The following is a 119,927-nucleotide window of genomic DNA, read 5'->3' as shown; positions in this document are numbered from 1 at the left end:
TCGGCACTGCCCGCACTGCCAGCACCCCTGAACTCCTGCAAGAAGGACACCTCCTGCACTGCCGACACTGCCGGCACCCCTGCACTAGGGATACTGCCAGCACTACTGCACTGAGGACACCTCAGCAGGAGGCATCCTGCTATGGAAAACCATTCACTCCCACTGACATCGCTGGGCAGGGGGGAAATCTCTCAGTGTGTATGCGCTGAGTAATTTTCTGCCCAGCGATATCGGTGATCATACGGGCTCAGCAAGATCACTCAGCACACAGAGCTGCACCAGCGATGTGTGCTGATCGATCTGTCACTGCCCATGTTCGCAATAGAGAAAACATGGGTGATGACTAGATCTTTCAAGCAAGCGGGGACGCGCATCACTATCGCTATAATCCATGCACACATAGCGATTTGTGCTGAATTTCTAAGTGACTCAGTCAAATCACTTAGAAAAGCAGCCTGAATCGCTATGTGTGTGTGATCGTATGCAGGTCGTTCTGATGTACAGTATGGCCAGCTTTAGAGTCCAATTCCTAATTGTGTAAGTGTGAAAATCTCAGTGTGAGAGGCCTTTGAAGTAGATTTTAGGGGGATAGAGATACAGCACAGTAACATGTATTCTGGGTGGGGGAAGGGCTGCTGTCCTGGAATTTGAAATGAACAGTGAACTTTTAGCAATTCAGAGCCTCAGTTTATTAATGCAAAATTGGAGTTATTTGTTACTCAGAACACAGAGGTGAATGAAGTCTAAAGTGACATTAAAGAATAAGTTAATTAAAATCTAATAGTGCTACAAAGTAACGGAACATATTATAAGACTTTGCAATGATAAAATAATTCCAAATAAAGAGTATAAATATACTGTAATGATGAAAATTTATGAAATCACTTGTATGCTTTGTACAATCCATACACAATTACAGTATACAGTGTTGCAGAGGTGACTACTTTTTTAAAAACAATTTTCAAGATTGCATAACAAATGTAATACTAGGGTGATGTACATGTTACAGATAAAATATAACAAATTAATTTAAGCAGGTAGTCCAATTTTGATATTTCAAGCATTTGCAGAAAGGATAAGTACGATAGGTAAAGGGCCCTTTATGCAATTTCTATGCATTATTTGTTTACGTACTGTCTTTTTTGATGTGTCGACATATGGCCTGTCGACCAATATTGGTCAACCTAATGACTGCTGACCTTCTTATTGTCGACAATATGACCCATTCCAATTACATGCAGCTGGCTTGTCCATTTCTTTCTATAATCACTGGCAGCACAGAAAATAAATGGTCTACATAATTATTAGAGGTCATGGGGTCAGCAGTGTGGGAGTGCCAGAAGTGTCCTTGGTGCAAGGGTGCCAGCAGTATTGACAGTGTGGGAGGTGTCTTCAGTGCAGGAGTGCTAGCAATAGGTGTGCCGGCAGGGCGGGGGTGTCAGCAGTGCGAAAGGTGTCCTCATTGCAGGAGTGCCGGCAGTGCAGGCGGTGTCCTCATTGCAGTAGTTCAGGGGTGCTGGCAGTGAGGTAGTGCCGGAAGTGTTCTCTGTGCAGGTGTGCTGGCAGTGTCGGCAGTGCGGGAGGTGTCCTCATTGCAGGAGTTCAGAGGTGCCGGCAGTGTGGGAGTGTTGAAAGTGTCCTCGGTGCAGAAGTGCCAGCAGTGCGGGAGGTGTCCTCAGTCCATGAGTGCTAGCAATAGGTGTGCCGTCAGGCCGGGGGTGTTGGCAGTGCGGGAGTTGTCCTCATTGCAGGAGTGCCGGCAGTGCAGGCGGTGTCCTCATTGCAGGAGTTCAGGGGTGCCGGCAGTGTGGGAGTGCCAGTAGTGTCCTCGGTGCAGGAGTGCCGGCAGTGTCGGCAGTGCCGGAGGTGTCCTTAGTGCAGGAATTCTGGCAGTATCCCCAGTACAGGAGTGTCAGCAGTGCAGGCAGTGCCGGTATTGTCCTCAGTGCAGTGGTGCCGGCAGTGTCGGCAGTGCGGGAGTACTGGAGGTGTCCTTAGTGCAGGAGTTCAGGGGTGTCGGCAGTTTGGGAGTGCCAGAAGTGTCCTCGATGCATGGGTTCCAGCAGTGTTGGCAGTGTGGGAGGTGTCCTCAGTGCATGAGTTCAGGGGTGCTGGCAGTGTCGGCAGTGTGGGAGTGCCGGAAGTGTCCTCGGTGCAGGGGTGCAAACAGTGCGGGAGGTGTCCTCAGTCTAGGAGTGCTGGCAGTATCCCCAGTGCAGGTGTGCCGGCAGTGTCGGCAGTGTTCTCATTGCAGGAGTTCAGGGGTGCCAGCAGTGTGGGGGTGCCAGAAGTGTCCTCAGTGCAGAAGTGCTGGCAGTGCGAGAGGTGTCCTCAGTCCATGAGTGCTAGCAATAGGTTAGCCGGCAGGGCAGGGGTGTAGGCAGTGCAAAAGGTGTCCTCATTGCAGGAGTGCCGGCAGTGCGGTCGGTGTCCTCATTGCAGGAGTTCAGGGGTCCGGCAGTGTGGGAGTGCTGGAAGTGTCCTCTGTGCATGGGTGCCGGCAGTGTCGGCAGTGCAGGAGGTGTCCTCAGTGCTGGAATGATGGCAGTATACCCCGTGCAGGAGTGTCGGCAGTGCGGGAAATGCCGGCGGTGTCCTCAGTGCAGGGGTGACGGCAGTGTTGGCAGTGCGGGAGTACTGGAGGTGTCCTTAGTGCAGGAGTTCAGGGGTGACGGCAGTGTGGAAGTGCCAGAAGTGTCCTCGGTGCAAGAGGTGTCTTCAGTGCAGGAGTGCTGGCAGTATCCCCAGCGCAGGGGTGCCAGCAGTGTCAGCAGTCAGGGGTGCCGGCAGTGTGGGAGTGTCGGAAGTGTCCTTGGTGCAAAAGTGCCGGCAGTGTCGGCAGTGCAGGAGGTGTCCTCAGTGCAGGAGTGCTGGCTGCATCCCCAGTGCAGGGGTGCCGGCAGTGTCGGCAGTGTGGGCAGTGCCGGCAGTGTCCTCAGCGCAGGGGTGCCAGTGACTTACTTACCTGCTGCAACGTTTTCAGCCTGTTCGGTCCTGGCTCTGACGTCAAACACCCGTCCTGGACACGCCTGCGTTTCTCTCACCACGTCTGCGTTTTTCTTTCCACTCCCCGAAAACGGCTGCAAATGGTGAGTTGATGCCCAGGTACCCCCTCCTCCTGTCAATCTTCGTTCTATCGTTGCAGCGATCGCTTTTTTCGGTTCCAGCGTCGTTTCCTGGTGACGGCCGTGCGTGCGCATAGCGGCCGTCGCGCATGTACAGTAGGGACCCGATTGCAGCTGTGCAAACGACGACACGCTGCGGTTGGGTCGTAATGACCCCCTAAGTCCAGAACTACTTAGAAACTGCACAACATTTTTTACCATAACAGGCCTGCACAAGTGATCAAAGCCTTGCTATCGGAAAAAAAACAACCCCATAGGCGGATGTTAGTTGGTCGCACGGGCTGCAAAAAGCAGCTTCGTCTGATCAACTCGTAATGAGGCCCTTTATTTGGAAATATTTTATCATTGCAAAATCTTATAATATGTTCTTTTACTCTATAGCACTAAGGTTTTTATTAACTTATTATTTAATTTCACTTTAGACTTCATTCACCTCTGTGCTTTCAGCAACATACTGTATAGTAAGCAGGGATGTGCCCACCGCACTTCACTGATAATAACATCCCCCAGCCAGGATAAAATCTGTACCCCCCAAGGAGTCTACTTCAAAGGCCTCTCACACTGAGATTTTCACACCTACACAATTAGCAATTAGACTTTAAAGCTGGCCATACTGATTACAGTGTCTATTTAACAGCAATGTTAGTGCAAAGCTATGTTACGTAATGCACTGGCCACCGAGTGGTGAAACTATGAATTGTCACGGCACAATATGATGGCACAAACACACAAGGAATATATGTCATGTCAAATTTACTACCATGGCACTGTTTTCAGAAAGGTAATAGTGGACACATCTGTAGTTAAAGCAAAACATTACTATTAGAGCCAGTGCTCTATTATTGATCATGATCTTTGCTTAACTTAGATTTCTCACTCATATGCATGGGACCTTTGCAATTAGGCCAAATTGGCTTAATGATTGCTATGTACGAAAATGTTTAAAGAGTAAATGTCATCCTGACTTCCAAAGAAATAGATAAGAATTAAGGAGAAGTGGCCCAGGTGGGACTTGAGCCCACAATCCCCAGCTTTGGAGGTTGATGCCTTATCCATTAGGCCACTAGGCCTTAGCTGCAAACAGCTACAATGTGAATCCTTTTTGTGAGTACATTTTTTTTAAAGCTTAATGTTGTCTTTCATATATTTGTAACCTGAAGATGGAAATTGTAATATATCTGACCTAGCATGTTTCATGTTGTCAAATCAATAAGATTCTCTATCCATTGTGAACGGTTTATCTTTTATGGACATTTTACATTTTTGGTCAGAAGCATAAGATCATTGCCTTCATGCTAAATAGGCTGAAAGTTCCAATGGGATTTCCAAAGGTGTAGATGAGACTTAAAGAGAAGCAACCCAGGTGGGACTTGAACCCACAGACCGCAGTTAGAGCTAATATGTAATTTTTTTGAAGAGCTGAATATCATTTAAAATGAGGTATGTTAGTAAACTTTCTATCTAAGTAAGGCACTGATCTTTTTGGTCTGAAGCAATTGGGAACGGTTTATCTTTTATGGAAATTTTACGTTTTTGGTCAGAAGCATAAGATCATTGCCTTCATGCCAAATAGGCTGAAAATTCCAAAGGGATTTCCAAAGGTGTAGATGAGACTTAAAGAGAAGCAACCTAGGTCGGACTTGAACCCACAAACCCCAGTTAGAACTAATATTTAATTTTTTTGAAGAGCTGAATATCATTTAAAATGAGGCATATTAATAAACTTTCTCTCTAAATAAGCACTAATCTTTCCAGTCTTTGCTTAAAAAAGCTTTCAGTGTTGTGACATAGTGAAAGCACAACATTACTATTGGAGCCAGTGCTCTATTATTGATCACAATCTTTGCTTATCATGGATTCCTCACTCATATGCATAGGTCCTTTAAAATCAGGCCAAATTCGCTTAATGATTGCTATGTACGAAAATGCTCGAAGAGTAAATGTCATCCTGACTTCAAAAGAAATTAATGAGAATTAAAGAGAACCGACCCAGGTGGGACTTGAACCCACAATCCCCAGCTCCGGAGGCTGATGCCTTATCCATTAGGCCACTGGGCCTTAGCTGCAAATAGCTGTAATGTGAATCGTTTTTGTGAGTACATTTTTTTAAAGCTTATTGTTGTCTTTCATATATTTGTAACCTAAAGATCGAAATTGTAATATATCTGACCTAGCATGTTTCATGTTGTCAAATCAATAAGATTCTCTATCCATTGTGAACGGTTTATCTTTTATGGACATTTTACATTTTTGGTCAAAAGCATAAGATCATTGCCTTCATGCTAAATAGGCTGAAAGTTCCAATGGGATTTCCAAAGGTGTAGATGAGACTTAAAGAGAAGCAACCCAGGTGGGACTTGAACCCACAAACCGCAGTTAGAGCTAATATGTAATTTTTTTGAAAAGCTGAATATCATTTAAAATGAGGTATGTTAGTAAACTTTCTATCTAAGTAAGGCACTGATCTTTTTGGTCTGAAGCAATTGGGAACGGTTTATCTTTTATGGAAATTTTACATTTTTGGTCAGAAGCATAAGATCATTGCCTTCATGCCAAATTGGTTGAAAGTTCCAATGGGATTTCCAAAGGTGTAGATGAGACTTAAAGAGAAGCAACCTAGGTCGGACTTGAACCCACAAACCCCAGTTAGAACTAATATGTAATTTTTTTGAAGAGCTGAATATCATTTAAAATGAGGCATGTTAATAAACTTTCTCTCTAAGTAAGGCACTGATCTTTCCAGTCTTTGCTTAAAAAAGCTTTCAGTGTTGTGAAATAGTTAAAGCAAAACATTACTATTTGAGCCAGTGCTCTATTATTGATCACGATCTTTGCTTAACTTAGATTCCTCACTCATATGCATGGGACCTTTGCAATTAGGCCAAATTGGCTTAATGATTGCTATGTACGAAAATGATCAAAGAGTAAATGTCATCCTGACTTCCAAAGAAATAGATGAGAATTAAGGAGAAGTGACCCAGGTGGGACTTGAGCCCATAATCCCCAGCTTTGGAGGTTGATGCCTTATCCATTAGGCCACTAGGCCTTAGCTGCAAACAGCTACAATGTGAATCCTTTTTGTGAGTACATTTTTTTAAAGCTTAATGTTGTCTTTCATATATTTGTAACCTGAAGATGGAAATTGTAATATATCTGACCTAGCATGTTTCATGTTGTCAAATCAATAAGATTCTCTATCCATTGTGAACGGTTTATCTTTTATGGACATTTTACATTTTTGGTCAGAAGCATAAGATCATTGCCTTCATGCCAAATAGGCTGAAAGTTCTAATGTGATTTCCAAAGGTGTAGATGAGACTTAAAAAGAAGCAACCCAGGTGGGACTAAAACTCACAAACCGCAGTTAGAGCTAATATGTTATTTTTTTGTAGAGCTGAATATCATTTAAAATGAGGTATGTTAGTAAACTTTCTATCTAAGTAAGGCACTGATCTTTTTGGTCTGAAGCAATTGGGAACGGTTTATCTTTTATGGAAATTTTAAATTTTTGGTCAGAAGCATAAGATCATTGCCTTCATGCCAAATAGGCTGAAAGTTCCAATGGGATTTCCAAAGGAGTAGATGAGACTTAAAGAGAAGCAACCTAGGTCGGACTTGAACCCACAAACCCCAGTTAGAACTAATATTTAATTTTTTTGAAGAGCTGAATATCATTTAAAATGAGGCATATTAATAAACTTTCTCTCTAAATAAGCACTAATCTTTCCAGTCTTTGCTTAAAAAAGCTTTCAGTGTTGTGACATAGTGAAAGCACAACATTACTATTGGAGCCAGTGCTCTATTATTGATCACGATCTTTGCTTATCATGGATTCCTCACTCATATGCATAGGTCCTTTAAAATCAGGCCAAATTGGCTTAATGATTGCTATGTACGAAAATGTTCGAAGAGTAAATGTCATCCTGACTTCAAAAGAAATTAATGAGAATTAAAGAGAAGCGACCCAGGTGGGACTTGAACCCACAATCCCCAGCTCCGGAGGTTGATGCCTTATTTATTAGGCCACTGGTCCTTAGCTGCAAATAGCTGTAATCTGAATCGTTTTTGTGAGTACATTTTTTTAAAGATTATTGTTGTCTTTCATATATTTGTAACCTGAAGATGGAAATTGTAATATATCTGACCTAGCATGTTTCATGTTGTCAAATCAATAAGATTCTCTATCCATTGTGAACGGTTTATCTTTTATGGACATTTTACATTTTTGGTCAGAAGCATAAGATCATTGCCTTCATGCTAAATAGGCTGAAAGTTCCAATGGGATTTCCAAAGGTGTAGATGAGACTTAAAGAGAAGCAACCCAGGTGGGACTTGAACCCACAAACCGCAGTTAGAGCTAATATGTAATTTTTTTGAAAAGCTGAATATCATTTAAAATGAGGTATGTTAGTAAACTTTCTATCTAAGTAAGGCACTGATCTTTTTGGTCTGAAGCAATTGGGAACGGTTTATCTTTTATGGAAATTTTACATTTTTGGTCAGAAGCATAAGATCATTGCCTTCATGCCAAATAGGCTGAAAGTTCCAATGGGATTTCCAAAGGAGTAGATAAGACTTAAAGAGAAGCAACCTAGGTCGGACTTGAACCCACAAACCCCAGTTAGAACTAATATGTAATTTTTTTGAAGAGCTGAATATCATTTAAAATGAGGCATGTTAATAAACTTTCTCTCTAAGTAAGGCACTGATCTTTCCAGTCTTTGCTTCAAAAAGCTTTCAGTGTTGTGACATAGTTAAAGCAAAACATTACTGTTAGAGCCAGTGCTCTATTATTGATCATGATCTTTGCTTAACTTAGATTTCTCACTCATATGCATGGGACCTTTGCAATTAGGCCAAATTGGCTTAATGATTGCTATGTACGAAAATGTTTAAAGAGTAAATGTCATCCTGACTTCCAAAGAAATAGATAAGAATTAAGGAGAAGTGGCCCAGGTGGGACTTGAGCCCACAATCCCCAGCTTTGGAGGTTGATGCCTTATCCATTAGGCCACTAGGCCTTAGCTGCAAACAGCTACAATGTGAATCCTTTTTGTGAGTACATTTTTTTAAAGCTTAATGTTGTCTTTCATATATTTGTAACCTGAAGATGGAAATTGTAATATATCTGACCTAGCATGTTTCATGTTGTCAAATCAATAAGATTCTCTATCCATTGTGAACGGTTTATCTTTTATGGACATTTTACATTTTTGGTCAGAAGCATAAGATCATTGCCTTCATGCTAAATAGGCTGAAAGTTCCAATGGGATTTCCAAAGGTGTAGATGAGACTTAAAGAGAAGCAACCCAGGTGGGACTTGAACCCACAAACCGCAGTTAGAGCTAATATGTAATTTTTTTGAAGAGCTGAATATCATTTAAAATGAGGTATGTTAGTAAACTTTCTATCTAAGTAAGGCACTGATCTTTTTGGTCTGAAGCAATTGGGAACGGTTTATCTTTTATGGAAATTTTACGTTTTTGGTCAGAAGCATAAGATCATTGCCTTCATGCCAAATAGGCTGAAAATTCCAATGGGATTTCCAAAGGTGTAGATGAGACTTAAAGAGAAGCAACCTAGGTCGGACTTGAACCCACAAACCCCAGTTAGAACTAATATTTAATTTTTTTGAAGAGCTGAATATCATTTAAAATGAGGCATATTAATAAACTTTCTCTCTAAATAAGCACTAATCTTTCCAGTCTTTGCTTAAAAAAGCTTTCAGTGTTGTGACATAGTGAAAGCACAACATTACTATTGGAGCCAGTGCTCTATTATTGATCACGATCTTTGCTTATCATGGATTCCTCACTCATATGCATAGGTCCTTTAAAATCAGGCCAAATTGGCTTAATGATTGCTATGTACGAAAATGCTCGAAGAGTAAATGTCATTCTGACTTCAAAAGAAATTAATGAGAATTAAAGAGAAGCGACCCAGGTGGGACTTGAACCCACAATCCCCAGCTCCGGAGGCTGATGCCTTATCCATTAGGCCACTGGGCCTTAGCTGCAAATAGCTGTAATGTGAATCGTTTTTGTGAGTACATTTTTTTAAAGCTTATTGTTGTCTTTCATATATTTGTAACCTAAAGATGGAAATTGTAATATATCTGACCTAGAATGTTTCATGTTGTCAAATCAATAAGATTCTCTATCCATTGTGAACGGTTTATCTTTTATGGACATTTTACATTTTTGGTCAGAAGCATAAGATCATTGCCTTCATGCTAAATAGGCTGAAAGTTCCAATGGGATTTCCAAAGGTGTAGATGAGACTTAAAGAGAAGCAACCCAGGTGGGACTTGAACCCACAAACCGCAGTTAGAGCTAATATGTAATTTTTTTGAAAAGCTGAATATCATTTAAAATGAGGTATGTTAGTAAACTTTCTATCTAAGTAAGGCACTGATCTTTTTGGTCTGAAGCAATTGGGAACGGTTTATCTTTTATGGAAATTTTACATTTTTGGTCAGAAGCATAAGATCATTGCCTTCATGCCAAATAGGCTGAAAGTTCCAATGGGATTTCCAAAGGAGTAGATAAGACTTAAAGAGAAGCAACCTAGGTCGGACTTGAACCCACAAACCCCAGTTAGAACTAATATGTAATTTTTTTGAAGAGCTGAATATCATTTAAAATGAGGCATGTTAATAAACTTTCTCTCTAAGTAAGGCACTGATCTTTCCAGTCTTTGCATAAAAAAGCTTTTAGTGTTGTAACATAGTTAAAGCAAAACATTACTATTGGAGCCAGTGCTCTATTATTGATCACAATCTTTGCTTAACTTAGATTCCTCACTCATATGCATGGGACCTTTGCAATTAGGCCAAATTGGCTTAATGATTGCTATGTACGAAAATGATCAAAGAGTAAACGTCATCCTGATTTTACAAAGAAATAGATGAGAATTAAGGAGAAGTGACCCAGGTGGGACTTGAGCCTACAATCCCCAGCTTTGGAGGTTGATGCCTTATCCATTAGGCCACTAAGCCTTAGCTGCAAACAGCTACAATGTGAATCCTTTTTGTGAGTACATTTTTTTAAAGCTTAATGTTGTCTTTCATATATTTGTAACCTAAAGATGGAAATTGTAATATATCTGACCTAGCATGTTTCATGTTGTCAAATCAATAAGATTCTCTATCCATTGTGAACGGTTTATCTTTTATGGACATTTTACATTTTTGGTCAGAAGCATAAGATCATTGCCTTCATGCCAAATAAGCTGAAAGTTCCAATGGGATTTCCAAAGGTGTAGATGAGACTTAAAGAGAAGCAACCTAGGTCGGACTTGAACCCACAAACCCCAGTTAGAAATAATATTTAATTTTTTTGAAGAGCTGAATATCATTTAAAATGAGGCATATTAATAAACTTTCTCTCTAAATAAGCACTAATCTTTCCAGTCTTTGCTTAAAAAAGCTTTCAGTGTTGTGACATAGTGAAAGCACAACATTACTATTGGAGCCAGTGCTCTATTATTGATCACGATCTTTGCTTATCATGGATTCCTCACTCATATGCATAGGTCCTTTAAAATCAGGCCAAATTGGCTTAATGATTGCTATGTACGAAAATGTTCAAAGAGTAAATGTCATCCTGACTTCAAAAGAAATTAATGAGAATTAAAGAGAAGCGACCCAGGTGGGACTTGAACCCACAATCCCCAGCTCCGGAGGCTGATGCCTTATTTATTAGGCCACTGGTCCTTAGCTGCAAATAGCTGTAATGTGAATCGTTTTTGTGAGTACATTTTTTTAAAGCTTATTGTTGTCTTTCATATATTTGTAACCTGAAGATGGAAATTGTAATATATCTGACCTAGCATGTTTCATGTTGTCAAATCAATAAGATTCTCTATCCATTGTGAACGGTTTATCTTTTATGGACATTTTACATTTTTGGTCAGAAGCATAAGATCATTGCCTTCATGCTAAATAGGCTGAAAGTTCCAATGGGATTTCCAAAGGTGTAGATGAGACTTAAAGAGAAGCAACCCAGGTGGGACTTGAACCCACAAACCGCAGTTAGAGCTAATATGTAATTTTTTTGAAGAGCTGAATATCATTTAAAATGAGGTATGTTAGTAAACTTTCTATCTAAGTAAGGCACTGATCTTTTTGGTCTGAAGCAATTGGGAACGGTTTATCTTTTATGGAAATTTTACGTTTTTGGTCAGAAGCATAAGATCATTGCCTTCATGCCAAATAGGCTGAAAATTCCAATGGGATTTCCAAAGGTGTAGATGAGACTTAAAGAGAAGCAACCTAGGTCGGACTTGAACCCACAAACCCCAGTTAGAACTAATATTTAATTTTTTTGAAGAGCTGAATATCATTTAAAATGAGGCATATTAATAAACTTTCTCTCTAAATAAGCACTAATCTTTCCAGTCTTTGCTTAAAAAAGCTTTCAGTGTTGTGACATAGTGAAAGCACAACATTACTATTGGAGCCAGTGCTCTATTATTGATCACGATCTTTGCTTATCATGGATTCCTCACTCATATGCATAGGTCCTTTAAAATCAGGCCAAATTGGCTTAATGATTGCTATGTACGAAAATGCTCGAAGAGTAAATGTCATTCTGACTTCAAAAGAAATTAATGAGAAATAAAGAGAAGCGACCCAGGTGGGACTTGAACCCACAATCCCCAGCTCCGGAGGCTGATGCCTTATCCATTAGGCCACTGGGCCTTAGCTGCAAATAGCTGTAATGTGAATCGTTTTTGTGAGTACATTTTTTTAAAGCTTATTGTTGTCTTTCATATATTTGTAACCTAAAGATGGAAATTGTAATATATCTGACCTAGAATGTTTCATGTTGTCAAATCAATAAGATTCTCTATCCATTGTGAACGGTTTATCTTTTATGGACATTTTACATTTTTGGTCAGAAGCATAAGATCATTGCCTTCATGCTAAATAGGCTGAAAGTTCCAATGGGATTTCCAAAGGTGTAGATGAGACTTAAAGAGAAGCAACCCAGGTGGGACTTGAACCCACAAACCGCAGTTAGAGCTAATATGTAATTTTTTTGAAAAGCTGAATATTATTTAAAATGAGGTATGTTAGTAAACTTTCTATCTAAGTAAGGCACTGATCTTTTTGGTCTGAAGCAATTGGGAACGGTTTATCTTTTATGGAAATTTTACATTTTTGGTCAGAAGCATAAGATCATTGCCTTCATGCCAAATAGGCTGAAAGTTCCAATGGGATTTCCAAAGGAGTAGATAAGACTTAAAGAGAAGCAACCTAGGTCGGACTTGAACCCACAAACCCCAGTTAGAACTAATATGTAATTTTTTTGAAGAGCTGAATATCATTTAAAATGAGGCATGTTAATAAACTTTCTCTCTAAGTAAGGCACTGATCTTTCCAGTCTTTGCATAAAAAAGCTTTTAGTGTTGTAACATAGTTAAAGCAAAACATTACTATTGGAGCCAGTGCTCTATTATTGATCACAATCTTTGCTTAACTTAGATTCCTCACTCATATGCATGGGACCTTTGCAATTAGGCCAAATTGGCTTAATGATTGCTATGTACGAAAATGATCAAAGAGTAAACGTCATCCTGATTTTACAAAGAAATAGATGAGAATTAAGGAGAAGTGACCCAGGTGGGACTTGAGCCTACAATCCCCAGCTTTGGAGGTTGATGCCTTATCCATTAGGCCACTAAGCCTTAGCTGCAAACAGCTACCATGTGAATCCTTTTTGTGAGTACATTTTTTTAAAGCTTAATGTTGTCTTTCATATATTTGTAACCTAAAGATGGAAATTGTAATATATCTGACCTAGCATGTTTCATGTTGTCAAATCAATAAGATTCTCTATCCATTGTGAACGGTTTATCTTTTATGGACATTTTACATTTTTGGTCAGAAGCATAAGATCATTGCCTTCATGCCAAATAAGCTGAAAGTTCCAATGGGATTTCCAAAGGTGTAGATGAGACTTAAAGAGAAGCAACCTAGGTCGGACTTGAACCCACAAACCCCAGTTAGAACTAATATTTAATTTTTTTGAAGAGCTGAATATCATTTAAAATGAGGCATATTAATAAACTTTCTCTCTAAATAAGCACTAATCTTTCCAGTCTTTGCTTAAAAAAGCTTTCAGTGTTGTGACATAGTGAAAGCACAACATTACTATTGGAGCCAGTGCTCTATTATTGATCACGATCTTTGCTTATCATGGATTCCTCACTCATATGCATAGGTCCTTTAAAATCAGGCCAAATTGGCTTAATGATTGCTATGTACGAAAATGTTCGAAGAGTAAATGTCATCCTGACTTCAAAAGAAATTAATGAGAATTAAAGAGAAGCGACCCAGGTGGGACTTGAACCCACAATCCCCAGCTCCGGAGGCTGATGCCTTATTTATTAGGCCACTGGTCCTTAGCTGCAAATAGCTGTAATGTGAATCGTTTTTGTGAGTACATTTTTTTAAAGCTTATTGTTGTCTTTCATATATTTGTAACCTGAAGATGGAAATTGTAATATATCTGACCTAGCATGTTTCATGTTGTCAAATCAATAAGATTCTCTATCCATTGTGAACGGTTTATCTTTTATGGACATTTTACATTTTTGGTCAGAAGCATAAGATCATTGCCTTCATGCTAAATAGGCTGAAAGTTCCAATGGGATTTCCAAAGGTGTAGATGAGACTTAAAGAGAAGCAACCCAGGTGGGACTTGAACCCACAAACCGCAGTTAGAGCTAATATGTAATTTTTTTGAAAAGCTGAATATCATTTAAAATGAGGTATGTTAGTAAACTTTCTATCTAAGTAAGGCACTGATCTTTTTGGTCTGAAGCAATTGGGAACGGTTTATCTTTTATGGAAATTTTAAATTTTTGGTCAGAAGCATAAGATCATTGCCTTCATGCCAAATAGGCTGAAAGTTCCAACGGGATTTCTAAAGGAGTAGATGAGACTTAAAGAGAAGCAACCTAGGTCGGACTTGAACCCACAAACCCCAGTTAGAACTAATATTTAATTTTTTTGAAGAGCTGAATATCATTTAAAATGAGGCATATTAATAAACTTTCTCTCTAAATAAGCACTAATCTTTCCAGTCTTTGCTTAAAAAAGCTTTCAGTGTTGTGACATAGTGAAAGCACAACATTACTATTGGAGCCAGTGCTCTATTATTGATCACGATCTTTGCTTATCATGGATTCCTCACTCATATGCATAGGTCCTTTAAAATCAGGCCAAATTGGCTTAATGATTGCTATGTACGAAAATGTTCGAAGAGTAAATGTCATCCTGACTTCAAAAGAAATTAATGAGAATTAAAGAGAAGCGACCCAGGTGGGACTTGAACCCACAATCCCCAGCTCCGGAGGCTGATGCCTTATTTATTAGGCCACTGGTCCTTAGCTGCAAATAGCTGTAATGTGAATCGTTTTTGTGAGTACATTTTTTTAAAGCTTATTGTTGTCTTTCATATATTTGTAACCTGAAGATGGAAATTGTAATATATCTGACCTAGCATGTTTCATGTTGTCAAATCAATAAGATTCTCTATCCATTGTGAACGGTTTATCTTTTATGGACATTTTACATTTTTGGTCAGAAGCATAAGATCATTGCCTTCATGCTAAATAGGCTGAAAGTTCCAATGGGATTTCCAAAGGTGTAGATGAGACTTAAAGAGAAGCAACCCAGGTGGGACTTGAACCCACAAACCGCAGTTAGAGCTAATATGTAATTTTTTTGAAAAGCTGAATATCATTTAAAATGAGGTATGTTAGTAAACTTTCTATCTAAGTAAGGCACTGATCTTTTTGGTCTGAAGCAATTGGGAACGGTTTATCTTTTATGGAAATTTTACATTTTTGGTCAGAAGCATAAGATCATTGCCTTCATGCCAAATTGGCTGAAAGTTCCAATGGGATTTCCAAAGGTGTAGATGAGACTTAAAGAGAAGCAACCTAGGTCGGACTTGAACCCACAAACCCCAGTTAGAACTAATATGTAATTTTTTTGAAGAGCTGAATATCATTTAAAATGAGGCATGTTAATAAACTTTCTCTCTAAGTAAGGCACTGATCTTTCCAGTCTTTGCTTCAAAAAGCTTTCAGTGTTGTGACATAGTTAAAGCAAAACATTACTATTAGAGCCAGTGCTCTATTATTGATCATGATCTTTGCTTAACTTAGATTTCTCATTCATATGCATGGGACCTTTGCAATTAGGCCAAATTGGCTTAATGATTGCTATGTACGAAAATGTTTAAAGAGTAAATGTCATCCTGACTTCCAAAGAAATAGATAAGAATTAAGGAGGTGGCCCAGGTGGGACTTGAGCCCACAATCCCCAGCTTTGGAGGTTGATGCCTTATCCATTAGGCCACTAGGCCTTAGCTGCAAACAGCTACAATGTGAATCCTTTTTGTGAGTACATTTTTTTAAAGCTTAATGTTGTCTTTCATATATTTGTAACCTGAAGATGGAAATTGTAATATATCTGACCTAGCATGTTTCATGTTGTCAAATCAATAAGATTCTCTATCCATTGTGAACGGTTTATCTTTTATGGACATTTTACATTTTTGGTCAGAAGCATAAGATCATTGCCTTCATGCTAAATAGGCTGAAAGTTCCAATGGGATTTCCAAAGGTGTAGATGAGACTTAAAGAGAAGCAACCCAGGTGGGACTTGAACCCACAAACCGCAGTTAGAGCTAATATGTAATTTTTTTGAAGAGCTGAATATCATTTAAAATGAGGTATGTTAGTAAACTTTCTATCTAAGTAAGGCACTGATCTTTTTGGTCTGAAGCAATTGGGAACGGTTTATCTTTTATGGAAATTTTACGTTTTTGGTCAGAAGCATAAGATCATTGCCTTCATGCCAAATAGGCTGAAAATTCCAATGGGATTTCCAAAGGTGTAGATGAGACTTAAAGAGAAGCAACCTAGGTCGGACTTGAACCCACAAACCCCAGTTAGAACTAATATTTAATTTTTTTGAAGAGCTGAATATCATTTAAAATGAGGCATATTAATAAACTTTCTCTCTAAATAAGCACTAATCTTTCCAGTCTTTGCTTAAAAAAGCTTTCAGTGTTGTGACATAGTGAAAGCACAACATTACTATTGGAGCCAGTGCTCTATTATTGATCACGATCTTTGCTTATCATGGATTCCTCACTCATATGCATAGGTCCTTTAAAATCAGGCCAAATTGGCTTAATGATTGCTATGTACGAAAATGCTCGAAGAGTAAATGTCATCCTGACTTCAAAAGAAATTAATGAGAATTAAAGAGAAGCGACCCAGGTGGGACTTGAACCCACAATCCCCAGCTCCGGAGGATGATGCCTTATCCATTAGGCCACTGGGCCTTAGCTGCAAATAGCTGTAATGTGAATCGTTTTTGTGAGTACATTTTTTTAAAGCTTATTGTTGTCTTTCATATATTTGTAACCTAAAGATGGAAATTGTAATATATCTGACCTAGAATGTTTCATGTTGTCAAATCAATAAGATTCTCTATCCATTGTGAACGGTTTATCTTTTATGGACATTTTACATTTTTGGTCAGAAGCATAAGATCATTGCCTTCATGCTAAATAGGCTGAAAGTTCCAATGGGATTTCCAAAGGTGTAGATGAGACTTAAAGAGAAGCAACCCAGGTGGGACTTGAACCCACAAACCGCAGTTAGAGCTAATATGTAATTTTTTTGAAAAGCTGAATATCATTTAAAATGAGGTATGTTAGTAAACTTTCTATCTAAGTAAGGCACTGATCTTTTTGGTCTGAAGCAATTGGGAACGGTTTATCTTTTATGGAAATTTTACATTTTTGGTCAGAAGCATAAGATCATTGCCTTCATGCCAAATAGGCTGAAAGTTCCAATGGGATTTCCAAAGGAGTAGATAAGACTTAAAGAGAAGCAACCTAGGTCGGACTTGAACCCACAAACCCCAGTTAGAACTAATATGTAATTTTTTTGAAGAGCTGAATATCATTTAAAATGAGGCATGTTAATAAACTTTCTCTCTAAGTAAGGCACTGATCTTTCCAGTCTTTGCATAAAAAAGCTTTTAGTGTTGTAACATAGTTAAAGCAAAACATTACTATTGGAGCCAGTGCTCTATTATTGATCACAATCTTTGCTTAACTTAGATTCCTCACTCATATGCATGGGACCTTTGCAATTAGGCCAAATTGGCTTAATGATTGCTATGTACGAAAATGATCAAAGAGTAAACGTCATCCTGATTTTACAAAGAAATAGATGAGAATTAAGGAGAAGTGACCCAGGTGGGACTTGAGCCCACAATCCCCAGCTTTGGAGGTTGATGCCTTATCCATTAGGCCACTAATCCTTAGCTGCAAACAGCTACAATGTGAATCCTTTTTGTGAGTACATTTTTTTAAAGCTTAATGTTGTCTTTCATATATTTGTAACCTAAAGATGGAAATTGTAATATATCTGACCTAGCATGTTTCATGTTGTCAAATCAATAAGATTCTCTATCCATTGTGAACGGTTTATCTTTTATGGACATTTTACATTTTTGGTCAGAAGCATAAGATCATTGCCTTCATGCCAAATAAGCTGAAAGTTCCAATGGGATTTCCAAAGGTGTAGATGAGACTTAAAGAGAAGCAACCTAGGTCGGACTTGAACCCACAAACCCCAGTTAGAACTAATATTTAATTTTTTTGAAGAGCTGAATATCATTTAAAATGAGGCATATTAATAAACTTTCTCTCTAAATAAGCACTAATCTTTCCAGTCTTTGCTTAAAAAAGCTTTCAGTGATGTGACATAGTGAAAGCACAACATTACTATTGGAGCCAGTGCTCTATTATTGATCACGATCTTTGCTTATCATGGATTCCTCACTCATATGCATAGGTCCTTTGAAATCAGGCCAAATTGGCTTAATGATTGCTATGTACGAAAATGTTTGAAGAGTAAATGTCATCCTGACTTCAAAACAAATTGATGAGAATTAAAGAGGAGTGACCCAGGTGGGACTTGAACCCACAATCCCCAGCTCCGGAGGCTGATGCCTTATCCGTTAGGCCACTGGGCCTTAGCTGCAAATAGCTGTAATGTGAATCGTTTTTGTGAGTACATTTTTTTAATGCTTATTGTTGTCTTTCATATATTTGTAACCTGAAGATGGAAATTGTAATATATCTGACCTAGCATGTTTCATGTTGTCAAATCAACAAGATTCTCTATCCATTGTGAACGGTTTATCTTTTATGGAAATTTTACATTTTTGGTCAGAAACATAAGATCATTGCTTTCATGCCAAATAGGCTGAAAGTTCCAATGGGATTTCCAAAGGTGTAGATTAGACTTAAAGAGAAGCAACCTAGGTCGGACTTGAACCCACAAACCCCAGTTAGAACTAATATGTAATTTTTTTGAAGAGCTGAATATCATTTAAAATGAGGCATGTTAATAAACTTTCTCTCTAAGTAAGGCACTGATCTTTCCAGTCTTTGCTTAAAAAAGCTTTCAGTGTTGTGACATAGTTAAAGCAAAACATTACTATTGGAGCCAGTGCTCTATTAATGATCACGATCTTTGCTTAACTTAGATTCCTCACTCATATGCATGGGACCTTTGCAATTAGGTCAAATTGGCTTAATGATTGCTATGTACGAAAATGATCAAAGAGTAAACGTCATCCTGACTTCCAAAGAAATAGATGAGAATTAAGGAGAAGTGACCCAGGTGGGACTTTAGCCCACAATCCCCAGCTTTGGAGGTTGATGCCTTATCCATTAGGCCACTAGGCCTTAGCTGCAAACAGCTACAATGTGAATCCTTTTTGTGAGTACATTTTTTTAAAGCTTAATGTTGTCTTTCATATATTTGTAACCTGAAGATGGAAATTGTAATATATCTGACCTAGCATGTTTCATGTTGTCAAACCAATAAGATTCTCTATCCATTGTGAACGGTTTATCTTTTATGGACATTTTACATTTTTGGTCAGAAGCATAAGATCATTGCCTTCATGCCAAATAGGCTGAAAGTTCCAATGGGATTTCCAAAGGTGTAGATGAGACTTAAAGAGAAGCAACCCAGGTGGGACTTGAATCCACAAACCGCAGTTAGAGCTAATATGTTATTTTTTTGTAGAGCTGAATATCATTTAAAATGAGGTATGTTAGTAAACTTTCTATCTAAGTAAGGCACTGATCTTTTTGGTCTGAAGCAATTGGGAACGGTTTATCTTTTATGGAAATTTTACATTTTTGGTCAGAAGCATAAGATCATTGCCTTCATGCCAAATAGGCTGAAAGTTCCAATGGGATTTCCAAAGGTGTAGATAAGACTTAAAGAGAAGCAACCTAGGTCGGACTTGAACCCACAAACCCCAGTTAGAACTAATATGTAATGTTTTTGAAGAGCTGAATATCATTTAAAATGAGGCATGTTAATAAACTTTCTCTCTAAGTAAGGCACTGATCTTTCCAGTCTTTGCATAAAAAAGCTTTTAGTGTTGTAACATAGTTAAAGCAAAACATTACTATTGGAGCCAGTGCTCTATTATTGATCACAATCTTTGCTTAACTTAGATTCCTCACTCATATGCATGGGACCTTTGCAATTAGGCCAAATTGGCTTAATGATTGCTATGTACGAAAATGATCAAAGAGTAAACGTCATCCTGACTTCCAAAGAAATAGATGAGAATTAAGGAGAAGTGACCCAGGTGGGACTTGAGCCCACAATCCCCAGCTTTGGAGGTTGATGCCTTATCCATTAGGCCACTAAGCCTTAGCTGCAAACAGCTACAATGTGAATCCTTTTTGTGAGTACATTTTTTTAAAGCTTAATGTTGTCTTTCATATATTTGTAACCTAAAGATGGAAATTGTAATATATCTGACCTAGCATGTTTCATGTTGTCAAATCAATAAGATTCTCTATCCATTGTGAACGGTTTATCTTTTATGGACATTTTACATTTTTGGTCAGAAGCATAAGATCATTGCCTTCATGCCAAATAAGCTGAAAGTTCCAATGGGATTTCCAAAGGTGTAGATGAGACTTAAAGAGAAGCAACCTAGGTCGGACTTGAACCCACAAACCCCAGTTAGAACTAATATTTAATTTTTTTGAAGAGCTGAATATCATTTAAAATGAGGCATATTAATAAACTTTCTCTCTAAATAAGCACTAATCTTTCCAGTCTTTGCTTAAAAAAGCTTTCAGTGATGTGACATAGTGAAAGCACAACATTACTATTGGAGCCAGTGCTCTATTATTGATCACGATCTTTGCTTATCATGGATTCCTCACTCATATGCATAAGTCCTTTGAAATCAGGCCAAATTGGCTTAATGATTGCTATGTACGAAAATGTTCGAAGAGTAAATGTCATCCTGACTTCAAAAGAAATTGATGAGAATTAAAGAGGAGTGACCCAGGTGGGACTTGAACCCACAATCCCCAGCTCCGGAGGCTGATGCCTTATCCATTAGGCCACTGGGCCTTAGCTGCAAATAGCTGTAATGTGAATCGTTTTTGTGAGTACATTTTTTTAATGCTTATTGTTGTCTTTCATATATTTGTAACCTGAAGATGGAAATTGTCATATATCTGACCTAGCATGTTTCATGTTGTCAAATCAACAAGATTCTCTATCCATTGTGAACGGTTTATCTTTTATGGAAATTTTACATTTTTGGTCAGAAACATAAGATCATTGCTTTCATGCCAAATAGGCTGAAAGTTCCAATGGGATTTCCAAAGGTGTAGATTAGACTTAAAGAGAAGCAACCTAGGTCGGACTTGAACCCACAAACCCCAGTTAGAACTAATATGTAATTTTTTTGAAGAGCTGAATATCATTTAAAATGAGGCATGTTAATAAACTTTCTCTCTAAGTAAGGCACTGATCTTTCCAGTCTTTGCTTAAAAAAGCTTTCAGTGTTGTGACATAGTTAAAGCAAAACATTACTATTGGAGCCAGTGCTCTATTAATGATCACGATCTTTGCTTAACTTAGATTCCTCACTCATATGCATGGGACCTTTGCAATTAGGTCAAATTGGCTTAATGATTGCTATGTACGAAAATGATCAAAGAGTAAACGTCATCCTGACTTCCAAAGAAATAGATGAGAATTAAGGAGAAGTGACCCAGGTGGGACTTTAGCCCACAATCCCCAGCTTTGGAGGTTGATGCCTTATCCATTAGGCCACTAGGCCTTAGCTGCAAACAGCTACAATGTGAATCCTTTTTGTGAGTACATTTTTTTAAAGCTTAATGTTGTCTTTCATATATTTGTAACCTGAAGATGGAAATTGTAATATATCTGACCTAGCATGTTTCATGTTGTCAAACCAATAAGATTCTCTATCCATTGTGAACGGTTTATCTTTTATGGACATTTTACATTTTTGGTCAGAAGCATAAGATCATTGCCTTCATGCCAAATAGGCTGAAAGTTCCAATGGGATTTCCAAAGGTGTAGATGAGACTTAAAGAGAAGCAACCCAGGTGGGACTTGAATCCACAAACCGCAGTTAGAGCTAATATGTTATTTTTTTGTAGAGCTGAATATCATTTAAAATGAGGTATGTTAGTAAACTTTCTATCTAAGTAAGGCACTGATCTTTTTGGTCTGAAGCAATTGGGAACGGTTTATCTTTTATGGAAATTTTACATTTTTGGTCAGAAGCATAAGATCATTGCCTTCATGCCAAATAGGCTGAAAGTTCCAATGGGATTTCCAAAGGTGTAGATAAGACTTAAAGAGAAGCAACCTAGGTCGGACTTGAACCCACAAACCCCAGTTAGAACTAATATGTAATGTTTTTGAAGAGCTGAATATCATTTAAAATGAGGCATGTTAATAAACTTTCTCTCTAAGTAAGGCACTGATCTTTCCAGTCTTTGCATAAAAAAGCTTTTAGTGTTGTAACATAGTTAAAGCAAAACATTACTATTGGAGCCAGTGATCTATTATTGATCACAATCTTTGCTTAACTTAGATTCCTCACTCATATGCATGGGACCTTTGCAATTAGGCCAAATTGGCTTAATGATTGCTATGTACGAAAATGATCAAAGAGTAAACGTCATCCTGACTTCCAAAGAAATAGATGAGAATTAAGGAGAAGTGACCCAGGTGGGACTTGAGCCCACAATCCCCAGCTTTGGAGGTTGATGCCTTATCCATTAGGCCACTAAGCCTTAGCTGCAAACAGCTACAATGTGAATCCTTTTTGTGAGTACATTTTTTTAAAGCTTAATGTTGTCTTTCATATATTTGTAACCTAAAGATGGAAATTGTAATATATCTGACCTAGCATGTTTCATGTTGTCAAATCAATAAGATTCTCTATCCATTGTGAACGGTTTATCTTTTATGGACATTTTACATTTTTGGTCAGAAGCATAAGATCATTGCCTTCATGCCAAATAAGCTGAAAGTTCCAATGGGATTTCCAAAGGTGTAGATGAGACTTAAAGAGAAGCAACCTAGGTCGGACTTGAACCCACAAACCCCAGTTAGAACTAATATTTAATTTTTTTGAAGAGCTGAATATCATTTAAAATGAGGCATATTAATAAACTTTCTCTCTAAATAAGCACTAATCTTTCCAGTCTTTGCTTAAAAAAGCTTTCAGTGATGTGACATAGTGAAAGCACAACATTACTATTGGAGCCAGTGCTCTATTATTGATCACGATCTTTGCTTATCATGGATTCCTCACTCATATGCATAAGTCCTTTGAAATCAGGCCAAATTGGCTTAATGATTGCTATGTACGAAAATGTTCGAAGAGTAAATGTCATCCTGACTTCAAAAGAAATTGATGAGAATTAAAGAGGAGTGACCCAGGTGGGACTTGAACCCACAATCCCCAGCTCCGGAGGCTGATGCCTTATCCATTAGGCCACTGGGCCTTAGCTGCAAATAGCTGTAATGTGAATCGTTTTTGTGAGTACATTTTTTTAATGCTTATTGTTGTCTTTCATATATTTGTAACCTGTAGATGGAAATTGTCATATATCTGACCTAGCATGTTTCATGTTGTCAAATCAACAAGATTCTCTATCCATTGTGAACGGTTTATCTTTTATGGAAATTTTACATTTTTGGTCAGAAACATAAGATCATTGCTTTCATGCCAAATAGGCTGAAAGTTCCAATGGGATTTCCAAAGGTGTAGATTAGACTTAAAGAGAAGCAACCTAGGTCGGACTTGAACCCACAAACCCCAGTTAGAACTAATATGTAATTTTTTTGAAGAGCTGAATATCATTTAAAATGAGGCATGTTAATAAACTTTCTCTCTAAGTAAGGCACTGATCTTTCCAGTCTTTGCTTAAAAAAGCTTTCAGTGTTGTGACATAGTTAAAGCAAAGCATTACTATTGGAGCCAGTGCTCTATTATTGATCACGATCTTTGCTTAACTTAGATTCCTCACTCATATGCATGGGACCTTTGCAATTAGGCCAAATTGGCTTAATGATTGCTATGTACGAAAATGATCAAAGAGTATACGTCATCCTGACTTCCAAAGAAATAGATGATAATTAAGGAGAAGTGACCCAGGTAGGACTTGAGCCCACAATCCCCAGCTTTGAAGGTTGATGCCTTATCCATTAGGCCACTAGGCCTTAGCTGCAAACAGCTACAATGTGAATCCTTTTTGTGAGTACATTTTTTTAAAGCTTAATGTTGTCTTTCATATATTTGTAACCTGAAGATGGAAATTGTAATATATCTGACCTAGCATGTTTCATGTTGTCAAATCAATAAGATTCTCTATCCATTGTGAACAGTTTATCTTTTACGGACATTTTACATTTTTGGTCAGAAGCATAAGATCATTGCCTTCATGCTAAATAGGCTGAAAGTTCCAATGGGATTTCCAAAGGTGTAGATGAGACTTAAAGAGAAGCAACCCAGGTGGGACTTGAACCCACAAACCACAGTTAGAGCTAATATGTAATTTTTTTGAAGAGCTGAATATCATTTAAAATGAGGTATGTTAGTAAACTTTCTATCTAAGTAAGGCACTGATCTTTTTGGTCTGAAGCAATTGGGAACGGTTTATCTTTTATGGAAATTTTACATTTTTGGTCAGAAGCATAAGATCATTGCCTTCATGCCAAATAGGCTGAAAGTTCCAATGGGATTTCCAAAGGTGTAGATGAGACTTAAAGAGAAGCAACCTAGGTCGGACTTGAACCCACAAACCCCAGTTAGAACTAATATTTAATTTTTTTGAAGAGCTGAATATCATTTAAAATGAGGCATATTAATAAACTTTCTCTCTAAATAAGCACTAATCTTTCCAGTCTTTGCTTAAAAAAGCTTTCAGTGATGTGACATAGTGAAAGCACAACATTACTATTGGAGCCAGTGCTCTATTATTGATCACGATCTTTGCTTATCATGGATTCCTCACTCATATGCATAGGTCCTTTGAAATCAGGCCAAATTGGCTTAATGATTGCTATGTACGAAAGTGTTCGAAGAGTAAATGTCATCCTGACTTCAAAACAAATTGATGAGAATTAAAGAGGAGTGACCCAGGTGGGACTTGAACCCACAATCCCCAGCTCCGGAGGCTGATGCCTTATCCATTAGGCCACTGGGCCTTAGCTGCAAATAGCTGTAATGTGAATCGTTTTTGTGAGTACATTTTTTTAATGCTTATTGTTGTCTTTCATATATTTGTAACCTGAAGATGGAAATTGTAATATATCTGACCTAGCATGTTTCATGTTGTCAAATCAACAAGATTCTCTATCCATTGTGAACGGTTTATCTTTTATGGAAATTTTACATTTTTGGTCAGAAACATAAGATCATTGCTTTCATGCCAAATAGGCTGAAAGTTCCAATGGGATTTCCAAAGGTGTAGATTAGACTTAAAGAGAAGCAACCTAGGTCGGACTTGAACCCACAAACCCCAGTTAGAACTAATATGTAATTTTTTTGAAGAGCTGAATATCATTTAAAATGAGGCATGTTAATAAACTTTCTCTCTAAGTAAGGCACTGATCTTTCCAGTCTTTGCTTAAAAAAGCTTTCAGTGTTGTGACATAGTTAAAGCAAAACATTACTATTGGAGCCAGTGCTCTATTAATGATCACGATCTTTGCTTAACTTAGATTCCTCACTCATATGCATGGGACCTTTGCAATTAGGTCAAATTGGCTTAATGATTGCTATGTACGAAAATGATCAAAGAGTAAACGTCATCCTGACTTCCAAAGAAATAGATGAGAATTAAGGAGAAGTGACCCAGGTGGGACTTTAGCCCACAATCCCCAGCTTTGGAGGTTGATGCCTTATCCATTAGGCCACTAGGCCTTAGCTGCAAACACCTACAATGTGAATCCTTTTTGTGAGTACATTTTTTTAAAGCTTAATGTTGTCTTTCATATATTTGTAATCTGAAGATGGAAATTGTAATATATCTGACCTAGCATGTTTCATGTTGTCAAACCAATAAGATTCTCTATCCATTGTGAACGGTTTATCTTTTATGGACATTTTACATTTTTGGTCAGAAGCATAAGATCATTGCCTTCATGCCAAATAGGCTGAAAGTTCCAATGGGATTTCCAAAGGTGTAGATGAGACTTAAAGAGAAGCAACCCAGGTGGGACTTGAATCCACAAACCGCAGTTAGAGCTAATATGTTATTTTTTTGTAGAGCTGAATATCATTTAAAATGAGGTATGTTAGTAAACTTTCTATCTAAGTAAGGCACTGATCTTTTTGGTCTGAAGCAATTGGGAACGGTTTATCTTTTATGGAAATTTTACATTTTTGGTCAGAAGCATAAGATCATTGCCTTCATGCCAAATAGGCTGAAAGTTCCAATGGGATTTCCAAAGGTGTAGATAAGACTTAAAGAGAAGCAACCTAGGTCGGACTTGAACCCACAAACCCCAGTTAGAACTAATATGTAATTTTTTTGAAGAGCTGAATATCATTTAAAATGAGGCATGTTAATAAACTTTCTCTCTAAGTAAGGCACTGATCTTTCCAGTCTTTGCATAAAAAAGCTTTTAGTGTTGTAACATAGTTAAAGCAAAACATTACTATTGGAGCCAGTGCTCTATTATTGATCACAATCTTTGCTTAACTTAGATTCCTCACTCATATGCATGGGACCTTTGCAATTAGGCCAAATTGGCTTAATGATTGCTATGTACGAAAATGATCAAAGAGTAAACGTCATCCTGACTTCCAAAGAAATAGATGAGATTTATGAAGAGGTGACCCAGGTGGGACTTGAGCCCACAATCCCCAGCTTTGGAGGATGATGCCTTATCCATTAAGCCACTGGGCCTTAGCTGCAAACAACTACAATGTGAATCCTTTTTGTGAGTACATTTTTTCAAAGCTTAATGTTGTCTTTCATATATTTGTAACCTGAAGATGGAAATTGTAATATATCTGACCAAGCATGTTTCATGTTGTCAAATCAATAAGATTCTCTATCCATTGTGAAAGGTTTATCTTTTATGGAAATTTTACATTTTTGGTCAGAAGCATAAGATCATTGCCTTCATGCCAAATAGGCTGAAAGTTCCAATGGGATTTCCAAAGGTGTAGATGAGACTTAAAGAGAAGCAACCTAGGTCGGACTTGAACCCACAAACCCCAGTGAGAACTAATATTTAATTTTTTTGAAGAGCTGAATATCATTTAAAATGAGGCATATTAATAAACTTTCTCTCTAAATAAGCACTAATCTTTCCAGTCTTTGCTTAAAAAAGCTTTCAGTGTTGTGACATAGTGAAAGCACAACATTACTATTGGAACCAGTGCTCTATTATTGATCACGATCTTTGCTTATCATGGATTCCTCACTCATATGCATAGGTCCTTTGAAATCAGGCCAAATTGGCTTAATGATTGCTATGTACGAAAATGTTCGAAGAGTAAATGTCATCCTGACTTCAAAAGAAATTGATGAGAATTAAAGAGAAGCGACCCAGGTGGGACTTGAACCAACAATCCCCAGCTCCGGAGGCTGATGCCTTATCCATTAGGCCACTGGGCCTTAGTTGCAAATAGCTGTAATGTGAATCCTTTTTGTGAGTACATTTTTTTAATGCTTATTGTTGTCTTTCATATATTTGTAACCTGAAGATGGAAATTGTAATATATCTGACCTAGCATGTTTCATGTTGTCAAATCAATAAGATTCTCTATCCATTGTGAACGGTTTATCTTTTATGGAAATTTTACATTTTTGGTCAGAAACATAAGATCATTGCTTTCATGCCAAATAGGCTGAAAGTTCCAATGGGATTTCCAAAGGTGTAGATTAGACTTAAAGAGAAGCAACCTAGGTCGGACTTGAACCCACAAACCCCAGTTAGAACTAATATGTAATTTTTTTGAAGAGCTGAATATCATTTAAAATGAGGCATGTTAATAAACTTTCTCTCTAAGTAAGGCACTGATCTTTACAGTCTTTGCTTAAAAAAGCTTTCAGTGTTGTAACATAGTTAAAGCAAAACATTACTATTAGAGCCAGTGCTCTATTATTGATCACGATCTTTGCTTAACTTAAATTCCTCACTCATATGCATGGGACCTTTGCAATTAGGCCAAATTGGCTTAATGAGTGCTATGTACGAAAATGATCAAAGAGTATACGTCATCCTGACTTCCAAAGAAATAGATGATAATTAAGGAGAAGTGACCCAGGTGGGACTTGAGCCCACAATCCCCAGCTTTGAAGGTTGATGCCTTATCCATTAGGCCACTAGGCCTTAGCTGCAAACAGCTACAATGTGAATCCTTTTTGTGAGTACATTTTTTTTAAAGCTTTATGTTGTCTTTCATATATTTGTAACCTGAAGATGGAAATTGTAATATATCTGACCTAGCATGTTTCATGTTGTCAAATCAATAAGATTCTCTATCCATTGTGAATGGTTTATCTTTTATGGACATTTTACATTTTTGGTCAGAAGCATAAGATCATTGCCTTCATGCTAAATAGGCTGAAAGTTCCAATGGGATTTCCAAAGGTGTATATGAGACTTAAAGAGAAGCAACCCAGGTGGGACTTGAACCCACAAACCGCAGTTAGAGCTAATATGTAATTTTTTTGAAGAGCTGAATATCATTTAAAATGAGGTATGTTTGTAAACTTTCTATCTAAGTAAGGCACTGATCTTTTTGGTCTGAAGCAATTGGGAACGGTTTATCTTTTATGGAAATTTTAAATTTTTGGTCAGAAGCATAAGATCATTGCCTACATGCCAAATAGGCTGAAAGTTCCAATGGGATTTCCAAAGGTGTAGATGAGACTTAAAGAGAAACAACCTAGGTCGGACTTGAACCCACAAACCCCAGTTAGTACTAATATTTAATTTTTTTGAAGAGCTGAATATCATTTAAAATGAGGCATGTTAATAAACTTTCTCTCTAAGTAAGCACTGATCTTTCCAGTCTTTGCTTAAAAAAGCTTTCAGTATTGTGACATAGTTAAAGCAAAACATTACTATTAGAGCCAGTTCTCTATTATTGATCACGATCTTTGCTTAACTTAGATTCCTCACTCATATGCATGGGACCTTTGCAATTAGGCCAAATTGGCTTAATGATTGCTATGTACGAAAATGATCAAAGAGTAAACGTCATCCTGACTTCCAAAGAAATAGATGAGATTTAAGGAGAGGTGACCCAGGTGGGACTTGAGCCCACAATCCCCAGCTTTGGAGGATGATGCCTTATCCATTAGGCCACTGGGCCTTAGATGCAAACAGCTACAATGTGAATCCTTTTTGTGAGTACATTTTTTCAAAGCTTAATGTTGTCTTTCATATATTTGTAACCTGAAGATGGAAATTGTAATATATCTGACCTAGCATGTTTCATGTTGTCAAATCAATAAGATTCTCTATCCATTGTGAACGGTTTATCTTTTATGGACATTTTACATTTTTGGTCAAAAGCATAAGATCATTGCCTTCATGCCAAATAGGCTGAAAGTTCCAATGGGATTTCCAAAGGTGTAGATGAGACTTAAAGAGAAGCAACCCAGGTGGGACTTGAACCCACAAACCGCAGTTAGAGCTAATATGTTATTTTTTTGTAGAGCTGAATATCATTTAAAATGAGGTATGTTAGTAAACTTTCTATCTAAGTAAGGCACTGATCTATTTGGTCTGAAGCAATTGGGAACGGTTTATCTTTTATGGAAATTTTACATTTTTCGTCAGAAGCATAAGATCATTGCTTTCATGCCAAATAGGCTGAAAGTTTCAATGGGATTTCCAAAGGTGTAGATTAGACTTAAAGAGAAGCAACCTAGGTCGGACTTGAACCCACAAACCCCAGTTAGAACTAATATGTAATTTTTTTGAAGAGCTAAATATCATTTAAAATGAGGCATGTTAATAAACTTTCTCTCTAAGTAAACACTGATCTTTCCAGTCTTTGCTTAAAAAAGCTTTCAGTGTTGTGACATAGTTAAAGCAAAACATTACTATTAGAGCCAGTTCTCTATTATTGATCACGATCTTTGCTTAACTTAGATTCCTCACTCATATGCATGGGACCTTTGCAATTAGGCCAAATTGGCTTAATGATTGCTATGTACGAAAATGATCAAAGAGTTAACATCATCCTGACTTCCAAAGAAATAGATGAGATTTAAGGAGAGGTGACCCAGGTGGGACTTGAGCCCACAATCCCCAGCTTTGGAGGATGATGCCTTATCCATTAGGCCACTGAGCCTTAGCTGCAAACAGCTACAATGTGAATCCTTTTTGTGAGTACATTTTTTCAAAGCTTAATGTTGTCTTTCATATATTTGTAACCTGAAGATGGAAATTGTAATATATCTGACCTAGCATGTTTCATGTTGTCATATCAATAAGATTCTCTATCCATTGTGAACGGTTTATCTTTTATGGAAATTTTACATTTTTGGTCAGAAGCATAAGATCATTGCCTTCATGCCAAATAGGCTGAAAGTTCCAATGGGATTTCCAAAGGTGTAGATGAGACTTAAAGAGAAGCAACCTAGGTCGGACTTGAACCCACAAACCCCAGTTAGAACTAATATTTAATTTTTTTGAAGAGCTGAATATCATTTAAAATGAGGCATATTAATAAACTTTCTCTCTAAATAAGCACTAATCTTTCCAGTCTTTGCTTAAAAAAGCTTTCAGTGTTGTGACATAGTGAAAGCACAACATTACTATTGGAGCCAGTGCTCTATTATTGATCACGATCTTTGCTTATCATGGATTCCTCACTCATATGCATAGGTCCTTTGAAATCAGGCCAAATTGGCTTAATGATTGCTATGTACGAAAATGTTCGAAGAGTAAATGTCATCCTGACTTCAAAAGAAATTGATGAGAATTAAAGAGAAGCGACCCAGGTGGGACTTGAACCCACAATCCCCAGCTCCGGAGGCTGATGCCTTATCCATTAGGCCACTGGGCCTTAGCTGCAAATAGCTGTAATGGGAATCGTTTTTGTGAGTACATTTTTTTAATGCTTATTGTTGTCTTTCATATATTTGTAACCTGAAGATGGAAATTGTAATATATCTGACCTAGCATGTTTCATGTTGTCAAATCAATAAGATTCTCTATCCATTGTGAACGGTTTATCTTTTATGGACATTTTACATTTTTGGTCAGAAGCATAAGATCATTGCCTTCATGCCAAATAGGCTGAAAGTTCCAATGGGATTTCCAAAGGTGTAGATGAGACTTAAAGAGAAGCAACCCAGGTGGGACTTGAACCCACAAACCGCAGTTCGAGCTAATATGTTATTTTTTTGTAGAGCTGAATATCATTTAAAATGAGGTATGTTAGTAAACTTTCTATCTAAGTAAGGCACTGATCTTTTTGGTCTGAAGCAATTGGGAACGGTTTATCTTTTATGGAAATTTTACATTTTTCGTCAGAAGCATAAGATCATTGCTTTCATGCCAAATAGGCTGAAAGTTTCAATGGGATTTCCAAAGGTGTAGATTAGACTTAAAGAGAAGCAACCTAGGTCGGACTTGAACCCACAAACCCCAGTTAGAACTAATATGTAATTTTTTTGAAGAGCTAAATATCATTTAAAATGAGGCATGTTAATAAACTTTCTCTCGAAGTAAGCACTGATCTATCCAGTCTTTGCTTAAAAAGCTTTCAGTGTTGTGACATAGTTAAAGCAAAACATTACTATTAGAGCCAGTTCTCTATTATTGATCACGATCTTTGCTTAACTTAGATTCCTCACTCATATGCATGGGACCTTTGCAATTAGGCCAAATTGGCTTAATGATTGCTATGTACGAAAATGATCAAAGAGTAAACGTCATCCTGACTTCCAAAGAAATAGATGAGATTTAAGAAGAGGTGACCCAGGTGGGACTTGAGCCCACAATCCCCAGCTTTGGAGGATGATGCCTTATCCATTAAGCCACTGGGCCTTAGCTGCAAACAACTACATTGTGAATCCTTTTTGTGAGTACATTTTTTCAAAGCTTAATGTTGTCTTTCATATATTTGTAACCTGAAGATGGAAATTGTAATATATCTGACCAAGCATGTTTCATGTTGTCAAATCAATAAGATTCTCTATCCATTGTGAAAGGTTTATCTTTTATGGAAATTTTACATTTTTGGTCAGAAGCATAAGATCATTGCCTTCATGCCAAATAGGCTGAAAGTTCCAATGGGATTTCCAAAGGTGTAGATGAGACTTAAAGAGAAGCAACCTAGGTCGGACTTGAACCCACAAACCCCAGTTAGAACTAATATTTAATTTTTTTGAAGAGCTGAATATCATTTAAAATGAGGCATATTAATAAACTTTCTCTCTAAATAAGCACTAATCTTTCCAGTCTTTGCTTAAAAAAGCTTTCAGTGTTGTGACATAGTGAAAGCACAACATTACTATTGGAACCAGTGCTCTATTATTGATCACGATCTTTGCTTATCATGGATTCCTCACTCATATGCATAGGTCCTTTGAAATCAGGCCAAATTGGCTTAATGATTGCTATGTACGAAAATGTTCGAAGAGTAAATGTCATCCTGACTTCAAAAGAAATTGATGAGAATTAAAGAGAAGCGACCCAGGTGGGACTTGAACCCACAATCCCCAGCTCCGGAGGCTGATGCCTTATCCATTAGGCCACTGGGCCTTAGTTGCAAATAGCTGTAATGTGAATCGTTTTTGTGAGTACATTTTTTTAATGCTTATTGTTGTCTTTCATATATTTGTAACCTGAAGATGGAAATTGTAATATATCTGACCTAGCATGTTTCATGTTGTCAAATCAATAAGATTCTCTATCCATTGTGAACGGTTTATCTTTTATGGAAATTTTACATTTTTGGTCAGAAACATAAGATCATTGCTTTCATGCCAAATAGGCTGAAAGTTCCAATGGGATTTCCAAAGGTGTAGATTAGACTTAAAGAGAAGCAACCTAGGTCGGACTTGAACCCACAAACCCCAGTTAGAACTAATATGTAATTTTTTTGAAGAGCTGAATATCATTTAAAATGAGGCATGTTAATAAACTTTCTCTCTAAGTAAGGCACTGATCTTTCCAGTCTTTGCTTAAAAAAGCTTTCAGTGTTGTAACATAGTTAAAGCAAAACATTACTATTAGAGCCAGTGCTCTATTATTGATCACGATCTTTGCTTAACTTAGATTCCTCACTCATATGCATGGGACCTTTGCAATTAGGCCAAATTGTCTTAATGAGTGCTATGTACGAAAATGATCAAAGAGTATACGTCATCCTGACTTCCAAAGAAATAGATGATAATTAAGGAGAAGTGACCCAGGTGGGACTTGAGCCCACAATCCCCAGCTTTGAAGGTTGATGCCTTATCCATTAGGCCACTAGGCCTTAGCTGCAAACAGCTACAATGTGAATCCTTTTTGTGAGTACATTTTTTTTAAAGCTTTATGTTGTCTTTCATATATTTGTAACCTGAAGATGGAAATTGTAATATATCTGACCTAGCATGTTTCATGTTGTCAAATCAATAAGATTCTCTATCCATTGTGAACGGTTTATCTTTTATGGACATTTTACATTTTTGGTCAGAAGCATAAGATCATTGCCTTCATGCTAAATAGGCTGAAAGTTCCAATGGGATTTCCAAAGGTGTATATGAGACTTAAAGAGAAGCAACCCAGGTGGGACTTGAACCCACAAACCGCAGTTAGAGCTAATATGTAATTTTTTTGAAGAGCTGAATATCATTTAAAATGAGGTATGTTTGTAAACTTTCTATCTAAGTAAGGCACTGATCTTTTTGGTCTGAAGCAATTGGGAACGGTTTATCTTTTATGGAAATTTTACATTTTTGGTCAGAAGCATAAGATCATTGCCTACATGCCAAATAGGCTGAAAGTTCCAATGGGATTTCCAAAGGTGTAGATGAGACTTAAAGAGAAACAACCTAGGTCGGACTTGAACCCACAAACCCCAGTTAGTACTAATATTTAATTTTTTTGAAGAGCTGAATATCATTTAAAATGAGGCATGTTAATAAACTTTCTCTCTAAGTAAGCACTGATCTTTCCAGACTTTGCTTAAAAAAGCTTTCAGTATTGTGACATAGTTAAAGCAAAACATTACTATTAGAGCCAGTTCTCTATTATTGATCACGATCTTTGCTTAACTTAGATTCCTCACTCATATGCATGGGACCTTTGCAATTAGGCCAAATTGGCTTAATGATTGCTATGTACGAAAATGATCAAAGAGTAAACGTCATCCTGACTTCCAAAGAAATAGATGAGATTTAAGGAGAGGTGACCCAGGTGGGACTTGAGCCCACAATCCCCAGCTTTGGAGGATGATGCCTTATCCATTAGGCCACTGGGCCTTAGATGCAAACAGCTACAATGTGAATCCTTTTTGTGAGTACATTTTTTCAAAGCTTAATGTTGTCTTTCATATATTTGTAACCTGAAGATGGAAATTGTAATATATCTGACCTAGCATGTTTCATGTTGTCATATCAATAAGATTCTCTATCCATTGTGAACGGTTTATCTTTTATGGAATTTTTACATTTTTGGTCAGAAGCATAAGATCATTGCCTTCATGCCAAATAGGCTGAAAGTTCCAATGGGATTTCCAAAGGTGTAGATGAGACTTAAAGAGAAGCAACCTAGGTCGGACTTGAACCCACAAACCCCAGTTAGAACTAATATTTAATTTTTTTGAAGAGCTGAATATCATTTAAAATGAGGCATATTAATAAACTTTCTCTCTAAATAAGCACTAATCTTTCCAGTCTTTGCTTAAAAAAGCTTTCAGTGTTGTGACATAGTGAAAGCACAACATTACTATTGGAGCCAGTGCTCTATTATTGATCACGATCTTTGCTTATCATGGATTCCTCACTCATATGCATAGGTCCTTTGAAATCAGGCCAAATTGGCTTAATGATTGCTATGTACGAAAATGTTTGAAGAGTAAATGTCATCCTGACTTCAAAAGTAATTGATGAGAATTAAAGAGAAGCGACCCAGGTGGGACTTGAACCCACAATCCCCAGCTCCGGAGGCTGATGCCTTATCCATTAGGCCACTGGGCCTTAACTGCAAATAGCTGTAATGTGAATCATTTTTGTGAGTACATTTTTTTAAAGCTTATTGTTGTCTTTGATATATTTGTAACCTGAAGATGGAAATTGTAATATATCTGACCTAGCATGTTTCATGTTGTCAAATCAATAAGATTCTCTATCCATTGTGAACGGTTTATCTTTTATGGACATTTTACATTTTTGGTCAAAAGCATAAGATCATTGCCTTCATGCCAAATAGGCTGAAAGTTCCAATGGGATTTCCAAAGGTGTAGATGAGACTTAAAGAGAAGCAACCCAGGTGGGACTTGAACCCACAAACCGCAGTTAGAGCTAATATGTTATTTTTTTGTAGAGCTGAATATCATTTAAAATGAGGTATGTTAGTAAACTTTCTATCTAAGTAAGGCACTGATCTTTTTGGTCTGAAGCAATTGGGAACGGTTTATCTTTTATGGAAATTTTACATTTTTCGTCAGAAGCATAAGATCATTGCTTTCATGCCAAATAGGCTGAAAGTTTCAATGGGATTTCCAAAGGTGTAGATTAGACTTAAAGAGAAGCAACCTAGGTCGGACTTGAACCCACAAACCCCAGTTAGAACTAATATGTAATTTTTTTGAAGAGCTAAATATCATTTAAAATGAGGCATGTTAATAAACTTTCTCTCTAAGTAAACACTGATCTTTCCTTAAAAAAGCTTTCAGTGTTGTGACATAGTTAAAGCAAAACATTACTATTAGAGCCAGTTCTCTATTATTGATCACGATCTTTGCTTAACTTAGATTCCTCACTCATATGCATGGGACCTTTGCAATTAGGCCAAATTGGCTTAATGATTGCTATGTACGAAAATGATCAAAGAGTTAACATCATCCTGACTTCCAAAGAAATAGATGAGATTTAAGGAGAGGTGACCCAGGTGGGACTTGAGCCCACAATCCCCAGCTTTGGAGAATGATGCCTTATCCATTAGGCCACTGAGCCTTAGCTGCAAACAGCTACAATGTGAATCCTTTTTGTGAGTACATTTTTTCAAAGCTTAATGTTGTCTTTCATATATTTGTAACCTGAAGATGGAAATTGTAATATATCTGACCTAGCATGTTTCATGTTGTCATATCAATAAGATTCTCTATCCATTGTGAACGGTTTATCTTTTATGGAAATTTTACATTTTTGGTCAGAAGCATAAGATCATTGCCTTCATGCCAAATAGGCTGAAAGTTCCTATGGGATTTCCAAAGGTGTAGATGAGACTTAAAGAGAAGCAACCTAGGTCGGACTTGAACCCACAAACCCCAGTTAGAACTAATATGTAATTTTTTTGAAGAGCTGAATATCATTTAAAATGAGGCATATTAATAAACTTTCTCTCTAAATAAGCACTAATCTTTCCAGTCTTTGCTTAAAAAAGCTTTCAGTGTTGTGACATAGTGAAAGCACAACATTACTATTGGAGACAGTGCTCTATTATTGATCACGATCTTTGCTTATCATGGATACCTCACTCATATGCATAGGTCCTTTGAAATCAGGCCAAATTGGCTTAATGATTGCTATGTATAAAAATGTTCGAAGAGTAAATGTCATCCTGACTTCAAAAGAAATTAATGAGAATTAAAGAGAAGCGACCCAGGTGGGACTTGAACCCACAATCCCCAGCTCCGGAGGCTGATGCCTTATCCATTAGGCCACTGGGCCTTAGCTGCAAATAGCTGTAATGTGAATCGTTTTTGTGAGTACATTTTTTTAAAGCTTATTGTTGTCTTTCATATATTTGTAACCTAAAGATGGAAATTGTAATATATCTGACCTAGAATGTTTCATGTTGTCAAATCAATAAGATTCTCTATCCATTGTGAACGGTTTATCTTTTATGGACATTTTACATTTTTGGTCAGAAGCATAAGATCATTGCCTTCATGCTAAATAGGCTGAAAGTTCCAATGGGATTTCCAAAGGTGTAGATGAGACTTAAAGAGAAGCAACCCAGGTGGGACTTGAACCCACAAACCGCAGTTAGAGCTAATATGTAATTTTTTTGAAAAGCTGAATATCATTTAAAATGAGGTATGTTAGTAAACTTTCTATCTAAGTAAGGCACTGATCTTTTTGGTCTGAAGCAATTGGGAACGGTTTATCTTTTATGGAAATTTTACATTTTTGGTCAGAAGCATAAGATCATTGCCTTCATGCCAAATAGGCTGAAAGTTCCAATGGGATTTCCAAAGGAGTAGATAAGACTTAAAGAGAAGCAACCTAGGTCGGACTTGAACCCACAAACCCCAGTTAGAACTAATATGTAATTTTTTTGAAGAGCTGAATATCATTTAAAATGAGGCATGTTAATAAACTTTCTCTCTAAGTAAGGCACTGATCTTTCCAGTCTTTGCATAAAAAAGCTTTTAGTGTTGTAACATAGTTAAAGCAAAACATTACTATTGGAGCCAGTGCTCTATTATTGATCACAATCTTTGCTTAACTTAGATTCCTCACTCATATGCATGGGACCTTTGCAATTAGGCCAAATTGGCTTAATGATTGCTATGTACGAAAATGATCAAAGAGTAAACGTCATCCTGATTTTACAAAGAAATAGATGAGAATTAAGGAGAAGTGACCCAGGTGGGACTTGAGCCTACAATCCCCAGCTTTGGAGGTTGATGCCTTATCCATTAGGCCACTAAGCCTTAGCTGCAAACAGCTACAATGTGAATCCTTTTTGTGAGTACATTTTTTTAAAGCTTAATGTTGTCTTTCATATATTTGTAACCTAAAGATGGAAATTGTAATATATCTGACCTAGCATGTTTCATGTTGTCAAATCAATAAGATTCTCTATCCATTGTGAACGGTTTATCTTTTATGGACATTTTACATTTTTGGTCAGAAGCATAAGATCATTGCCTTCATGCCAAATAAGCTGAAAGTTCCAATGGGATTTCCAAAGGTGTAGATGAGACTTAAAGAGAAGCAACCTAGGTCGGACTTGAACCCACAAACCCCAGTTAGAACTAATATTTAATTTTTTTGAAGAGCTGAATATCATTTAAAATGAGGCATATTAATAAACTTTCTCTCTAAATAAGCACTAATCTTTCCAGTCTTTGCTTAAAAAAGCTTTCAGTGTTGTGACATAGTGAAAGCACAACATTACTATTGGAGCCAGTGCTCTATTATTGATCACGATCTTTGCTTATCATGGATTCCTCACTCATATGCATAGGTCCTTTAAAATCAGGCCAAATTGGCTTAATGATTGCTATGTATGAAAATGTTCGAAGAGTAAATGTCATCCTGACTTCAAAAGAAATTAATGAGAATTAAAGAGAAGCGACCCAGGTGGGACTTGAACCCACAATCCCCAGCTCCGGAGGCTGATGCCTTATTTATTAGGCCACTGGTCCTTAGCTGCAAATAGCTGTAATGTGAATCGTTTTTGTGAGTACATTTTTTTAAAGCTTATTGTTGTCTTTCATATATTTGTAACCTGAAGATGGAAATTGTAATATATCTGACCTAGCATGTTTCATGTTGTCAAATCAATAAGATTCTCTATCCATTGTGAACGGTTTATCTTTTATGGACATTTTACATTTTTGGTCAGAAGCATAAGATCATTGCCTTCATGCTAAATAGGCTGAAAGTTCCAATGGGATTTCCAAAGGTGTAGATGAGACTTAAAGAGAAGCAACCCAGGTGGGACTTGAACCCACAAACCGCAGTTAGAGCTAATATGTAATTTTTTTGAAAAGCTGAATATCATTTAAAATGAGGTATGTTAGTAAACTTTCTATCTAAGTAAGGCACTGATCTTTTTGGTCTGAAGCAATTGGGAACGGTTTATCTTTTATGGAAATTTTACATTTTTGGTCAGAAGCATAAGATCATTGCCTTCATGCCAAATAGGCTGAAAGTTCCAATGGGATTTCCAAAGGAGTAGATGAGACTTAAAGAGAAGCAACCTAGGTCGGACTTGAACCCACAAACCCCAGTTAGAACTAATATTTAATTTTTTTGAAGAGCTGAATATCATTTAAAATGAGGCATATTAATAAACTTTCTCTCTAAATAAGCACTAATCTTTCCAGTCTTTGCTTAAAAAAGCTTTCAGTGTTGTGACATAGTGAAAGCACAACATTACTATTGGAGCCAGTGCTCTATTATTGATCACGATCTTTGCTTATCATGGATTCCTCACTCATATGCATAGGTCCTTTAAAATCAGGCCAAATTGGCTTAATGATTGCTATGTACGAAAATGTTCGAAGAGTAAATGTCATCCTGACTTCAAAAGAAATTAATGAGAATTAAAGAGAAGCGACCCAGGTGGGACTTGAACAATAAGCTTTAAAAAAATGTACTCACAAAAACGATTCACATTACAGCTATTTGCAGCTAAGGACCAGTGGCCTAATAAATAAGGCATCAGCCTCCGGAGCCTCCGGAGGCTGATGCCTTATTTATTAGGCCACTGGTCCTTATTAGGCCACTGGTCCTTAGCTGCAAATAGCTGTAATGTGAATCGTTTTTGTGAGTACATTTTTTTAAAGCTTATTGTTGTCTTTCATATATTTGTAACCTGAAGATGGAAATTGTAATATATCTGACCTAGCATGTTTCATGTTGTCAAATCAATAAGATTCTCTATCCATTGTGAACGGTTTATCTTTTATGGACATTTTACATTTTTGGTCAGAAGCATAAGATCATTGCCTTCATGCTAAATAGGCTGAAAGTTCCAATGGGATTTCCAAAGGTGTAGATGAGACTTAAAGAGAAGCAACCCAGGTGGGACTTGAACCCACAAACCGCAGTTAGAGCTAATATGTAATTTTTTTGAAAAGCTGAATATCATTTAAAATGAGGTATGTTAGTAAACTTTCTATCTAAGTAAGGCACTGATCTTTTTGGTCTGAAGCAATTGGGAACGGTTTATCTTTTATGGAAATTTTACATTTTTGGTCAGAAGCATAAGATCATTGCCTTCATGCCAAATTGGCTGAAAGTTCCAATGGGATTTCCAAAGGTGTAGATGAGACTTAAAGAGAAGCAACCTAGGTCGGACTTGAACCCACAAACCCCAGTTAGAACTAATATGTAATTTTTTTGAAGAGCTGAATATCATTTAAAATGAGGCATGTTAATAAACTTTCTCTCTAAGTAAGGCACTGATCTTTCCAGTCTTTGCTTCAAAAAGCTTTCAGTGTTGTGACATAGTTAAAGCAAAACATTACTATTAGAGCCAGTGCTCTATTATTGATCATGATCTTTGCTTAACTTAGATTCCTCACTCATATGCATGGGACCTTTGCAATTAGGCCAAATTGGCTTAATGATTGCTATGTACGAAAATGATCAAAGAGTAAACGTCATCCTGATTTTACAAAGAAATAGATGAGAATTAAGGAGAAGTGACCCAGGTGGGACTTGAGCCTACAATCCCCAGCTTTGGAGGTTGATGCCTTATCCATTAGGCCACTAAGCCTTAGCTGCAAACAGCTACAATGTGAATCCTTTTTGTGAGTACATTTTTTTAAAGCTTAATGTTGTCTTTCATATATTTGTAACCTAAAGATGGAAATTGTAATATATCTGACCTAGCATGTTTCATGTTGTCAAATCAATAAGATTCTCTATCCATTGTGAACGGTTTATCTTTTATGGACATTTTACATTTTTGGTCAGAAGCATAAGATCATTGCCTTCATGCCAAATAAGCTGAAAGTTCCAATGGGATTTCCAAAGGTGTAGATGAGACTTAAAGAGAAGCAACCTAGGTCGGACTTGAACCCACAAACCCCAGTTAGAACTAATATTTAATTTTTTTGAAGAGCTGAATATCATTTAAAATGAGGCATATTAATAAACTTTCTCTCTAAATAAGCACTAATCTTTCCAGTCTTTGCTTAAAAAAGCTTTCAGTGTTGTGACATAGTGAAAGCACAACATTACTATTGGAGCCAGTGCTCTATTATTGATCACGATCTTTGCTTATCATGGATTCCTCACTCATATGCATAGGTCCTTTAAAATCAGGCCAAATTGGCTTAATGATTGCTATGTATGAAAATGTTCGAAGAGTAAATGTCATCCTGACTTCAAAAGAAATTAATGAGAATTAAAGAGAAGCGACCCAGGTGGGACTTGAACCCACAATCCCCAGCTCCGGAGGCTGATGCCTTATTTATTAGGCCACTGGTCCTTAGCTGCAAATAGCTGTAATGTGAATCGTTTTTGTGAGTACATTTTTTTAAAGCTTATTGTTGTCTTTCATATATTTGTAACCTGAAGATGGAAATTGTAATATATCTGACCTAGCATGTTTCATGTTGTCAAATCAATAAGATTCTCTATCCATTGTGAACGGTTTATCTTTTATGGACATTTTACATTTTTGGTCAGAAGCATAAGATCATTGCCTTCATGCTAAATAGGCTGAAAGTTCCAATGGGATTTCCAAAGGTGTAGATGAGACTTAAAGAGAAGCAACCCAGGTGGGACTTGAACCCACAAACCGCAGTTAGAGCTAATATGTAATTTTTTTGAAAAGCTGAATATCATTTAAAATGAGGTATGTTAGTAAACTTTCTATCTAAGTAAGGCACTGATCTTTTTGGTCTGAAGCAATTGGGAACGGTTTATCTTTTATGGAAATTTTACATTTTTGGTCAGAAGCATAAGATCATTGCCTTCATGCCAAATAGGCTGAAAGTTCCAATGGGATTTCCAAAGGAGTAGATGAGACTTAAAGAGAAGCAACCTAGGTCGGACTTGAACCCACAAACCCCAGTTAGAACTAATATTTAATTTTTTTGAAGAGCTGAATATCATTTAAAATGAGGCATATTAATAAACTTTCTCTCTAAATAAGCACTAATCTTTCCAGTCTTTGCTTAAAAAAGCTTTCAGTGTTGTGACATAGTGAAAGCACAACATTACTATTGGAGCCAGTGCTCTATTATTGATCACGATCTTTGCTTATCATGGATTCCTCACTCATATGCATAGGTCCTTTAAAATCAGGCCAAATTGGCTTAATGATTGCTATGTACGAAAATGTTCGAAGAGTAAATGTCATCCTGACTTCAAAAGAAATTAATGAGAATTAAAGAGAAGCGACCCAGGTGGGACTTGAACCCACAAACCCCAGCTCCGGAGGCTGATGCCTTATTTATTAGGCCACTGGTCCTTAGCTGCAAATAGCTGTAATGTGAATCGTTTTTGTGAGTACATTTTTTTAAAGCTTATTGTTGTCTTTCATATATTTGTAACCTGAAGATGGAAATTGTAATATATCTGACCTAGCATGTTTCATGTTGTCAAATCAATAAGATTCTCTATCCATTGTGAACGGTTTATCTTTTATGGACATTTTACATTTTTGGTCAGAAGCATAAGATCATTGCCTTCATGCTAAATAGGCTGAAAGTTCCAATGGGATTTCCAAAGGTGTAGATGAGACTTAAAGAAAAGCAACCCAGGTGGGACTTGAACCCACAAACCGCAGTTAGAGCTAATATGTAATTTTTTTGAAAAGCTGAATATCATTTAAAATGAGGTATGTTAGTAAACTTTCTATCTAAGTAAGGCACTGATCTTTTTGGTCTGAAGCAATTGGGAACGGTTTATCTTTTATGGAAATTTTACATTTTTGGTCAGAAGCATAAGATCATTGCCTTCATGCCAAATTGGCTGAAAGTTCCAATGGGATTTCCAAAGGTGTAGATGAGACTTAAAGAGAAGCAACCTAGGTCGGACTTGAACCCACAAACCCCAGTTAGAACTAATATGTAATTTTTTTGAAGAGCTGAATATCATTTAAAATGAGGCATGTTAATAAACTTTCTCTCTAAGTAAGGCACTGATCTTTCCAGTCTTTGCTTCAAAAAGCTTTCAGTGTTGTGACATAGTTAAAGCAAAACATTACTATTAGAGCCAGTGCTCTATTATTGATCATGATCTTTGCTTAACTTAGATTTCTCACTCATATGCATGGGACCTTTGCAATTAGGCCAAATTGGCTTAATGATTGCTATGTACGAAAATGTTTAAAGAGTAAATGTCATCCTGACTTCCAAAGAAATAGATAAGAATTAAGGAGAAGTGGCCCAGGTGGGACTTGAGCCCACAATCCCCAGCTTTGGAGGTTGATGCCTTATCCATTAGGCCACTAGGCCTTAGCTGCAAACAGCTACAATGTGAATCCTTTTTGTGAGTACATTTTTTTAAAGCTTAATGTTGTCTTTCATATATTTGTAACCTGAAGATGGAAATTGTAATATATCTGACCTAGCATGTTTCATGTTGTCAAATCAATAAGATTCTCTATCCATTGTGAACGGTTTATCTTTTATGGACATTTTACATTTTTGGTCAGAAGCATAAGATCATTGCCTTCATGCTAAATAGGCTGAAAGTTCCAATGGGATTTCCAAAGGTGTAGATGAGACTTAAAGAGAAGTAACCCAGGTGGGACTTGAACCCACAAACCGCAGTTAGAGCTAATATGTAATTTTTTTGAAGAGCTGAATATCATTTAAAATGAGGTATGTTAGTAAACTTTCTATCTAAGTAAGGCACTGATCTTTTTGGTCTGAAGCAATTGGGAACGGTTTATCTTTTATGGAAATTTTACGTTTTTGGTCAGAAGCATAAGATCATTGCCTTCATGCCAAATAGGCTGAAAATTCCAATGGAATTTCCAAAGGTGTAGATGAGACTTAAAGAGAAGCAACCTAGGTCGGACTTGAACCCACAAACCCCAGTTAGAACTAATATTTAATTTTTTTGAAGAGCTGAATATCATTTAAAATGAGGCATATTAATAAACTTTCTCTCTAAATAAGCACTAATCTTTCCAGTCTTTGCTTAAAAAAGCTTTCAGTGTTGTGACATAGTGAAAGCACAACATTACTATTGGAGCCAGTGCTCTATTATTGATCACGATCTTTGCTTATCATGGATTCCTCACTCATATGCATAGGTCCTTTAAAATCAGGCCAAATTGGCTTAATGATTGCTATGTACGAAAATGCTCGAAGAGTAAATGTCATCCTGACTTCAAAAGAAATTAATGAGAATTAAAGAGAAGCGACCCAGGTGGGACTTGAACCCACAATCCCCAGCTCCGGAGGCTGATGCCTTATCCATTAGGCCACTGGGCCTTAGCTGCAAATAGCTGTAATGTGAATCGTTTTTGTGAGTACATTTTTTTAAAGCTTATTGTTGTCTTTCATATATTTGTAACCTAAAGATGGAAATTGTAATATATCTGACCTAGAATGTTTCATGTTGTCAAATCAATAAGATTCTCTATCCATTGTGAACGGTTTATCTTTTATGGACATTTTACATTTTTGGTCAGAAGCATAAGATCATTGCCTTCATGCTAAATAGGCTGAAAGTTCCAATGGGATTTCCAAAGGTGTAGATGAGACTTAAAGAGAAGCAACCCAGGTGGGACTTGAACCCACAAACCGCAGTTAGAGCTAATATGTAATTTTTTTGAAAAGCTGAATATCATTTAAAATGAGGTATGTTAGTAAACTTTCTATCTAAGTAAGGCACTGATCTTTTTGGTCTGAAGCAATTGGGAACGGTTTATCTTTTATGGAAATTTTACATTTTTGGTCAGAAGCATAAGATCATTGCCTTCATGCCAAATAGGCTGAAAGTTCCAATGGGATTTCCAAAGGAGTAGATAAGACTTAAAGAGAAGCAACCTAGGTCGGACTTGAACCCACAAACCCCAGTTAGAACTAATATGTAATTTTTTTGAAGAGCTGAATATCATTTAAAATGAGGCATGTTAATAAACTTTCTCTCTAAGTAAGGCACTGATCTTTCCAGTCTTTGCATAAAAAAGCTTTTAGTGTTGTAACATAGTTAAAGCAAAACATTACTATTGGAGCCAGTGCTCTATTATTGATCACAATCTTTGCTTAACTTAGATTCCTCACTCATATGCATGGGACCTTTGCAATTAGGCCAAATTGGCTTAATGATTGCTATGTACGAAAATGATCAAAGAGTAAACGTCATCCTGATTTTACAAAGAAATAGATGAGAATTAAGGAGAAGTGACCCAGGTGGGACTTGAGCCCACAATCCCCAGCTTTGGAGGTTGATGCCTTATCCATTAGGCCACTAATCCTTAGCTGCAAACAGCTACAATGTGAATCCTTTTTGTGAGTACATTTTTTAAAGCTTAATGTTGTCTTTCATATATTTGTAACCTAAAGATGGAAATTGTAATATATCTGACCTAGCATGTTTCATGTTGTCAAATCAATAAGATTCTCTATCCATTGTGAACGGTTTATCTTTTATGGACATTTTACATTTTTGGTCAGATGCATAAGATCATTGCCTTCATGCTAAATAGGCTGAAAGTTCCAATGGGATTTCCAAAGGTGTAGATGAGACTTAAAGAGAAGCAACCCAGGTGGGACTTGAACCCACAAACCGCAGTTAGAGCTAATATGTAATTTTTTTGAAAAGCTGAATATCATTTAAAATGAGGTATGTTAGTAAACTTTCTATCTAAGTAAGGCACTGATCTTTTTGGTCTGAAGCAATTGGGAACGGTTTATCTTTTATGGAAATTTTACATTTTTGGTCAGAAGCATAAGATCATTGCCTTCATGCCAAATAGGCTGAAAGTTCCAATGGGATTTCCAAAGGAGTAGATAAGACTTAAAGAGAAGCAACCTAGGTCGGACTTGAACCCACAAACCCCAGTTAGAACTAATATGTAATTTTTTTGAAGAGCTGAATATCATTTAAAATGAGGCATGTTAATAAACTTTCTCTCTAAGCAAGGCACTGATCTTTCCAGTCTTTGCATAAAAAAGCTTTTAGTGTTGTAACATAGTTAAAGCAAAACATTACTATTGGAGCCAGTGCTCTATTATTGATCACAATCTTTGCTTAACTTAGATTCCTCACTCATATGCATGGGACCTTTGCAATTAGGCCAAATTGGCTTAATGATTGCTATGTACGAAAATGATCAAAGAGTAAACGTCATCCTGATTTTACAAAGAAATAGATGAGAATTAAGGAGAAGTGACCCAGGTGGGACTTGAGCCCACAATCCCCAGCTTTGGAGGTTGATGCCTTATCCATTAGGCCACTAAGCCTTAGCTGCAAACAGCTACAATGTGAATCCTTTTTGTAAGTACATTTTTTTAAAGCTTAATGTTGTCTTTCATATATTTGTAACCTAAAGATGGAAATTGTAATATATCTGACCTAGCATGTTTCATGTTGTCAAATCAATAAGATTCTCTATCCATTGTGAACGGTTTATCTTTTATGGACATTTTACATTTTTGGTCTGAAGCATAAGATCATTGCCTTCATGCCAAATAAGCTGAAAGTTCCAATGGGATTTCCAAAGGTGTAGATGAGACTTAAAGAGAAGCAACCTAGGTCGGACTTGAACCCACAAACCCCAGTTAGAACTAATATTTAATTTTTTTGAAGAGCTGAATATCATTTAAAATGAGGCATATTAATAAACTTTCTCTCTAAATAAGCACTAATCTTTCCAGTCTTTGCTTAAAAAAGCTTTCAGTGATGTGACATAGTGAAAGCACAACATTACTATTGGAGCCAGTGCTCTATTATTGATCACGATCTTTGCTTATCATGGATTCCTCACTCATATGCATAGGTCCTTTGAAATCAGGCCAAATTGGCTTAATGATTGCTATGTACGAAAATGTTCGAAGAGTAAATGTCATCCTGACTTCAAAACAAATTGATGAGAATTAAAGAGGAGTGACCCAGGTGGGACTTGAACCCACAATCCCCAGCTCCGGAGGCTGATGCCTTATCCATTAGGCCACTGGGCCTTAGCTGCAAATAGCTGTAATGTGAATCGTTTTTGTGAGTACATTTTTTTAATGCTTATTGTTGTCTTTCATATATTTGTAACCTGAAGATGGAAATTGTAATATATCTGACCTAGCATGTTTCATGTTGTCAAATCAACAAGATTCTCTATCCATTGTGAACGGTTTATCTTTTATGGAAATTTTACATTTTTGGTCAGAAACATAAGATCATTGCTTTCATGCCAAATAGGCTGAAAGTTCCAATGGGATTTCCAAAGGTGTAGATTAGACTTAAAGAGAAGCAACCTAGGTCGGACTTGAACCCACAAACCCCAGTTAGAACTAATATGTAATTTTTTTGAAGAGCTGAATATCATTTAAAATGAGGCATGTTAATAAACTTTCTCTCTAAGTAAGGCACTGATCTTTCCAGTCTTTGCTTAAAAAAGCTTTCAGTGTTGTGACATAGTTAAAGCAAAACATTACTATTGGAGCCATTGCTCTATTAATGATCACGATCTTTGCTTAACTTAGATTCCTCACTCATATGCATGGGACCTTTGCAATTAGGTCAAATTGGCTTAATGATTGCTATGTACGAAAATGATCAAAGAGTAAACGTCATCCTGACTTCCAAAGAAATAGATGAGAATTAAGGAGAAGTGACCCAGGTGGGACTTTAGCCCACAATCCCCAGCTTTGGAGGTTGATGCCTTATCCATTAGGCCACTAGGCCTTAGCTGCAAACAGCTACAATGTGAATCCTTTTTGTGAGTACATTTTTTTAAAGCTTAATGTTGTCTTTCATATATTTGTAACCTGAAGATGGAAATTGTAATATATCTGACCTAGCATGTTTCATGTTGTCAAACCAATAAGATTCTCTATCCATTGTGAACGGTTTATCTTTTATGGACATTTTACATTTTTGGTCAGAAGCATAAGATCATTGCCTTCATGCCAAATAGGCTGAAAGTTCCAATGGGATTTCCAAAGGTGTAGATGAGACTTAAAGAGAAGCAACCCAGGTGGGACTTGAATCCACAAACCGCAGTTAGAGCTAATATGTTATTTTTTTGTAGAGCTGAATATCATTTAAAATGAGGTATGTTAGTAAACTTTCTATCTAAGTAAGGCACTGATCTTTTTGGTCTGAAGCAATTGGGAACGGTTTATCTTTTATGGAAATTTTACATTTTTGGTCAGAAGCATAAGATCATTGCCTTCATGCCAAATAGGCTGAAAGTTCCAATGGGATTTCCAAAGGTGTAGATAAGACTTAAAGAGAAGCAACCTAGGTCGGACTTGAACCCACAAACCCCAGTTAGAACTAATATGTAATTTTTTTGAAGAGCTGAATATCATTTAAAATGAGGCATGTTAATAAACTTTCTCTCTAAGTAAGGCACTGATCTTTCCAGTCTTTGCATAAAAAAGCTTTTAGTGTTGTAACATAGTTAAAGCAAAACATTACTATTGGAGCCAGTGCTCTATTATTGATCACAATCTTTGCTTAACTTAGATTCCTCACTCATATGCATGGGACCTTTGCAATTAGGCCAAATTGGCTTAATGATTGCTATGTACGAAAATGATCAAAGAGTAAACGTCATCCTGACTTCCAAAGAAATAGATGAGAATTAAGGAGAAGTGACCCAGGTGGGACTTGAGCCCACAATCCCCAGCTTTGGAGGTTGATGCCTTATCCATTAGGCCACTAAGCCTTAGCTGCAAACAGCTACAATGTGAATCCTTTTTGTGAGTACATTTTTTTAAAGCTTAATGTTGTCTTTCATATATTTGTAACCTAAAGATGGAAATTGTAATATATCTGACCTAGCATGTTTCATGTTGTCAAATCAATAAGATTCTCTATCCATTGTGAACGGTTTATCTTTTATGGACATTTTACATTTTTGGTCAGAAGCATAAGATCATTGCCTTCATGCCAAATAAGCTGAAAGTTCCAATGGGATTTCCAAAGGTGTAGATGAGACTTAAAGAGAAGCAACCTAGGTCGGACTTGAACCCACAAACCCCAGTTAGAACTAATATTTAATTTTTTTGAAGAGCTGAATATCATTTAAAATGAGGCATATTAATAAACTTTCTCTCTAAATAAGCACTAATCTTTCCAGTCTTTGCTTAAAAAAGCTTTCAGTGATGTGACATAGTGAAAGCACAACATTACTATTGGAGCCAGTGCTCTATTATTGATCACGATCTTTGCTTATCATGGATTCCTCACTCATATGCATAAGTCCTTTGAAATCAGGCCAAATTGGCTTAATGATTGCTATGTACGAAAATGTTCGAAGAGTAAATGTCATCCTGACTTCAAAAGAAATTGATGAGAATTAAAGAGGAGTGACCCAGGTGGGACTTGAACCCACAATCCCCAGCTCCGGAGGCTGATGCCTTATCCATTAGGCCACTGGGCCTTAGCTGCAAATAGCTGTAATGTGAATCGTTTTTGTGAGTACATTTTTTTAAAGCTTATTGTTGTCTTTCATATATTTGTAACCTAAAGATGGAAATTGTAATATATCTGACCTAGCATGTTTCATGTTGTCAAATCAATAAGATTCTCTATCCATTGTGAACGGTTTATCTTTTATGGACATTTTACATTTTTGGTCAGAAGCATAAGATCATTGCCTTCATGCTAAATAGGCTGAAAGTTCCAATGGGATTTCCAAAGGTGTAGATGAGACTTAAAGAGAAGCAACCCAGGTGGGACTTGAACCCACAAACCGCAGTTAGAGCTAATATGTAATTTTTTTGAAAAGCTGAATATCATTTAAAATGAGGTATGTTAGTAAACTTTCTATCTAAGTAAGGCACTGATCTTTTTGGTCTGAAGCAATTGGGAACGGTTTATCTTTTATGGAAATTTTACATTTTTGGTCAGAAGCATAAGATCATTGCCTTCATGCCAAATAGGCTGAAAGTTCCAATGGGATTTCCAAAGGAGTAGATAAGACTTAAAGAGAAGCAACCTAGGTCGGACTTGAACCCACAAACCCCAGTTAGAACTAATATGTAATTTTTTTGAAGAGCTGAATATCATTTAAAATGAGGCATGTTAATAAACTTTCTCTCTAAGTAAGGCACTGATCTTTCCAGTCTTTGCATAAAAAAGCTTTTAGTGTTGTAACATAGTTAAAGCAAAACATTACTATTGGAGCCAGTGCTCTATTATTGATCACAATCTTTGCTTAACTTAGATTCCTCACTCATATGCATGGGACCTTTGCAATTAGGCCAAATTGGCTTAATGATTGCTATGTACGAAAATGATCAAAGAGTAAACGTCATCCTGATTTTACAAAGAAATAGATGAGAATTAAGGAGAAGTGACCCAGGTGGGACTTGAGCCCACAATCCCCAGCTTTGGAGGTTGATGCCTTATCCATTAGGCCACTAAGCCTTAGCTGCAAACAGCTACAATGTGAATCCTTTTTGTGAGTACATTTTTTTAAAGCTTAATGTTGTCTTTCATATATTTGTAACCTAAAGATGGAAATTGTAATATATCTGACCTAGCATGTTTCATGTTGTCAAATCAATAAGATTCTCTATCCATTGTGAACGGTTTATCTTTTATGGACATTTTACATTTTTGGTCAGAAGCATAAGATCATTGCCTTCATGCCAAATAAGCTGAAAGTTCCAATGGGATTTCCAAAGGTGTAGATGAGACTTAAAGAGAAGCAACCTAGGTCGGACTTGAACCCACAAACCCCAGTTAGAACTAATATTTAATTTTTTTGAAGAGCTGAATATCATTTAAAATGAGGCATATTAATAAACTTTCTCTCTAAATAAGCACTAATCTTTCCAGTCTTTGCTTAAAAAAGCTTTCAGTGATGTGACATAGTGAAAGCACAACATTACTATTGGAGCCAGTGCTCTATTATTGATCACGATCTTTGCTTATCATGGATTCCTCACTCATATGCATAGGTCCTTTGAAATCAGGCCAAATTGGCTTAATGATTGCTATGTACGAAAATGTTCGAAGAGTAAATGTCATCCTGACTTCAAAACAAATTGATGAGAATTAAAGAGGAGTGACCCAGGTGGGACTTGAACCCACAATCCCCAGCTCCGGAGGCTGATGCCTTATCCATTAGGCCACTGGGCCTTAGCTGCAAATAGCTGTAATGTGAATCGTTTTTGTGAGTACATTTTTTTAATGCTTATTGTTGTCTTTCATATATTTGTAACCTGAAGATGGAAATTGTAATATATCTGACCTAGCATGTTTCATGTTGTCAAATCAACAAGATTCTCTATCCATTGTGAACGGTTTATCTTTTATGGAAATTTTACATTTTTGGTCAGAAACATAAGATCATTGCTTTCATGCCAAATAGGCTGAAAGTTCCAATGGGATTTCCAAAGGTGTAGATTAGACTTAAAGAGAAGCAACCTAGGTCGGACTTGAACCCACAAACCCCAGTTAGAACTAATATGTAATTTTTTTGAAGAGCTGAATATCATTTAAAATGAGGCATGTTAATAAACTTTCTCTCTAAGTAAGGCACTGATCTTTCCAGTCTTTGCTTAAAAAAGCTTTCAGTGTTGTGACATAGTTAAAGCAAAACATTACTATTGGAGCCAGTGCTCTATTAATGATCACGATCTTTGCTTAACTTAGATTCCTCACTCATATGCATGGGACCTTTGCAATTAGGTCAAATTGGCTTAATGATTGCTATGTACGAAAATGATCAAAGAGTAAACGTCATCCTGACTTCCAAAGAAATAGATGAGAATTAAGGAGAAGTGACCCAGGTGGGACTTTAGCCCACAATCCCCAGCTTTGGAGGTTGATGCCTTATCCATTAGGCCACTAGGCCTTAGCTGCAAACAGCTACAATGTGAATCCTTTTTGTGAGTACATTTTTTTAAAGCTTAATGTTGTCTTTCATATATTTGTAACCTGAAGATGGAAATTGTAATATATCTGACCTAGCATGTTTCATGTTGTCAAACCAATAAGATTATCTATCCATTGTGAACGGTTTATCTTTTATGGACATTTTACATTTTTGGTCAGAAGCATAAGATCATTGCCTTCATGCCAAATAGGCTGAAAGTTCCAATGGGATTTCCAAAGGTGTAGATGAGACTTAAAGAGAAGCAACCCAGGTGGGACTTGAATCCACAAACCGCAGTTAGAGCTAATATGTTATTTTTTTGTAGAGCTGAATATCATTTAAAATGAGGTATGTTAGTAAACTTTCTATCTAAGTAAGGCACTGATCTTTTTGGTCTGAAGCAATTGGGAACGGTTTATCTTTTATGGAAATTTTACATTTTTGGTCAGAAGCATAAGATCATTGCCTTCATGCCAAATAGGCTGAAAGTTCCAATGGGATTTCCAAAGGTGTAGATAAGACTTAAAGAGAAGCAACCTAGGTCGGACTTGAACCCACAAACCCCAGTTAGAACTAATATGTAATTTTTTTGAAGAGCTGAATATCATTTAAAATGAGGCATGTTAATAAACTTTCTCTCTAAGTAAGGCACTGATCTTTCCAGTCTTTGCATAAAAAAGCTTTTAGTGTTGTAACATAGTTAAAGCAAAACATTACTATTGGAGCCAGTGCTCTATTATTGATCACAATCTTTGCTTAACTTAGATTCCTCACTCATATGCATGGGACCTTTGCAATTAGGCCAAATTGGCTTAATGATTGCTATGTACGAAAATGATCAAAGAGTAAACGTCATCCTGACTTCCAAAGAAATAGATGAGAATTAAGGAGAAGTGACCCAGGTGGGACTTGAGCCCACAATCCCCAGCTTTGGAGGTTGATGCCTTATCCATTAGGCCACTAAGCCTTAGCTGCAAACAGCTACAATGTGAATCCTTTTTGTGAGTACATTTTTTTAAAGCTTAATGTTGTCTTTCATATATTTGTAACCTAAAGATGGAAATTGTAATATATCTGACCTAGCATGTTTCATGTTGTCAAATCAATAAGATTCTCTATCCATTGTGAACGGTTTATCTTTTATGGACATTTTACATTTTTGGTCAGAAGCATAAGATCATTGCCTTCATGCCAAATAAGCTGAAAGTTCCAATGGGATTTCCAAAGGTGTAGATGAGACTTAAAGAGAAGCAACCTAGGTCGGACTTGAACCCACAAACCCCAGTTAGAACTAATATTTAATTTTTTTGAAGAGCTGAATATCATTTAAAATGAGGCATATTAATAAACTTTCTCTCTAAATAAGCACTAATCTTTCCAGTCTTTGCTTAAAAAAGCTTTCAGTGATGTGACATAGTGAAAGCACAACATTACTATTGGAGCCAGTGCTCTATTATTGATCACGATCTTTGCTTATCATGGATTCCTCACTCATATGCATAAGTCCTTTGAAATCAGGCCAAATTGGCTTAATGATTGCTATGTACGAAAATGTTCGAAGAGTAAATGTCATCCTGACTTCAAAAGAAATTGATGAGAATTAAAGAGGAGTGACCCAGGTGGGACTTGAACCCACAATCCCCAGCTCCGGAGGCTGATGCCTTATCCATTAGGCCACTGGGCCTTAGCTGCAAATAGCTGTAATGTGAATCGTTTTTGTGAGTACATTTTTTTAATGCTTATTGTTGTCTTTCATATATTTGTAACCTGAAGATGGAAATTGTAATATATCTGACCTAGCATGTTTCATGTTGTCAAATCAACAAGATTCTCTATCCATTGTGAACGGTTTATCTTTTATGGAAATTTTACATTTTTGGTCAGAAACATAAGATCATTGCTTTCATGCCAAATAGGCTGAAAGTTCCAATGGGATTTCCAAAGGTGTAGATTAGACTTAAAGAGAAGCAACCTAGGTCGGACTTGAACCCACAAACCCCAGTTAGAACTAATATGTAATTTTTTTGAAGAGCTGAATATCATTTAAAATGAGGCATGTTAATAAACTTTCTCTCTAAGTAAGGCACTGATCTTTCCAGTCTTTGCTTAAAAAAGCTTTCAGTGTTGTGACATAGTTAAAGCAAAGCATTACTATTGGAGCCAGTGCTCTATTATTGATCACGATCTTTGCTTAACTTAGATTCCTCACTCATATGCATGGGACCTTTGCAATTAGGCCAAATTGGCTTAATGATTGCTATGTACGAAAATGATCAAAGAGTATACGTCATCCTGACTTCCAAAGAAATAGATGATAATTAAGGAGAAGTGACCCAGGTGGGACTTGAGCCCACAATCCCCAGCTTTGAAGGTTGATGCCTTATCCATTAGGCCACTAGGCCTTAGCTGCAAACAGCTACAATGTGAATCCTTTTTGTGAGTACATTTTTTTAAAGCTTAATGTTGTCTTTCATATATTTGTAACCTGAAGATGGAAATTGTAATATATCTGACCTAGCATGTTTCATGTTGTCAAATCAATAAGATTCTCTATCCATTGTGAACAGTTTATCTTTTATGGACATTTTACATTTTTGGTCAGAAGCATAAGATCATTGCCTTCATGCTAAATAGGCTGAAAGTTCCAATGGGATTTCCAAAGGTGTAGATGAGACCTAAAGAGAAGCAACCCAGGTGGGACTTGAACCCACAAACCACAGTTAGAGCTAATATGTAATTTTTTTGAAGAGCTGAATATCATTTAAAATGAGGTATGTTAGTAAACTTTCTATCTAAGTAAGGCACTGATCTTTTTGGTCTGAAGCAATTGGGAACGGTTTATCTTTTATGGAAATTTTACATTTTTGGTCAGAAGCATAAGATCATTGCCTTCATGCCAAATAGGCTGAAAGTTCCAATGGGATTTCCAAAGGTGTAGATGAGACTTAAAGAGAAGCAACCTAGGTCGGACTTGAACCCACAAACCCCAGTTAGAACTAATATTTAATTTTTTTGAAGAGCTGAATATCATTTAAAATGAGGCATATTAATAAACTTTCTCTCTAAATAAGCACTAATCTTTCCAGTCTTTGCTTAATAAAGCTTTCAGTGTTGTGACATAGTGAAAGCACAACATTACTATTGGAGCCAGTGCTCTATTATTGATCACGATCTTTGCTTATCATGGATTCCTCACTCATATGCATAGGTCCTTTGAAAACAGGCCAAATTGGCTTAATGATTGCTATGTACGAAAATGTTCGAAGAGTAAATGTCATCCTGACTTCCAAAGAAATAGATGAGAATTAAGGAGAAGTGACCCAGGTGGGACTTGAGCCCACAATCCCCAGCTTTGAAGGTTGATGCCTTATCCATTAGGCCACTAAGCCTTAGCTGCAAACAGCTACAATGTGAATCCTTTTTGTGAGTACATTTTTTGAAAGCTTAATGTTGTCTTTCATATATTTGTAACCTAAAGATGGAAATTGTAATATATCTGACCTAGCATGTTTCATGTTGTCAAATCAATAAGATTCTCTATCCATTGTAAACGGTTTATCTTTTATGGACATTTTACATTTTTGGTCAGAAGCATAAGATCATTGCCTTCATGCCAAATAAGCTGAAAGTTCCAATGGGATTTCCAAAGGTGTAGATGAGACTTAAAGAGAAGCAACCTAGGTCGGACTTGAACCCACAAACCCCAGTTAGAACTAATATTTAATTTTTTTGAAGAGCTGAATATCATTTAAAATGAGGCATATTAATAAATTTTCTCTCTAAATAAGCACTAATCTTTCCAGTCTTTGCTTAAAAAATCTTTCAGTGATGTGACATAGTGAAAGCACAACATTACTATTGGAGCCAGTGCTCTATTATTGATCACGATCTTTGCTTATCATGGATTCCTCACTCATATGCATAAGTCCTTTGAAATCAGGCCAAATTGGCTTAATGATTGCTATGTACGAAAATGTTCGAAGAGTAAATGTCATCCTGACTTCAAAAGAAATTGATGAGAATTAAAGAGGAGTGACCCAGGTGGGACTTGAACCCACAATCCCCAGCTCCGGAGGCTGATGCCTTATCCATTAGGCCACCGGGCCTTAGCTGCAAATAGCTGTAATGTGAATCGTTTTTGTGAGTACATTTTTTTAATGCTTATTGTTGTCTTTCATATATTTGTAACCTGAAGATGGAAATTGTAATATATCTGACCTAGCATGTTTCATGTTGTCAAATCAACAAGATTCTCTATCCATTGTGAACGGTTTATCTTTTATGGAAATTTTACATTTTTGGTCAGAAACATAAGATCATTGCTTTCATGCCAAATAGGCTGAAAGTTCCAATGGGATTTCCAAAGGTGTAGATGAGACTTAAAGAGAAGCAACCTAGGTCGGACTTGAACCCACAAACCCCAGTTAGAACTAATATTTAATTTTTTTGAAGAGCTGAATATCATTTAAAATGAGGCATATTAATAAACTTTCTCTCTAAATAAGCACTAATCTTTCCAGTCTTTGCTTAAAAAAGCTTTCAGTGATGTGACATAGTGAAAGCACAACATTACTATTGGAGCCAGTGCTCTATTATTGATCACGATCTTTGCTTATCATGGATTCCTCACTCATATGCATAAGTCCTTTGAAATCAGGCCAAATTGGCTTAATGATTGCTATGTACGAAAATGTTCGAAGAGTAAATGTCATCCTGACTTCAAAAGAAATTGATGAGAATTAAAGAGGAGTGACCCAGGTGGGACTTGAACCCACAATCCCCAGCTCCGGAGGCTGATGCCTTATCCATTAGGCCACTGGGCCTTAGCTGCAAATAGCTGTAATGTGAATCGTTTTTGTGAGTACATTTTTTTAATGCTTATTGTTGTCTTTCATATATTTGTAACCTGAAGATGGAAATTGTAATATATCTGACCTAGCATGTTTCATGTTGTCAAATCAACAAGATTCTCTATCCATTGTGAACGGTTTATCTTTTATGGAAATTTTACATTTTTGGTCAGAAACATAAGATCATTGCTTTCATGCCAAATAGGCTGAAAGTTCCAATGGGATTTCCAAAGGTGTAGATTAGACTTAAAGAGAAGCAACCTAGGTCGGACTTGAACCCACAAACCCCAGTTAGAACTAATATGTAATTTTTTTGAAGAGCTGAATATCATTTAAAATGAGGCATGTTAATAAACTTTCTCTCTAAGTAAGGCACTGATCTTTCCAGTCTTTGCTTAAAAAAGCTTTCAGTGTTGTGACATAGTTAAAGCAAAGCATTACTATTGGAGCCAGTGCTCTATTATTGATCACGATCTTTGCTTAACTTAGATTCCTCACTCATATGCATGGGACCTTTGCAATTAGGCCAAATTGGCTTAATGATTGCTATGTACGAAAATGATCAAAGAGTATACGTCATCCTGACTTCCAAAGAAATAGATGATAATTAAGGAGAAGTGACCCAGGTGGGACTTGAGCCCACAATCCCCAGCTTTGAAGGTTGATGCCTTATCCATTAGGCCACTAGGCCTTAGCTGCAAACAGCTACAATGTGAATCCTTTTTGTGAGTACATTTTTTTAAAGCTTAATGTTGTCTTTCATATATTTGTAACCTGAAGATGGAAATTGTAATATATCTGACCTAGCATGTTTCATGTTGTCAAATCAATAAGATTCTCTATCCATTGTGAACAGTTTATCTTTTATGGACATTTTACATTTTTGGTCAGAAGCATAAGATCATTGCCTTCATGCTAAATAGGCTGAAAGTTCCAATGGGATTTCCAAAGGTGTAGATGAGACCTAAAGAGAAGCAACCCAGGTGGGACTTGAACCCACAAACCACAGTTAGAGCTAATATGTAATTTTTTTGAAGAGCTGAATATCATTTAAAATGAGGTATGTTAGTAAACTTTCTATCTAAGTAAGGCACTGATCTTTTTGGTCTGAAGCAATTGGGAACGGTTTATCTTTTATGGAAATTTTACATTTTTGGTCAGAAGCATAAGATCATTGCCTTCATGCCAAATAGGCTGAAAGTTCCAATGGGATTTCCAAAGGTGTAGATGAGACTTAAAGAGAAGCAACCTAGGTCGGACTTGAACCCACAAACCCCAGTTAGAACTAATATTTAATTTTTTTGAAGAGCTGAATATCATTTAAAATGAGGCATATTAATAAACTTTCTCTCTAAATAAGCACTAATCTTTCCAGTCTTTGCTTAATAAAGCTTTCAGTGTTGTGACATAGTGAAAGCACAACATTACTATTGGAGCCAGTGCTCTATTATTGATCACGATCTTTGCTTATCATGGATTCCTCACTCATATGCATAGGTCCTTTGAAAACAGGCCAAATTGGCTTAATGATTGCTATGTACGAAAATGTTCGAAGAGTAAATGTCATCCTGACTTCCAAAGAAATAGATGAGAATTAAGGAGAAGTGACCCAGGTGGGACTTGAGCCCACAATCCCCAGCTTTGAAGGTTGATGCCTTATCCATTAGGCCACTAAGCCTTAGCTGCAAACAGCTACAATGTGAATCCTTTTTGTGAGTACATTTTTTGAAAGCTTAATGTTGTCTTTCATATATTTGTAACCTAAAGATGGAAATTGTAATATATCTGACCTAGCATGTTTCATGTTGTCAAATCAATAAGATTCTCTATCCATTGTAAACGGTTTATCTTTTATGGACATTTTACATTTTTGGTCAGAAGCATAAGATCATTGCCTTCATGCCAAATAAGCTGAAAGTTCCAATGGGATTTCCAAAGGTGTAGATGAGACTTAAAGAGAAGCAACCTAGGTCGGACTTGAACCCACAAACCCCAGTTAGAACTAATATTTAATTTTTTTGAAGAGCTGAATATCATTTAAAATGAGGCATATTAATAAATTTTCTCTCTAAATAAGCACTAATCTTTCCAGTCTTTGCTTAAAAAATCTTTCAGTGATGTGACATAGTGAAAGCACAACATTACTATTGGAGCCAGTGCTCTATTATTGATCACGATCTTTGCTTATCATGGATTCCTCACTCATATGCATAAGTCCTTTGAAATCAGGCCAAATTGGCTTAATGATTGCTATGTACGAAAATGTTCGAAGAGTAAATGTCATCCTGACTTCAAAAGAAATTGATGAGAATTAAAGAGGAGTGACCCAGGTGGGACTTGAACCCACAATCCCCAGCTCCGGAGGCTGATGCCTTATCCATTAGGCCACCGGGCCTTAGCTGCAAATAGCTGTAATGTGAATCGTTTTTGTGAGTACATTTTTTTAATGCTTATTGTTGTCTTTCATATATTTGTAACCTGAAGATGGAAATTGTAATATATCTGACCTAGCATGTTTCATGTTGTCAAATCAACAAGATTCTCTATCCATTGTGAACGGTTTATCTTTTATGGAAATTTTACATTTTTGGTCAGAAACATAAGATCATTGCTTTCATGCCAAATAGGCTGAAAGTTCCAATGGGATTTCCAAAGGTGTAGATGAGACTTAAAGAGAAGCAACCTAGGTCGGACTTGAACCCACAAACCCCAGTTAGAACTAATATTTAATTTTTTTGAAGAGCTAAATATCATTTAAAATGAGGCATATTAATAAACTTTCTCTCTAAATAAGCACTAATCTTTCCAGTCTTTGCTTAAAAAAGCTTTCAGTGTTGTGACATAGTGAAAGCACAACATTACTATTGGAGCCAGTGCTCTATTATTGATCACGATCTTTGCTTATCATGGATTCCTCACTCATATGCATAGGTCCTTTGAAAACAGGCCAAATTGGCTTAATGATTGCTATGTACGAAAATGTTCGAAGAGTAAATGTCATCCTGACTTCAAAAGAAATTGATGAGAATTAAAGAGAAGCAACCCAGGTGGGACTTGAACCCACAATCCCCAGCTCCGGAGGCTGATGCCTTATCCATTAGGCCACTAGGCCTTAGATGCAAATAGCTGTAATGTGAATCGTTTTTGTGAGTACATTTTTTTAAAGCTTATTGTTGTCTTTCATATATTTGTAACCTGAAGATGGAAATTGTAATATATCTGACCTAGCATGTTTCATGTTGTCAAATCAATAAGATTCTCTATCCATTGTGAACGGTTTATATTTTATGGACATTTTACATTTTTGGTCAGAAGCATAAGATCATTGCCTTCATGCCAAATAGGCTGAAAGTTCCAATGGGATTTCCAAAGGTGTAGATGAGACTTAAAGAGAAGCAACCCAGGTGGGACTTGAACCCACAAACCGCAGTTAGAGCTAATATGTTATTTTTTTGTAGAGCTGAATATCATTTAAAATGAGGTATTTTAGTAAACTTTCTATCTAAGTAAGGCACTGATCTTTTTGGTCTGAAGCAATTGGGAACGGTTTATCTTTTATGGAAATTTTACATTTTTGGTCAGAAGCATAAGATCATTGCCTTCATGCCAAATAGGCTGAAAGTTCCAATGGGATTTCCAAAGGTGTAGATAAGACTTAAAGAGAAGCAACCTAGGTCGGACTTGAACCCACAAACCCCAGTTAGAACTAATATGTAATTTTTTTGAAGAGCTGAATATCATTTAAAATGAGGCATGTTAATAAACTTTCTCTCTAAGTAAGGCACTGATCTTTCCAGTCTTTGCATAAAAAAGCTTTTAGTGTTGTAACATAGTTAAAGCAAAACATTACTATTGGAGCCAGTGCTCTATTATTGATCACAATCTTTGCTTAACTTAGATTCCTCACTCATATGCATGGGACCTTTGCAATTAGGCCAAATTGGCTTAATGATTGCTATGTACGAAAATGATCAAAGAGTAAACGTCATCCTGACTTCCAAAGAAATAGATGAGAATTAAGGAGAAGTGACCCAGGTGGGACTTGAGCCCAAAATCCCCAGCTTTGGAGGTTGATGCCTTATCCATTAGGCCACTAAGCCTTAGCTGCAAACAGTTACAATGTGAATCCTTTTTGTGAGTACATTTTTTTAAAGCTTAATGTTGTCTTTCATATATTTGTAACCTAAAGATGGAAATTGTAATATATCTGACCTAGCATGTTTCATGTTGTCAAATCAATAAGATTCTCTATCCATTGTGAACGGTTTATCTTTTATGGACATTTTACATTTTTGGTCAGAAGCATAAGATCATTGCCTTCATGCCAAATAAGCTGAAAGTTCCAATGGGATTTCCAAAGGTGTAGATGAGACTTAAAGAGAAGCAACCTAGGTCGGACTTGAACCCACAAACCCCAGTTAGAACTAATATTTAATTTTTTTGAAGAGCTGAATATCATTTAAAATGAGGCATATTAATAAACTTTCTCTCTAAATAAGCACTAATCTTTCCAGTCTTTGCTTAAAAAAGCTTTCAGTGTTGTGACATAGTGAAAGCACAACATTACTATTGGAGCCAGTGCTCTATTATTGATCACGATCTTTGCTTATCATGGATTCCTCACTCATATGCATAGGTCCTTTGAAATCAGGCCAAATTGGCTTAATGATTGCTATGTACGAAAATGTTCGAAGAGTAAATGTCATCCTGACTTCAAAAGAAATTGATGAGAATTAAAGAGAAGCGACCCAGGTGGGACTTGAACCCACAATCCCCAGCTCCGGAGGCTGATGCCTTATCCATTAGGCCACTGGGCCTTAGCTGCAAATAGCTGTAATGGGAATCGTTTTTGTGAGTACATTTTTTTAATGCTTATTGTTGTCTTTCATATATTTGTAACCTGAAGATGGAAATTGTAATATATCTGACCTAGCATGTTTCATGTTGTCAAATCAATAAGATTCTCTATCCATTGTGAACGGTTTATCTTTTATGGACATTTTACATTTTTGGTCAGAAGCATAAGATCATTGCCTTCATGCCAAATAGGCTGAAAGTTCCAATGGGATTTCCAAAGGTGTAGATGAGACTTAAAGAGAAGCAACCCAGGTGGGACTTGAACACAGAAACCGCAGTTCGAGCTAATATGTTATTTTATTGTAGAGCTGAATATCATTTAAAATGAGGTATGTTAGTAAACTTTCTATCTAAGTAAGGCACTGATCTTTTTGGTCTGAAGCAATTGGGAACGGTTTATCTTTTATGGAAATTTTACATTTTTCGTCAGAAGCATAAGATCATTGCTTTCATGCCAAATAGGCTGAAAGTTTCAATGGGATTTCCAAAGGTGTAGATTAGACTTAAAGAGAAGCAACCTAGGTCGGACTTGAACCCACAAACCCCAGTTAGAACTAATATGTAATTTTTTTGAAGAGCTAAATATCATTTAAAATGAGGCATGTTAATAAACTTTCTCTCGAAGTAAGCACTGATCTATCCAGTCTTTGCTTAAAAAAGCTTTCAGTGCTGTGACATAGTTAAAGCAAAACATTACTATTAGAGCCAGTTCTCTATTATTGATCACGATCTTTGCTTAACTTAGATTCCTCACTCATATGCATGGGACCTTTGCAATTAGGCCAAATTGGCTTAATGATTGCTATGTACGAAAATGATCAAAGAGTAAACGTCATCCTGACTTCCAAAGAAATAGATGAGATTTATGAAGAGGTGACCCAGGTGGGACTTGAGCCCACAATCCCCAGCTTTGGAGGATGATGCCTTATCCATTAAGCCACTGGGCCTTAGCTGCAAACAACTACAATGTGAATCCTTTTTGTGAGTACATTTTTTCAAAGCTTAATGTTGTCTTTCATATATTTGTAACCTGAAGATGGAAATTGTAATATATCTGACCAAGCATGTTTCATGTTGTCAAATCAATAAGATTCTCTATCCATTGTGAAAGGTTTATCTTTTATGGAAATTTTACATTTTTGGTCAGAAGCATAAGATCATTGCCTTCATGCCAAATAGGCTGAAAGTTCCAATGGGATTTCCAAAGGTGTAGATGAGACTTAAAGAGAAGCAACCTAGGTCGGACTTGAACCCACAAACCCCAGTGAGAACTAATATTTAATTTTTTTGAAGAGCTGAATATCATTTAAAATGAGGCATATTAATAAACTTTCTCTCTAAATAAGCACTAATCTTTCCAGTCTTTGCTTAAAAAAGCTTTCAGTGTTGTGACATAGTGAAAGCACAACATTACTATTGGAACCAGTGCTCTATTATTGATCACGATCTTTGCTTATCATGGATTCCTCACTCATATGCATAGGTCCTTTGAAATCAGGCCAAATTGGCTTAATGATTGCTATGTACGAAAATGTTCGAAGAGTAAATGTCATCCTGACTTCAAAAGAAATTGATGAGAATTAAAGAGAAGCAACCCAGGTGGGACTTGAACCCACAATCCCCAGCTCCTGAGGCTGATGCCTTATCCATTAGGCCACTGGGCCTTAGTTGCAAATAGCTGTAATGTGAATCGTTTTTGTGAGTACATTTTTTTAATGCTTATTGTTGTCTTTCATATATTTGTAACCTGAAGATGGAAATTGTAATATATCTGACCTAGCATGTTTCATGTTGTCAAATCAATAAGATTCTCTATCCATTGTGAACGGTTTATCTTTTATGGAAATTTTACATTTTTGGTCAGAAATATAAGATCATTGCTTTCATGCCAAATAGGCTGAAAGTTCCAATGGGATTTCCAAAGGTGTAGATTAGACTTAAAGAGAAGCAACCTAGGTCGGACTTGAACCCACAAACCCCAGTTAGAACTAATATGTAATTTTTTTGAAGAGCTGAATATCATTTAAAATGAGGCATGTTAATAAACTTTCTCTCTAAGTAAGGCACTGATCTTTACAGTCTTTGCTTAAAAAAGCTTTCAGTGTTGTAACATAGTTAAAGCAAAACATTACTATTAGAGCCAGTGCTCTATTATTGATCACGATCTTTGCTTAACTTAAATTCCTCACTCATATGCATGGGACCTTTGCAATTAGGCCAAATTGGCTTAATGAGTGCTATGTACGAAAATGATCAAAGAGTATACGTCATCCTGACTTCCAAAGAAATAGATGATAATTAAGGAGAAGTGACCCAGGTGGGACTTGAGCCCACAATCCCCAGCTTTGAAGGTTGATCCCTTATCCATTAGGCCACTAGGCCTTAGCTGCAAACAGCTACAATGTGAATCCTTTTTGTGAGTACATTTTTTTTAAAGCTTTATGTTGTCTTTCATATATTTGTAACCTGAAGATGGAAATTGTAATATATCTGACCTAGCATGTTTCATGTTGTCAAATCAATAAGATTCTCTATCCATTGTGAACGGTTTATCTTTTATGGACATTTTACATTTTTGGTCAGAAGCATAAGATCATTGCCTTCATGCTAAATAGGCTGAAAGTTCCAATGGGATTTCCAAAGGTGTATATGAGACTTAAAGAGAAGCAACCCAGGTGGGACTTGAACCCACAAACCGCAGTTAGAGCTAATATGTAATTTTTTTGAAGAGCTGAATATCATTTAAAATGAGGTATGTTTGTAAACTTTCTATCTAAGTAAGGCACTGATCTTTTTGGTCTGAAGCAATTGGGAACGGTTTATCTTTTATGGAAATTTTAAATTTTTGGTCAGAAGCATAAGATCATTGCCTACATGCCAAATAGGCTGAAAGTTCCAATGGGATTTCCAAAGGTGTAGATGAGACTTAAAGAGAAACAACCTAGGTCGGACTTGAACCCACAAACCCCAGTTAGTACTAATATTTAATTTTTTTGAAGAGCTGAATATCATTTAAAATGAGGCATGTTAATAAACTTTCTCTCTAAGTAAGCACTGATCTTTCCAGTCTTTGCTTAAAAAAGCTTTCAGTATTGTGACATAGTTAAAGCAAAACATTACTATTAGAGCCAGTTCTCTATTATTGATCACGATCTTTGCTTAACTTAGATTCCTCACTCATATGCATGGGACCTTTGCAATTAGGCCAAATTGGCTTAATGATTGCTATGTACGAAAATGATCAAAGAGTAAACGTCATCCTGACTTCCAAAGAAATAGATGAGATTTAAGGAGAGGTGACCCAGGTGGGACTTGAGCCCACAATCCCCAGCTTTGGAGGATGATGCCTTATCCATTAGGCCACTGGGCCTTAGCTGCAAACAGCTACAATGTGAATCCTTTTTGTGAGTACATTTTTTCAAAGCTTAATGTTGTCTTTCATATATTTGTAACCTGAAGATGGAAATTGTAATATATCTGACCTAGCATGTTTCATGTTGTCATATCAATAAGATTCTCTATCCATTGTGAACGGTTTATCTTTTATGGAAATTTTACATTTTTGGTCAGAAGCATAAGATCATTGCCTTCATGCCAAATAGGCTGAAAGTTCCAATGGGATTTCCAAAGGTGTAGATGAGACTTAAAGAGAAGCAACCTAGGTCGGACTTGAACCCACAAACCCCAGTTAGAACTAATATTTAATTTTTTTGAAGAGCTGAATATCATTTAAAATGAGGCATATTAATAAACTTTCTCTCTAAATAAGCACTAATCTTTCCAGTCTTTGCTTAAAAAAGCTTTCAGTGTTGTGACATAGTGAAAGCACAACATTACTATTGGAGCCAGTGCTCTATTATTGATCACGATCTTTGCTTATCATGGATTCCTCACTCATATGCATAGGTCCTTTGAAATCAGGCCAAATTGGCTTAATGATTGCTATGTACGAAAATGTTCGAAGAGTAAATGTCATCCTGACTTCAAAAGAAATTGATGAGAATTAAAGAGAAGCGACCCAGGTGGGACTTGAACCCACAATCCCCAGCTCCGGAGGCTGATGCCTTATCCATTAGGCCACTGGGCCTTAGCTGCAAATAGCTGTAATGGGAATCGTTTTTGTGAGTACATTTTTTTAATGCTTATTGTTGTCTTTCATATATTTGTAACCTGAAGATGGAAATTGTAATATATCTGACCTAGCATGTTTCATGTTGTCAAATCAATAAGATTCTCTATCCATTGTGAACGGTTTATCTTTTATGGACATTTTACATTTTTGGTCAGAAGCATAAGATCATTGCCTTCATGCCAAATAGGCTGAAAGTTCCAATGGGATTTCCAAAGGTGTAGATGAGACTTAAAGAGAAGCAACCCAGGTAGGACTTGAACCCACAAACCGCAGTTCGAGCTAATATGTTATTTTTTTGTAGAGCTGAATATCATTTAAAATGAGGTATGTTAGTAAACTTTCTATCTAAGTAAGGCACTGATCTTTTTGGTCTGAAGCAATTGGGAACGGTTTATCTTTTATGGAAATTTTACATTTTTCGTCAGAAGCATAAGATCATTGCTTTCATGCCAAATAGGCTGAAAGTTTCAATGGGATTTCCAAAGGTGTAGATTAGACTTAAAGAGAAGCAACCTAGGTCGGACTTGAACCCACAAACCCCAGTTAGAACTAATATGTAATTTTTTTGAAGAGCTAAATATCATTTAAAATGAGGCATGTTAATAAACTTTCTCTCGAAGTAAGCACTGATCTATCCAGTCTTTGCTTAAAAAGCTTTCAGTGTTGTGACATAGTTAAAGCAAAACATTACTATTAGAGCCAGTTCTCTATTATTGATCACGATCTTTGCTTAACTTAGATTCCTCACTCATATGCATGGGACCTTTGCAATTAGGCCAAATTGGCTTAATGATTGCTATGTACGAAAATGATCAAAGAGTAAACGTCATCCTGACTTCCAAAGAAATAGATGAGATTTAAGAAGAGGTGACCCAGGTGGGACTTGAGCCCACAATCCCCAGCTTTGGAGGATGATGCCTTATCCATTAAGCCACTGGGCCTTAGCTGCAAACAACTACATTGTGAATCCTTTTTGTGAGTACATTTTTTCAAAGCTTAATGTTGTCTTTCATATATTTGTAACCTGAAGATGGAAATTGTAATATATCTGACCAAGCATGTTTCATGTTGTCAAATCAATAAGATTCTCTATCCATTGTGAAAGGTTTATCTTTTATGGAAATTTTACATTTTTGGTCAGAAGCATAAGATCATTGCCTTCATGCCAAATAGGCTGAAAGTTCCAATGGGATTTCCAAAGGTGTAGATGAGACTTAAAGAGAAGCAACCTAGGTCGGACTTGAACCCACAAACCCCAGTTAGAACTAATATTTAATTTTTTTGAAGAGCTGAATATCATTTAAAATGAGGCATATTAATAAACTTTCTCTCTAAATAAGCACTAATCTTTCCAGTCTTTGCTTAAAAAAGCTTTCAGTGTTGTGACATAGTGAAAGCACAACATTACTATTGGAACCAGTGCTCTATTATTGATCACGATCTTTGCTTATCATGGATTCCTCACTCATATGCATAGGTCCTTTGAAATCAGGCCAAATTGGCTTAATGATTGCTATGTACGAAAATGTTCGAAGAGTAAATGTCATCCTGACTTCAAAAGAAATTGATGAGAATTAAAGAGAAGCGACCCAGGTGGGACTTGAACCCACAATCCCCAGCTCCGGAGGCTGATGCCTTATCCATTAGGCCACTGGGCCTTAGTTGCAAATAGCTGTAATGTGAATCGTTTTTGTGAGTACATTTTTTTAATGCTTATTGTTGTCTTTCATATATTTGTAACCTGAAGATGGAAATTGTAATATATCTGACCTAGCATGTTTCATGTTGTCAAATCAATAAGATTCTCTATCCATTGTGAACGGTTTATCTTTTATGGAAATTTTACATTTTTGGTCAGAAACATAAGATCATTGCTTTCATGCCAAATAGGCTGAAAGTTCCAATGGGATTTCCAAAGGTGTAGATTAGACTTAAAGAGAAGCAACCTAGGTCGGACTTGAACCCACAAACCCCAGTTAGAACTAATATGTAATTTTTTTGAAGAGCTGAATATCATTTAAAATGAGGCATGTTAATAAACTTTCTCTCTAAGTAAGGCACTGATCTTTCCAGTCTTTGCTTAAAAAAGCTTTCAGTGTTGTAACATAGTTAAAGCAAAACATTACTATTAGAGCCAGTGCTCTATTATTGATCACGATCTTTGCTTAACTTAGATTCCTCACTCATATGCATGGGACCTTTGCAATTAGGCCAAATTGGCTTAATGAGTGCTATGTACGAAAATGATCAAAGAGTATACGTCATCCTGACTTCCAAAGAAATAGATGATAATTAAGGAGAAGTGACCCAGGTGGGACTTGAGCCCACAATCCCCAGCTTTGAAGGTTGATGCCTTATCCATTAGGCCACTAGGCCTTAGCTGCAAACAGCTACAATGTGAATCCTTTTTGTGAGTACATTTTTTTTAAAGCTTTATGTTGTCTTTCATATATTTGTAACCTGAAGATGGAAATTGTAATATATCTGACCTAGCATGTTTCATGTTGTCAAATCAATAAGATTCTCTATCCATTGTGAACGGTTTATCTTTTATGGACATTTTACATTTTTGGTCAGAAGCATAAGATCATTGCCTTCATGCTAAATAGGCTGAAAGTTCCAATGGGATTTCCAAAGGTGTATATGAGACTTAAAGAGAAGCAACCCAGGTGGGACTTGAACCCACAAACCGCAGTTAGAGCTAATATGTAATTTTTTTGAAGAGCTGAATATCATTTAAAATGAGGTATGTTTGTAAACTTTCTATCTAAGTAAGGCACTGATCTTTTTGGTCTGAAGCAATTGGGAACGGTTTATCTTTTATGGAAATTTTACATTTTTGGTCAGAAGCATAAGATCATTGCCTACATGCCAAATAGGCTGAAAGTTCCAATGGGATTTCCAAAGGTGTAGATGAGACTTAAAGAGAAACAACCTAGGTCGGACTTGAACCCACAAACCCCAGTTAGTACTAATATTTAATTTTTTTGAAGAGCTGAATATCATTTAAAATGAGGCATGTTAATAAACTTTCTCTCTAAGTAAGCACTGATCTTTCCAGTCTTTGCTTAAAAAAGCTTTCAGTATTGTGACATAGTTAAAGCAAAACATTACTATTAGAGCCAGTTCTCTATTATTGATCACGATCTTTGCTTAACTTAGATTCCTCACTCATATGCATGGGACCTTTGCAATTAGGCCAAATTGGCTTAATGATTGCTATGTACGAAAATGATCAAAGAGTAAACGTCATCCTGACTTCCAAAGAAATAGATGAGATTTAAGGAGAGGTGACCCAGGTGGGACTTGAGCCCACAATCCCCAGCTTTGGAGGATGATGCCTTATCCATTAGGCCACTGGGCCTTAGATGCAAACAGCTACAATGTGAATCCTTTTTGTGAGTACATTTTTTCAAAGCTTAATGTTGTCTTTCATATATTTGTAACCTGAAGATGGAAATTGTAATATATCTGACCTAGCATGTTTCATGTTGTCATATCAATAAGATTCTCTATCCATTGTGAACGGTTTATCTTTTATGGAATTTTTACATTTTTGGTCAGAAGCATAAGATCATTGCCTTCATGCCAAATAGGCTGAAAGTTCCAATGGGATTTCCAAAGGTGTAGATGAGACTTAAAGAGAAGCAACCCAGGTGGGACTTGAACCCACAAACCGCAGTTAGAGCTAATATGTTATTTTTTGTAGAGCTGAATATCATTTAAAATGAGGTATGTTAGTAAACTTTCTATCTAAGTAAGGCACTGATCTTTTTGGTCTGAAGCAATTGGGAACGGTTTATCTTTTATGGAAATTTTACATTTTTCGTCAGAAGCATAAGATCATTGCTTTCATGCCAAATAGGCTGAAAGTTTCAATGGGATTTCCAAAGGTGTAGATTAGACTTAAAGAGAAGCAACCTAGGTCGGACTTGAACCCACAAACCCCAGTTAGAACTAATATGTAATTTTTTTGAAGAGCTAAATATCATTTAAAATGAGGCATGTTAATAAACTTTCTCTCTAAGTAAACACTGATCTTTCCAGTCTTTGCTTAAAAAAGCTTTCAGTGTTGTGACATAGTTAAAGCAAAACATTACTATTAGAGCCAGTTCTCTATTATTGATCACGATCTTTGCTTAACTTAGATTCCTCACTCATATGCATGGGACCTTTGCAATTAGGCCAAATTGGCTTAATGATTGCTATGTACGAAAATGATCAAAGAGTTAACATCATCCTGACTTCCAAAGAAATAGATGAGATTTAAGGAGAGGTGACCCAGGTGGGACTTGAGCCCACAATCCCCAGCTTTGGAGGATGATGCCTTATCCATTAGGCCACTGAGCCTTAGCTGCAAACAGCTACAATGTGAATCGTTTTTGTGAGTACATTTTTTTAATGCTTATTGTTGTCTTTCATATATTTGTAACCTGAAGATGGAAATTGTAATATATCTGACCTAGCATGTTTCATGTTGTCAAATCAATAAGATTCTCTATCCATTGTGAACGGTTTATCTTTTATGGAAATTTTACATTTTTGGTCAGAAACATAAGATCATTGCTTTCATGCCAAATAGGCTGAAAGTTCCAATGGGATTTCCAAAGGTGTAGATTAGACTTAAAGAGAAGCAACCTAGGTCGGACTTGAACCCACAAACCCCAGTTAGAACTAATATGTAATTTTTTTGAAGAGCTGAATATCATTTAAAATGAGGCATGTTAATAAACTTTCTCTCTAAGTAAGGCACTGATCTTTCCAGTCTTTGCTTAAAAAAGCTTTCAGTGTTGTAACATAGTTAAAGCAAAACATTACTATTAGAGCCAGTGCTCTATTATTGATCACGATCTTTGCTTAACTTAGATTCCTCACTCATATGCATGGGACCTTTGCAATTAGGCCAAATTGGCTTAATGAGTGCTATGTACGAAAATGATCAAAGAGTATACGTCATCCTGACTTCCAAAGAAATAGATGATAATTAAGGAGAAGTGACCCAGGTGGGACTTGAGCCCACAATCCCCAGCTTTGAAGGTTGATGCCTTATCCATTAGGCCACTAGGCCTTAGCTGCAAACAGCTACAATGTGAATCCTTTTTGTGAGTACATTTTTTTTAAAGCTTTATGTTGTCTTTCATATATTTGTAACCTGAAGATGGAAATTGTAATATATCTGACCTAGCATGTTTCATGTTGTCAAATCAATAAGATTCTCTATCCATTGTGAACGGTTTATCTTTTATGGACATTTTACATTTTTGGTCAGAAGCATAAGATCATTGCCTTCATGCTAAATAGGCTGAAAGTTCCAATGGGATTTCCAAAGGTGTATATGAGACTTAAAGAGAAGCAACCCAGGTGGGACTTGAACCCACAAACCGCAGTTAGAGCTAATATGTAATTTTTTTGAAGAGCTGAATATCATTTAAAATGAGGTATGTTTGTAAACTTTCTATCTAAGTAAGGCACTGATCTTTTTGGTCTGAAGCAATTGGGAACGGTTTATCTTTTATGGAAATTTTACATTTTTGGTCAGAAGCATAAGATCATTGCCTACATGCCAAATAGGCTGAAAGTTCCAATGGGATTTCCAAAGGTGTAGATGAGACTTAAAGAGAAACAACCTAGGTCGGACTTGAACCCACAAACCCCAGTTAGTACTAATATTTAATTTTTTTGAAGAGCTGAATATCATTTAAAATGAGGCATGTTAATAAACTTTCTCTCTAAGTAAGCACTGATCTTTCCAGTCTTTGCTTAAAAAAGCTTTCAGTATTGTGACATAGTTAAAGCAAAACATTACTATTAGAGCCAGTTCTCTATTATTGATCACGATCTTTGCTTAACTTAGATTCCTCACTCATATGCATGGGACCTTTGCAATTAGGCCAAATTGGCTTAATGATTGCTATGTACGAAAATGATCAAAGAGTAAACGTCATCCTGACTTCCAAAGAAATAGATGAGATTTAAGGAGAGGTGACCCAGGTGGGACTTGAGCCCACAATCCCCAGCTTTGGAGGATGATGCCTTATCCATTAGGCCACTGGGCCTTAGATGCAAACAGCTACAATGTGAATCCTTTTTGTGAGTACATTTTTTCAAAGCTTAATGTTGTCTTTCATATATTTGTAACCTGAAGATGGAAATTGTAATATATCTGACCTAGCATGTTTCATGTTGTCATATCAATAAGATTCTCTATCCATTGTGAACGGTTTATCTTTTATGGAATTTTTACATTTTTGGTCAGAAGCATAAGATCATTGCCTTCATGCCAAATAGGCTGAAAGTTCCAATGGGATTTCCAAAGGTGTAGATGAGACTTAAAGAGAAGCAACCCAGGTGGGACTTGAACCCACAAACCGCAGTTAGAGCTAATATGTTATTTTTTTGTAGAGCTGAATATCATTTAAAATGAGGTATGTTAGTAAACTTTCTATCTAAGTAAGGCACTGATCTTTTTGGTCTGAAGCAATTGGGAACGGTTTATCTTTTATGGAAATTTTACATTTTTCGTCAGAAGCATAAGATCATTGCTTTCATGCCAAATAGGCTGAAAGTTTCAATGGGATTTCCAAAGGTGTAGATTAGACTTAAAGAGAAGCAACCTAGGTCGGACTTGAACCCACAAACCCCAGTTAGAACTAATATGTAATTTTTTTGAAGAGCTAAATATCATTTAAAATGAGGCATGTTAATAAACTTTCTCTCTAAGTAAACACTGATCTTTCCAGTCTTTGCTTAAAAAAGCTTTCAGTGTTGTGACATAGTTAAAGCAAAACATTACTATTAGAGCCAGTTCTCTATTATTGATCACGATCTTTGCTTAACTTAGATTCCTCACTCATATGCATGGGACCTTTGCAATTAGGCCAAATTGGCTTAATGATTGCTATGTACGAAAATGATCAAAGAGTTAACATCATCCTGACTTCCAAAGAAATAGATGAGATTTAAGGAGAGGTGACCCAGGTGGGACTTGAGCCCACAATCCCCAGCTTTGGAGGATGATGCCTTATCCATTAGGCCACTGAGCCTTAGCTGCAAACAGCTACAATGTGAATCCTTTTTGTGAGTACATTTTTTCAAAGCTTAATGTTGTCTTTCATATATTTGTAACCTGAAGATGGAAATTGTAATATATCTGACCTAGCATGTTTCATGTTGTCATATCAATAAGATTCTCTATCCATTGTGAACGGTTTATCTTTTATGGAAATTTTACATTTTTGGTCAGAAGCATAAGATCATTGCCTTCATGCCAAATAGGCTGAAAGTTCCAATGGGATTTCCAAAGGTGTAGATGAGACTTAAAGAGAAGCAACCTAGGTCGGACTTGAACCCACAAACCCCAGTTAGAACTAATATTTAATTTTTTTGAAGAGCTGAATATCATTTAAAATGAGGCATATTAATAAACTTTCTCTCTAAATAAGCACTAATCTTTCCAGTCTTTGCTTAAAAAAGCTTTCAGTGTTGTGACATAGTGAAAGCACAACATTACTATTGGAGCCAGTGCTCTATTATTGATCATGATCTTTGCTTATCATGGATTCCTCACTCATATGCATAAGTCCTTTGAAATCAGGCCAAATTGGCTTAATGATTGCTATGTACGAAAATGTTCGAAGAGTAAATGTCATCCTGACTTCAAAAGAAATTGATGAGAATTAAAGAGTAGCAACCCAGGTGGGACTTGAACCCACAATCCCCAGCTTCGGAGGTTGATGCCTTATCCATTAGGCCACTGGGCCTTAGCTGCAAATAGCTGTAATGTGAATCGTTTTTGTGAGTACATTTTTTTAATGCTTATTGTTGTCTTTCATATATTTGTAACCTGAAGATGGAAATTGTAATATATCTGACCTAGCATGTTTCATGTTGTCATATCAATAAGATTCTCTATCCATTGTGAACGGTTTATCTTTTATGGACATTTTAAATTTTTGGTCAGAAGCATAAGATCATTGCCTTCATGCCAAATAGGCTGAAAGTTCCAATGGGATTTCCAAAGGTGTAGATGAGTCTAAAAGAGAAGCAACCTAGGTGGGACTTGAACCCACAAACCACAGTTAGAGCTAATATGTAATTTTTTTGAAGAGATGAATATCATTTAAAATGAGGTATGTTAGTAAACTTTCTATCTAAGTAAGGCACTGATCTTTTTGGTCTGAAGCAATTGGGAACAGTTTATCTTTTATGGAAATTTTACATTTTTGGTCAGAAGCATAAGATCATTGCCTTCATGCCAAATAGGCTGAAAGTTCCTATGGGATTTCCAAAGGTGTAGATGAGACTTAAAGAGAAGCAACCTAGGTCGGACTTGAACCCACAAACCCCAGTTAGAACTAATATGTAATTTTTTTGAAGAGCTGAATATCATTTAAAATGAGGCATATTAATAAACTTTCTCTCTAAATAAGCACTAATCTTTCCAGTCTTTGCTTAAAAAAGCTTTCAGTGTTGTGACATAGTGAAAGCACAACATTACTATTGGAGACAGTGCTCTATTATTGATCACGATCTTTGCTTATCATGGATACCTCACTCATATGCATAGGTCCTTTGAAATCAGGTTAAATTGGCTTAATGATTGCTATGTATAAAAATGTTCGAAGAGTAAATGTCATCCTGACTTCAAAAGAAATTGATGAGAATTAAAGAGAACCGACCCAGGTGGGACTTGAACCCACAATCCCCAGCTCTGGAGGCTGATGCCTTATCCATTAGGCCACTGGGCCTTAGCTGGAAATAGCTGTAATGTGAATCGTTTTTGTGAGTACATTTTATTAATGCTTATTGTTGTCTTTCATATATTTGTAACCTGAAGATGGAAATTGTAATATATCTGACCTAGCATGTTTCATGTTGTCAAATCAATAAGATTCTCTATCCATTGTGAACGGTTTATCTTTTATGGAAATTTAACATTTTTGGTCAGAAGCATAAGATTATTGCTTTCATGCCAAATAGGCTGAAAGTTCCAATGGGATTTCCAAAGGTGTAGATTAGATTTAAAGAGAAGCAAAATAGGTCGGACTTGAACCCACAAACCCCAGTTAGAACTAATATTTAATTTTTTTGAAGAGCTGAATATCATTTAAAATGAGGCATATTAATAAATTTTCTCTCTAAATTAGCACTAATCTTTCCAGTCTTTGCTTAAAAAAGCTTTCAGTGTTGTGACATAGTGAAAGCACAACATTACTATTGGAGCCAGTGCTCTATTATTGATCACGATCTTTGCTTATCATGGATTCCTCACTCATATGCATAGGTCCTTTGAAATCAGGCCAAATTGGCTTAATGATTGCTATGTACGAAAATGTTCGAAGAGTAAATGTCATCCTGACTTCAAAAGAAATTGATGAGAATTAAAGAGAAGCGACCCAGGTGGGACTTCATGTTGTCAAATCAATAAGATTCTCTATCCATTGTGAACGGTTTATATTTTATGGAAATTTTACATTTTTGGTCAGAAGCATAAGATCATTGCTTTCATGCCAAATAGGCTGAAGGTTCCAATGGGATTTCCAAAGGTGTAGATTAGACTTAAAGAGAAGCAACCTAGGTCGGACTTGAACCCACAAACCCCAGTTAGAACTAATATGTAATTTTTTTGAAGAGCTGAATATCATTTAAAATGAGGCATGTTAATAAACTTTCTCTCTAAGTAAGGCACTGATCTTTCCAGTCTTTGCTTAAAAAAGCTTTCAGTATTGTGACATAGTTAAAGCAAAACATTACTATTAGAGCCAGTTCTCTATTATTGATCACAATCTTTGCTTAACTTAGATTCCTCACTCATATGCATGGGACCTTTGCAATTAGGCCAAATTGGCTTAATGATTGCTATGTACGAAAATGATCAAAGAGTAAACGTCATCCTGACTTCCAAAGAAATAGATGAGAATTAAGGAGAAGTGACCCAGGTGGGACTTGAGCCCACAATCCCCAGCTTTGGAGGTTGATGCCTTATCCATTAGGCCACTAAGCCTTAGCTGCAAACAGCTACAATGTGAATCCTTTTTGTGAGTACATTTTTTTAAAGCTTAATGTTGTCTTTCATATATTTGTAACCTAAAGATGGAAATTGTAATATATCTGACCTAGCATGTTTCATGTTGTCAAATCAATAAGATTCTCTATCCATTGTGAACGGTTTATCTTTTATGGACATTTTACATTTTTGGTCAGAAGCATAAGATCATTGCCTTCATGCCAAATAGGCTGAAAGTTCCAATGGGATTTCCAAAGGTGTAGATGAGACTTAAAGAGAAGCAACCCAGGTGGGACTTGAACACAGAAACCGCAGTTCGAGCTAATATGTTATTTTATTGTAGAGCTGAATATCATTTAAAATGAGGTATGTTAGTAAACTTTCTATCTAAGTAAGGCACTGATCTTTTTGGTCTGAAGCAATTGGGAACGGTTTATCTTTTATGGAAATTTTACATTTTTCGTCAGAAGCATAAGATCATTGCTTTCATGCCAAATAGGCTGAAAGTTTCAATGGGATTTCCAAAGGTGTAGATTAGACTTAAAGAGAAGCAACCTAGGTCGGACTTGAACCCACAAACCCCAGTTAGAACTAATATGTAATTTTTTTGAAGAGCTAAATATCATTTAAAATGAGGCATGTTAATAAACTTTCTCTCGAAGTAAGCACTGATCTATCCAGTCTTTGCTTAAAAAAGCTTTCAGTGCTGTGACATAGTTAAAGCAAAACATTACTATTAGAGCCAGTTCTCTATTATTGATCACGATCTTTGCTTAACTTAGATTCCTCACTCATATGCATGGGACCTTTGCAATTAGGCCAAATTGGCTTAATGATTGCTATGTACGAAAATGATCAAAGAGTAAACGTCATCCTGACTTCCAAAGAAATAGATGAGATTTATGAAGAGGTGACCCAGGTGGGACTTGAGCCCACAATCCCCAGCTTTGGAGGATGATGCCTTATCCATTAAGCCACTGGGCCTTAGCTGCAAACAACTACAATGTGAATCCTTTTTGTGAGTACATTTTTTCAAAGCTTAATGTTGTCTTTCATATATTTGTAACCTGAAGATGGAAATTGTAATATATCTGACCAAGCATGTTTCATGTTGTCAAATCAATAAGATTCTCTATCCATTGTGAAAGGTTTATCTTTTATGGAAATTTTACATTTTTGGTCAGAAGCATAAGATCATTGCCTTCATGCCAAATAGGCTGAAAGTTCCAATGGGATTTCCAAAGGTGTAGATGAGACTTAAAGAGAAGCAACCTAGGTCGGACTTGAACCCACAAACCCCAGTGAGAACTAATATTTAATTTTTTTGAAGAGCTGAATATCATTTAAAATGAGGCATATTAATAAACTTTCTCTCTAAATAAGCACTAATCTTTCCAGTCTTTGCTTAAAAAAGCTTTCAGTGTTGTGACATAGTGAAAGCACAACATTACTATTGGAACCAGTGCTCTATTATTGATCACGATCTTTGCTTATCATGGATTCCTCACTCATATGCATAGGTCCTTTGAAATCAGGCCAAATTGGCTTAATGATTGCTATGTACGAAAATGTTCGAAGAGTAAATGTCATCCTGACTTCAAAAGAAATTGATGAGAATTAAAGAGAAGCAACCCAGGTGGGACTTGAACCCACAATCCCCAGCTCCTGAGGCTGATGCCTTATCCATTAGGCCACTGGGCCTTAGTTGCAAATAGCTGTAATGTGAATCGTTTTTGTGAGTACATTTTTTTAATGCTTATTGTTGTCTTTCATATATTTGTAACCTGAAGATGGAAATTGTAATATATCTGACCTAGCATGTTTCATGTTGTCAAATCAATAAGATTCTCTATCCATTGTGAACGGTTTATCTTTTATGGAAATTTTACATTTTTGGTCAGAAACATAAGATCATTGCTTTCATGCCAAATAGGCTGAAAGTTCCAATGGGATTTCCAAAGGTGTAGATTAGACTTAAAGAGAAGCAACCTAGGTCGGACTTGAACCCACAAACCCCAGTTAGAACTAATATGTAATTTTTTTGAAGAGCTGAATATCATTTAAAATGAGGCATGTTAATAAACTTTCTCTCTAAGTAAGGCACTGATCTTTACAGTCTTTGCTTAAAAAAGCTTTCAGTGTTGTAACATAGTTAAAGCAAAACATTACTATTAGAGCCAGTGCTCTATTATTGATCACGATCTTTGCTTAACTTAAATTCCTCACTCATATGCATGGGACCTTTGCAATTAGGCCAAATTGGCTTAATGAGTGCTATGTACGAAAATGATCAAAGAGTATACGTCATCCTGACTTCCAAAGAAATAGATGATAATTAAGGAGAAGTGACCCAGGTGGGACTTGAGCCCACAATCCCCAGCTTTGAAGGTTGATCCCTTATCCATTAGGCCACTAGGCCTTAGCTGCAAACAGCTACAATGTGAATCCTTTTTGTGAGTACATTTTTTTTAAAGCTTTATGTTGTCTTTCATATATTTGTAACCTGAAGATGGAAATTGTAATATATCTGACCTAGCATGTTTCATGTTGTCAAATCAATAAGATTCTCTATCCATTGTGAACGGTTTATCTTTTATGGACATTTTACATTTTTGGTCAGAAGCATAAGATCATTGCCTTCATGCTAAATAGGCTGAAAGTTCCAATGGGATTTCCAAAGGTGTATATGAGACTTAAAGAGAAGCAACCCAGGTGGGACTTGAACCCACAAACCGCAGTTAGAGCTAATATGTAATTTTTTTGAAGAGCTGAATATCATTTAAAATGAGGTATGTTTGTAAACTTTCTATCTAAGTAAGGCACTGATCTTTTTGGTCTGAAGCAATTGGGAACGGTTTATCTTTTATGGAAATTTTAAATTTTTGGTCAGAAGCATAAGATCATTGCCTACATGCCAAATAGGCTGAAAGTTCCAATGGGATTTCCAAAGGTGTAGATGAGACTTAAAGAGAAACAACCTAGGTCGGACTTGAACCCACAAACCCCAGTTAGTACTAATATTTAATTTTTTTGAAGAGCTGAATATCATTTAAAATGAGGCATGTTAATAAACTTTCTCTCTAAGTAAGCACTGATCTTTCCAGTCTTTGCTTAAAAAAGCTTTCAGTATTGTGACATAGTTAAAGCAAAACATTACTATTAGAGCCAGTTCTCTATTATTGATCACGATCTTTGCTTAACTTAGATTCCTCACTCATATGCATGGGACCTTTGCAATTAGGCCAAATTGGCTTAATGATTGCTATGTACGAAAATGATCAAAGAGTAAACGTCATCCTGACTTCCAAAGAAATAGATGAGATTTAAGGAGAGGTGACCCAGGTGGGACTTGAGCCCACAATCCCCAGCTTTGGAGGATGATGCCTTATCCATTAGGCCACTGGGCCTTAGCTGCAAACAGCTACAATGTGAATCCTTTTTGTGAGTACATTTTTTCAAAGCTTAATGTTGTCTTTCATATATTTGTAACCTGAAGATGGAAATTGTAATATATCTGACCTAGCATGTTTCATGTTGTCATATCAATAAGATTCTCTATCCATTGTGAACGGTTTATCTTTTATGGAAATTTTACATTTTTGGTCAGAAGCATAAGATCATTGCCTTCATGCCAAATAGGCTGAAAGTTCCAATGGGATTTCCAAAGGTGTAGATGAGACTTAAAGAGAAGCAACCTAGGTCGGACTTGAACCCACAAACCCCAGTTAGAACTAATATTTAATTTTTTTGAAGAGCTGAATATCATTTAAAATGAGGCATATTAATAAACTTTCTCTCTAAATAAGCACTAATCTTTCCAGTCTTTGCTTAAAAAAGCTTTCAGTGTTGTGACATAGTGAAAGCACAACATTACTATTGGAGCCAGTGCTCTATTATTGATCACGATCTTTGCTTATCATGGATTCCTCACTCATATGCATAGGTCCTTTGAAATCAGGCCAAATTGGCTTAATGATTGCTATGTACGAAAATGTTCGAAGAGTAAATGTCATCCTGACTTCAAAAGAAATTGATGAGAATTAAAGAGAAGCGACCCAGGTGGGACTTGAACCCACAATCCCCAGCTCCGGAGGCTGATGCCTTATCCATTAGGCCACTGGGCCTTAGCTGCAAATAGCTGTAATGGGAATCGTTTTTGTGAGTACATTTTTTTAATGCTTATTGTTGTCTTTCATATATTTGTAACCTGAAGATGGAAATTGTAATATATCTGACCTAGCATGTTTCATGTTGTCAAATCAATAAGATTCTCTATCCATTGTGAACGGTTTATCTTTTATGGACATTTTACATTTTTGGTCAGAAGCATAAGATCATTGCCTTCATGCCAAATAGGCTGAAAGTTCCAATGGGATTTCCAAAGGTGTAGATGAGACTTAAAGATAAGCAACCCAGGTAGGACTTGAACCCACAAACCGCAGTTCGAGCTAATATGTTATTTTTTTGTAGAGCTGAATATCATTTAAAATGAGGTATGTTAGTAAACTTTCTATCTAAGTAAGGCACTGATCTTTTTGGTCTGAAGCAATTGGGAACGGTTTATCTTTTATGGAAATTTTACATTTTTCGTCAGAAGCATAAGATCATTGCTTTCATGCCAAATAGGCTGAAAGTTTCAATGGGATTTCCAAAGGTGTAGATTAGACTTAAAGAGAAGCAACCTAGGTCGGACTTGAACCCACAAACCCCAGTTAGAACTAATATGTAATTTTTTTGAAGAGCTAAATATCATTTAAAATGAGGCATGTTAATAAACTTTCTCTCGAAGTAAGCACTGATCTATCCAGTCTTTGCTTAAAAAGCTTTCAGTGTTGTGACATAGTTAAAGCAAAACATTACTATTAGAGCCAGTTCTCTATTATTGATCACGATCTTTGCTTAACTTAGATTCCTCACTCATATGCATGGGACCTTTGCAATTAGGCCAAATTGGCTTAATGATTGCTATGTACGAAAATGATCAAAGAGTAAACGTCATCCTGACTTCCAAAGAAATAGATGAGATTTAAGAAGAGGTGACCCAGGTGGGACTTGAGCCCACAATCCCCAGCTTTGGAGGATGATGCCTTATCCATTAAGCCACTGGGCCTTAGCTGCAAACAACTACATTGTGAATCCTTTTTGTGAGTACATTTTTTCAAAGCTTAATGTTGTCTTTCATATATTTGTAACCTGAAGATGGAAATTGTAATATATCTGACCAAGCATGTTTCATGTTGTCAAATCAATAAGATTCTCTATCCATTGTGAAAGGTTTATCTTTTATGGAAATTTTACATTTTTGGTCAGAAGCATAAGATCATTGCCTTCATGCCAAATAGGCTGAAAGTTCCAATGGGATTTCCAAAGGTGTAGATGAGACTTAAAGAGAAGCAACCTAGGTCGGACTTGAACCCACAAACCCCAGTTAGAACTAATATTTAATTTTTTTGAAGAGCTGAATATCATTTAAAATGAGGCATATTAATAAACTTTCTCTCTAAATAAGCACTAATCTTTCCAGTCTTTGCTTAAAAAAGCTTTCAGTGTTGTGACATAGTGAAAGCACAACATTACTATTGGAACCAGTGCTCTATTATTGATCACGATCTTTGCTTATCATGGATTCCTCACTCATATGCATAGGTCCTTTGAAATCAGGCCAAATTGGCTTAATGATTGCTATGTACGAAAATGTTCGAAGAGTAAATGTCATCCTGACTTCAAAAGAAATTGATGAGAATTAAAGAGAAGCGACCCAGGTGGGACTTGAACCCACAATCCCCAGCTCCGGAGGCTGATGCCTTATCCATTAGGCCACTGGGCCTTAGTTGCAAATAGCTGTAATGTGAATCGTTTTTGTGAGTACATTTTTTTAATGCTTATTGTTGTCTTTCATATATTTGTAACCTGAAGATGGAAATTGTAATATATCTGACCTAGCATGTTTCATGTTGTCAAATCAATAAGATTCTCTATCCATTGTGAACGGTTTATCTTTTATGGAAATTTTACATTTTTGGTCAGAAACATAAGATCATTGCTTTCATGCCAAATAGGCTGAAAGTTCCAATGGGATTTCCAAAGGTGTAGATTAGACTTAAAGAGAAGCAACCTAGGTCGGACTTGAACCCACAAACCCCAGTTAGAACTAATATGTAATTTTTTTGAAGAGCTGAATATCATTTAAAATGAGGCATGTTAATAAACTTTCTCTCTAAGTAAGGCACTGATCTTTCCAGTCTTTGCTTAAAAAAGCTTTCAGTGTTGTAACATAGTTAAAGCAAAACATTACTATTAGAGCCAGTGCTCTATTATTGATCACGATCTTTGCTTAACTTAGATTCCTCACTCATATGCATGGGACCTTTGCAATTAGGCCAAATTGGCTTAATGAGTGCTATGTACGAAAATGATCAAAGAGTATACGTCATCCTGACTTCCAAAGAAATAGATGATAATTAAGGAGAAGTGACCCAGGTGGGACTTGAGCCCACAATCCCCAGCTTTGAAGGTTGATGCCTTATCCATTAGGCCACTAGGCCTTAGCTGCAAACAGCTACAATGTGAATCCTTTTTGTGAGTACATTTTTTTTAAAGCTTTATGTTGTCTTTCATATATTTGTAACCTGAAGATGGAAATTGTAATATATCTGACCTAGCATGTTTCATGTTGTCAAATCAATAAGATTCTCTATCCATTGTGAACGGTTTATCTTTTATGGACATTTTACATTTTTGGTCAGAAGCATAAGATCATTGCCTTCATGCTAAATAGGCTGAAAGTTCCAATGGGATTTCCAAAGGTGTATATGAGACTTAAAGAGAAGCAACCCAGGTGGGACTTGAACCCACAAACCGCAGTTAGAGCTAATATGTAATTTTTTTGAAGAGCTGAATATCATTTAAAATGAGGTATGTTTGTAAACTTTCTATCTAAGTAAGGCACTGATCTTTTTGGTCTGAAGCAATTGGGAACGGTTTATCTTTTATGGAAATTTTACATTTTTGGTCAGAAGCATAAGATCATTGCCTACATGCCAAATAGGCTGAAAGTTCCAATGGGATTTCCAAAGGTGTAGATGAGACTTAAAGAGAAACAACCTAGGTCGGACTTGAACCCACAAACCCCAGTTAGTACTAATATTTAATTTTTTTGAAGAGCTGAATATCATTTAAAATGAGGCATGTTAATAAACTTTCTCTCTAAGTAAGCACTGATCTTTCCAGTCTTTGCTTAAAAAAGCTTTCAGTATTGTGACATAGTTAAAGCAAAACATTACTATTAGAGCCAGTTCTCTATTATTGATCACGATCTTTGCTTAACTTAGATTCCTCACTCATATGCATGGGACCTTTGCAATTAGGCCAAATTGGCTTAATGATTGCTATGTACGAAAATGATCAAAGAGTAAACGTCATCCTGACTTCCAAAGAAATAGATGAGATTTAAGGAGAGGTGACCCAGGTGGGACTTGAGCCCACAATCCCCAGCTTTGGAGGATGATGCCTTATCCATTAGGCCACTGGGCCTTAGATGCAAACAGCTACAATGTGAATCCTTTTTGTGAGTACATTTTTTCAAAGCTTAATGTTGTCTTTCATATATTTGTAACCTGAAGATGGAAATTGTAATATATCTGACCTAGCATGTTTCATGTTGTCATATCAATAAGATTCTCTATCCATTGTGAACGGTTTATCTTTTATGGAATTTTTACATTTTTGGTCAGAAGCATAAGATCATTGCCTTCATGCCAAATAGGCTGAAAGTTCCAATGGGATTTCCAAAGGTGTAGATGAGACTTAAAGAGAAGCAACCCAGGTGGGACTTGAACCCACAAACCGCAGTTAGAGCTAATATGTTATTTTTTGTAGAGCTGAATATCATTTAAAATGAGGTATGTTAGTAAACTTTCTATCTAAGTAAGGCACTGATCTTTTTGGTCTGAAGCAATTGGGAACGGTTTATCTTTTATGGAAATTTTACATTTTTCGTCAGAAGCATAAGATCATTGCTTTCATGCCAAATAGGCTGAAAGTTTCAATGGGATTTCCAAAGGTGTAGATTAGACTTAAAGAGAAGCAACCTAGGTCGGACTTGAACCCACAAACCCCAGTTAGAACTAATATGTAATTTTTTTGAAGAGCTAAATATCATTTAAAATGAGGCATGTTAATAAACTTTCTCTCTAAGTAAACACTGATCTTTCCAGTCTTTGCTTAAAAAAGCTTTCAGTGTTGTGACATAGTTAAAGCAAAACATTACTATTAGAGCCAGTTCTCTATTATTGATCACGATCTTTGCTTAACTTAGATTCCTCACTCATATGCATGGGACCTTTGCAATTAGGCCAAATTGGCTTAATGATTGCTATGTACGAAAATGATCAAAGAGTTAACATCATCCTGACTTCCAAAGAAATAGATGAGATTTAAGGAGAGGTGACCCAGGTGGGACTTGAGCCCACAATCCCCAGCTTTGGAGGATGATGCCTTATCCATTAGGCCACTGAGCCTTAGCTGCAAACAGCTACAATGTGAATCGTTTTTGTGAGTACATTTTTTTAATGCTTATTGTTGTCTTTCATATATTTGTAACCTGAAGATGGAAATTGTAATATATCTGACCTAGCATGTTTCATGTTGTCAAATCAATAAGATTCTCTATCCATTGTGAACGGTTTATCTTTTATGGAAATTTTACATTTTTGGTCAGAAACATAAGATCATTGCTTTCATGCCAAATAGGCTGAAAGTTCCAATGGGATTTCCAAAGGTGTAGATTAGACTTAAAGAGAAGCAACCTAGGTCGGACTTGAACCCACAAACCCCAGTTAGAACTAATATGTAATTTTTTTGAAGAGCTGAATATCATTTAAAATGAGGCATGTTAATAAACTTTCTCTCTAAGTAAGGCACTGATCTTTCCAGTCTTTGCTTAAAAAAGCTTTCAGTGTTGTAACATAGTTAAAGCAAAACATTACTATTAGAGCCAGTGCTCTATTATTGATCACGATCTTTGCTTAACTTAGATTCCTCACTCATATGCATGGGACCTTTGCAATTAGGCCAAATTGGCTTAATGAGTGCTATGTACGAAAATGATCAAAGAGTATACGTCATCCTGACTTCCAAAGAAATAGATGATAATTAAGGAGAAGTGACCCAGGTGGGACTTGAGCCCACAATCCCCAGCTTTGAAGGTTGATGCCTTATCCATTAGGCCACTAGGCCTTAGCTGCAAACAGCTACAATGTGAATCCTTTTTGTGAGTACATTTTTTTTAAAGCTTTATGTTGTCTTTCATATATTTGTAACCTGAAGATGGAAATTGTAATATATCTGACCTAGCATGTTTCATGTTGTCAAATCAATAAGATTCTCTATCCATTGTGAACGGTTTATCTTTTATGGACATTTTACATTTTTGGTCAGAAGCATAAGATCATTGCCTTCATGCTAAATAGGCTGAAAGTTCCAATGGGATTTCCAAAGGTGTATATGAGACTTAAAGAGAAGCAACCCAGGTGGGACTTGAACCCACAAACCGCAGTTAGAGCTAATATGTAATTTTTTTGAAGAGCTGAATATCATTTAAAATGAGGTATGTTTGTAAACTTTCTATCTAAGTAAGGCACTGATCTTTTTGGTCTGAAGCAATTGGGAACGGTTTATCTTTTATGGAAATTTTACATTTTTGGTCAGAAGCATAAGATCATTGCCTACATGCCAAATAGGCTGAAAGTTCCAATGGGATTTCCAAAGGTGTAGATGAGACTTAAAGAGAAACAACCTAGGTCGGACTTGAACCCACAAACCCCAGTTAGTACTAATATTTAATTTTTTTGAAGAGCTGAATATCATTTAAAATGAGGCATGTTAATAAACTTTCTCTCTAAGTAAGCACTGATCTTTCCAGTCTTTGCTTAAAAAAGCTTTCAGTATTGTGACATAGTTAAAGCAAAACATTACTATTAGAGCCAGTTCTCTATTATTGATCACGATCTTTGCTTAACTTAGATTCCTCACTCATATGCATGGGACCTTTGCAATTAGGCCAAATTGGCTTAATGATTGCTATGTACGAAAATGATCAAAGAGTAAACGTCATCCTGACTTCCAAAGAAATAGATGAGATTTAAGGAGAGGTGACCCAGGTGGGACTTGAGCCCACAATCCCCAGCTTTGGAGGATGATGCCTTATCCATTAGGCCACTGGGCCTTAGATGCAAACAGCTACAATGTGAATCCTTTTTGTGAGTACATTTTTTCAAAGCTTAATGTTGTCTTTCATATATTTGTAACCTGAAGATGGAAATTGTAATATATCTGACCTAGCATGTTTCATGTTGTCATATCAATAAGATTCTCTATCCATTGTGAACGGTTTATCTTTTATGGAATTTTTACATTTTTGGTCAGAAGCATAAGATCATTGCCTTCATGCCAAATAGGCTGAAAGTTCCAATGGGATTTCCAAAGGTGTAGATGAGACTTAAAGAGAAGCAACCCAGGTGGGACTTGAACCCACAAACCGCAGTTAGAGCTAATATGTTATTTTTTTGTAGAGCTGAATATCATTTAAAATGAGGTATGTTAGTAAACTTTCTATCTAAGTAAGGCACTGATCTTTTTGGTCTGAAGCAATTGGGAACGGTTTATCTTTTATGGAAATTTTACATTTTTCGTCAGAAGCATAAGATCATTGCTTTCATGCCAAATAGGCTGAAAGTTTCAATGGGATTTCCAAAGGTGTAGATTAGACTTAAAGAGAAGCAACCTAGGTCGGACTTGAACCCACAAACCCCAGTTAGAACTAATATGTAATTTTTTTGAAGAGCTAAATATCATTTAAAATGAGGCATGTTAATAAACTTTCTCTCTAAGTAAACACTGATCTTTCCAGTCTTTGCTTAAAAAAGCTTTCAGTGTTGTGACATAGTTAAAGCAAAACATTACTATTAGAGCCAGTTCTCTATTATTGATCACGATCTTTGCTTAACTTAGATTCCTCACTCATATGCATGGGACCTTTGCAATTAGGCCAAATTGGCTTAATGATTGCTATGTACGAAAATGATCAAAGAGTTAACATCATCCTGACTTCCAAAGAAATAGATGAGATTTAAGGAGAGGTGACCCAGGTGGGACTTGAGCCCACAATCCCCAGCTTTGGAGGATGATGCCTTATCCATTAGGCCACTGAGCCTTAGCTGCAAACAGCTACAATGTGAATCCTTTTTGTGAGTACATTTTTTCAAAGCTTAATGTTGTCTTTCATATATTTGTAACCTGAAGATGGAAATTGTAATATATCTGACCTAGCATGTTTCATGTTGTCATATCAATAAGATTCTCTATCCATTGTGAACGGTTTATCTTTTATGGAAATTTTACATTTTTGGTCAGAAGCATAAGATCATTGCCTTCATGCCAAATAGGCTGAAAGTTCCAATGGGATTTCCAAAGGTGTAGATGAGACTTAAAGAGAAGCAACCTAGGTCGGACTTGAACCCACAAACCCCAGTTAGAACTAATATTTAATTTTTTTGAAGAGCTGAATATCATTTAAAATGAGGCATATTAATAAACTTTCTCTCTAAATAAGCACTAATCTTTCCAGTCTTTGCTTAAAAAAGCTTTCAGTGTTGTGACATAGTGAAAGCACAACATTACTATTGGAGCCAGTGCTCTATTATTGATCATGATCTTTGCTTATCATGGATTCCTCACTCATATGCATAAGTCCTTTGAAATCAGGCCAAATTGGCTTAATGATTGCTATGTACGAAAATGTTCGAAGAGTAAATGTCATCCTGACTTCAAAAGAAATTGATGAGAATTAAAGAGTAGCAACCCAGGTGGGACTTGAACCCACAATCCCCAGCTTCGGAGGTTGATGCCTTATCCATTAGGCCACTGGGCCTTAGCTGCAAATAGCTGTAATGTGAATCGTTTTTGTGAGTACATTTTTTTAATGCTTATTGTTGTCTTTCATATATTTGTAACCTGAAGATGGAAATTGTAATATATCTGACCTAGCATGTTTCATGTTGTCATATCAATAAGATTCTCTATCCATTGTGAACGGTTTATCTTTTATGGACATTTTAAATTTTTGGTCAGAAGCATAAGATCATTGCCTTCATGCCAAATAGGCTGAAAGTTCCAATGGGATTTCCAAAGGTGTAGATGAGTCTAAAAGAGAAGCAACCTAGGTGGGACTTGAACCCACAAACCACAGTTAGAGCTAATATGTAATTTTTTTGAAGAGATGAATATCATTTAAAATGAGGTATGTTAGTAAACTTTCTATCTAAGTAAGGCACTGATCTTTTTGGTCTGAAGCAATTGGGAACAGTTTATCTTTTATGGAAATTTTACATTTTTGGTCAGAAGCATAAGATCATTGCCTTCATGCCAAATAGGCTGAAAGTTCCTATGGGATTTCCAAAGGTGTAGATGAGACTTAAAGAGAAGCAACCTAGGTCGGACTTGAACCCACAAACCCCAGTTAGAACTAATATGTAATTTTTTTGAAGAGCTGAATATCATTTAAAATGAGGCATATTAATAAACTTTCTCTCTAAATAAGCACTAATCTTTCCAGTCTTTGCTTAAAAAAGCTTTCAGTGTTGTGACATAGTGAAAGCACAACATTACTATTGGAGACAGTGCTCTATTATTGATCACGATCTTTGCTTATCATGGATACCTCACTCATATGCATAGGTCCTTTGAAATCAGGTTAAATTGGCTTAATGATTGCTATGTATAAAAATGTTCGAAGAGTAAATGTCATCCTGACTTCAAAAGAAATTGATGAGAATTAAAGAGAACCGACCCAGGTGGGACTTGAACCCACAATCCCCAGCTCTGGAGGCTGATGCCTTATCCATTAGGCCACTGGGCCTTAGCTGGAAATAGCTGTAATGTGAATCGTTTTTGTGAGTACATTTTATTAATGCTTATTGTTGTCTTTCATATATTTGTAACCTGAAGATGGAAATTGTAATATATCTGACCTAGCATGTTTCATGTTGTCAAATCAATAAGATTCTCTATCCATTGTGAACGGTTTATCTTTTATGGAAATTTAACATTTTTGGTCAGAAGCATAAGATTATTGCTTTCATGCCAAATAGGCTGAAAGTTCCAATGGGATTTCCAAAGGTGTAGATTAGATTTAAAGAGAAGCAAAATAGGTCGGACTTGAACCCACAAACCCCAGTTAGAACTAATATTTAATTTTTTTGAAGAGCTGAATATCATTTAAAATGAGGCATATTAATAAATTTTCTCTCTAAATTAGCACTAATCTTTCCAGTCTTTGCTTAAAAAAGCTTTCAGTGTTGTGACATAGTGAAAGCACAACATTACTATTGGAGCCAGTGCTCTATTATTGATCACGATCTTTGCTTATCATGGATTCCTCACTCATATGCATAGGTCCTTTGAAATCAGGCCAAATTGGCTTAATGATTGCTATGTACGAAAATGTTCGAAGAGTAAATGTCATCCTGACTTCAAAAGAAATTGATGAGAATTAAAGAGAAGCGACCCAGGTGGGACTTCATGTTGTCAAATCAATAAGATTCTCTATCCATTGTGAACGGTTTATATTTTATGGAAATTTTACATTTTTGGTCAGAAGCATAAGATCATTGCTTTCATGCCAAATAGGCTGAAGGTTCCAATGGGATTTCCAAAGGTGTAGATTAGACTTAAAGAGAAGCAACCTAGGTCGGACTTGAACCCACAAACCCCAGTTAGAACTAATATGTAATTTTTTTGAAGAGCTGAATATCATTTAAAATGAGGCATGTTAATAAACTTTCTCTCTAAGTAAGGCACTGATCTTTCCAGTCTTTGCTTAAAAAAGCTTTCAGTGTTGTAACATAGTTAAAGCAAAACATTACTATTAGAGCCAGTGCTCTATTATTGATCACGATCTTTGCTGAACTTAGATTCCTCACTCATATGCATGGGACCTTTGCAATTAGGCCAAATTGGCTTAATGATTGCTATGTATGAAAATGATCAAAGAGTATACGTCATCCTGACTTCCAAAGAAATAGATGATAATTAAGGAGAAGTGACCCAGGTGGGACTTGAGCCCACAATCCCCAGCTTTGGAGGTTGATGCCTTATCCATTAGGCCACTAGGCCTTAGCTGCAAACAGCTTTAAAGTGAATCCTTTTTGTGAGTATATTTTTTTAAAGCTTAATGTTGTCTTTCATATATTTGTAACCTGAAGATGGAAATTGTAATATATCTGACCTAGCATGTTTCATGTTGTCAAATCAATAAGATTCTCTATCCATTGTGAACGGTTTATCTTTTATGGACATTTTACATTTTTGGTCAGAAGCATAAGATCATTGCCTTCATGCCAAATAGGCTGAAAGTTCCAATGGGATTTCCAAAGGTGTAGATGAGACTAAAAGAGAAGCAACCCAGGTGGGACTTGAACCCACAAACCGCAGTTAGAGCTAATATGTAATTTTTTTGAAGAGCTGAATATCATTTAAAATTAGGTATGTTAGTAAACTTTCTATCTAAGTAAGGCACTGATCTTTTTGGTCTGAAGCAATTGGGAACAGTTTATCTTTTATGGAAATTTTACATTTTTGGTCAGAAGCATAAGATCATTGCCTTCATGCCAAATAGGCTGAAAGTTCCAATGGGATTTCCAAAGGTGTAGATAAGACTTAAAGAGAAGCAACCTAGGTCGGACTTGAACCCACAAACCCCAGTTAGAACTAATATGTAATTTTTTTGAAGAGCTGAATATCATTTAAAATGAGGCATATTAATAAACTTTCTCTCTAAATAAGCACTAATCTTTCCAGTCTTTGCTTAAAAAAGCTTTCAGTGTTGTGACATAGTGAAAGCACAACATTACTATTGGAGCCAGTGCTCTATTATTGATCACGATCTTTGCTTATCATGGATTCCTCACTCATATGCATAGGTCCTTTGAAATCAGGCCAAGTTGGCTTAATGATTGCTATGTACGAAAATGTTCGAAGAGTAAATGTCATCCTGACTTCCAAAGAAATTGATGAGAAGCAACCCAGGTGGGGATTGTGAACCCACAATCCCCAGCTCCGGAGGCGGATGCCTTATCCATTAGGCCACTGGGCCTTAGCTGCAAATAGCTGTAATGTGAATCGTTTTTGTGAGTACATTTTTTAATGCTTATTGTTGTCTTTCATATATTTGTAACCTGAAGATGGAAATTGTAATATATCTGACCTAGCATGTTTCATGTTGTCAAATCAATAAGATTCTCTATCCATTGTGAACGGTTTATCTTTTATGGACATTTTACATTTTTGGTCAGAAGCATAAGATCATTGCTTTCATGCCAAATAGGCAGAAAGTTCCATTGGGATTTCCAAAGGTGTAGATTAGACTTAAAGAGAAGCAACCTAGGTCAGACTTGAACCCACAAACCTCAGTTAGAATTAATATGTAATTTTTTGAAGAGCTGAATATCATTTAAAATTAAGCATGTTAGTAAACTTTCTCTCTAAGTAAGGCACTGATCTTTCCAGTCTTTGCTTAAAAAAGCTTTCAGTGTTATGACATAGTGAAAGCACAACATTACTATTGGAGCCAGTGCTCTATTATTGATCACAATCTTTGCTTAACTTAGATTCGTCACTCATATGCATAGGACCTTTGCAATCAGGCCAAATTGGCTTAATGATTGCTATGTATGAAAATGATCAAAGAGTAAACATCAACCTGACTTCCAAATAAATAGATGAAAATAAAAGAGAAGTGACTCAGGTGGGACTTGAGCCCACAATACCTAGATCCAGAGGATGATGCTTTATCCATTAGGCCACTGGGCCTTAGCTGCAAACATCTATAATGTAAATCCTTTTTGTGAGCACATTTTTTTAAAGCTTATTGTTGTCTTTTATATATTTGTAACCTGAAGATGGAAATTGTAATATATCTGACCTAGCATGTTTCATGTTGTCAAATCAATAAGATTCTTTATCCATCGTGAACGGTTTATCTTTTATGGACATTTTACATTTTTGGTCAGAAGCATAAGATCATTGCCTTCATGCCAAATAGGCTGACAGTTCCAATGGGATTTTCAAAGGTGTAGATAAGACTTAAAGAGAAGCAACCCAGGTGGGACTTGAACCCACAAACCCCAGTTAGAATTAATATGTAATTTTTTGAAGAGCTGAATATCATTTAAAATGAAGCATGTTAGTAAACTTTCTCTCTAAGTAAGGCACTGATCTTTCCAGTCTTTGCTTAAAAAAGCTTTCAGTGTTGTGACATAGTGAAAGCACAACATTACTATTGGAGCCAGTGCTCTATTATTGATCACGATCTTTGCTTAACTTAGATTCCTCACTCATAGGAATAGGACCTTTGCAATCAGGCCAAATTGGCTTAATGATTGCTATGTACGAAAATGATCAAAAAGTAAACGTCATCCTGACTTCCAAAGTAATAGATGAGAATTAAAGAGAGGCAACACAGATGGGACATGAACCCACAATCCCCAGCTCCGGAGAATGATGCCTTATCCATTAGGCCACTGGGCCTTAGCTGCAAACATATATAATGTGAATCCTTTTTGTGAGTACATTTTTTTAAAGCTTATTGTTGTCTTTCATATATTTGTAACCTGAAGATGGAAATTGTAATATATCTGACCTAGCATGTTTCATGTTGTCAAATCAATAAGATTCTCTATCCATTGTGAACGGTTTATCTTTTATGCACATTTTACATTTTTGGTCAGAAGCATAAGATCATTGCCTTCATGTCAAATAGGCTGACAGTTCCAATGGGATTTCCAAAGGTGTAGATGAGACTTAAAGAGAAGCAACCCAGGTGGGACTTGAACCCACAAACCCCAGTTAGAATTAATAGGTAATTTTTTGAAGAGCTGAATTTCATTTAAAATGAAGCATGTTAGTAAACTTTCTCTCTAAGTAAGGCACTGATCTTTCCAGTCTTTGCTTAAAAAAGCTTTCAGTGTTGTGACATAGTGAAAGCACAACATTACTATTGGAGCCAGTGCTCTATTATTGATCACGATCTTTGCTTAACTTAGATTCCTCACTCATAGGAATAGAACCTTTGCAATCAGGCCAAATTGGCTTAATGATTGCTATGTACGAAAATGATCAAAAAGTAAACGTCATCCTGACTTCCAAAGTAATAAATGAGAATTAAAGAGAAGTAACACAGATGGGACTTGAACCCACAATCCCCAGCTCCGGAGGATGATGCCTTATCCATTAGGCCACTGGGCTTTAGCTGCAAACATATATAATGTGAATCCTTTTTGTGAGTACATTTTTTTAAAGCTTATTGTTGTCTTTCATATATTTGTAACCTGAAGATGGAAATTGTAATATATCTGACCTAGCATGTTTCATGTTGTCAAATCAATAAGATTCTCTATCCATTGTGAACGGTTTATCTTTAATGCACATTTTACATTTTTGGTCAGAAGCATAAGATCATTGCCTTCATGCCAAATAGGCTGACAGTTCCAATGGGATTTCTAAAGGTGTAGATGAGACTTAAAGAGAAGCAACCAAGGTGGGACTTGAACCCACAAACCCCAGTTAGAATTAATATGTAATTTTTTGAAGAGCTGAATTTCATTTAAAATGAAGCATGTTAGTAAACTTTCTCTCTAAGTAAGGCACTGATCTTTCCAGTCTTTGCTTAAAAAAGCTTTCAGTGTTGTGACATAGTGAAAGCACAACATTACTATTGGAGCCAGTGCTCTATTATTGATCACGATCTTTGCTTAACTTAGATTCCTCACTCATAGGAATAGGACCTTTGCAATCAGGCAAAATTGGCTTAATGATTGCTATGTACGAAAATGATCAAAAAGTAAACGTCATCCTGACTTACAAAAAAATAGATGAGAATTAAAGAGAAGCGACACAGGTGGGACTTGAACCCACAATCCCCAGCTCCGGAGGCTGATGCCTTATCCATTAGGCCACTGGGCCTTAGTTGCAATCAGCTATAATATGAATCCTTTTTGTGAGTGCATTTTTTAAAGCTTAATGTTGTCTTTCATATATTTGTAACCTGAAGATGGAAATTGTAATATATCTGACCTAGCATGTTTCATGTTGTCAAATCAATAAGATTCTCTATCCATTGTGAACGGTTTATCTTTTATGGACATTTTACATTTTTGGTCAGAAGCATAAGATCATTGCCTTCATGCCAAATAGGCTGAAAGTTCCAATGGGATTTACCACAGGTGTAGATGAGACTTAAAGAGAAGCAACCTAGGTCGGACTTGAACCCACAAACCCCAGTTAGAACTAATATGTAATTTTTTTGAAGAGCTGAATATCATTTAAAATGAGGCATATTAATAAACTTTCTCTCTAAATAAGCACTAATCTTTCCAGTCTTTGCTTAAAAAAGCTTTCAGTGTTGTGACATAGTGAAAGCACAACATTACTATTGGAGCCAGTGCTCTATTATTGATCACAATCTTTGCTTATCATGGATTCCTCACTCATATGCATAGGTCCTTTGAAATCAGGCCAAATTGGCTTAATGATTGCTATGTACGAAAATGTTCGAAGAGTAAATGTCATCCTGACTTCCAAAGAAATTAATGAGAAGCGACCCAGGTGGGGATTGTGAACCCACAATCCCCAGCTCCGGAGGCTGATGCCTTATCCATTAGGCCACTGGGCCTTAGCTGCAAATAGCTGTAATGTGAATCGTTTTTGTGAGTACATTTTTTTAATGCTTATTGTTGTCTTTCATATATTTGTAACCTGAAGATGGAAATTGTAATATATCTGACCTAGCATGTTTCATGTTGTCAAATCAATAAGATTCTCTATCCATTGTGAACGGTTTATCTTTTATGGACATTTCACATTTTTGGTCAGAAGCATAAGATCATTGCTTTCATGCCAAATAGGCTGAAAGTTCCATTGGGATTTCCAAAGGTGTAGATTAGACTTAAAGAGAAGCAACCTAGGTCAGACTTGAACCCACAAACCCCAGTTAGAATTAATATGTAATTTTTTGAAGAGCTGAATATCATTTAAAATGAAGCATGTTAGTAAACATTCTCTCTAAGTAAGGCACTGATCTTTCCAGTCTTTGCTTAAAAAAGCTTTCAGTGTTATGACATAGTGAAAGCACAACATTACTATTGGAGCCAGTGCTCTATTATTGATCACAATCTTTGCTTAACTTAGATTCGTCACTCATATGCATAGGACCTTTGCAATCAGGCCAAATTGGCTTAAGGATTGCTATGTACGAAAATGATCAAAAAGTAAACAAATAAAAGCGGAGTGACCCAGGTGGAACTTGAGCCCACAATACCTAGATCCAGAGGATGATGCTTTATCCATTAGGCCTCTGGGCCTTAGCTGCAAACATCTATAATGTGAATCCTTTTTGTGAGTACATTTTTTTAAAGCTTATTGTTGTCTTTCATATATTTGTAACCTGAAGATGGAAATTGTGATATATCTGACCTAGCATGTTTCATGTTGTCAAATCAATAAGATTCTCTATCCATTGTGAACGGTTTATCTTTTATGGACATTTTACATTTTTGGTCAGAAGAATAAGATTATTGCCTTCATGCCAGATAGGCTGACAGTTCCAATGGGATTTCCAAAGGTGTAGATGAGACTTAAAGAGAAGCAACCCAGGTGGGACTTGAACCCACAAACCCCAGTTAGAATTAATATGTAATTTTTTGAAGAGCTGAATATCATTTAAAATGAAGCATGTTAGTAAACTTTCTCTCTAAGTAAGGCACTGATCTTTCCAGTCTTGCTTAAAAAAGCTTTCAGTGTTGTGACATAGTGAAAGCACAACATTACTATTAGAGCCAGTGCTCTATTATTGATCATGATCTTTGCTTAACTTAGATTTCTCACTCATAGGAAAAGGACCTTTGCAATCAGGCCAAATTGGCTTAATGATTGCTATGTACGAAAATGATCAAAAAGTAAACGTCATCCTGACTTCCAAAGAAGTAGATGAGAATTAGGGAGAAGAGTCCCAGGTGGGACTTGAGCCCACAATCCCCAGTTCTGGAGTTTGATGCCTTAACCATTAGGCCACTGGGCCTTAGCTGCAAACAGCTATAATGTGAATACTTTTTGCGAGTACATTATTATAAAAGCTTATTGTTGTCTTTCATATATTTGTAACCTGAAGATGGAAATTGTAATATATCTGACCTAGCATGTTTCATGTTGTCAAATCAATAAGATTCTCTATCCATTGTGAACGGTTTATCTTTTATGGACATTTTACATTTTTGGTCAGAAGCATAAGATCATTGCTTTCATGCCAAATAGGCTGAAAGTTCCATTGGGATTTCCAAAGGTGTAGATTAGACTTAAAGAGAAGCAACCTAGGTCAGACTTGAACCCACAAACCCCAGTTAGAATTAATATGTAATTTTTTGAAGAGCTGAATATCATTTAAAATGAAGCATGTTAGTAAACTTTCTCTGTAAGTAAGGCACTGATCTTTCCAGTCTTTGCTTAAAAAAGCTTTCAGTGTTATGACATAGTGAAAGCACAACATTACTATTGGAGCCAGTGCTCTATTATTGATCACAATCTTTGCTTAACTTAAATTCGTCACTCATATGCATAGGACCTTTGCAATCAGGCCAAATTGGCTTAATGATTGCTATGAACGAAAATGATAAAAGAGTAAACATCAACCTGACTTCCAAATAAATAGATGAAAATAAAAGTGAAGTTACTCAGGTGGGACTTGAGCCCACAATACCTAGATCCAGAGGATGATGCTTTATCCATTAGGCCACTGGGCCTTAGCTGCAAAAATTTATAATGTGAATCCTTTTTGTGAGTATATTTTTTTAAAGCTTATTGTTGTCTTTCATATATTTGTAACCTGAAGATGGAAATTGTAATATATCTGACCTAGCATGTTTCATGTTGTCAAATCAATAAGATTCTCTATCCATTGTGAACGGTTTAGCTTTTATGCACATTTTACATTTTTGGTCAGAAGCATAAGATCATTGCCTTCATGCCAAATAGGCTGACGGTTCCAATGGGATTTCCAAAGGTGTAGATGAGACTTAAAGAGAAGCAACCCAGGTGGGACTTGAACCCACAAACCCCAGTTAGAATTAATATGTAATTTTTTGAAGAGCTGAATTTCATTTAAAATGAAGCATGTTAGTAAACTTTCTCTCTAAGTAAGGCACTGATCTTTCCAGTCTTTGCTTAAAAAAGCTTTCAGTGTTGTGACATAGTGAAAGCACAACATTACTATTGGAGCCAGTGCTCTATTATTGATCACGATCTTTGCTTAACTTAGATTCCTCACTCATAGGAATAGGACCTTTGCAATCAGGCCAAATTGGCTTAATGATTGCTATGTACGAAAATGATCAAAAAGTAAACATCATCCTGACTTCCAAAGAAATAGATGAGAATTAAAGAGAAGCGACACAGGTGGGACTTGAACCCACAATCCCAAGCTCTGGAGGCTAATGCCTTATCCATTAGGTCACTAGGCCTTAGTTGCAAACAGCTATAATGTGAATCCTTTTTGTGAGTGCATTTTTTAAAGCTTATTGTTGTCTTTCATATATTTGTAACCTGAAGATGGAAATTGTAATATATCTGACCTAGCATGTTTCATGTTGTCAAATCAATAAGATTCTCTATCCATTGTGAACGGTTTATCTTTTATGGACATTTTACATTTTTGGTCAGAAGCATAAGATCATTGCTTTCATGCCAAATAGGCTGAAAGTTCCATTGGGATTTCCAAAGGTGTAGATTAGACTTAAAGAGAAGCAACCTAGGTCAGACTTGAACCCACAAACCCCAGTTAGAATTAATATGTAATTTTTTGAAGAGCTGAATATCATTTAAAATGAAGCATGTTAGTAAACTTTCTCTGTAAGTAAGGCACTGATCTTTCCAGTCTTTGCTTAAAAAAGCTTTCAGTGTTATGACATAGTGAAAGCACAACATTACTATTGGAGCCAGTGCTCTATTATTGATCACAATCTTTGCTTAACTTAAATTCGTCACTCATATGCATAGGACCTTTGCAATCAGGCCAAATTGGCTTAATGATTGCTATGAACGAAAATGATAAAAGAGTAAACATCAACCTGACTTCCAAATAAATAGATGAAAATAAAAGTGAAGTTACTCAGGTGGGACTTGAGCCCACAATACCTAGATCCAGAGGATGATGCTTTATCCATTAGGCCACAGGGCCTTAGCTGCAAAAATCTATAATGTGAATCCTTTTTGTGAGTATATTTTTTTAAAGCTTATTGTTGTCTTTCATATATTTGTAACCTGAAGATGGAAATTGTAATATATCTGACCTAGCATGTTTCATGTTGTCAAATCAATAAGATTCTCTATCCATTGTGAACGGTTTATCTTTTATGGACATTTTACATTTTTGGTCAGAAGAATAAGATTATTGCCTTCATGCCAGATAGGCTGACAGTTCCAATGGGATTTCCAAAGGTGTAGATGAGACTTAAAGAGAAGCAACCCAGGTGGGACTTGAACCCACAAACCCCAGTTAGAATTAATATGTAATTTTTTGAAGAGCTGAATATCATTTAAAATGAAGCATGTTAGTAAACTTTCTCTCTAAGTAAGGCACTGATCTTTCCAGTCTTGCTTAAAAAAGCTTTCAGTGTTGTGACATAGTGAAAGCACAACATTACTATTGGAGCCAGTGCTCTATTATTGATCATGATCTTTGCTTAACTTAGATTTCTCACTCATAGGAAAAGGACCTTTGCAATCAGGCCAAATTGGCTTAATGATTGCTATGTACGAAAATGATCAAAAAGTAAACGTCATCCTGACTTCCAAAGAAGTAGATGAGAATTAGGGAGAAGAGTCCCAGGTGGGACTTGAGCCCACAATCCCCAGTTCTGGAGTTTGATGCCTTAACCATTAGGCCACTGGGCCTTAGCTGCAAACAGCTATAATGTGAATACTTTTTGCGAGTACATTATTATAAAAGCTTATTGTTGTCTTTCATATATTTGTAACCTGAAGATGGAAATTGTAATATATCTGACCTAGCATGTTTCATGTTGTCAAATCAATAAGATTCTCTATCCATTGTGAACGGTTTATCTTTTATGGACATTTTACATTTTTGGTCAGAAGCATAAGATCATTGCTTTCATGCCAAATAGGCTGAAAGTTCCATTGGGATTTCCAAAGGTGTAGATTAGACTTAAAGAGAAGCAACCTAGGTCAGACTTGAACCCACAAACCCCAGTTAGAATTAATATGTAATTTTTTGAAGAGCTGAATATCATTTAAAATGAAGCATGTTAGTAAACTTTCTCTGTAAGTAAGGCACTGATCTTTCCAGTCTTTGCTTAAAAAAGCTTTCAGTGTTATGACATAGTGAAAGCACAACATTACTATTGGAGCCAGTGCTCTATTATTGATCACAATCTTTGCTTAACTTAAATTCGTCACTCATATGCATAGGACCTTTGCAATCAGGCCAAATTGGCTTAATGATTGCTATGAACGAAAATGATAAAAGAGTAAACATCAACCTGACTTCCAAATAAATAGATGAAAATAAAAGTGAAGTTACTCAGGTGGGACTTGAGCCCACAATACCTAGATCCAGAGGATGATGCTTTATCCATTAGGCCACTGGGCCTTAGCTGCAAAAATTTATAATGTGAATCCTTTTTGTGAGTATATTTTTTTAAAGCTTATTGTTGTCTTTCATATATTTGTAACCTGAAGATGGAAATTGTAATATATCTGACCTAGCATGTTTCATGTTGTCAAATCAATAAGATTCTCTATCCATTGTGAACGGTTTAGCTTTTATGCACATTTTACATTTTTGGTCAGAAGCATAAGATCATTGCCTTCATGCCAAATAGGCTGACGGTTCCAATGGGATTTCCAAAGGTGTAGATGAGACTTAAAGAGAAGCAACCCAGGTGGGACTTGAACCCACAAACCCCAGTTAGAATTAATATGTAATTTTTTGAAGAGCTGAATTTCATTTAAAATGAAGCATGTTAGTAAACTTTCTCTCTAAGTAAGGCACTGATCTTTCCAGTCTTTGCTTAAAAAAGCTTTCAGTGTTGTGACATAGTGAAAGCACAACATTACTATTGGAGCCAGTGCTCTATTATTGATCACGATCTTTGCTTAACTTAGATTCCTCACTCATAGGAATAGGACCTTTGCAATCAGGCCAAATTGGCTTAATGATTGCTATGTACGAAAATGATCAAAAAGTAAACATCATCCTGACTTCCAAAGAAATAGATGAGAATTAAAGAGAAGCGACACAGGTGGGACTTGAACCCACAATCCCAAGCTCTGGAGGCTAATGCCTTATCCATTAGGTCACTAGGCCTTAGTTGCAAACAGCTATAATGTGAATCCTTTTTGTGAGTGCATTTTTTAAAGCTTATTGTTGTCTTTCATATATTTGTAACCTGAAGATGGAAATTGTAATATATCTGACCTAGCATGTTTCATGTTGTCAAATCAATAAGATTCTCTATCCATTGTGAACGGTTTATCTTTTATGGACATTTTACATTTTTGGTCAGAAGCATAAGATCATTGCTTTCATGCCAAATAGGCTGAAAGTTCCATTGGGATTTCCAAAGGTGTAGATTAGACTTAAAGAGAAGCAACCTAGGTCAGACTTGAACCCACAAACCCCAGTTAGAATTAATATGTAATTTTTTGAAGAGCTGAATATCATTTAAAATGAAGCATGTTAGTAAACTTTCTCTGTAAGTAAGGCACTGATCTTTCCAGTCTTTGCTTAAAAAAGCTTTCAGTGTTATGACATAGTGAAAGCACAACATTACTATTGGAGCCAGTGCTCTATTATTGATCACAATCTTTGCTTAACTTAAATTCGTCACTCATATGCATAGGACCTTTGCAATCAGGCCAAATTGGCTTAATGATTGCTATGAACGAAAATGATAAAAGAGTAAACATCAACCTGACTTCCAAATAAATAGATGAAAATAAAAGTGAAGTTACTCAGGTGGGACTTGAGCCCACAATACCTAAATCCAGAGGATGATGCTTTATCCATTAGGCCACAGGGCCTTAGCTGCAAAAATCTATAATGTGAATCCTTTTTGTGAGTATATTTTTTTAAAGCTTATTGTTGTCTTTCATATATTTGTAACCTGAAGATGGAAATTGTAATATATCTGACCTAGCATGTTTCATGTTGTCAAATCAATAAGATTCTCTATCCATTGTGAACGGTTTAGCTTTTATGCACATTTTACATTTTTGGTCAGAAGCATAAGATCATTGCCTTCATGCCAAATAGGCTGACGGTTCCAATGGGATTTCCAAAGGTGTAGATGAGACTTAAAGAGAAGCAACCCAGGTGGGACTTGAACCCACAAACCCCAGTTAGAATTAATATGTAATTTTTTGAAGAGCTGAATTTCATTTAAAATGAAGCATGTTAGTAAACTTTCTCTCTAAGTAAGGCACTGATCTTTCCAGTCTTTGCTTAAAAAAGCTTTCAGTGTTGTGACATAGTGAAAGCACAACATTACTATTGGAGCCAGTGCTCTATTATTGATCACGATCTTTGCTTAACTTAGATTCCTCACTCATAGGAATAGGACCTTTGCAATCAGGCCAAATTGGCTTAATGATTGCTATGTACGAAAATGATCAAAAAGTAAACATCATCCTGACTTCCAAAGAAATAGATGAGAATTAAAGAGAAGCGACACAGGTGGGACTTGAACCCACAATCCCAAGCTCTGGAGGCTAATGCCTTATCCATTAGGTCACTAGGCCTTAGTTGCAAACAGCTATAATGTGAATCCTTTTTGTGAGTGCATTTTTTAAAGCTTATTGTTGTCTTTCATATATTTGTAACCTGAAGATGGAAATTGTAATATATCTGACCTAGCATGTTTCATGTTGTCAAATCAATAAGATTCTCTATCCATTGTGAACGGTTTATCTTTTATGGACATTTTACATTTTTGGTCAGAAGCATAAGATCATTGCCTTCATGCCAAATAGGCTGAAAGTTCCAATGGGATTTACCAAAGGTGTAGATGAGACTTAAGGAGAAGCAACCTAGGTCAGACTTGAACCCACAAACCCCAGTTAGAACTAATATGTAATTTTTTTGAAGAGCTGAATATCATTTAAAATGAGGCATATTAATAAACTTTCTCTCTAAATAAGCACTAATCTTTCCAGTCTTTGCTTAAAAAAGCTTTCAGTGTTGTGACATAGTGAAAGCACAACATTACTATTGGAGCCAGTGCTCTATTATTGATCACGATCTTTGCTCACTCATATGCATAGGTCCTTTGAAATCAGGCCAAATTGGCTTAATGATTGCTATGTACGAAAATGTTCGAAGAGTAAATGTCATCCTGACTTCCAAAGAAATTGATGAGAAGCGACCCAGGTGGGGATTGTGAACCCACAATCCCCTGCTCTGGAGGCTGATGCCTTATCCATTAGGCCACTGGGCCTTAGCTGCAAATAGCTGTAATGTGAATCGTTTTTGTGAGTACATTTTTTTAATGCTTATTGTTGTCTTTCATATATTTGTAACCTGAAGATGGAAATTGTAATATATCTGACCTAGCATGTTTCATGTTGTCAAATCAATAAGATTCTCTATCCATTGTGAACGGTTTATCTTTTATGGACGTTTTACATTTTTGGTCAGAAGCATAAGATCATTGCTTTCATGCCAAATAGGCTGAAAGTTCCATTGGGATTTCCAAAGGTGTAGATTAGACTTAAAGAGAAGCAACCTAGGTCAGACTTGAACCCACAAACCCCAGTTAGAATTAATATGTAATTTTTTGAAGAGCTGAATATCATTTAAAATGAAGCATGTTAGTAAACTTTCTCTCTAAGTAAGGCACTGATCTTTCCAGTCTTTGCTTAAAAAAGCTTTCAGTGTTATGACATAGTGAAAGCACAACATTACTATTGGAGCCAGTGCTCTATTATTGATCACAATCTTTGCTTAACTTAGATTCGTCACTCATATGCAAAGGACCTTTGCAATCAGGCCAAATTGGCTTAATGATTGCTATGTACGAAAATGATCAAAGAGTAAACATCAACATGACTTCCAAATAAATAGATGAAAATAAAAGTGAAGTGACCCCGGTGGGACTTGAGCCCACAAAACCTAGATCCAGAGGATGATGCTTTATCCATTAGGCCACTGGGCCTTAGCTGCAAACATCTATAATGTGAATCCTTTTTGTGAGTACATTTTTTAAAGCTTATTGTTGTCTTTCATATATTTGTAACCTGAAGATGGAAATTGTAATATATCTGACCTAGCATGTTTCATGTTGTCAAATCAATAAGATTCTCTATCCATTGTGAACGGTTTATCTTTTATGGACATTTTACATTTTTGGTCAGAAGAATAAGATCATTGCCTTCATGCCAAATAGGCTTGAAGTTCCAATTTGATTTCCAAAGATGTAGATGAGACTTAAGGAGATGCAACCAAGGTGGGACTTGAACTGTGGGTTAGAGCTAATATGTAATTTTTTTGAAGAGCTGAATATCATTTATAATGAGGCATGTTAGTAATCTTTCTATCTAAGTAAGGCACTGATCTTTCCAGTTTGCTTAAAAAAGCTTTCAGTGTTGTGACATAGTAAAAGAACAACATTACTATTGGAGCCAGTGCTCTACTATTGATCAGGATCTTTGATTATCTTGGATTCCTGACTCATATGCATAGGACCTTTGCAATCAGGCCAAATTGGCTTAATGATTGCTATGTACGAAAATGATCAAAGAGTAAACGTCATCCTGACTTCCAAAGAAATAGATGTGAATTAAAGACAAGCTTTAATTGAACCCACAATCCCCAGCTCCGGAGGCTGATGCCTTAACCATTAGGCCGCTGGGCCTTAGCTGCAAATAGCTATTATGTGAATCCTCTTTGTGAGTACATTTTTTTAATGCTTTTTGTTGTCTTTCATATATTTGTAACCTGAAGATGGAAATTGTAATATATATGACCTAGCATGTTTCATGTTGTCAAATCAATAAGATTCCCTTTCCATTGTGAACGGTTTATCTTTTATGAACATTTTTTTTTTATTTTTGGTCAGAAGCATAAGATCATTGCCTTCATCAAAAATAGGCTGAAAGTTCCATTGGGATTTCCAAAGGTGTAGATGAGACTAAAAGAGAAGCAGCCTAGGTCGGATGTGAGCCCACAAACCCCAGTTAGAACTAATATGTAATTTCTTTGAAGAGCTGAATATCATTTAAAATGAGGCATGTTAGTAAACTTTCTATCTCTGTAAGCACTAATCTTTCCAGTCTTTACTTAAAAAAGCTTTCAGTGTTGTGACATAGTGAAAGCACAACATTACTATTGGAGCCAGTGCTCTATTATTGAACAGGATCTTTGCTAATCTTGGATTCCTCACTCATATGAATAGGACCTTTGCAATCAGGTCAAATTTGCTTAATGATTGCTATGTACAAAAATGATCAAAGAGTAAACGTCATCCTGACTTTCAAAGAAATAGATGAGAATTAAAGAGAAGCTACCCAGGTGGGACTTGAGCACACAATCCCCAGCTCCGGAGTTTGATGCCTTATCCATTAGGCCACTGGGCCTGAGTTGCAAACAGCTATAATGTGAATTATTTTTGTTAGTACATTTTTTAAAGCTTATTGTTGTCTTTCATATATTTGTAACCTGAAGATGGAAATTGTAATATATCTGACCTAGCATGTTTCATGTTGTCAAATCAATAAGATTCTCTATCCATTGTGAACGGTTTATCTTTTATGGACATTTTACATTTTTGGTGAGAAGCATAAGATAATTGCTTTCATGGCAAATAGGCGGAAAGTTCCAATGGGATTTCCAAAGATGTTGATTAGACTTAAAGAGAAGCAACCCAGGTGGGACTTGAACCCACAAACAGCAGTTAGAGCTAATATGTTATTTTTTTGAAGAGCTGAATATCATTTAAAATGAGGCATGTTAATAAACTTTCTCTCTAAGTAAGCACTAATCTTTCCAGTCTATGCTTAAAAAATCTTTCAGTGTTGTGACATAGTGAAAGCACAACATTACTATTGGAGCCAGTGCTCTATTATTGATCATGGTCTTTGCTTAACTTAGATTCCTCACTCATATGCATAGGACATTTGCAATCAGGCCAAATTGGCTTAATGATTGCTATGTACGAAAATGATCAAAGAGTAAACGTCATCCTGACTTCCAAAGAAATAGTTGAGAATTAAAGAGAAGCGACCCATGAGAGATTTGAACCCACAATCCCCAGCTTCAGAGGCTGATGCCTTATCCATTAAGACACTGGGCCTGAGTTGCAAACAGCTATAATGTGAATCCTTTTTGGGAGTACATTTTTTTAAAGCTTATTGTTGTCTTTCATATGTTTGTAACCTGAAGATGGAAATTGTAATATATCTGACCTAGCATGTTTCATGTTGTCAAATCAATAAGATTCTCTATCCATTGTGAACGGTTTATCTTTTATGGACATTTTACATTTTTGGTCAGAAGCATAAGATCATTGCCTTCATCAAAAATAGGCTGAAAGTTCCATTGGGATTTCCAAAGGTGTAGATGAGACTTAAAGAGAAGCAGGCTAGGTCGGACTTGAGCCCACAGACCCCAGTTAGAACTAACATGTATTTTTTTTGAAGAGCTGAATATCATTTAAAATGAGGCATGTTAATAAACTATCTCTCTAAGTAAGGCACTGATCTTTCCTGTCTTTGCTTAAAAAAGCTTTCAGTGTTGTGACATAGTTAAAGAAAAACATTACTATTGGAGCCAGTGCTCTATTATTGATCACGATCTATGCTTATCTTGGATTCCTCACTCATATGCATGGGTCCTTTGCAATCAGGCCAAATTGGCTTAATGATTACTATGTACGAAAATGTTCGAAGAGTAAACGTCAACCTGACTTCCAAAGAAATAGATGGGAATTTAAGAAAAGCAACCCAGGTGGGACTTTAACCTACAATCCCCAGTTCCCAAGCTACAGAGGATGATGCATTATCCTTTAGGCCACTGGGCCTTAGTGACCCAGGTGGTACTTGAACCCACAATCCCCAGCTCCCAAGCTGCAGAGGCTGATGCCTCATCCTTTAGGCCACTGGGCCTTAGCTGCAAACAGCTATAATGTGAATCCTTTTTTAGTGAGTACATTTTTTTAAAGCTTATTGTTGTTTTTAATATATTTGTAACCTGAAGATGGAAATTGTAATATATCTGACCTAGCAAGTTTCATGTTGTCAAATCAATAAAATTATCTATCCATTGTGAACGGTTTATCTTTTATGGACATTTTACATTTTGGTGAGAAGCATAAGATCATTGCCTTAATGCCAAATAGGCGGAAAGTTCCAATGGGATTTCCAAAGGTGTAGATGAGACTTAAAGAGAAGCAACCCAGGTGGGACTTGAACCCACAAACCGCAGTTAGAGCTAATATGTAATTTTTTTGAAGAGCTGAATATCATTTAAAATGAGGCATGTTAGTATACTTTCTCTCTAAGTAAGGCACTGATCTTTCCAGTCTTTGCTTAAAAAAGCTTTTAGTGTTGTGACATAGTTAAATCAAAACATTACATTGGAGCCAGTGCTCTATTATTGATCACGATCTTTGCTTAACTTAGATTCCTCACTCATATGCATAGGACCTTTGCAATCAGGCCAAATTGGCTTAATGATTGCTATGTACGAAAATGATCAAAAAGTAAACATCATCCTGACTTCCAAATAAATAGATGAGAACTAAAGAGAAGCAACCCATTGCCTTCATGCCAAATAGGCTGAAAGTTCCAATGGGATTTCCAAAGGTGTAGATGAGACTTAAAGAGAAGCAACCCAGGTGGGACTTGAACCCACAATCCCCAGCTTCAGGAAGCTGATACCTTATCCATTAGGCTACTGGGTCTTAGTTTCAAACATCTATACTGTGAATCCTTTTTATGAATACATTTTTTTTAAAGCTTTTTGTTGTCTTTTGGATATTTGTAACCTGAAGATGGAAATTGTATTAAATCTGACCTAGCATGTTTCATGTTGTCAAATCAATAAAATTCTTTATCCATTGTGTACAATTTATATTTTATGGACATTAAACATTTTTGGTCGGGGCGTGGCTTGGTGACGGACCCAGGCAGTCGTGTAATGCTGGAGCTCCTGCCTGGGATACTTGTATCTGTCATAGCAGATATAGGATCCCCACATTTACCTACTACATCCTCGCCTCCCTCCTGACTTGAGTGCAGTGGTCTGCGGAGCCGGCGGGTGCCTCCTGCACCCGTGCGGGTTGCGGCCTACTCACCTACCTGAAGCCGGGGGCTCAATTACACCACAGCCGGGACCAGAAGTGGACCGCCAGCGCTCCTCTGGCGAGGTATTTCCTCCCTCCCTCTCCTTGCCGCATTTGTGACTCTCCCCCCCTGCCTAGCCGGCCCGACGGGGGAGCTCCCGCTATACGGCGCTGCCCAGAGCGGAGACCCGCTGACTGGCGCCGAGGCGGAGATGGAGCGCCGGAGACCCGCTGACTGGCGCCGAGGCGGAGATGGAGCACCGGAGACCGCGACGCCGCTCGCGGAAGTGCGCCTGACCCCCGCCGACCTCTTCAGCCTCTGGAGGCCCTCGGTGGCCCCTCTCCACTACCACCACTGTTTCAGCCCACTCCAGGAGAGCAGCAGACACCCCGGTCCCAGAGGCCTTATATGAGACACTGACGGCGCCATCTTGGTTAAGGGCTGCATGCCCACTCTGCCCATCCTTGCACAGAGAGAGGTGGGAGCTGTGATCCTGGATCCCAGACTTTCCTTATCGGATGCTGCTGGCTTTGGGAACTACTGAACACCGTCCTCCACACTGCGCTTGTAACCTGGCTACATATGACACACTCTGCTGAGTGCTGCTAAATTAAATACATTTAAAATACATTAAATTACAGGCAATTAGGGCTTTGCTGCATGCGGTGTCCCATCTGTCCCCCTCCCCTCCTGGCATACATATTTCTGTTGAATCTTCATCGTCCTACCTTCCCATCTACATACGGCCATCATCACTTGTATGTATCCTATTTCACTGGTGGGTCTGGAACTCCCTCCTGTGGTGACTCCCTGAGTTGCACCCTTTCTTCAGACTTTCTTATACTATAACGGGGAGATAGCAGGGACCCCTCTCCCCCCCGCTGCTATATCTGCTCTCTGAAAAGGAGGCTTGCGGAGCACCGCAATATGCTGGCGGACATCCGGCCTTCTACAACTGAGATACTTCACCCTTCACATTACGATGCCTGATCTTTAAATTACAATGACCTGACCGAGCCACGCTGGGGGGAACATGTGATATGTCGGTTGTAAGTGGACACCCAGTTCGACGATAATTCTTTTTGACTACGCCTAGCACCGTGCCTCATGCCGGGAAGACGTTCTGCCAAGAAAGTGTCACATAATCCAGCCAAACCATCCCAAGCCAAGGCTTTTCAGACACTTTTTCGACCACCAGTGGCTGAATCTGCCTCCTCCACACCTTCCTCATCCTCCTCACTCTCCAGAACCATGGCTGGTAATACGGCTGAGGGGCTCCCTGCTCTCCTTCCGACATCTTCTCCTGTAGTGGAGTCCTCGGACTTATCTGCCATTCTCTCCAAACTGCAGTCCCTGCCCACTCGCCAGGACCTACAGCAGGACCTTCAGTCCATGGAACAACGGATACAGGATTCTATTCAGACCCGTCTCTCTTCCATACAGTCCGATGTCACTCAGTTCGCAGATAGAGTAGTAACGTTGGAGGATTGTTCTGAGAGGACGGACTCTAAAATATCTGATCTCCATCTCATCTCTCGCCAGTCGCGTTCTCTGATAGCCATGGGCAGCCGCCTCGATGACGTGGACAACAGAGGGCGCCGGAATAATCTGCGTATACGTGGCTTGCCTGAAGATGTTGCACCCCAAAACGTTGAATCTGCTCTAACCAAAATATTCAATGAACTCCTGGGGGCGGACTCTGACTACCAGATGGTGTTCGACAGAGCTCACCGGGCCTTACGTCCCAGAGGGACGCCGACGGAGAGACCCCGAGACGTTATCTGCAGACTCCACTACTTCCAGGAGAAAGAGGAGATTCTTAGAGCAGCCAGACGGGCACCGGACATTACCTTTGATGGCCATAGGATACAAATCTTCCCGGACCTCTCGTGGTCTACTCTACAACAGAGGCGTATTCTCCGCCCCATCACAGATGAACTTAAAAAGCGTAACATCAAATTTCGGTGGGGATTTCCAATATCCATCCAAGTGACCTACAGAGGGACCCTTCTTCTACTACAGGAATATGACGGCGTTAAGGACTTTTGTTCAGCCCTAGATATCCCGACCCCGAGTCTCCCTAATTGGCTGGACCCGTTTGAACTTTCACTGTCTCCTCCGCCCCAACTGGAACGGTGGCAAAATGTCCGTAATCCTAGGAGACGACGACGAGATGTCACGTTTGAGGAATCTTCAGCCGTTCCTGCTACTACAGTTGCAGCAGATGACACGGGATGAAGACGGCGGGCAAGTCCTTCTGTTACTGTTTCCAGGGACACGTGACTACTTGACATATTTAATATGTTCTTGATATGTTTTCCCTTTTTGCGATGTCTTTCCACTGCTGATTGATTAGTTCTATGTCGACAACTGTTTCAGTACTTGTTCACCTCCCGTGATTGCTTAAGTACTGCCACTTCCTGCCAAGTTATGTACTTTGTTTTTTATTTTCGTTTATTGGTTTCTAGGCAGAGTCGCATTTTTCAGATCAATGTTATCTGATAGGTTATTTTGCCCTTAGCACGTAGTGCTCTGCTTGATTTTGTAGTCTTCTGATTCAATTTCTTCTTTACTCGAACTGCCTTGACCACTGAATAATTTTGTTTGTACTACAATGCTAATTGATGGCGATGTGTCCCGGTTCCCCCCAGACTCCCCCTTGCTCTGCTATACATTTGTAGATCGTGGGCCGCTTTTGGTTTCCCATGACTAATGATGCAGAGTATTGCTGTTGTATTGACAGCTGTTTTTTTTGTCTTTTCTTGTCTATGTTACCTCCCTCTGTCTTTCCTCTTGGGCTTTCCTCCCCCCCTCCCCCCACTTGGATGAGGAGCTATAGGCAGTTACTGGATGACACGGTGACATGGCAATGCTGGCATTTATTAGTATCAAAACATTTTGGCTAATTTAAAATTAGTATCATTTAACGTAAAAGGCCTTAACATCCCCGAGAAGAGATCCCGGCTTCTACATTCTCTGCATACCGACAAAGCGGACGTGGTGTTCCTCCAGGAGACGCACTTTAAAAAGGGTGCCTCTCCGAAACTACACTCCCGTTATTTTCCACAGGGATATTATAATGATTTCTCTGGGGCTAAGTCCAAGGGGGTTGCGATTTTATTTGCTAAACATATTAGATTACATAATGTATCGGAGATTCCTATTGGAGATGGGAGAGGCCTGCTGGTGAAGGCTACTATTGCTGACCAAACCTTTACATTTGTTAACCTTTATCTTCCTAATCAAGGCCAGATCCGTTTTATGAGGGAGGCGTTGGAGCTGATAGAGCAATCTCTGGCAGGGGTATTAGTGATAGGAGGTGACCTTAACTGGGCATTAGAGCCTCTACTAGATACTTCGACTGGAGCACCTAGAACCTCTTTAAACGATGTTAGACGCTTTCAGTCAATTCTACACGACTTTCAGTTAATGGATACTTGGCGCCTGCTCCATCCCAAAGATAGGGACTACACGTTTTACTCTTACCCACACAATTGCTATACCCGTATCGACTATTTATTTGTAGACCACAACTCCCTTGATTTCCTTGTAGATTCCACAATAGGTCAAATAGTTGGCTCTGACCATGCACCCACTACTCTTGTCCTATCTTTACACCACCCTCCCCCGCGCCAATGGCGCTGGCGTTTTAACGAGAGATTTCTCAGAGACCCAGACTGTCGGGCCCAATTGGACAGCACTATTGAGGATTATATTGCAATTAATATTACCGACGAGGTTTCCCCAGTGACAGTGTGGGAAGCCCATAAATGCGTGATTAGAGGCAAGTGCATCCAACTGGGTTCCCTCCTTAATAAACAAAAAAATGATTGTCGGGATGCCCTACTTGCTAAAATTAAAAGACTGGAACTCATGAATAAATCCACACTGACTTCCGATGTATTAGCAGAACTGCAAGAAGCTCGGTCCTCCCTTAACAATTTACTGAAGGAAGGCACCCGCAGAGCGTTCCGCTGCTGCCGGCACAAGTTCCATAGGTGGGGTAATAAACCCGGGAAGCTCCTTGCCCGTGCTCTTCGTGCCCAAAGGTCCCTGACTTATCTTAAAGAGATTAGGGACTCCTCTGGTGTGCCCCATGCTTCTGACGGTAAGATGGCTGAGATCTTTCATGCGTACTATACGAAACTCTATAACTTGACATCACAGCGCTCCCATTGTGAGCAGACATTGCATGGGAAGGCAGTAGAGGACTTCCTAGAGGAGATTGATTTCCCATCCCTCTCCGCAGATATGATTAAAGCCCTCGAAGACCCTTTCACAGACGACGAACTTGTGTCCGCCCTGAAGTCTTCCCCATCTGGCAAAAGTCCGGGCCCCGACGGCTTCCCCATATCTTACTACAAATCGTTTCAAGATAAACTTCTCCCTCTCTTGCTCCGCGCTTGCAATTCTGTCTCTCCACAGGCCCCCTTTTCCAATCAGTCCTTGGGGGCACACATCACGATCATCCCTAAGGACGGAAAAGACCCATCGTTGCCAGCTAGCTACAGGCCAATCTCCCTCCTTAACATAGATATTAAATTGTATGCTAAGCTCTTAGCGAACCGCCTGTGTCTGTTGCTGCCGGCAGTGTTACACCCGGATCAGGTTGGCTTCGTTCGGGGAAGAGAAGCGAGGGACAACACCATAAGAGTGATTGACCTGATAGCCCATGCAAACTCCGCTCAGGCTCCCATGATGCTTCTCTCCGTAGATGCGGAGAAAGCCTTTGACCGCATCGATTGGGTCTTTATGGAAAAATTGGCTGTGATGACTGGGACTGGGGGAAGTGTTCTTGCATAAAATCTTGGCGCTATATCAAGCTCCCTCGGCGCAGGTGCGGGTGAACTGAATACTTTCTGACCTAATAGCTATCTCCAATGGGACTAGACAGGGATGCCCGTTGTCACCACTGATATTTGTTGTCTGCATGGAGGCTCTGGCTAGGGCCATTCGGCAGAACACCGATGTCACTGGCTTGAAGGTGGGGGGAACTGAACATAAACTTGCATTATTCGCAGAAGACCTTCTGGCGGTCGTCACGAACCCTGCCGTATCCCTGTCTGGTCTTATGAAAGAATTTAACCGCTTTGGAGCTTTATCCAATTTTAAGATTAACTATGCCAAATTGACGGCCCTTAATATCTCCCTCCCCTCTGGCTTAGTCTCGACTCTGAAATCTGTGTTTCCCTTCACCTGGAACCCCTCACACATTAAATATTTAGGCATTCTGATCCCCTCTTCCCTCTCGACTACAGTCGCTCTAAATCACCTCCCTTTGCTGCGTAAGCTTCATAAGGAAATGTCGCAGTGGCTTCAACAAAAGTTCTCCAGGCTCGGCCATATGAATATAGTGAAAATGAATATCCTGCCGAGGCTACTATATCTTTTTCAGACTATCCCCTTAAAGCTCCCCCATCAGTTTTTGGTAGACATACACAAAGCTATTAGCCGATTTGTCTGGGGTGGCAGGAAGCCCAGGTTCAAGCATTGCTATTTATTCTATAGGAAGGCGCAGGGGGGCCAACAGCTGCCCATGGTTTCGTCATATTATCAGGCTACGGTCTTAAATAGGGTCCTGGATTGGTCGCGACCAGGTGCCGGCTCTAGGCAGTGGGTTGACTTGGAGAGACGGTCTTCGGGTCTACAATTACAGGCAGTACCCTGGCTTAGGACCATAGTCCGTTCCCCACACCTGACGGTTGGGCCCACCTTAGTTCTCTGGAGAACGTTGCGTTATAGCATGGGTCTTTCCTCATCAACTTCCCTGCTTCTTCCGCTTCTTGACAACCCACTGTTTGGACCAGGTATGGGTGGAGGTGTGGCCACCAGGTGGAGGCGGGCGGGCTTGACAAGGATAACACAACTGCTCTCTGGGGGGAGGATCAAATCTTTCGATGAACTCAGGGAGGGCACTGATATCCCTACGACTGACTTCTGGTTTTATCTCCAGACTCGTCACTTTATTCTGTCTCACAGGACATCTGTTGCACTAACTAACAATATTACACCTTTTGAAGCAATGTGTTCCCAATCCTCTGAACCCACCCATGTTGTATCGGGTATATATAAGATATTGTTACATGGTCGTTTCACAGGAGATCCCGCTTTTTGTACAAAATGGGATACGGACCTGGCACCTAGAGGAATACACATTAATTGGAAGAAACACTGTGAAGTTATGTCCCGTTGCTCTACCAGTTTAGAAGTTATTGAAACACAGTATAAATTGCTTACTAGATGGTATAAATGTCCCTCCCTCTTGCATAAGTTCTTTCCTTCAGTATCCCCTTTGTGCTGGAGGTGTGGAAAAGACAGGGGTACCCTTATTCACATATGGTGGGACTGCCCCCTAATCTCTACCTTTTGGAGCCAAGTTATACAACTTTCCTCCGAAATACTGGGGTTTCAGGCACCTACTGGGATTGACTTTTGGTTGCTCTCCCACACAGAAATTCCACTAGCAAAGTATAAACATTCTCTTCTCAAGCATCTGAACAACGCAGCGAGGGCGGTGGTACCGGTCCACTGGAAGTCTCTGGCCCCCCCAAAAATATGGGAATGGTTCCAGCGAATAGAATTTTATAGGTCAATGGAAGATATTTTTCATTCAGTTCTTGACACACATACCGATTATGTTGCCACATGGTTTTCTTTGCTGGAATTTAAGTCTACCTCTACCTACAAAGACCAGATTCCACTAGACTCACCATGATAATGCTTTTCCGTGTAGCTCACCACATTGTACGGTACCCGTACTTGTATTTACTTATGAAGGGTTAGCTCACTCATTCCCCTACCCTGACTTTACCCCTTTCTCCCTCCCACCATCCTTTGTCTTGTCTTTTGTGTGGTTTCTAGATGTTCTATGCTTTACTGGTCTACTGACCCATGTGTTTATATGATAAAGTATTATTTGTTATATCTTTGTTTTTTCTGAAAAACCAAAATAAAGAATATATAAAAACATTTTTGGTCAGAAGCATAAGATCATTGCCTTCATGCCAAATAGGCTGAAAGTTCCAATGGGATTTCCAAAGGTGTAGATGAGACTTAAACAGAACCTACCCAGGTGGGACTTGAACCGACAAACCCCAGCTAGAGCTGACATGTAATTTTTTTGAAGAGCTGAATATCATTTAAAATTAGGCATGTTAATAAACTTTCTCTCTAAGTAAGGCACTTATCTTTCCAGTCTTTGCTTAAAAACGCTTTCAGTGTTGTGACATAGTGAAAGCACAACATTATTATTGGAGCCAGTCCTCTATTATTGATCATGATCTTTGCTTAACTTAGATTCCTTACTCGTATGCATAGGACCTTTGCATTCAGGACAAATTGGCTTAAAGATTGCTATGTATGAAAATGATCGAAGAGTAAATGTCAACCTGGCTTCCAAAGAAACAGATGAGAATTAAAGAGAAGCGACCCAGGTGACCTTGAACCCACAAACCCCTGTTCTGGAGGATGATGCCTTCTCTATTAGGTCACTGGGCCTTAGGTGCAAATAGCTATAATGTGAACCCTTTTTGTGAGTACATTTTTTTTAAAGCTTATTGTTGTCTTGCATATATTTGTAACCTGAAGGTTGAAACTGTAATATATCTGACCTAGCATGTTTTATGTTGTCAATTCAATAAGATTCTCTATCCATTGTGAACGGTTTATCTTTTATGGACATTCTACTTTTTTGGTCAGAAGCATAAGATCATTGCCTTCATGCCAAATAGGCTGAAAATTCCAATGGGATTTCCAAAGGTGTAGATGAGACTTAAGGAGAAGCAACCCAGGTGGGACTTTTACCCACAAACCCCAGCTAGAGCTAACATGTAATTTTTTTGAAGAGCTGAATATCATTTAAAATGAGGCATGTTAATAAACTCTCTCTCTAAGTAAGGCACTGATCTTTCCAGTATTTGCTTAAAAATGCTTTCAGTGTTGTAACATAGTGAAAACACAACATTACTATTGGAATCCTGTATTATTGATCATGATCTTTGCTTAACTTAGATTCCTCGATCATATGCATAGGATCTTTGCAATCAGGCCAAATTGGTTTAATGATTGCTATGCATGAAAATGATCGAAGAGTAAACTTCAACCTGACTTCCAAAGAAATAGATGAGAATTAAAGAGAAGCCACCAAGGTGGGACTTGAATCCACAATCCCCAGCTCCGGACGTTGATGCCTTATTCATTCGGTCACTGTGCCTTAACTACACACAGATATAATGTGAATCCTTTTTGTGAGTACATTTTTTTAAAGCTTATTGTTGTCCTGCATATATTTATAACCTGAAGATGGAAACTGTAATATATCTGACCTAGAATGTTTCATGTTATCAAATCAATAAGATTCTCTATCCATTGAGAATGGTTTATCTTTGATGAAAATTTGAAATTTTTGGTCAGAAGCATAAGATCATTGCCTTCATGCCAAATAGAATTAAAGATCCAATGGGATTTCCAAAGCACCAAACAAAAGATAAGACAGTGCTACCCACTTTGTATAAAAATATTTTTACTTTTATATATACACAATTATCACAATAAGATACCAGCCAGTACCAATACTAAAATATACAGATAATAATATTAAAAGAATTTCCACATACGGAATCTATATAATGCACATTAATATCATAGATTTGTTACCTTTATAGACTATAATTGTAACACAGTCTCAATGAGGCTCTATTTGAAAAGAATAAACTCTATTATCAATACCACATATTAAGAATGCCAAATTGATTTCTCACAAATATTTAAAATGCCCGCTCTAATATATATTGTAAATGCCTGCACCTCTTATTACCATATCCCATGAATGTGCGCTATACATTGCAAAACACTGCATCCCATAAGAGAAAACAATACACCCACACATTATCAGAGTTCCAAAGCTCATTGATGTATATATTTGTTATTAAAAAGGATATGGATTCATTATATATTACAAAGTACAGTATACCTATAGTTACATGATTACAACTCACACAGTAAGCAGTTAATACATAAAGTTACATACAGTTACATGCTAGCGATACAATTACCATTATCCTTAAGTTATAGAAATTTGTCTTTCCATATCACTCTCTCTCTCTGTAAAGTAATGCAGGGACTCCATCTTCCTCTGAGACCAAAATAGGAACTGATCTGCCAGCAAGTCCATCATCGTCTCAGACCTTACAGCCACTCTGAGACCAAAACAGGAACTACCTTCCTGTGTGATCAGTGTGTTATCTAGTTTCTGGGGGAGGGGTTCATGATGAGTCACTATTCTCTATGTATATGCTGATCAGGTTGAGCCTTGAGGAAGTCCAAAGGGCTGGCCTGAGTTTCCTGTCCTATACCTGTTTGGAATGCATTGTTCTAATAAAAGAGATTTTAGCTTTTATACATGTAATCATAATTATCCGCTGCAACGTCCCACAACTTCACAACAAGTATCAAATTAATCTACACATCAATCTGGTTGCCTCAATAGTAAACATGACCGGTCTATTTGGTTTTGTTCAAATAATACACATACATGACATTACTTCAATATATATAATTTTAAATCATCATGATGTCTGGTGCTTGATATTATTATAAATATGTACTGCATGAAATAAGTGTCGAATCCATCTCTGTGGCATGTCCGTGTAAATGCGTGTGTTACCATATATGGCTGTGCTCGCTGCGCATATTTGCAAGTACAGCGACTCATAATGTGTGTAGTTTGTATATTTTCTTTTTGTAATATTTTTTGACTTTGACAGTCCACCCTTTGGCAGTAAACATTAACTGCCATTAATTATTAACATAAGAAAAAAATATTACATACCATAATCAGTGACCTAGACACAAGTATGTATGCATTTCGCAAATCAGATGCTTGACTATGTTTGGGGAAGACAGGGAGGAGGACGATACATCCTCTATATGCACTCGGTTGCATATAGGGACCACTGGTTGGGTGTGGGACAACATTCAACCTATAAAGTATGCTGGGACAGTGCTTTAGCCTATAATGTCTGATTTGCGACGAACATTTCACACATACATGTACCTACGTCTTTGTACACTGATGTTTGGATTCAATTGAGGTTCTGCTGGGTAGGTGAAGAAGACACAAACAAATCGTGACAGTGACATATAACATTTTCATGATCCACATATTGCTATCATTTTCTGAACATTGTTTCCATTTCTGGAACGTATGCTAGGTCTGTTTAATCATTGAACAAGGGTTATAAGTAGTGTCCTTCCTAAATAACATAAACCTTTGGAGTTCGGAGAGAGCCACTCATTTCTTCCACATATATTAATGAGCTCTTTATCTGCAATGTGTGAATAGCCATTGTCTGATTGTTCCTGATTACCTCTGAACTCCATAACTACTAGACCTTTGATTTTTCTCTGATTTTAACAAACTGATCGGCTAATCCTGGGATCCTATAAGGAAATAACTCCTTCCTACAGAACCAATTCCAGTCCCACACTAGACTCCTCATAAAAAAACCCTCACAAAAATAGAATATCCTGAAAGAAAATGTTTGTCAGCGGGAAAGAGAGAAAAGAGAAATAGAACAAAACAACTCTTGTTCATAACAAATCAATTACAATGACTGGTCTTTCTGCAGTCCTTTAGTACGCTCAGGTAGTGTCCAACAGTGCCGCCTCTCAGTCTTCACAGAACAGAGTCTCTGGTGATACGAGGTTCTCTTTGCCTTGCTCTTTGGACACACAGTTCACTTGGAACACACAGTTCACTATGAACACACAGTTCACAAACTCGATGAATGTGAGCAATAAACTACTTTGTCACGAGTTCTCTCCGGGTCAGTGACCTTCTTGCAGTGGAACAAGTGGACCCAAGTCTTACTTTCGGCGACCTTTAGTGCTGTCAACAAATGTTGGTATGGTCCTTCCCACCTGTCTATTAGGAAACCTGAGCGTAAGAACAATCACACATTCTCTTGGTTCATAATCAAGACAGTATTTGACATACCAGCAATCAACAGTTTCAAGTTCTTTTGTCAAGTTTATCAAATGCTGGCTCATCTCAACAAGGTACTGTACTGTCACCTCATTGGTGTATTTCTGATCATTGTGCGGATCAATCATGACATGAGGTTGTCTTCCAAAAACAACCCAAAAAGACACAATTACCAAAACAAAAACAAATTTTGAAGAGGGTTATTCGTCGAGTGAAGATCTGGGAGTGGTTCTGAAGCTACATAATACTAGTGGCAGTATCTATGATCACAATAGTGCAATTTCAAGCTTTGCTCCTACTTCTAGGGGTACCATTATCTACACACACATTTCTGTGCAATTTTTCTTTGCGGTAAACATCAGTGCACACCAATACATAACAATAATTCCTAAAGGGTGTTAACTGTACAAAGTCGATTTGTGTTTCCTGAAAAGATCCGTCTGCAGGAGGGATATGGGTTGGCTCTATTGGTATTGCTTTACCAATTGTCAAAGTCAAAAAATATTGTAAATGCATACACCATGTACTAACCCCATACACATGCCCGCTGCGCGTGCACTTATTCCGCCGTGCGTGCACATATCCGCAATTTGCGTAGGATCGCTCCTGCGATCATGCGCATGGTATGGGTATTTATGGCGGAGTTTGTGAGCGCATAGAGGGCTATCAGAACATTACATATTTAACCCAAATAGTGCACTTTGTACACATTGTTCCCCTACACCACATCAGCAAGTATCAACAGTTTAAATGATTCCAGGACTAAGGGATTCGCCTTTGCATGATAGGAGGGGACAGACGAAGGTTATAAGGTGATGTCTAGTATCCAGCTGTAGGGTATTTTAAGGGTAACATTCCGGTGTTGGTTAGAGAAAGATCGCATGTTCCTGCGTATAGTTATGTGCAAAAGTAGAATATATATATTAACTGTATTTACTGTATATTATGTATGCGGCGGGAATCCAGAGGATACCACCCCCAAGAGCAGTTGAGAAAGACATCGCCCACCTTTTCAAATCAACCTATTACCTCTCCTGTAATGTAAAGATGCACCTCTGTGTCCAATGGACAATGAGATTACAGTGACCATTGTATTGTGTATGTAAGTTGTGTATAAAAAGCCCGTTGTTGCCTGGCCGGTCAGAAGACTCTGAACGCTTTCTACCTGACAAGCGGAGGACCGACCGGGTTGCGCTTGCGAACATTCTCACGTATGTACATTGACTGTAGCCATTATTCTGTTTAGATTTATCTTGTTAGCCTGTAGTGTATAATTTGTACTGTTTTACCTTTTGAAATAATCCACTGTGGCCTTAGAACCCTGTGGTTCAACTACATATCGGTGTTGTGTCCTCATTTCCCTGCTAGGGTTTAAAGTGTATTTAACTGTATAAGGTTTATAAGTATTGATAAGGTGTACGCACTGCGGGTACTTTATACCATCAGCGCTACTTATGGTTTAAGGTATAACATCATTGCAGTGCTTTGCTGCATAAATGTTTAAAGTGTAACCATATTATTACATTGTATTACTAATAAGGTTCAAAGGTTATCAATTGTGCGTGCGCACGCTGTGAGTACTCTGTACACTCAGCACGGCGTGTGTACGCCAAATACGTACCACGTATGGGACTCTGTACGCAAATAGTGTACAAAGTGCGTAGCGCGTGTATTCAGTCTAGCGGCCATAGCGGCTCCACGGTAAAAGTGTATCTAGAGGTACAGCTTTATGGTTTAAGATAATATCAACATTATCAATTGGGGGCATCGTCCTGTTTTTCCTCATACCCACAGCCTAGCAGGGTACAGCAGACTTTATCTATCAGCAAAGGGTGGACAGGTATCCACGTAAGCCTTCTCCTGGATGGTGGATACTCTGGTAAACTCTTTCTCAAGTGCTGATAAGATAAGCGTCTGCTCTGCATGGTTTGTAGGGATGCTGGTGGGATCTGTAAGGTAAGACCGCAAAGCTATTTTTAAAGTCTGTGAATTTCTGTTTGGCGCCAAATGCACACACATCACACGCATACACCTGTATTTTGTACTTTGCATATCTGCTCGCATTATTGCCATAAGTATTGATTATTAGATTCATTTTGACCTGTACTGAAAAATTTGTTGCTATTTAGTTAAAATATAGAGTTAATATTTAAGAAATAAGTGTAAGACACACATGCAGCCTGGCCTAGTTGTAAAGGTTTATACAGAAGAAACTGTGTGCTGTGTTAGGTGAGCGATTATAGTTAACAACGCTCACATTTAT

The 119,927-nt window shown here is 37.3% G+C and overlaps 35 non-coding genes across 35 annotated transcripts; all 35 read right to left on the bottom strand.

Annotated features, from left to right (window-relative positions):
• Window positions 1-5,110: 5,110 nt before the first annotated feature.
• Window positions 5,111-5,183, bottom strand: TRNAR-CCG (transfer RNA arginine (anticodon CCG)). The gene has a single exon. It is a non-coding gene; the product is annotated as a tRNA-Arg (tRNA).
• Window positions 5,184-9,060: 3,877 nt separating this feature from the next.
• On the bottom strand, window positions 9,061-9,133 carry TRNAR-CCG (transfer RNA arginine (anticodon CCG)). The gene has a single exon. It is a non-coding gene; the product is annotated as a tRNA-Arg (tRNA).
• Window positions 9,134-11,753: 2,620 nt separating this feature from the next.
• On the bottom strand, window positions 11,754-11,826 carry TRNAR-CCG (transfer RNA arginine (anticodon CCG)). The gene has a single exon. It is a non-coding gene; the product is annotated as a tRNA-Arg (tRNA).
• A 4,593-nt stretch (window positions 11,827-16,419) lies between these two features.
• Window positions 16,420-16,492, bottom strand: TRNAR-CCG (transfer RNA arginine (anticodon CCG)). Its single transcript has one exon. It is a non-coding gene; the product is annotated as a tRNA-Arg (tRNA).
• A 1,633-nt stretch (window positions 16,493-18,125) lies between these two features.
• On the bottom strand, window positions 18,126-18,198 carry TRNAR-CCG (transfer RNA arginine (anticodon CCG)). Its single transcript has one exon. It is a non-coding gene; the product is annotated as a tRNA-Arg (tRNA).
• A 2,350-nt stretch (window positions 18,199-20,548) lies between these two features.
• On the bottom strand, window positions 20,549-20,621 carry TRNAR-CCG (transfer RNA arginine (anticodon CCG)). Its single transcript has one exon. It is a non-coding gene; the product is annotated as a tRNA-Arg (tRNA).
• A 2,350-nt stretch (window positions 20,622-22,971) lies between these two features.
• On the bottom strand, window positions 22,972-23,044 carry TRNAR-CCG (transfer RNA arginine (anticodon CCG)). Its single transcript has one exon. It is a non-coding gene; the product is annotated as a tRNA-Arg (tRNA).
• Window positions 23,045-24,676: 1,632 nt separating this feature from the next.
• Window positions 24,677-24,749, bottom strand: TRNAR-CCG (transfer RNA arginine (anticodon CCG)). Its single transcript has one exon. It is a non-coding gene; the product is annotated as a tRNA-Arg (tRNA).
• Window positions 24,750-27,099: 2,350 nt separating this feature from the next.
• TRNAR-CCG (transfer RNA arginine (anticodon CCG)) lies at window positions 27,100-27,172 on the bottom strand. The gene has a single exon. It is a non-coding gene; the product is annotated as a tRNA-Arg (tRNA).
• A 3,337-nt stretch (window positions 27,173-30,509) lies between these two features.
• On the bottom strand, window positions 30,510-30,582 carry TRNAR-CCG (transfer RNA arginine (anticodon CCG)). Its single transcript has one exon. It is a non-coding gene; the product is annotated as a tRNA-Arg (tRNA).
• A 1,630-nt stretch (window positions 30,583-32,212) lies between these two features.
• TRNAR-CCG (transfer RNA arginine (anticodon CCG)) lies at window positions 32,213-32,285 on the bottom strand. The gene has a single exon. It is a non-coding gene; the product is annotated as a tRNA-Arg (tRNA).
• Window positions 32,286-34,635: 2,350 nt separating this feature from the next.
• Window positions 34,636-34,708, bottom strand: TRNAR-CCG (transfer RNA arginine (anticodon CCG)). Its single transcript has one exon. It is a non-coding gene; the product is annotated as a tRNA-Arg (tRNA).
• Window positions 34,709-36,330: 1,622 nt separating this feature from the next.
• TRNAR-CCG (transfer RNA arginine (anticodon CCG)) lies at window positions 36,331-36,403 on the bottom strand. Its single transcript has one exon. It is a non-coding gene; the product is annotated as a tRNA-Arg (tRNA).
• Window positions 36,404-43,796: 7,393 nt separating this feature from the next.
• TRNAR-CCG (transfer RNA arginine (anticodon CCG)) lies at window positions 43,797-43,869 on the bottom strand. The gene has a single exon. It is a non-coding gene; the product is annotated as a tRNA-Arg (tRNA).
• A 2,621-nt stretch (window positions 43,870-46,490) lies between these two features.
• TRNAR-CCG (transfer RNA arginine (anticodon CCG)) lies at window positions 46,491-46,563 on the bottom strand. The gene has a single exon. It is a non-coding gene; the product is annotated as a tRNA-Arg (tRNA).
• Window positions 46,564-48,913: 2,350 nt separating this feature from the next.
• TRNAR-CCG (transfer RNA arginine (anticodon CCG)) lies at window positions 48,914-48,986 on the bottom strand. Its single transcript has one exon. It is a non-coding gene; the product is annotated as a tRNA-Arg (tRNA).
• A 1,633-nt stretch (window positions 48,987-50,619) lies between these two features.
• TRNAR-CCG (transfer RNA arginine (anticodon CCG)) lies at window positions 50,620-50,692 on the bottom strand. Its single transcript has one exon. It is a non-coding gene; the product is annotated as a tRNA-Arg (tRNA).
• Window positions 50,693-53,042: 2,350 nt separating this feature from the next.
• TRNAR-CCG (transfer RNA arginine (anticodon CCG)) lies at window positions 53,043-53,115 on the bottom strand. The gene has a single exon. It is a non-coding gene; the product is annotated as a tRNA-Arg (tRNA).
• Window positions 53,116-55,464: 2,349 nt separating this feature from the next.
• Window positions 55,465-55,537, bottom strand: TRNAR-CCG (transfer RNA arginine (anticodon CCG)). Its single transcript has one exon. It is a non-coding gene; the product is annotated as a tRNA-Arg (tRNA).
• Window positions 55,538-56,181: 644 nt separating this feature from the next.
• On the bottom strand, window positions 56,182-56,254 carry TRNAR-CCG (transfer RNA arginine (anticodon CCG)). Its single transcript has one exon. It is a non-coding gene; the product is annotated as a tRNA-Arg (tRNA).
• Window positions 56,255-58,603: 2,349 nt separating this feature from the next.
• On the bottom strand, window positions 58,604-58,676 carry TRNAR-CCG (transfer RNA arginine (anticodon CCG)). The gene has a single exon. It is a non-coding gene; the product is annotated as a tRNA-Arg (tRNA).
• A 644-nt stretch (window positions 58,677-59,320) lies between these two features.
• TRNAR-CCG (transfer RNA arginine (anticodon CCG)) lies at window positions 59,321-59,393 on the bottom strand. Its single transcript has one exon. It is a non-coding gene; the product is annotated as a tRNA-Arg (tRNA).
• Window positions 59,394-61,025: 1,632 nt separating this feature from the next.
• On the bottom strand, window positions 61,026-61,098 carry TRNAR-CCG (transfer RNA arginine (anticodon CCG)). The gene has a single exon. It is a non-coding gene; the product is annotated as a tRNA-Arg (tRNA).
• Window positions 61,099-62,729: 1,631 nt separating this feature from the next.
• Window positions 62,730-62,802, bottom strand: TRNAL-CAG (transfer RNA leucine (anticodon CAG)). The gene has a single exon. It is a non-coding gene; the product is annotated as a tRNA-Leu (tRNA).
• A 2,350-nt stretch (window positions 62,803-65,152) lies between these two features.
• TRNAR-CCG (transfer RNA arginine (anticodon CCG)) lies at window positions 65,153-65,225 on the bottom strand. Its single transcript has one exon. It is a non-coding gene; the product is annotated as a tRNA-Arg (tRNA).
• Window positions 65,226-66,855: 1,630 nt separating this feature from the next.
• On the bottom strand, window positions 66,856-66,928 carry TRNAR-CCG (transfer RNA arginine (anticodon CCG)). Its single transcript has one exon. It is a non-coding gene; the product is annotated as a tRNA-Arg (tRNA).
• Window positions 66,929-72,957: 6,029 nt separating this feature from the next.
• TRNAR-CCG (transfer RNA arginine (anticodon CCG)) lies at window positions 72,958-73,030 on the bottom strand. Its single transcript has one exon. It is a non-coding gene; the product is annotated as a tRNA-Arg (tRNA).
• A 914-nt stretch (window positions 73,031-73,944) lies between these two features.
• Window positions 73,945-74,017, bottom strand: TRNAW-CCA (transfer RNA tryptophan (anticodon CCA)). Its single transcript has one exon. It is a non-coding gene; the product is annotated as a tRNA-Trp (tRNA).
• A 2,887-nt stretch (window positions 74,018-76,904) lies between these two features.
• TRNAL-CAG (transfer RNA leucine (anticodon CAG)) lies at window positions 76,905-76,977 on the bottom strand. Its single transcript has one exon. It is a non-coding gene; the product is annotated as a tRNA-Leu (tRNA).
• Window positions 76,978-79,327: 2,350 nt separating this feature from the next.
• Window positions 79,328-79,400, bottom strand: TRNAR-CCG (transfer RNA arginine (anticodon CCG)). The gene has a single exon. It is a non-coding gene; the product is annotated as a tRNA-Arg (tRNA).
• A 1,630-nt stretch (window positions 79,401-81,030) lies between these two features.
• Window positions 81,031-81,103, bottom strand: TRNAR-CCG (transfer RNA arginine (anticodon CCG)). Its single transcript has one exon. It is a non-coding gene; the product is annotated as a tRNA-Arg (tRNA).
• A 6,029-nt stretch (window positions 81,104-87,132) lies between these two features.
• On the bottom strand, window positions 87,133-87,205 carry TRNAR-CCG (transfer RNA arginine (anticodon CCG)). The gene has a single exon. It is a non-coding gene; the product is annotated as a tRNA-Arg (tRNA).
• Window positions 87,206-88,119: 914 nt separating this feature from the next.
• TRNAW-CCA (transfer RNA tryptophan (anticodon CCA)) lies at window positions 88,120-88,192 on the bottom strand. The gene has a single exon. It is a non-coding gene; the product is annotated as a tRNA-Trp (tRNA).
• Window positions 88,193-93,221: 5,029 nt separating this feature from the next.
• On the bottom strand, window positions 93,222-93,294 carry TRNAR-CCG (transfer RNA arginine (anticodon CCG)). The gene has a single exon. It is a non-coding gene; the product is annotated as a tRNA-Arg (tRNA).
• A 634-nt stretch (window positions 93,295-93,928) lies between these two features.
• Window positions 93,929-94,003, bottom strand: TRNAR-CCG (transfer RNA arginine (anticodon CCG)). The gene has a single exon. It is a non-coding gene; the product is annotated as a tRNA-Arg (tRNA).
• Between the last annotated feature and the right edge of the window lie 25,924 nt (window positions 94,004-119,927).

The sequence above is a fragment of the Pseudophryne corroboree genome, chromosome 5 (genome assembly GCF_028390025.1).
Source record: "Pseudophryne corroboree isolate aPseCor3 chromosome 5, aPseCor3.hap2, whole genome shotgun sequence".
Classification (NCBI taxonomy): Eukaryota; Metazoa; Chordata; class Amphibia; order Anura; family Myobatrachidae; genus Pseudophryne; species Pseudophryne corroboree.
This window is presented reverse-complemented; position numbering and strand designations above follow the sequence as displayed.